The sequence below is a fragment of the Lepidochelys olivacea genome (genome assembly GCF_965140295.1).
Source record: "Lepidochelys olivacea isolate rLepOli2 genome assembly, chromosome: 6".
Lineage (NCBI taxonomy): Eukaryota > Metazoa > Chordata > Testudines > Cheloniidae > Lepidochelys > Lepidochelys olivacea.
In genome coordinates, this window is record NC_140416.1 from 130,457,462 (window position 1) to 130,601,640 (window position 144,179).

Sequence of the window (144,179 nt, forward strand, 5' to 3'; positions counted from 1 at the left end):
CAGGTGGCCTGGTTCTGCCCACCAGGGGGCGATCTCGGGTCTCTCCCCTTCTGACAGGGCAGGAGGCCACGGGTCCTCGCTACAAGCACTTTGCAGTTTGTGCCGGAGAACAGCCTGATCACCCACAGGGGCAGAGAGTTTGAGTTTGGAGGCTGGGGAGGGACAACTCAGACCAAACGGGAGTGTTCGCCCTGCTCTGAAATTCTAGCTGCATGGATCTGGCAGCACCAGCACTCCAGTGTCCGGCATCCATCAGAGAGATCCCACCCAGCCCAGCTACCTGGAGCCAGCCAGGACCTCCGGAGGAGCCTGGGCCAGAGATCCAGCGAGGTCCGCTGGAGTCGGGAGGGGACCCTGCCTCACCCAGTGGGAGGAAAAAGTCAAGGGGCCTCTGTTAAAGCCAGCTGTTACCCCAGGGCTATAGCAGCCTCCAACCCAATCCTTAGCACCTTCGCCACGCCATCCACCTCAGGACGGGGCCAGGGAGGGAGATGGGGCTGGAAGAGTCGGTATGGGGAGTTGGGGAACTGGCTTATTCATAAATGGTTATTGATTATTATAACCTTCACCTCTTCCTTCCCTATTCCCTTCTGTCCTATTCCCACTCACCCATTAGAATCATAGAATATCAGGGTTGGAAGGGACCTCAGGAGATCATCTAGTCCAACCCCCTGCTCAAAGCAGGACCGATCCCCAGCTAAAACATCCCAGCCAGGGCTTTCTCAAGCCTGACCTTAAAAACCTCAAAGGAAGGAGATTCCACCACCTCCCTAGGTAACCCATTCCAGTGCTTCACCACCCTCCGAGTGAAAAAGTTTTTCTTAATATCCAACCAAAACCTCCCGCACTGCAATTTGAGACCATTACTCCTTGTTCTGTCATCTGCCACCACTGAGAACAGTCTAGATCCATCCTCTTTGGAACCCCCTTTCAGGTAGTTGAAAGCAGCTATCAAATCCCCCCTCATTCTTCTCTTCCGCAGACTAAACAATCCCAGTTCCCTCAGCCTCTCCTCATAAGTCATGTGTTCCAGTACCCTAATCCTTTTTGTTGCCCTCTGTTGGACGTTTTCCAATTTTTTTCACATCCTTGTTGTAGTGTGGGGCCCAAAACTGGACACAGTACTCCAGATGAGGACTCACCAATGTCGAATAGAGGGGAACAATCACGTCCCTCGATCTGCTGGCAATGCACCTACTTATACAGCCCAAAATGCCATTGGCCTTCTTGCAACAACGGCACACTGTTGACTCATATCCAGCTTCTCGTCCATTGTAACCCCTAAGTCTTTTTCTGCAGAACTGCTGCCGAGCCACTCTGTCCCTAGTCTGTAGCGGTGCATGGGATTCTTCCATCCTAAGTGCAGGACTCTGCACTTGTCCTTGTTGAACTTCATCAGATTTCTTTTGGCCCAATCCTCTCATTTGTCTAGGGCCCTCTGTACCCTATCCCTACCCTCCAGCGTATCTACCTCTCCTCCAAGTTTAGTGTCATCTGCAAACTTAAATAAATGAAGATATTGAACAAAACCGGCCCCAGGACCGACCCTTGGGGCACTCTACTTGATACCGACTGCCAACTAGACATGGAGCCATTGATCACTACCCATTGAGCCCGACAATCTAACCAGCTTTCTATCCACCTTATAGTCCATTCATCCAGCCCATACTTCTTTAACTTGCTGGCAAGAATACTGTGGGAGACTGTGTCAAAAGCTTTGCTAAAGTCAAGGAATAACACGTCCACTGCTTTCCCCTCATCCACAGAGCCAGTTATCTTGTCATAGAAGGGAGTTAGATTAGTCAGGCATAACTTGCCTTTGGTGAATCCATGCTGACTGTTCCTGATGAGTTTCCTCTCCTCTAAATGCTTCAGAATTGATTCCTTGAGGACCTGCTTCATGACTTTTCCAGGGATTGAGGTGAGTCTGACTGGCCTGTAGTTCCCTGGATCCTCCTTCTTCCCTTTTTTAAAGATGGGCATTACATTAGCCTTTTTCCAGTTGTCTGGGACCTCCCCCGATCACCATGAATTTTCAAAGATAATGGCCAATGGCTCCTGCAGTCACATCCGCCAACTCCTTTAGCACTCTCAGTTGCAGCGCATCCGGCCCCATGGATTTGTACTCATCCAGCTTTTCTAAATAGTCCCGAACCACTTCTTTCTCCACAGAGGGCTGGTCACCTACTCCCCATGCTGTGCTGCCCAGTGCAGCAATCTGGGAGCTGACCTTGTTCGTGAAGACAGAGGCAAAAAAAGCATTGAGTACATTCCTTTGTTAGGATTTGTTTTACTTACTGTACTGTTCCCTGTGTATAGGACTTTACCCTCCTTGCCAGGTGCCATATTGGCATTGACTTCTCAAGGACCAGCCCACCCTGTATTTGGCACAGGGAGGAGACACTTGGATCAGAGGGACCAGAGAAGATACCAGGACCTGACCCATGTGAGGAGGAACTGCTCCTAATATTGGTGGTAGCAAAGAGCAGAGAGAAGAGAGAGGAGGTGTAAGCCACACCACATAGACTTTAAGCCCAGAAGGGACCATCGTGATCATCTAGTCTGACCTCCTGCACACTGCAGGCCACAGAACCTTGTCTACCTATTCCTGTAATAGATCCCTAACCTCTGGCTGAGTTACTGAAATCCTTAAATCGTGGTTTAAAGACTAAAAGTTACAGAGAATCCACCATTTATAGTTGTTTAGACCTGTGCCCCATGCTGCAGAGGAAGGTGAAAAAACCCCAGGGTCTCTGCCCATCTGACCCAGGGAAAAATTCCTTCCCGACCCCAAATCTGATGATCAGTTAGACCCTGAGCATGTGGGCATAGGCACCAATTTTCCCCTGCACTGGTGGAAATAGTTTTTTGAGCTCTGTAGAGGACTTTGCTACCTCTATGCTCTGGAAGCCACCGGAAAGCTGCCAGAACATTTGTGTGTGTGTGTACCCTTGTGTGTTTTTATAGAATTAGTAAATACAGTTCTCTGGACCTTGCTGTGCCTCGGTGATTCCTTCATATTTTGTATGCTGTGTAAAGTGCAATGGTACAGCACTGTGGGAGTGAGCAGAGAATCAGCCCCTGTAATTGCCCTGTGTCCCACACACTGTCTGCTGAACTGTCGGTTCGTTCTGCGGTTGAGCTTGTGGAGATCTCGCACCATACAGAAGCCTGGGGTTTTGGAGGTGAACCCATGAGATCTAGTACATCCCCATGTCTGGCTAGTGGAAGGCCCTGAAATTTACATGTACAGCATCACCAACCCCTCACCTTCAAAAATCATGACTCACTTCCCCCCTGCCCCCTCAAAATTATGAGATTTAAAAACTCCAATGCTTTATCTTTGCATTCTGGTTTCTGGTACATGCAGATCCTGTCTTCAAGCTGCCAAATGGGGATGGAGAAGGGTGGGAAACAGGTGACTCTGAACTGGCCCGGTGCACTGGGCATCAGAGTCTGCTCCATCCAACATGTGGTGGCTGTGAGTTCTGCGTAATGAGGGTAGTAAGATCAGAGAATATAGTTTATTATATTCTATCTCCTACCCAAGATCCATAAACCTGGAAATCCTGGGCACCCCATCATGTCAGGCATTGGCACCCTGACAGCAGGATTGTCTGGCTATGTAGACTCCTTCCTCAGGCCCTACGCTACCAGCACTCCCAGCTACCTTCGAGACACCACTGACTTCCTGAGGAAACTACAATCCATCGGTGATCTTCCTGATAACACCATCCTGGCTACTATGGATGTAGAAGCCCTCTACACCAACATTCCACACAAAGATGGACTACAAGCCGTCAAGAACACTATCCCCGATAATGTCACGGCTAACCTGGTGGCTGAACTTTGTGACTTTGTCCTTATCCATAACTATTTTACATTTGGGGACAATGTATACCTTCAGATCAGTGGCACTGCTATGGGTACCCACATGGCCCCACAGTATGCCAACATTTTTATGGCTGACTTAGAACAACGCTTCCTCAGCTCTCGTCCCCTAAAGCCACCTACTCTACTTGTGCTATATTGATGACATCTTCATCATCTGGACTAATGGAAAAGAAGCCCTTGAGGAATTCCACCATGATTTCAACAATTTCCATCCCACCACCAACCTCAGCCTGGTCCAGTCCATACAAGAGATCCACTTCCTGGACACTACAGTGCTAATAAACGATGGTCACATAAACACCACCCTATACCGGAAACCTACTGACTGCTATGCCTACCTACATGTCTCCAGCTTTCACCCTGACCACACCACACGATCCATCGTCTACAGCCAAGCTCTGCGATACAACCACATTTGCTCCAACCCCTCAGACAGAGACAAACACCTACAAGATCTCTATCAAGCATTCTTACAACTACAATACCCACCTGCGGAAGTGAAGAAACAGATTGACAGAGCCAGAAGAGTTCCCAGAAGTCTCCTACTACAGGACAGGCCTAACAAAGAAAATAACAGAACACCACTAGCCGTCACCTTCAGCCCCCAACTAAAACCCCTCCAACGCATTATTAAGGATCTACAACCTATCCTGAAGGATGACCCAACACTCTCACAAATCTTGGGAGACAGGCCAGTCCTTGCCTACAGACAGGCCCCCAACCTGAAGCAAATACTCACCAACAACCACATACCACACAACAGAACCACTAACCCGGGAACCTATCCTTGCAACAAAGCCCGTTGCCAACTGTGCCCACATATCTATTCAGGGGACACCATCACAGGGCCTAATAACATCAGCCACACTATCAGAGGCTCGTTCACCTGCACATCCACCAATGTGATCTATGCCATCATGTGCCAGCAATGCCCCTCTGCCATGTACATTGGTCAAACTGGACAGTCTCTACGTAAAAGAATAAATGGACACAAATCAGATGTCAAGAATTATAACATTCATAAACCAGTCAGAGAACACTTCAATCTCTCTGGTCACGCGATTGCAGACATGAAAGTTGTGATATTAAACAAAAAAACTTCAAATCCAGACTCCAGCGAGAAACTGTTGAATTGGAATCCATTTGCAAATTTGATACAATTAACTTAGGTTCCCTTGCATAATGACTTAGCCACTCCCAGTCTCTATTCAAGCCTATTTCCCCTCGTTTTTTCCTACCCCCCCCGAGACGTTCTTGTTAAACCCTGGATTTGTGCTGGAAATGGCCCAACTTGATTATCATATACATTGTAAGGAGAGTGATCACTTTAGATAAGCTATTACCAGCAGGAGAGTGGGGTGGGAGGAGGTATTTTTTCATGCTTTGTGTGTATATAAAAAGATCTTCTACACTTCCCACAGTATGCATCTGATGAAGTGAGCTGTAGCTCACGAAAGCTTATGCTCAAATAAATTGGTTAATCTCTAAGGTGCCACAAGTACTCCTTTTCTTTTTGCGAATACAGACTAACACGGCTGTTACTCTGAAACCTAGTTTGTTATGGGCTCAGCAACTCAGAATATGGTATCACTGCTTAGATGGCGGAATCCACTCTGCTCACAGCTCCCCCAGTTTATCAACTCATCCCTCGGCTGCTGAGGCCCCAGGTCTCGGGATCCTCGGCTGTAGGACATTTTTTGTTTTTCTTCAACCCATTCACACCATGTTGATTCTTAGCATTGTTTTCAGCGAAATGAGGCCGCCGAGTTTTTAGTTTTCTGTTAAACAGAATCTGCAGGAGACAGTCCGTGTCTCAAGGTGCTGCCCTAGAGCTAAGCAATGCCAACTAAGGATCTGACTTAGATGCCTTTACTTTTTAGAGTATCTTCTGTATTATTTTTACTCATTCTCTACTCGACCATTTGACCAGGGGTAGCTAAGACTTTCTGTAACATGTCTCTACCCAAAGTTTCTCTCAATTTTTTTGAATTCATACTCTGCACATTGTGGACCATTGTCTGACATTAGTGATGCAAAGGATACCATGTCTAGCAAATATGGGTTTGATGCACATTATTACATGTTTTGCCATGGTAGTGTCCAGTAAAGCAATCTCTGGAAAGTGTGAAGAATAGTCTAAAATCAAAACGTAATGTTTACCAGCATAACTGAATAAATCAATGCCAACTTACATGAAGCTTCAAAAGCTTCCTGGTGTACCAGCATGAGCTCTTTCACAGACCTGGGCTGGAATTTTTGACACGTTTCATGTTTAACTGTTTTTTTTTCTATATCCAGCTTCATTTGAGGTTAATACATCACATCTCTGGCCCTTCTTTTGCATTTTTCAAGTCCTAAACAAGATTGCAATACTTTTGGGGAACAATTAATCGGTTACCTCTGTACAAAATACCATCCGTCACTGAAAGTTCTTCTTCAAAGTGAAAATTGGGACGAGGTATGTGGAGTCCAGGCCAACCTATTATCGATTTGGTTGCACTTTGCAAGGTCTTATCTTGTGCGGTGGCTGCAGCAAACACAGTCCACATTTGTCAGAGACTTGGTAGTTTTTCTTATAAGGTTCACATATGCTGTATCTGATTCTAAATTGTTTTCTGCTAGAGTGTTGGCTACTACTAAATCCCTTCCTGTCTTACATTCATCATACTTTCATAGTAAAGTTGTTTCTATGCCTTCCTTTGAGGCAGCTGTGGACACTTTTGTGTCTCATACAATCATAAAATACAAGGACAGGAACCCTCCTAATTAGTGTTTCAAGTTTTGAAATCCCTTGTCTAGTTTGGCATCTGTCAGGGGTTCCTCCCCACTCTGAACTCTAGGGTCCAGATGTGGGGACCTGCATTGAAGACCCCCTAAGCTTATTTCTACCAGCTTAGGTTAAAAACTTCCCCAAGGCACAAATCCTTCCTTGTCCTTGGATGAGTACCGCTGCCACCACCAAGTGAGTTATACAAAGATTCAGGAAAAGGACCGCTTGGAGTTCCTGTTTCTCAAATATTCCCACAAGTGTCTTTATCCCCTTTCCTGGGGAGGCTTGAGAATAATCTACCAACCAGATAGGTAAACAAGGTGAGCACAGACCAGACTCTTGGGTTTTTAGGACACTAAAAACCCAGTCAGGTTCTTTAAAAAACAGAACTTTATTATAAAGAAGGAAAAAAAAAGTAAACAAAGCACCTCTGTAAAATCAGGATGGAAGGTAATTTTACAGGGTAATAAGACCTAAAACATAGAGGATTCCCCCCTAGGCAAAACTTCAAAGTTACAAAAAACAGGGATAAACCTCCCTCTTAGCACAAGGAAAATTCACAAGATAAAAAAAAAGATAATCTAACATTTCTTTGCTATTACCTACTATTTCTGTAATTTTAGATGTATCATTCAGTAGGAGCTGGATTACTTGCTTGGTCTCTCTCTTTGTCTCCAGAGAGAACAACAGCCCAAAACAAAACCTTCCCCCCACAGATTTGAAAGGATCTTCTCCGCTTATTGGTCCTTTTGGTCAGGTGCCGAGCTTCTTAACACTTTACAGGTAAAGGAGGGATTTTATGCTACCCTTAGTTGTATGTTTATGACAGCATCCCATGTCCACTGATTATTTTTGTGCAAGAGTGTTCTAAGGTTGCTGGGTTTAGCAGTCAAAATAGGTACAACTTTCCCACAAAGTTGACCATTCCTAAGAATATTTGTGTTGCTCTTTGTCTGCCGGGGTGTCATGTTTGTAATTACCTGAACTGTGTTAGGCTCTATTTGGACTCTGTGCTCTGTGAGTCCTTCTCCCAAATATATGTTATCTGAAACCTAAAATTTACATTGCTGCTTGTCAAATTTTAATCCTACTAATCTAACATTCTGTTGGCAGCTTTCCTATGACCTTAGAGATCATGAAACTGCTCAGTGCCTGAGTCCCCTTGCCCCTCTGAGTATGGTCTCTGTATTAACCCTAGAGCTTGATGTGTTTTCAGGAGCAGTAGAGGCATATATTTTCCTGGCTCAATTACAAACTTTTATTATTTCAATCTTATTTTTTAATTTGACCTTAGTTTGCATGTGCCCTGAGCAGGAATGAACTCTCTACTGTAAGCCCTTAACTTTACCTGTCTTGTCAATGTACGCAGTCTTTTTCTTTAGACCCCCAAGAGGATTTCTCCTTTGCAAATGTTAATGTGATATTTTCCCCTAATCCCTTGTTCTCACTGCTTTAAAAGCTGCCAGAAGGAGTTCGTGAAGATTCAGCTTCCCAATGATGATAAGGTCCAGCTAGGACAGCAGCAGGACTCTATGTTATCCAAAAATTGTAATCTTTGAAAGGCCCAGGTCTGCCACCCATGTCCATGGAAAGCTTTCTCCAGAGCTACCATTAGCCATCTAATGTGTGCACGCATTAGTTGATTTGCATGAGCAGCTGTCCTAAGGGAACTGTGAATGGAGAAAAGGGCAACTTCCTGTGAATAAGGGGGGCAGCATCAGATCCTCTGCAAGATTTATTTTGCTCTGCTTATTCTAAAGGCCTTAACTTTGACCCCATTGAAATTAATTGTAGATTTGTCATTGACTTCAATGGGAGCAGAGTTGCGCTAAGAGCAAAAATGTTCAAAAGCGGTTTTTGATTTTGGGGTCCCAGTTTTGGGTACCCAACCTGCGACACCTTAGGCTGGACTTCCTTTTTTCCTCAGATGTGCTGAGCACCCTCTCTCCCAGCTGAAGCAAATTGTGGTCAAGCTGTGGGTGCTCAAAACTCCTGGAAATAAGGGTCTCCGATCTTATGGTTTCCCATTTCTTGAAAGTTCAGGAAATGCAGACCAAGATCTCTCCTATAGCAGGAGGGTTGTGCTGTTGTTGTTCCCAGCACCTCCTGGCCCCAGAACTGTGCAGAAGGAGCCCCTTCCCTGGGGCACTACTGTGAGCCATGCAGGTGCCCCCACCCTCCAGCTATGTAGTCCTGGGGAAACCCTGTGGGGAGAAGCTGGAGCAGTTGCAGAACCCCTTACACAGGAACCAATGGAGACTGATAACATTTATTACTGTTTTATTTGACTGGACTTTCTCTTTGTTGTGCTGACTGGCTGTTTGCCCCAACCACTTTTTCCTTTGGATTCCCCCAACACCTGCCTCCCTTACCATCTTTTTCTCCCCTGTCTTGTTCCCTCCACTCAATCTCCTTCTCCCTTCACTTTTCTGTCCATTTAGCTTCCCAGCTAACTACTGCCCCCAAATGATGTAACTAGCACACTTTGACTTCATCACCAGGTTCCCTCTCCTTGTATGCCAGGACCCTTACCCCATCCTGTCTGTCTCTTCTACTTAGATCACAAACTCTCCAGGACAGGCACTGACAGCTACTCAATTTGCACAAGGCCAAGTTCAATGGAGATATAGACTTGGTTGGAGACTACGGTAATCATAGAATATCAGGGTTGGAAGGGACCTCAGGAGGTCATCTAGTCCAAACCCCTGCTCAAAGCAGGACCAATCCCCAACTAAATCATCCCAGCCAGGGCTTTTTCAAGCCTGACCTTAAAAACTTCTAAGGAAGGAGATTCCACCACCTCCCTAGATAACGCATTCCAGTGTTTCACCACCATCCCCTAGTGAAAAAGTTTTTCCTAATATCCAACCTAAACCTCCCCCACTGCAACTTGAGACCATTGCTCCTTGTTCTGTCATCTGCTACCACTGAGAACAGTCTAGATCCATCCTCTTTGGAACCCCCTTTCACGTAGTTAAAAGCAGCTATCAAATCCCCCCTCATTCTTCTCTTCCGCACACTAAACAATCCCAGTTCCCTCAGCCTCTCCTCATAAGTCATGAGTCCCAGCCCCCTAATAATTTTTGTTGCCCTCCGCTGGACTCTTTCCAATTTTTCCACATCCTTCTTGTAGTGTGGGGCCCAAAACTGGACACAGTACTCCAGATGAGGCCTCACCAGTGTCGAACAGAGGGGAACGATCACGTCCCTCAATCTGCTGGCAATGCCCCTACTTATACATCCCAAAATGCCATTGGCCTTCTTGGCAACAAGGGCACACTGTTGACTCATATCCAGCTTCTCGTCCACTGTAACCCCTACGTCCTTCTCTGCAGAACTGCTGCTGAGCCATTCGGTCCCTAGTCTGTAGCGGTGCATGGGATTCATCCATCCTAAGTGCAGGACTCTGCACTTGTCCTTGTTGAACCTCATCAGATTTCTTTTGGCCCAATCCTCTCATTTGTCTAGGTCCCTCTGTATCCTATCCCTGCCCTCCAGCATATCGACCTCTCCTCCCAGTTTAGTGTCATCTGCAAATGAATGACTAATAACCAAACAAAAGCTAGTAATTGGAGTAATTGTGATACCTGGAATATAGTTGTCTCTTTCTAAATGACTTTGATTGGAAAGCCCTAGTAAGCATAAATCTTTTTTGCCCTCATCAGAGGATTCAGATTCTATTAACTGATTATTCATGCTAGTTGCTGGTGAAAAATGCTGTTAATAGTCAGTTATTTTTATTAGCATTTGCATATTCATCATGCACTGACAAATACCTGTTTCTGCATTTTCCATACTGAGGCCTGTGTTCCCACATACTGTTCCAACGCGTACTCTGCCGCACCACTCCTGCGTCGTCATGCCTGTGGCACATTCATTAGCAAAACGTATTTTCTTAAAATGTCAGGTAAACTTTAGTGTCCGATATATCATTGTTCAATATGCAAACGGAGAAAGTCCCTTTCTCTGAACAACAAGAAACATGAACTGTTTAGTTTAAATAATTATATGAAAAAGCATAAACAAGTAGTTCCATTCAGGGATGATTCCAATCGACATGCCACTGTGGAGCTCAGTAGTTCTCGTATCGCTGATTGTTTTAGTAAGCAAACAGTCTCCCAATGTGGCAGTAATTAATCTTATGTCAGATCTGCTGGTTATGCTGCTTGGAGCTAGTGCCAGGATTGTGGGCCTAGGTGGTGGTTTATTTCAAACAATGCATCAAACACTACAACAAATTAACACGGCTGCTACTCTGAAACCTATCTTTAAATACTTTTTTGTGTGTTTTGGAAATTCCTTATGAATTAGTAAGAGGTTATTCATTTTTTGCCCCCCAAAAGTAAAGACTTTGGCAGTCGTTCTACAGTGAAATTATCCAGGCAGTTTTTTCAATCTCAACTCAACCTGGGATTTATCTACAAGCTCTTGCATATATTATATGCTAAAAATAAAGCACTCTATAGTACACTGTACTTATTTAACACAGAATTTGTCAAGGCTTGGACTGCATTTCACCTCAGAGGTGTTATTTATTGTATTGCCTAAGATACGACTAAGAATGGGAATGTGCGAGTTGCTGTATAAACATAGATTAATGTCCCAGTCCCAAAGTGTTTTATAATCTGTGTAGACAAGGCACTCAGAGTGGGAAATAGGGTGACCAGCTGTCCCGATTTTTATAGGGACAGTCCCAATTTTGTCTTATATAGGCACCTATTCCCCACCACCGCCACGTCCCAATTTTTTTACCCTCTCTATCTGGTCTCCCTAATGGGAGAAGAGAGACAATTTACAAGAAGAGGATCTGAATTATGTCATGAACTGGCACTCCAGCCATTGATGCTTCTGCAGGCTCACTCTACAACTGTTCACAATTACATAATATTCCTGTGGTATCCACAGCAATTGTTCATAGGGGAAAGTAGTAATAAGGTGTGACAGGGTGTACCTAGGGAGGTGGTGGAATCTCCATCCTTAGAGATTTTTAAGGTCGGACTTGACAAAGCACTGGCTGGGATGATTTAGTTGGTGTTGGTCCTGTTTTGAGCAGGGGGTTGGACTAGATGACCTCCTGAGGTCTCTTCCAACCCTGATAGTCTATGATTCTATGAATCCCACCCTGGGCCCACAGGGGTTAATGAGAGCCTGTAGTCCCAATCAGCTTGACCCTGGTGCCCCTGCGGTAGTTGTCAAGCCTGGAGGGAGGAGTTAGAAGTGCTGAATCATAGAATATCAGGGTTGGAAGAGACCTCAGGAGGTCATCTAGTCCAACCCCCTGCTCAAAGCAGGACCAACACCAACTAAATCATCCCAGCCAGGGCTTTGTCAAGCCTGACCTTCCTTAGAGGTTTTTAAGGAGATTCCTCCACCTCCCTAGGCAGCCCATTCCAGTGCTCAGTGGGGCCTGAGTCTGGTGGTCGGCCATACATAAGGCTGGCCTGGCCTGGCTGTCTGTGCTCAGTGAGGGAACTGTCTGGGCAGGGGCTGCTGGCTGGCTGAACTGTGGGGCGCCAGGCTAGGCAGAGTGCGAAGGAAGAGACAACAAATAGAACTGAAACCAGGCTTGCCAGCAAGGATCAGGAAAGCATTGAGGAGACTGTATGCAAACAAGAAACCACTAACTAGTAGATACTCGGGAACTAGAAGAAGGCCCAGCAAATAGGAGGGGGAAATGGGGAAATTACATAATAGTAAAATCTCTTGGTAAGGGCATAAAGATAGGAGAGACTCTCTCTAGTCCTCCAGGGGTTGGTATAAAAAAAAAGTGCAAGAGATATAGTAGGATTTAAGAAACTACCTGGTGGAGACTTGTTAATGGAATGTTAAAAACCCTCTTAAGACATTGGCACTAGGTAGCTGACAGCTTATTTTCATTTTATCGAGATTCCTCAGGAACCAGAGGGGAAGTATATGGTGTGTGAAATGAAATGCCAGAAGAGGAAATAAAGCAAGGATGAGGTGAAGATAAGGTAAGAACTGTTAAGAGGCTGTTTAGCAAAAGAGGAGGTGCTAGCAAGCCCTTGACAGCTGGGCTACCTGGTACAGTAACTTTGGGCTATCCGATACTCTGGACTAAGCTCTATATTCCTCCTCCTCTGGCACTTGTAGCATCACACAGATTTGGTTATGTAGCAAGTAATTGCAATGGGAAAATACAGTGCAGTACGTATGGAAGTGAACATTGATTGGGAGGAAAGGACAGGGCAAAATGTTGCAACTGTGGAGGAAAACACTGCTCGGCAGATGGAGGATGTACTGGAGGAACGCGAAATTACTGATAGCTCATGGGCAGAAGCTGCTAGGAAAGATCTAGAAGGAAAGAGAACCTGATATGGGGAAAGGGAATAGCCAGCAACAAATGACTGGGAACGAAGTATGGAGTGACCTTGGGGTAAAAGGAGATGACGACATGCTACTTAGTGAAACAGATTTGTTGTGTTTATGGTTGAAGTTCTAAGCTGTGTCTCAAACAAGAAAGAAAATGAGAATTGTTATTTAAAGCTGCTGAAAAGGACCTATAGGCTAGCAACGCAAGTGAGGGAAATATTGACGGTTAAAAGAATGGTGGTGGCTATTCTCATTTGGAATGCACACAGCCTAATAGCACAGGGGCAGGAATGAAAGAAAAATATTATTGATATGAAAAAGCCAGATATATTATATATACAGGAGACTTGGCGAATAGAAAAACTACACTATAAAATCCTGGGGTATGGTCTATAGTGACACGATAGAGAATTAGGAAAGGGTGGAGTGTCTGCTGGTTAAGGAGAACCTGAACTACCTTGAAGTAAAGTTTAAAAAGCTAAATATTGAAATGATACTCAGCTACCAATACAAAGCAATTCTGCATTTCTAAGACTTTTTATGATGTTTGTAACCCAGACAGGAAACTGGAGGCTATGGACTTGAAAGAATTAATTGAAGATGTCACATGCCACTTTATTACCTGTGGTGATCTGAACAGTCACAACAGATTGTGGGGAAGTAAGAAAAATGATACGAATGGAAAATGTTCAGAGCAATTTTTTGAAGAGAATAACTGAGTAACATTAAATGTCTGATGAGCCCCAAGCTCTGTACAGTGGGTTGAAGCTTCTCATGCCTGGATCTGGGAATTGCTTCTCGCACCAGAGCAACTAAATGCAGCCGGGCAATTTACATTGAGGAGGGTGTCACGCTTCCTTGAGCAGTTCACGGCCACAAGTGCCAACCCCAGCGTATTCTGTCAAAGGCAGGGCAGACACCCCGGACTGGTGGTATGTTCTCTAATTAGATTTATCCAACCAATGTGAACTCCTGGATCACTGTAACAGTTTTACCATGGAGTTAGACAGTGCCTGAGGGCACTTGCCACGCAGGCAAGTAGGACTTAGTGATCAGTGTTCACTTACACCAAAAATCACAAAATATTTAGGTAGCTCCCAGTCCCAAGAGACAAGTCACTTACCTCAGATCAATTTGTACCTGAAGTCTCTCACCAAAGAAATGAAAATTTCTTCTCTGTCTGTAAGTCTGCTAAATCTTGAAGGTGAGGTCTCACCAACAACACTTTAAAAATATATTCAAATGAGAATCCTTTGGAAATTTTCCGAAGTTTTCTTTTTCTTTTTTTTTTAAATTTAAAATTCAATAATATAAATAATCGAGATGAGCACCCTGCTGGGTGTCATGGAACATACAATTACCTACCAGCCCCAGAAGCAGAGAGGGAATGTCATTCGGGCGCCCAGGGTTTGCTATTCTGGATGAGTCCGGCATCAGATAGGAGTTTAGTATCTGAATATACAAGAAGAAGCTGAGCAACTGTGACAATATGTGCAGCAATTGTGCAATGCTGTGCACGGGCGTAATGGGTAGAATATCTTTCATCACTCATGTGGGATCAGCTTATAGCCTGAACCACGTGATGCAATTGTCCCTATGGTGGCCTGGAACCACTGTTGTTCACGGAGCTATCCGGCTCCCTGTTGACCCAGCTCCTGTGTCAGGCCCCCATTCAGCCAGGCATTTGAGGATGTGCTGAGCTGGAGTCAGTCGGACTCCTCAATCTCCAGGTGAAGTGTCCACATTGGTGCTTTGCTGGACTGAGGTTTTCCTGACCACACAGTTATGGTTTTTACATGATGCTTGAACAAAATGGGTGGGATTTAAAAAAAAACAAAAAAAAAACAATTCAGTGGCACTGACCGCAGGGGGTTGGGGATTCAATATGCTGCTTCTCAGAGTGTATTTGCAGCCTTTCCTTGCACTTCTTCTGTTTCATTTTCCCTTCATTTCATTGAGTGGCGAATTGTTTTTCTATAATGAGGCAGCATAAAACTGGCCAGTTTTCCCTTGTGAAGTCAGAACCTAGCTCATCTTTTTGCAGACTACATAATCTCTCACGTAGTGTCTGCAGTCCTGTCCCTTGAGGCTTCTCGTTTGCCCCTCTCTGGACATTTCCAGCTCCAGTGGCTTCATTTGAATGAATACAGGACATACTCCGAACGCAATGTTCCAATGGATAATGCATGACTGTCCTGTGTCTCATGACTTCCACATGACCTCCGTTTATTTATCCTTTATTAATGGAACCAAGCGCCCTAGTTGCTTTTTAAATTATTGCTGAATTTTAGATACACCCTCATGGAGCTACCCAAACTAATTCCAGCATCTCAGTCTTTAGAAGCTTCTGCAAGATCAGTGGATATCCATGTATATGAAAAGTACAGGTCACTCTGCCTTTACCTCATACTGAATGTGAGGATAAGGGGAATGACATTGTTGGCAGTTTTATCTGCCCCTGAAAAGGGCGGAGAGAAAAAATTCAGGTCAAGTCATTTTTATAACCCTGTAAATTAGGCAGATGCTGTCTACTCAGGTGGACAGAGACATACATCCACGGTGAATTCTATCTGCCACCACACTGCCCAATCCCCCAGTTTGTTTCAGTCCATCTGCAGGTCCTTACCACCATCTGTGTGTTTGGATGGTGTGAAACTTTTTTTCTTGTACACTTGCTTGACTAAATGCAGTTTGTTTGGCTTGCTACATCTTGTCTCTCTATTTTATCCAAAAGCTCTGAAAAGTATTTCCCCCCAGCTACCATTAAGATAATTGCCCATCTGTAGACTCCACCAAAGACTTCAAAAATACTCCAGTCTAAGAGCGCTAATGCATATGAAACAGACAGGAGTATATTTGTAATCAAACTCTGATATGGTCTGATTACTAGCATCACATTTAAACTCTACAAACTTTAACAAATAAATAAAGATTTTAAAATATTTCCCCTGGAACAGTCTAATTTCCATTGAAGAGCAGGCTAGAAACCTCTGTTACTGTCTTTGCATGCAGCGGGATGAGCCTTTGATACTCTGTGTACAAGGCCCCTGTGAACTACGCTGGAGATCCTGCAACTCCTTCATTAGACTGTAAAGGCACAAGGGACTGTTGTGATCATCTAGTCAGACGTCCCGCATAGCACAGGCCCTGGAACTTCCCCAGAATAATTCCTGTTTGAACTAGAGCAGATCTTTTTGAAAATCATCCCAGCTTTGAAAGGCCTTTACCTGTCAAATATCGTCTGCTTCTGCCATTCCTTCCCACACCCCACAGCGATGTACCCCCTGACCCGGAGAAGAGAGGTCCTTGCTGAATTCAGCCCTACCACTCAACCTGCAAAGTCAAGTGCCGCCCCCTGCCAGAGGAGGGGGACAGCTGCTGCAGCATCCTAGAGCAAGGGGCAGTGGAGAGAGGCCGCTGCCCCCACAGCTCCTGCCCCCGACTTGGTCCGTCAGTGCTGTTTGCTCCCAGGAAGGCAGGGAAGGGAGAAGCTAAGGGTATGTCTACACTATGAAATTAGGTTGAATTTATAGAAGTCGGTTTTGTAGAAAGTGTTTTTATACAGTCGATTGTGTGTGTCCCCACACAAATGCTCTAAGTGCATGTAGTCGGCGGAGTGCGTCCACAGTACCGAGGCAACCGTTGACTTCTGGAGCGTTGCACTATGGGTGGCTTTCCCACAGTTCCCGCAGTCTCTGCTGCCCATTTGAATTCTGGGTAGAAATCCCAGTGCCCGATGGGGCTAAAACACTGTTGTGGGTGGTTCTGGGTACGTATCGTCAGGCCCCCTTTCCCTCCCTCCCTCCATGAAAGCAACGTCAGACAATCGTTTTGCACCTTTTTTTCTTGAGTTACCTGTGCAGACGCCATACCATGGCAAGCATGGAGCCCACTCAGCTCACGGTCACTGTATGTCTCCTGGGTGCTGGCAGACATGGTACTACATTGCTACACAGGAGCAGTGTATTGCCTTTTGGCAGCAGACAGTGCAGTAGGGGGGAGAGATAGCTCAGTGGTTTGAGCACTGGCCTGCTAAACCCAGGGTTGTGAGTTCAATCCTTGAGGGGGCCATTTAGGGATCGGGGCAAAAATTGGGGATTGGTCCTGCTTTGAGCAGGGGGTTGGACTAGATGACCTCCTGAGGTCCCTTCCAACCCTGACATTCTATGATTCTATGACTGGTAGCTGTCATCGACGTAGTCCTGGGTGCTCTTTTAACCGGGCGCCTGGGCAAACATGGGAGTGACTCAGCCAGGTCATTTCCCTTGTTTCGTCTCATGGCGATTGAGTCCTACCGGCAGTGCAGTGCCTTTTAACCTCCAGCTAGCAGAAGACGATGACTAGTCGTCATACTGCACCGTCTTCTGCCGAGCACCCAGGAAATGTTGATGGCTAGTGCTCGTACTGCACAGTCTGCTGCCAGCAAGATGTATAAAGATAGATGAAGTGGATCAAAACAAGAAATAGACCAGATTTGTTTTGTATTCATTTTCTCCTTCCTCCCTCCCTCCCTCCCTCTGTGAAATCAACAGCCTGCTAAACACAATTTTGAGTTCTATCCTTGAGGGGTCCATTCAGTTTCTCGCAAAGCCACCCCCTTTGTTGATTTTAATTCCCTGTAAGCCTACCCTGTAAGCCATGTCATCAGTCGCCCCTCCCTCCATCAGGGCAACGGCAGACAATCGTTCCGCACCTTTTTTCTGTGTAGACGCCATACCACGGCAAGCATGGAGCCCGCTCAGATCACTTTGGCAATTAGGAGCACATTAAACACTACACGCCTTATCCAGCAGTATATGCAGCACCAGAACCTGGCAAAGCGATACCAGGTGAGTAGGCGATGTCAGCGCGGTGACGTGAGTGATGAGGACATGGACACAGACTTCTCTCAAAGCACGGGCCCTGGCAATGTGGGCATCCTGGTACTAATGGGGCAGGTTCATGCGGTGGAACGCCGATTCTGGGCTCGGGAAACAAGCACAGACTGGTGGGACCGCATAGTGTTGCAGGTCTGGGATGATTCCCAGTGGTTGCGAAACTTTCGCATGCGTAAGGGCACTTTCATGGAACTTTGTGACTTGCTTTCCCCTGCCCTGAGGCACAAGAATACCAAGATGAGAGCAGCCCTCACAGTTGAGAAGCGAGTGGCGATAGCCCTGTGGAAGCTTGCAATGCCAGACAGCTACCGGTCAGTCGGGAATCAATTTGGAGTGGGCACATCTACTGTGGGGGATGCTGTGATGCAAGTAGCCAACGCAATCAAAGATCTGCTGATATCAAGGGTAGTGACCCTGGGAAATGTGCAGGTCATAGTGGATGGCGTTGCTGCAATGGGATTCCCTAACTGTGGTGGGGCCATAGATGGAACCCATATCTCTATCTTGGCACCGGAGCACCAAGCCGGCGAGTACATAAACCACAGGGGTACTTTTCAATAGTGCTGCAAGCTCTGGTGGATCACAAGGGACGTTTCACCAACATCAACGTGGGATGGCCGGGAAAGGTACATGACGCTCGCATCTTCAGGAACTCTGGTCTGTTTCAAAAGCTGCAGGAAGGGACTTTATTCCCAGACCAGAAAATAACCATTGGTGATGTTGAAATGCCTATAGCTATCCTTGGGGACCCAGCCTACCCCTTAATGCCCTGGCTCATGAAGCCGTACACAGGCAGCCTGGACAGTAGTCAGGAGCTGTTCAACTACAGGCTGAGCAAGTGCAGAATGGTGGTAGAATGTGCATTTGGACGTTTAAAAGCGCGCTGGCGCAGTTTTCTGACTCGGTTAGACCTGAGCGAAACCAATATTCCCACTGTTATTACTGCTTGCTGTGCATTCCACAATATCTGTGAGAGTAAGGGGGAGACATTTATGGCGGGGTGGGAGGTTGAGGCAAATCGCCTGGCTGCTGGTTTCGCACAGCCAGACACCAGGGCGGTTAGAAGAGCACGGGCCGGGGGGGGGGGCGGTGCACATCAGAGAAGCTTTGAAAACCAGTTTCATGACTGGCCAGGCTACGGTGTGAAAGTTCTGTTTGTTTCTCCTTGATGAAACCTACTGCCCCTTGGTTCACTCTATTTCCCTGTAAGCTAACCACCCTCCCCTCCTCCCTTTGATCACCGCTTGCAGAGGCAATAAAGTCATTGTTGCTTCATGTTCATGCATTCTTTATTCATTCATCACACAAATAGGGGGATAACTACCAAGGTAGCACAGGAGGGGTGGTGGAGGAGGGAAGGACAAGGCCACATAGCACTTTAAAAGTTTAAAACTTATTGAATGCCAGCCTTCTGTTGCTTGGGCAATCCTCTGGGGTGGAGTGGCCAGGTGGCCGGAGGCCCCCCACCGCATTCTTGGGCACCTGGGCGAGGAGGCTATGGAACTTGGGGAGGAGGGCAGTTGATTACACAGGGGCTGTAGTGGTGATCTGTGCTCCTGCTGCCTTTCCTGCAGCTCAACCATACACTGGAGCATATTGGTTTGATCCTCCAGCAGCCTCAGCATTGAATCCTGCCTCCTCTCATCACGCTGCCATGACATTTCAGCTTCAGCCCTGTCTTCAGCCCGCCACTTACTCTCTTCAGCCCGCCACCTCTCCTCGCATTCATTTTGTGCTTTCCTGCACTCTGACATTGTCTGCCCCCACGCATTCATCTGTGTTCTGTCAGTGTGGGAGGACAGCCTGAGCTCAGAGAACATTTCATCACGAGTGCATTTTTTCGCCTTCTAATCTTCCTTAGCCTCTGGGAAGGAGAAGATCCTGTGATCTTTGAAACACATGCAGCTGGTGGAGGGAAAAAAAAGAGACAGTGGTATTTAAAGATACATTTTCTAGAACAATGGTTACACTCTTTCACGGTAAACCTTGCTGTTAGCTTGCATACATACATAGCACATGTGCTTTCATTCCAAGGTTGCATTTTGCCTCCCCTCACTGCGTGGCTAGCCCCTCCCCTCTCCCCGTGTCTAACAGCGGGGAACATTTCTGTTCAGCCATAGGCAAACAACCCAGCAATAATAGGCACCTTCTGAATGTTCCCTTAAGAAAAGCACCCTATTTCAACCAGGTGACCATGAATAAGATCGCTCTCCTGAGGATAACACAGAGAGATAAAGAATGGATGTTGTCTGAACGCCAGCAAACGTACACTGTAATGCTTTGTTTTACAACGATTCCCGAGTACCTGCTACTGGCCTGGTGTGGTAAAGTGTCCTACCATGGTGGACGGAATAAGGCTGCCCTCCCCAGAAACCTTTTGCCTCCATCTCCATTGAAGGAGTCAAACAACACAGCTGGGGTAGTGGTGGCTGAACCCCCTAAAATGGCATGCAGCTCATCATAGAAGCGGCATGTTTGGGGCTCTGACCCAGAGCAGCCATTTGCCTCTCTGGTTTTCTGGTAGGCTTGCCTCAGCTCCTTAAATTTCACGCGGCACTGCTTTGGGTCCCTGTTATGGCCTCTGTCCTTCATGCCCTGGGAGATTTTGACAAATGTTTTGGCATTTCGAAAACTGGAACGGAGTTCTGATAGCACAGATTCCTCTCCCCACACAGCGATCAGATCCCGTATCTCCCATTCAGTCCATGCTGGAGCTCTTTTGCGATTCTGGGACTCCATCATGGTCACCTCTGCTGATGAGCTCTGGCCAGCATGGCAAGCTGCAGGTGACCATGCAAACAGGAAATTGAAATTCAAAAGTTTGAGGGCCTTTTCCTGTCTACCTGGCCAGTGCATCTGAGTTGAGAGTGCTGTCCAGAGCCGTCACAATAGAGCACTCTGGGATAGCTCCCGGAGGTCAATACCGTCTAATTGCATCCACAGTACCCCAAATTCGACCCGGCAAGGCCGATTTAAGCACTAATCCACTTGTCAGGGGTGGAGTAAGGAAATCGATTTTAAGAGCCCTTTAAGTCGAAAAAAAGGGCTTCATCGTGTGGACGGGTGCAGGTTTACATCGATTTAACGCTGCTAAATTCAACCTAAACTCCTAGTGTAGAGCAGGGCTAAGTAAAGGGGTGAAGGGAAGGAGGAGCGTGGCAATGCTCTTAATAACAGCTGGTTTTAATGGGATTTAGCTACCATTAATAATTGGCAGATTCTCATTCCTTTAATGGGGTTTGAAACTGACAGGCTGCTGAGTTTTCAGCTAAGTGAGCACTCCAGGGAAAGCACAGTTTGCCAAAAGAGCCCTCCCCTTTGTGAGCCCTGCCCTTGCAGGCCTAATAAAGAAGGAGCTACAATATACAGTATGGTGTCCCAGGGCACTTGCTCTGGTGGGAACTCCGCCACATCCTGGCCGTTTTGTCCCATGTGGGACATCCTGTATTGGCAGGTTTGACGGTGGAGAGGTGTCTATCTGCCAAGTGCGGGATCAGGGCCTTAGACTGTAAACTGTTCAGGACAGACGCTGATCATCATGACTTTGGAGTGTATGGTGTCCGCGGCACCAATGCGCTATATCGATTCTGTGTGATGGCTCAATAGGCTGTGACCCAGTGCCTAGGTTTGCATAACTTTAAAATGCTGCAAAGGTGGGTAGAATCAGTAGGAGTTTTGGTGCTGTCATCACTGGGAGCATGATTGGGTCCCTCAAGACTTCAATGGGACGAGTGTTTCACCCTAGATATCCCCAAAGAGTCTCATGCCTGTATGGAATTTCGTTGTGGTTGTCCGAGAATGACAGACTGAAAGGACTGCTCAAAGCGAACATCGCTGCCTTCCTAAATTTTAATCCTGATGCATATTTAAATCCTGGCAATTAGTATGAAGAATCAAAGTAATCTTAAAGTGTTTTAAATAACCTCATTAGATTCCACATTCATCTCCTCATCTTTTCATCTTAGCTACATTTCCATTTCAAATACTTTTATTTGGGTGATTTTAATCAATTTTATATTTATATTTTGATAACAAATTAGTATTTGGATGGGTGACTAGGGTGTTTAAGATCATTGCAATGCATGATTGCTGTGACAAAATATATCCCATGTGTACGTACTGCGGAGGAGAGGTTTCCCTATTGAACTATCCCTTTCTTCCTACCTCCTCCCAGCAGTTATAAGGTGTATATGTTTAATGGTGAGAGGAATTAACCATTGGAACAACTTACCCAGGGTTGTGGTGGACTCTCCATCGCTGACAATTCTTCAATCAAGATTGGATGATTTTCTGAGATTTGCTCTAGGGATTATTTTGGAGCAGGTCTGTGCCCTGTGCTATGCAGAAGGTCAGGCTAGCTGATCAGAATGGTCCCTGCTGGCCTTGGACTCTATGAATCTATACGCTCTTTCTCCTTCTCTTTCTTGCTCTCACACGCAACTTTTCTCCCTCTCTTCTACTCCCACTCTTGCCCACTGTCTAGCTGAAGATGCCTCTGGGGGCTCATACCTGGCCCCTTTCTGGGGCAGATGATGCGAGTTTCTTGCCTTGCCTGCCTCAGGCCATCTCTCACAGTGGTGCCCAGTGCTGCCTACGGAACTCACACTGCATGCGGCTCACCACTATGAAACTGGTGTTCATGTTACCCGCAACATCTGGCCTGAGACCTGCCTCTCTTCACAGAACCACACCAGGTCCCCCCCTACCGGGGCCCCTGCACAGCGGCAAAGGGTCGGGGAGATCTGTAGTGTCATACATGACTGGTGCAAATCTTTTCCATTGCATGGAGGCAAGCAGATTATTAGTACTGTTACGGTACAATACACCACTCTCTGCCAAGTCTCTCGTGATCTCCTCCTTGCTGAATCTTGGGCCCAGACTGTGAGTTCCAAGGGGCAGGAACACTTTGATAAGGGTTTATACAATGCCCAGCACAAGGGGGCACTGACTGGGGCCAATGGACACTATCATAATCCACATAACGATAACAATTTGTGAGCAGTTTGTAACAAGGCCCCACAGCAGCGAGTGCTGGGGACAGCACCAGGAGCCTGGAAGAATCACAGCGACAGACTGCCATAAAATAGCCCTGAGAGAGGTGTGGGCTGAGAGCATGATCTATGGCTCCCCATGGATTGGTTACACTTGTCCAGCCTTACTGTATGTCCCAGCACCAGCTGGCATGCAGTGGATAGTGACTGCTGTGTCTGAGCCTTCCCCCTGGACAACCAGGCTGAGCAAGCGAAGCGTGGCTAAAAAGAGGAAAGAGAAGAAAATGCCCTAAGTAGGATGCAGAACTGCTTTGTTTTTACCAAGGCTGCAGCTATCCCTCCTGCTGGGGGTTACTGCTGTCTGGAAGCAGGTTGCTCAGGAACAGCCGAGTTCTGGGCTAAGGCTCTGAGTGGAGTGGCAAGAGTTAATGGGCCGGAACCAGCAGCAGCTGGAGTCCATTGGCCTCCCTGTAAACCATTCTGGGGCAAAAAACAGGAGGGGGAGGCAGGGGAAGTCGGGGACAAGCTGCTGGGGCTGCCTAGGAGCCAGCCAGGGGAAAGCAGGGTGCTTGTAGCAGGAGCCTCTAACACAGCGGTGAGTGTATATTTGAGCCCCCTGGGTGGTGCTTTGTGGGGGTTGTTTGCTTTGATGATGCTGAGGCCATAGGGACTGAGTTCAGGGAAAGCCTTGGGGAGAACTTAGTGGTTAGCTGTTTTTCAGGATGTTCCTGGGTTTTTTGGTGGATGGGCCTCTTAGGTGCAATTGTATTTAGACTTTCTAGCTTGGGTCTAAGGATTTAATAGTTACTGGCTCTCTCTTATGCAGTGTTGGAGGTCTGCCATGTTACCATCTTCCACACTGGCTTCCACACTTTCTTATAAGATCCTCCTCCTTGTCTCCTGCTGACTTCAGTCCTTGCATTGCTCCATGTTCCCGTGCAGTTTAATTTTTTCTGTGTCCAGCCCTAGTAACTGGAAAGGTTAGGAGCCAGGGGTTAGAAGTTAGCAGACTGTTCCAGACCTGAGATCCAGCTGGTCCTGGAGTCAATCTGGCACTGGCCAGAACCAAATGGTTCAGAGGAAGGTGTAAGTTAGAAACACGCCTCCCCCCCCTCCCCCGGGGCAGCTGTAGGGAAATCTGCCCCATATTAGATTTTTCTTGCTGAGAGAGACTGACTTCAGCCATGATGCATGAAGCTTAAGATCCCTCATAGCAGTGGTACTCAACCAGGGGATACGCAGAGGTCTTCCAGGGGGTGCATCAACTCATCTAGAGATTTGCCTGGTTTTACAACAGGCTACACAAAAAGCACTGGCGAAGTCCGTATAGACGAAAATTTCACACAGACGATGACTCGTTTGTCCTGCTCTGTGTCCTATCCACTGACACCTAAGTGCAATATTTATATTCCAATTGATTTATTTTATAATTAGCTGGTAAAACTGAGCGGGTCAGCGATATTTCACCAACCGTGTGCTGGGACGCTTGTATTCTCTACGTCTAATTTTGTAAGCACATAGTTTTTAAGTGAGCTGAAACTTGGGGGGGGTTACGCAAGACAAATCAGATCCCTGAAGGGGGTGCAGTAGCCTGGAAAGGTTTAGAGCCACTGCCTTATATTGTGCATGTGTTAGTCATGATGGCTCTGGATACTCTTCATATCCATTCCTGTTTAGCTTCTGTGCCTGTTCAGTTCTTGGCTCTCTGCTGGACTTCCACTAAGGGTGCACCTTAGTACTTTGGGGCATAGCCACCTGTCCACTAGGAACTGCACAGAGCCCCACAAATTACTTCAGGAGTAGCCTTTTGCATGACACACTTCGGCTTCAGCAGTCTCCCTGTGGGATATGTGAGTGAAAATTCTGCTTTTTAACTTATTTCTTGGAGGAGCTCCAGATTCTGGCATGCCACGGTTAAAGTATTGTACTGTAAGTCAGTCTATAGCCTTTTGCCAACTTTCTGGGGCACTATAGGACTATGGAAGGCATGAAAACCGAGGGTGCTTTAACTAATCCCAGTGAGAATGGGGAAGGACATAGAATTAACTCCTTCAGGACTGCAAAATCTTAACCTCCCTCTCTGGATGCCAGTGAGTTGGTGGGAAATATGAGAAATATCACTTTCAAAGTCATTAACGTTAATTCTTAATAGTCTGCCATGTCATACAAAAAGGAATTTACCAAATGCCCGACAAATTAATGTTCAATGTCAGATGTGTACTGAATAAAAATCTGTATTCCCTATGAAGGATGGGAACCTCGCTATGAGGCAGACACTTCCCAGCTCGCAGCTACTCCATTGTTACAATAAACTCAGTTCATTAAATATCTTAACAGGTCCATGCACTTCAGTCCTAGTTAGTCAAGGCCTGATTGCCCAGCCTGAGGGGAGGCGCGTCTCCTTCCCCCACCCCAGGGGTAAGGTAGCAGGAAGGCTGGAGAAGTACCTGCAGGCAGAACAGGACTGGAACCACAGACCTGACTCTCATGCACTGCGCCCCACTGTCTTTCAGATGAAATGGGCCAGATTATGTGCTTGATGAACCCATGGTAAATGGGGATCTTTGTCTCTCTTGACCATGTAAATCCCTCTGTGGGCTGAATTTGCTACTGCCTTTAGCTCAAATGTAGAGGTTCCCACTTGTTTAGCTCTAGAGCTGTGTGGTTCAATACTCGGCCGAGAAAGGGCACTGTTCTGACACTTGGCTATGCTGTGTCTAACCACTAGGCCACAATCTGCTCTCAGAGCTAGGAATCCTGGTAACCCAATGCCCTAATAGTTCAGAGAGGTGTCTCTCTTTATGGTCTGCTCTTGACAGGTGATCCTGACTGCACACATCTTCCCCACCCCCGAGTTACTCCTGGAGCTGAAGTAGGAGGCCTGGGCTATCTAAAGACTGGGCTCAAACCTAGCAGATGATTCTTCTTGGGGTAGGGGTATGTTGTGTGAGGACCCTGGGATAAGTGTTGACATGGTGGTATGTTGTATTCAGAAGAGAATCTGGATGTTGCGTTCATATTAGTTGTATTTTGGCTAATGGGGACTCCCTCTAAGAGCAGGGGATGGCAGACTGAGCGCCTTGGAGACATTGTCTGTGTGTGGAGAGGGGCAGATCCTGGCTGTGTAGGGGCTGGACTACACGTCGGTTTTGTACCAGGCAGCTACTTTGAACAGGGGTGCAGGTTTTTACCAGAATCGGTATCCAGGCATAACCCATGCTGTGTAACACTACCGCGCGGGGAGCTGGAGCCGGGAGGTGTTTCTAATCAGGGGCTTCTGAGCCTTTGGCCTGTCTGTCGGTCACCAGTGTGAATCCAGCACCACACAGGAGGGTTAACAATTGTTCCCATCTACGAGATGCCTGGTAGCCCCTGACTGAGATGGGTTTCGTGGGTCTCGCTTCCAGCTCACCGCTCTTATGCCAACTGGCAGACACAGCAGAGAGGCCCATGGAGACCGAAGTTCCCTTCGCACCGATCAGGGCAGCGTGTGTAGGGAACCCTGCCCTGCTGCTGCCCCCTAGATAAAGGGCTTTAGTCACCTGGCTGCTAACAGAACACAATGCGTTGTCAGAAGGAGTTATGGTGACGGCTCATTAGATAACGGGTGTGAAAGTCACAAGGAGCTGTGAACAAAATCAAATGTCATGACTGAAAATCCTGCTGCTGTTTGGTTTTAATCCACTTTGTAAAGCCAGCTGCTAAGTGTGTGTAATTCAATAACTGGTATTCGGGCACGAGCACAACTGTTCTGCTTTGCACGTCTTAGCTTGATTTTACAGCTAGCAGTGAAAGTATCAAGATTAAATGTTGTGGTACCAGCCACCACCCTTGCTGAGTAGAGGAGACAGTCTAGGATCCCCCCCCCCCCCGCCCCGTGGTGGGAGAGAATTGCTGCAGCAAAGATTAAGCTTTGTCGTGTTCTCTCTCCGACATTACCTGCCTGTGCAGTGTTCTCACTACACACTGAGCTACTGCCGACTTTACACCAGCATAAACCAGACTAGAACTAACCGTGGGAAGGCAGCTAACTTGGCCCAACATCTCTGCTGGCTCTGTCAGAACCGGGGTAGCACTCCTGGAATGGGGAATTAGGTGTTGATTTGCCTTTGCAGGTTAGCACATGCCCCAAGTGCAGGCTCTGATAAACCAGCACCTGTGTGAAGCGGTCTGCTGGCCTGTGTGCTGCTGACCCTGAGAGTCGGGGCTCTGGGTAAGAGCAGTGCAGAACGCTGATGGAACGAAATGACGGTGAATGATGCTGTCTCACCGAAGCTGAAATGCTCCATGGAGATCAAATGTTTTGATGTTTGTCCAGAAGGTTTTAGAGGGAACCGCTGAGATGGATGCTCTAACCTGGTGGTTACAGCATTGGCCTTGTGATGCAGGAGACCCAGCTGCAAGTCCCTGCTCTACCTGATTGAGTGTGACCTGGGATGACAAGCTCTGCTCTGAATCAGGCAGAGTGGAGCCTTGAGCCTGGGTCTCCCAAGTCTGGGGCCACACTTGCAAAAGTTGCTGTGAAAAGTAATTGTTGTCCTGAGGTCAGCGCTCATCCTGAGCCTTCCCGCGGTAGTGACACAGTGCAGGAGTGAACCTCTGGGGGGATTGAGCTGCCGTCTGGCTCCTGGAGTCTGAGGTTAAGGCTCGCTAATGAGGCAGTGCAGGGAACTCCCCTCCTGCTTTCCATTCTGCACCTGCTCTGAGGCCTAGGGAAACGTGTCCAGGCTGTAACCAGTAGCAGAACAGTGCTGCCTGCTGAACTCCCCTCCTGAGCACGAGCTCCGTCCAGAACTGACCAACGCTAGTGGCACTGCAGTTATAAACTTAGCTTTTGGCTCTATTTGTCTCTTCCAAATTGCCCAGTTCTAGAGGCTGCCTCTGGCGGAGTGAGTGCGCTTTGACCTGGCAGGGGCTGAAGACTGGCTTTTCATTAATGGGGGTATTTTGCCCTCCTTGTCCAAAAACCTGGCAACAGAGAGGCCTGCCTGCCTGCTTACCTCACAGGCCCAAAGGGAAGGAGCAGATTTAAGCAACATGTATTCTCACAGCAGCCGTGTGCTGTTTTCTCTTCGTAGGTGAGCGAGCTGAGGTGAAAGGAAGGGGAAAGTTATTTTTGTTGTAGGTGGCACCTTAAGGCAAGCTGTTCAGCAGACGAGAAAACACAATCAACGTCATCTTCAGGCATGGAGGGCTTACGATGCAAAGATGTCTGAGCTGACTCATGCAGATTGGTCTTGAGGCTTAACTCCTTTGCGGTTGCCCTCTAACATCACCAGACAAAATGCATCTCCATGTAGCAAGCAAAACTGACAGTATACACCACCAATGCTCGTGTGTTGGCACCCGACCTCAAGTGCACCTGAACTTCAAAGGGATACAGCTGTGTTCGCCACAACATAGAAACTCGTGGGGATAGTAAGCCTTGAGAATTAAAAAATCCCCAGTACAGTTATCCCCTACGTGGGACTGATCTGTGTAGGAATGCGGGAATGCCCAGTTTCCACTCTCCCATGCCAATGGAATTCCTCCATTGGGAGGGACTTGTGGGCCAACAGAGGCATGGGGGGAACATCCAGACATTGCAGTGACTTATATTACTATGGTTGTGGGGAGAACCCAGCTGGGTTCTGTTAGCCTCCACCCTGTTCCTCTCCATGCCCTTGTTTGTTTGTCAAACATCCTAGGTCATGAGCTATCTGGCAGGACAATAACCCAGGGGTAGAAACTGGCGGGGCATGATAGAGAACATTCAGAGGAACTTTGAATTTTTTATTGAGATGTCACATTGGCACCCTCATCCGGTCATGTGGTGCTAGAGGGCCGATCCTGCAGATACAAAGTTAAGCCAATATCCTTTTGGGTGGGGTGGGGAGGCTGTTAATGGCCCTTGATCCCTTTTGAAAAAGAAAGAGGATAATGCTTGTGTAATGGCCAATATTCTCTTTCCATTAGTTGGAAGCACCCAACCCTCCTGAGATTGAGGGCCCACTCCAGAGTGCTGAGCTTGCATTTTCGTAGCAGCATGGCTGAATCTTGCTGGCAATTGGTGTTACAGTCATTGTTGAAACTACATGACTTATGGAGCACATGACTTATGAGGAGAGGCTGCGGGAACTGGGATTATTTAGTCTGCAGAAGAGAAGAATGAGGGCGGATTTGATAGCTGCTTTCAACTACCTGAAAGGGGGTTCCAAAGAGAATGGATCTAGACTGTTCTGAGTGGTAGCAGATGACAGAACAAGGAGTAATGGTCTCAAGTTGCAGTGGGGGAGGTTTAGATTGGATATTAGGAAACACTATTTCACTAGGAGGGCGGTGAAGCACTGGAATGGGTTCCTTAGGGAGGTGGTGGAACCTCCTTCCTTAGAGGTTTTTAAGGTCAGGCTTGACAAAGCCCTGGGTGGGATGATTTAGTTGGGGATTGGCCCTGCTTTGAGCAGGGGGTTGGACTAGATGACCTCCTGAGGTCCCTTCCAACCCTGATATTCTATGATTCTACATAGTCGCTGAACACTTGGAACCAAATGCAGTGAACAGCTCTTTGGGGTGCCTTGCTCATGAACAGAGATGTATCAAGAGATCCTACTAGAAAGGGAGGGGAGGCATGTGGTGTATTTGAAAGCTGTGGGAATTGTAGGTTGTCACATTAATTTGTAAGGGGTTTCCTAGTGCTGCTTGTAGACTAGAGGGCTCTGTATGAGAGCTTGCAGTCAGTCAGCAGAGAGTCTAGAGTAAGGTGGGGTGAGTAGTGCCTGGTTTTGGGGAGCAGACTGCTTTGTCTTCCTGTTTGGGGGTTCTTGGGTGTTCTAAATTCTAAAGAAAATAGTGGTATATGGCAACCTTCCAGCAAGAGAACTTGTTTGTATCTAGCTGCTTTGGGTGTGGTGGGAGCATAACAAGGAAGCACATGTCTATAGGCAAAACTCAACCCTAAGGAACAAAAAAACAAAGGTTATTACTCTGTTCTGTGCTCTGGCAAAACTCGCATTGATTTCATGACACACTGAAGTCAATGGGGCTTTGCTAGAGTACAGGAGTTCAGGACCAGAACCATGGAGCTAAAGTTCTAATCTGGTACCCAACGTAAATCTGGAGTAACTCCATTGACTTTAGTGGAGGTAACCTATATTTATATTGCTGAATCGGATCCTCAGTGAAGAAACTCAGATGTTTGCTAATGAGCATGGGTTTTTTAGAACGATCATGTCAGGGTTCAGAAGTTGCTGTAGGCTTAAACAAAGCTTCAAAACAATAATTGACTTTTCACTTAAAAAGAAATGAAAATCATGATAATTTGAAATGCTTACTGCAAAATGTTATATGTAGCTTGCTTCCCATAGTAGAAAATAATCCCTAATTATTACTACCAAAAACTATCAATTTGAAGAAAATTTCATAATAGTCAAAACTATAACTTGACTCAACCAGACACAATTTGGCAGCACACTGCATTGTCTCAGGAATTCAGAATGAACCTGCTTTGTTCTAAATATTTTGTTTTATTGTTCACATGGTTGTATCCCCAGCCCCAAGCATTCACAAATCATGAGCCAATCCCCCTCTAGCTCCTGCTTTCACCCCACCCCGCCAAAAAAATCATAGGAGTTGGAAATGCTGATGAGAGTATATCACACAGATCACATGGAGTTCAGTGACTTCACTCTTGTTCTTGCTTATCTGACCCACTTTCAGATACAAGAAACCAAGGTCAGCCTGTGCTGGGTCTTGCATACTGCATTGCTTTGCTCTGCTTCTAATGACACACAGGAATGTGTATGTGTCGGGGGATATTCAGTGCATGCAAAGTGCATCAGTTTGAAGCTTTCATTCTCTCTTATAGTAGGGGATATGTCTTGTAACATTTTAATGTATTTCTTTTAAATTTTGCATGCACAGAATGCATAAAAGCTGTGGATTTTTATAAGCATTTCCATCAGTTTTCTAAGACTTCCAGGGCACTGGCTTACAAAATCAAATATTTGCATGTCAAGAAACTTATATGCTGCTTTGGCAATCAAGAAAATAACAGTTGTGTGATACACCCAAGTTGCAATGGCCAGTGAATCAGAAGTTCCAAGGTCCCTGACAGATGCTCTGTTGTGGTGGGAGGGAGGGGAAGGATCTTCTGTGACCTCATCCTAGTGACAGGAATCATATTACCTCTTTATTTGGCACTGGGACTCCCTCTCCTCGTGAAATGAATAGGCATCTTATTGATGTGAATTTGGACAAAAATCAAATCTCTGGGCTGGAAATACAGTAAGACTAGCCTCCTTGTAATGCCTCGTCACATCTGCTTCCAGTCCCAGCCAGAATCAGAATGTACTGAAACATGAAAAGATTTGGTTAATTGTCAAGCTCTAACTGACAAGTCCAAGTTGGCTCTTATCTGAGGCTAAATGTGTCGCAGGACTTTATGGCTCTTCTCCCCAAATCAGCTAACACACAACAGAAGTTCAGAGAACAATCTAGTCACAATACTGAATTATTGATATAGGAACTGTCGGAGAGGGTTTTTCTTTAATGCCTTCCCTGAGGGCTATTTGAAACCTGGCGTTCCTGTTCTTATAAAAAGGGACCAGTAGAACAGTGACAGCTGTTGGCAAGGCAGCCTAGCCAACGAGAGCCAATTGTGAATTTGCATTCTAGTTTTGTCTCTGCTGTGAAATGATCTAGCCCTCACTCTACCAGGCAAGAGTCTGAGGCTGGTGAAGACTAAATCTATTCTCTACAGAAGTCAAAGGAGCTCATGTGTATGAACGTGTGCAAAATCAGTTTTGCTAGCCGGATGTGGTGTTCGCACATGCAGTAAGGGAACAGATGGATAAACCCGAGCTCTACCGTTTAATGTTCAGAATTAAAATAGTTCAACATCAGGATTTGTTTAGCCACGGCTCAACAGAAAGGGGAAAATGCTTCCAGATAAACAACCGTGCTGCGTCTCCCTGTGCAGACTGCCACCCACAGTGGCTTCACTGCCAGCTGGGCCTGCTGAGGCGCCCGCTCCCCTCCACCCAACCTGCAAGAAGAGGAAGAGTGCTGCCACTCATGCTTCCAGAGCAGCGGCGTCAGGGGACAGCTTTCACGGGGAGCAGCCCTCTAGTATTTCCACTGCCCCCCTTCAAAACAAAATTGGCTCCGAGAGCTCCACAGGACTATCAAAGTGCTGAATATGCACCTAACCCAGGACCCTGTGTAGTCAACTTACACTGCAGATGCTCATCCATTAGGAACATAAATCATTGCCACCTTTCCCAGCTATATAATGGGGGCAGGGGGTGGAAATCTGTCTTGCATGGGGTGTTGTATGTAGCTTCTGTTTTTTCCATGTTGGGTATAAAAACTGCAACTTCAACCAGCCTAGCAATGTAAGGAGCCTAAAGAATAAACATGCAGATTGAGTGAAAAATGTGAAGTTACATGTTGCCATTTCAGTTTGGAAACCTGTCTGTACAGTCTTATTGCAGATTCTGTCACTAAAATACCTTGTTACATTTCAAAGGGCTGGGCTGGTACTCATGCTGAGCAATCCCGTCTGTGAACATACCCAGAAACTTCACTGGGACTGCTAATGATACTCTGTCCAGGTGACAACCTGACACCAAATTTGCAAAATCCTGCTGTGTCTGGATTGTGTTGGAGCTACTCAAGAGCCTTTGCTCACCTAGAATGGCTCTCCCCAGACGAGAGCTGCTGTTTAGGAATTATGTTGAACCTGTGATTATTTCTAGTTACTAATAGAAACTCTCCCTCCATGCATATGCATGCATTCTTGGATTGTTGTGCAGGTGAAATACTTATCAAGTGCCTGATTTGAACCTGCTATCTACACTTAACCAGATTTTCTGCCTCTCAAGATTACTACTTAATACTTGAATATTCAGACAATAACTAATCTCAGCCTATTGTCCTTCCATTTATTTAATTCCTTAATACTTGCAACAGCTTAGCTTTCTTGTTAACCATGTAATAAATGAGATGTAGTTAATGGCTTTACACTGTTAGTTCATTTTTGTTTTATGCTTACCTTTACGTATACTTTAATCCAATTTACTGAGAAATGACAGAATCATAGAATATCAGGGTTGGAAGGGCCCTCAGGAGGTCATCTAGTCCAACCCCCTGCTCAAAGCAGGACCAATCCTGTGATGTAGTGGTGGGAGTCTCCTATAGACCACCGGACCGGGGGATGAGGTGGATGAGGCTTTCTTCTGGCAACTCGCAGAAGCTACTAGATTGCATGCCCTCATTCTCATGGGCGACTTTAATCATCCTGATATCTACTGGGAGAGCACTACAGCGGTGCACAGACAATCCAGGAAGTTTTTGGAAAATGTAGGGGACAATTTACTGGTGCAAGTGCTGGAGGAGCCAACTAGGGGCAGAGCTTTTCTTGACCTGCTGCTCACAAACCGGGAAGAATTAGTAGAGGAAGCAAAAGTGGATGGGAATCTAGGAGGCAGTGACCATGAGTTGGTCGAGTTCAGGATCCTGACACAGGGAAGAAAGGGAAGCAGCAGAATACGGACCCTGGACTTCAGGAAAGCAGACTTTGACTCCCTCAGGGAACTGATGGGTAGGCCTCACCAATGTCGAATAGAGGGGAACAATAACGTCCCTCGATCTGCTGGCAATGCTCCTACTTATACAGCCCAAAATACCATTGGCCTTCTTGGAAACACAGGCACACTGTTGACTCATATCCAGCTTCTCGTCCACTGTAACCCCTAGGTCTCTTTTCTGCAGAACTGCTGCCGAGCCATTCGGTCCCTAGTCTGTAGCGGTGCATGGGAGTCTTCCGTCCTAAGTGCAGGACTCTGCACTTGTCCTTGTTGAACCTCATCAGATTTCTTTTGGCCCAATCCTCTAATTTGTCTAGGGCCCTCTGTACCCTATCCCTACCCTCCAGCGTATCTACCACTCCTCCCACTTTAGTGTCATCTGCAAACTTGTTGAGCATGCAATCCACACCATCCTCCAGATCATTAATGATGATATTTAACAAAACCAGCCCCAGGACCGACCCTTGGGGCACTCCACTTCATATCGGCTGCCAACTACACATGGAGCCATTGATCACTACCCATTGAGCCTGACAAGCTAGCTAGCTTTCTATCCACCTTATAGTCCATTCATCCAGCCCATACTTCTTTAACTTACTGGCAAGAATACTGTGGGAGACTGTGTCAAAAGCTTTGCTAAAGTCAAGGAACAACATGTCCACTGCTTTCCCCTCATCCACAGAGCCAGTTATCTCATCATAGAAGACAATTAGATTAATCAGGCATTACTTGCCCTTGGTGAATCCATGCTGACTGTTCCTGATCACTTTCCTCTCCTAGGTGCTTCAGAATTGATTCCTTGAGGACCTGCTTCATGATTTTTCCAGGGACTGATGTGAGGCTGACTGGCCTGTAGTTCCTCAGATCCTCCTCCTTCCCTTTTTTAAAGATGGGCACTGCATTAGCCTTTTTCCAGTTGTCCAGGATTTACCCCGATCGCCATGAGTTTTCAAAGATAATGGCCAATGGCTCTGCAATCACATCCGCCAACTCCTTTCGCACTCTCAGATGCAGTGCATCCAGCCCCCATGGATTTGTGCTCGTCCAGCTTTTCTAAATAGTCCCGAACCACTTCTTTCTCCACAGAGGGCTGGTCACCTCCTCCCCATGCTGTGCTGCCCGGTGCAGTAGTCTGGGAGCTGACCTTGTTCGTGAAGACAGAGGCGAAAAAAGCATTGAGTACATTAGCTTTTTCAACATCCCCTGTCACTAGGTTGCCTCCCTCATTCAGTAAGGGGCCCACACTTTCCTTGGCTTTCTTCTTGTTGCTAACATACCTGAAGAAACCCTTCTTGTTACTCTTAACATCTCTTGCTATCTACAACTCCAGATGTGATTTGGCCTTCCTGATTTCACTCCTGCATGCCCAAGCAACATTTTTATACTCTTCCCTGGTCATTTGTCTAATCTTCCACTTCTTGTAAGCTTCTTTTTTGTGTTTAAGATCCGCAAGGATTTCACTGTTAAGCCAAGCTGGTCGCTTGTCATATTTACTATTCTTTCTACATGTTGGGATGGTTTGTCCCTGTAACCTCAGTATGGATTCTTTAAAATACAGCCATTTGAATATAACCTTTTAAATTAGCTAAGGCCTATACAAAGAAGAAAAATGTGTAATGTCACTGACATCTCATAGACTGAAGTTCCAAAGAAGCATGGCAGAGTGTTTTGATCCTGTAGTCTAAATCAGAAAATATTCAGTTTCAACGTAGTATGTTTTCTTCTTATGAACAAATTCTGCAGACTTTCTGAATAGTGAGACTTAAAATGAGAGAATTAGATTTTATTTTGAAGTCAAATACAGGACAGGAGATCTAAATGTCGGGACAAATCTTGAATTCCTTAGTCACCCAAAATTGGAATGAAATTCACTTGAGTTCTTGGTGCAAAAGACCGAAATCAGACCTAAATTAGAAAAATTGTGCTGGCATAGGAGCTGTAATGCTGGGTTTTTTATAACCAAATACCTGGCCAAGTCTCATGGCTGTACTTGATCCTTCCCTTCAATCTCTATGCAGCCTCTGATACCATCTATCACGATCCTCCTCAACCTACCTCTTGTGCAAAAGGCTTATTCTAACTTCCTCTGAGTGCAAGGTGGATTGATTCAAATCCGAGTGACTTGAATCACCAGTTTTAATTACAATTTAAGTCAGCAAGCAGGATACCATTGATTTAAATCACCTATTTTAATTGTTTTGCAACTGTACTTTTTTCTCCTAAAGAAAGGTTGATTCTCCTTTGTTGATAACCATTAAAACATTGATTTGAACCTGAATATCGCTTCTACACTAAATTTGGTGCTTCTCTCTGTTAAGCAGGGGGATACATAATATCTATACCCTGTGACAAAGTTCCTCCTCTACTTTGGTGGGTCTTGCGCTTATTGGCAGATTTGCTCGCCTTGGAGCTTCACGGCAGCCCTTAGTTTGGCCATTTTTATGAATCCACAGTCCAGGTCAACTCGTCCTGTGTCTGACCAGGAGTTGGGAGGTTTGTGGGAACCCGGGCCCGCCCTCGACTCCAGGTTCCAGCCCAGGGCTCTGTGGAATGCAGCTGTCTAGAGTGCCTCCTGGAACAGCTGTGTGACAGCTACAACTCCTTGGGCTACTTCCCCATGGCCTCCTCCCAACACCTTCCTTATCCTCACCATAGGACCTTCCTCCTGGTGTCTGATAATGCTTGTACTCCTCAGTCCTCCAACAGTCCGCGTTCTCACTCTCAGCTCCTAGCACCTCTTGCTCCCAGCTCCTTACATACGCACCATAAACTGAAGTGAGCTCCTTTTTAAACCCAGGTGCCCCGATTAGCCTGCCTTAATTGATTCTAGTAGCATCTTGATTGGCTGCAGATGTTCTAATCAGCCTTCTAATCTAACCTTCCCTGTTACTTTACCCAGGGAAAAGGGACCAACTTAACCTGGGGCTAATATATCTGCCTTCTATTACTCTCCTGTAGCCATCTGGCTCGACCCTGTTACAACCCACTTAGTTAAGTAATTTATGTAGCTTAACTTTCACTTATTCGAATTCATTTTTACATTTAATTATGTTCAAAAATGGTGACTGATGCATTTATTTGCTAGATTTAACTTCTGATTTGTGTCCATCTATCTGGAAATTAAAATTAAAATGCACAAAGTTAATTCTAATTTTAAATAAAACTAGTTTGAATATGCTAAATATGTAAACTTTATCAATGTTTTGCACTTAAAACTGATAAGGAAACTGCTATTGTGTAGTTAATAATTGAACTAACTTTACAACTAGTAGATCTCCTCTTCCCATCTAGTTTTAATTCACAAATTAGAAGAAGAAAACAAGCTTTTCTGTTTTTTTTTTTTTCAATTGGTTTCTTAACTTTAAATAAACTGGTTACTGAACTAAACTAGTTGGATAAACAGAAATGAAATGTTCTTACTGCACCTGCTGTTGGTTTAGCACATCAACAGATTAAGAAACCTGGAACCAAAGCCAGTGACTTCCACCAGGTCAGTGATCTGAAATTCTTTAAAACTTGACAACAAAAATGTAATCCTGATAATTTAATTTAAATGATTCTAAATCTCAGCCTTAACATAGGTTGTCAATTTGAAATTTTAAATAGGCTTCTTTTAAAAAAAAATTAAAAATCTGATTTTTAAAAATAGAGTGGGTAAAGCTCAGGCTGTTAAACTAATTGTAAATAAAACGTAGACTGGTACAAACCGGATGTTTTAAGCTAAAAGCACTGACAAGTTTTTTACCATTTCCTGTTTAGGTAACACAATTGTTACAGCAACAGACAAAGAAGGAGTTAAGATGACACATTTATAACTGGAATTTCTGGTTGATATTTGGATAACTTTGATGGGATAAGATGACTCTCACATTTCCTGGATGTTGTTTTTCTGTGGGGGGGTCACTGAACAACTGATCACTGAACAACTGGTCACTGAACAACTGTTCCAGCGTGGAAAGATTAGTTTACAGAAGAAATGAGCTTCTCCAGTATGAATGCTGAGACCAGCTACTTGCAGGGCTCCTCCATCACATCCCTGAGCCATCCATTTCCTGACCAGTCTGCTGATGAGAGAATCCGCTGACATCACCACCTCCGTCCAATTCAGTTATCTATACCTGGGATGGGGAGCTGAAGTTCATGCTAGTGCATCTTCTCCATCCCTTCCAGTGGGTCTCTTTACTTTCTCTCTCCCACAACCTCACTTCTGTTTGCCATCTAAGAGTCAGGCTTGCCTTCGCCCACTAAACATGCTCTTCCAACCATGCTGTAATGGAAAAGGCCAGCTGGGTATAGTGCTTTCAGCCTGGTAATTGAACTTGCCAGGCTTTGGAGTGGCTTAGGTGGAAAGCTGTGCTTGTAATGTCTCATCAGCTCTCAAGTCAATGGAAATGTCCCTAGCACAGGGTGCAGATTCTCCTCTTCCTCCTCAGGTTCTGCAAATTTAGCCCTTAAATTCCCCTTGTGTCCACGAAATCCAAGGCCCCAGTCACCGTGTCGAACTCTGAATTTGCCAGAAAATTCAGGTTCAGGTTGAGCAAGTCTCTTTACTTTTTCCAAACTTCTAGCAAACTGAAAAAAAATCTGTTATTTACCCAGCTCTGCTCCCTATTGACCATGTAGCTGATTCACTGCTCTGTTTCATGCTAGCTGGAGTTTACCAAGGGCTGATGGTTCCAAATCCAGATGTACTGCATTGCTGTAGTACAGATGGACAGTGACAAAGAGCTGGGGGAGATGTTGTTCTCATCCACCAATAGGGCATAGTCTTCCACCCAACTGGAGATAGTAGCAGTTTGTAAGAGCATGGCACCAGCAAGGAACGAAGTCAATTCCGTGTGTTTAGCCAACCAAAGCGAACAAGAAAATAGATGCAAACTCTGCAAAGTACTATGAGTAGAACATGGCAAAAATGTTTTCATGATACCCTACTCTACAATAATGCTCTTGTACACTGCAGTGCACACACAACTCATAGTATGAGGAAAATTCCATGCTTAATTTCACTGTCTAGAAAAATCTAGACTGACTGCAAGGAGTAGCTGAGCATACACAGAGATTTGATGCTTGTGTAGAAATGTTAATTTACTTACTGTTAAACATCTGTGTAAGTGAAATTGCTTTTTTCCCCTGTTAATGGCAAAATAAGATGTGGGTATTTTGTTAGTGTTTACTACATGGCTTTAAAAAAAAAAACACCAAAGTACAACTGACCAGGTGTAAATGGCTGTGATGTAGCTCCAGACCTCAACACAAAATTGAGATCTACTGTTTACAGTCTCCAGGAATTTCTGTACATCTTCAAAAAAAGCTAAAGAACTACATTGCTTCTCTAACAAAGTTCCTCCTCCTTATTGGTGGATTTGCTTGTCTCCGAGGCTCACAGCAGCCCTCAGTTTGGCCACTTCTGTGGCTCAAATCTGCCATTCACTCAGTTAGCCTCATCACTGGACAGCATGGGGAAAAGGAATAAGAACAATACCTGCAGTCTCTGCTGATCCAGCCAGTGGATCGGGGAACAGGTCAGAGACCTTCCCCTCTGGTGGAACCCACAGTCCAGGTCAACTCCTCCTGTATCAAGTAGGGAGTTGGAGGGATGGGGGGAACCCGGGCCCGCCCTCTACTCTGGGTTCCAGCCCAGGGCCCTGTGGACTGCAGCTGTCTACAGTGGCTCCTGTAACAGCTGCTTGTCAGCTACAACTCCCTGGGGTACTTCCCCATGGCCTCCTCCCTACACCTTCTTTATTCTCACCACAGGACCTTCCTCCTGGTGTCTGATAATGCTTGTACTCCTCAGTATTCCAGTAGTACACCTTCTCACTCTCAGCTTCTTGTGCCTTTTTCTTCCAGCTCCTCGTACACGCACCATAAACTGAAGTGAGCTCCTTTTTTAAAAACCCAGGTGCCCTGATTAGCCTGCCTGTCTTAATTGATTCTGGCAGCTTCTTGATTGGCTGCAGGTGTTCCAATCACCTTGTCTGCCTTAATTGTTTCCAGAAAGTTCCTGATTGTTCTGGAACCTTTCCTCTTTCCTTACCCAGGGAAAAGGGACCTACTTAACCTGGGGCTAATATATCTGCCTTCTAGCACTCTCTTGTAGCCATCTGGCCTGACTCTGTCACACTTCACATTATCCAGACTTACTATAAAGAAATCTGATGCAGTTCTGGTCTTTGATAAATAGTAGAGCTGGTAGAAAATCTTTGACAAAGTTTGTTTGTTTATTTAATTAATTTAAAGGCCTAATTGCCAACATTGTCCAGCTTTTTTTAAAAAAAATGTTCTAGATATTTACTGAGTCCTCAGTTAAAACTTCACCAACATTTTTTTAACAGGAAAGCAAGTGTTTTGAACTTTTTGCAACATGACCAGGAATCTTTTTTGTGAATATAAGATTGTATTCTCTGGCCAGCTCTAATTAATAACTGAGTGTATCTCTCTGGAGCACCCTGAAACTATCTGAAGAGCACTCTGTATGTAATACTGAAACTGTCCACTTTGTTGTCAGGTTAAATGTTTGTCGCCTTGGCAAATTCTGCTTATTCATTTTGCAGCAGCTGTCCAAAGGGCTGTGCCATAAGACTTGCAGCATCTGATAGATGGCTCCAGTGTAACAAGCTAGTCCAGTAATTAAGCAATACCTCAAACTATTAGCATGTAATAGCCACTGCAATGAAACACCATTAAACATGATTGGCAGGACTGAAGGGAGCCAGATTATTACAACAGAAATGATTGGAGAACTGTAATATTTCCCACCGGACTCTGCAGCACCTGCAGCTTTCAGGGTGTAGGATGCTCTGTATTCTCATGCAGATTTCTCTCTGACTCACTTTCTGCAATACTCTTGGGAACTGTACTCTACAACGGTCTTCAGTAGGTGAACGAAGGATCCCGGACCTGTGTCTGAGCACTAAATCCCAAAGCACGGATACTGAACACAGAGAGTCGTGTTAGAAAAAAAGGTTTCAGAGTAACAGCCGTGTTAGTCTGTATTCGCAAAAAGAAAAGGAGTACTTGTGGCACCTTAGAGAGTAACCAATTTATTTGAGCATAGGCTTTCGTGAGCTACAGCTCACTTCATCCGATGAAGTGAGCTGTAGCTCACGAAAGCTCATGCTCAAATAAATTGGTTAGTCTCTAAGGTGCCACAAGTGCTCCTTTTCTTTTTGTTAGAAAAAAAACATTTACTCTTATATCACCGTTGCCCTTTTCCTTGAAGCCAAGCAACCCTTTGTACATGGTGCAGGAGATACTTCTGACCACTCTTAATACTGCATAACAGAGAGGAACTAGGAAGAAGAATGAGTGTATTTGCATTAGGTATAGTAAATATTACATGTAAGCTTAGCAGATGTAGGATAAATTCATAAACTGCAAAAACCATCCCTGTAGTATGCCATCAAACTTCTCCCCAGCACTGTCCTCTCTCCTCTAATCCATCCACCTCTCTTACCCCATACTCCACCTATCCTTGTGGTATCTGAGCACCAGCCTTTGGGATACAGAGAGAGGGACTTAGGATGATGTTACCATTTGGCTGCCTGTACAACTAAGACATTGACTCTCTTGAGTGTGTCTGTTTCCAGATTGAAGCCCCACTGCCCTAGAAGCTGCATCAGCATGTAAAACATGCTCCTACCACAACGAATTTACCAAGGGGATGGGGAGGGGCGAAGGATAAATGGTGGTAGCCCAGTGTGCTGGGTGCTGTTGGGCCACATGTTTTGTTAGCTCTCTCACTCCAAAGGGTGAGTTATTTCTAGCTGCCCCTCCAGCAAACCACTAACAGCATGGTTTTCTTCGTTACACCAGCATAGTGCATAGGTTACAGAGAAGGGGCACCCCAGCAATCACACAGCTGTCTCTAACCTCTTAGCAAATGAAAATACAAACTCTCCCCATTGTGACGTGTTCATTCCTTCTGGGGCACCTGGCACTGGCCACTGTCGGAAGACAGGATACTAGGCTAGATGGACCTTTGGTCCGATCATTAGGGCCGTTCTTATGAAGTGAATCATCATTATTTCAGCTCTGATTTGATTTCATTGTAGTTTGTGTGTTTGCTACAAAAAACAGCATTCTTTTTTCAATTGATGGCTGGCAATTGCAGTATCTATACACTTGTGTGTGTGTGATTGTGGTGGAGTTCTTTTAGTTTTACTCATTCTTGTGCAAAAAACATCAGTTTTAGTGTTCCATTGCAGATGTCTATGACATGGTGACAAATCTCTTTGAAAATGTGCTGTGTTTAAAACATGACATTCATAGAGTTATGACTGTTTCTTGTACCTAATGAGTCATATGAAGAAATCCAAACCCCTGCAAAGCCTCCAACAATTCTTTTTTCATTTAAAGAAAATGCAAAATATACCAATTCATGCATTTTTTGCAAGGTATTCCACTCCTCCGGGGCAGAAGGGGACAATAAATATCTCTTTAGAATGTGGTAAATGGCTATAGGTGAAACTTGTTTAATTTTTTGTCAGAATAGCGGTAGCACTTTACCCTGGTGCAACTTCATGAAATATGGGTGAACATGCTCAGTTGGTCAAATTCTTCCACTTTCACCATGAGCTCTCTACCTGGTTAATCACTGCAGTTTCCTTCATAGGAAGACCAACCTGTTGGATCACCCTTCTGCTTTCTGTGTGTGCGTAATGTCTCTGTTAAAATGGCTCCTCCCTTTGTCTTTGTTCTGCACAGGAGTGGCCTCCACCTGATGGGATGGCTCATGCAAGGGTCTTGGCCCTCTGCAGCCCCACAATGGCAGGGCAGCCAACACTGGGGTCTCCGCATTCACAGCCCAATGCTGAGGTGGCTTCTACTCTGGTACTGCATAGGTCCATCAAGTGAGTGGGCTCAGGGTGGGCAGAGGAAAGCACAGGGAATGGATGAGCTACTTCCTTGACCCCAAGTGAGGTGGGTTTTCTCTGTGCACATCACTTTTATAAAGCCTCATTACTCTGGTTTCATGGAGCTAAGAGAATTTCCTACAAACTTCCCAAGCAGCTTCCCTTGTACGGTTTCTCTTTCTTGTTAGTCAAGTTAAGATTTCTACTGTGCTTGCAACTGAATTAAGATCAACAGCAATTTCTGACCAGGATGAAACTTTCTCATGGAAATGTGTCTCTCTCTGAACGGGAATCCAGTTCTCCCTGTGGAGAGCTCTTTGAAAAGGAGGATGTATCAGAGCAGACCTCAGTTCAATTCCTGGCTCTGCCAAAGGCTTTCTGTGTGACCTCAGGCAAGACACTTATGCCCAGCTTTTCAGGGGTTTTGGCTTCCATCCACCGTATTGCATGGCCTGTGTAGCTTAGCCAGCCAAGTGCCATTTTCATAAGCGATGTAAGTACTGAAATCAATGTATTTGACTGGCTAAGTCACTCAGGCTTTGCAATGCTCCTTAGGCCCAGAGAGACCAAGGCCTCAGTTTACCATCTGTAGAAAGGGGAGAATGGCATTGAGGGGTGTTGTGAGGATAAATATCCTAAAAGTTATAAGGTGCTCAGACACTAGGGTAATGCGGGCCTAGAGAGGTACCTAAAATAGGTTCTACTGCCCTGTCCTGCATAGAACTTCCCATACCCCAACCATGAGAGAACGAACAATCATAACAGCACCCTACAAAACCCACAAGCCATCAACTTTCTTCCCAATAGCTCCTGTTTCCTCAGGCTGCCTAGATCAGTAGTTCCTAGTGCCTTTGCTCTCCCCTCAATGCCTCCCCCCAATGCAAGTGCTCTTAGCAAGTTGAGGGCAATCTATGCAATCCTGTTCTTCCCAAGGCTCATGAAGGAAGACTGAAATAGAAGTAGGGACTCCCAGCATCACTAGCACCACTGCCCCCTTGGCTTCCTGGGGAACTCCTGTGAGAAGGCACTGCCCCCTGGGGGGTCCCGGAGGGGCAGAGACTCCCCAGAGCTGGCAGCAAGGGGAGAAGTGTGGTGTCAGGGACTGGGGAGGTGACCGTGCAGCTGGGGTGCAGGGCAGGGCAGGGCAGGGGGAGTTGGGCAGGAGGGAGGCTTCAGGAGGTGGCCCCGCAGCCACGGCCCTGCCAGGGGAGGCAGAGCAGATGCACGGAGCATTCAGAGTGGGGCACGCCAGATGCACCAGGCTGAGAGGCGGCTGTGTGCTCTGGCCTGGGGGGGCCACTCACCCCACAATGGTGCCTGCGATCCAGGCTGCTGCAGCCTCCAGCAGCAGGCATGCTCAGTGGGGAGGGGGCACTGCTCAGCCCACCCCTGCAGGAGACCCACACCCGGAAGATGTGAGAGGTGGGAGAAATCCCGCACCCCCTTGAGCAAAGGGTGCGGTGTTCTTCCCCACAGGGGATTCCAGCAGAGCAGGTGCCCCCATCCTGGCCAAGAGTGGAGAGATCTGGGTTCAGGTGGTGGAGACCACAACCCCTTTGTATGGGAGCAAGGGATCAGGTGGGGTAGAAAATTAACACACACACATGCACACGGCATACAGAGAGGGATGTGGGGGGCAGCACTGCTCTTCCGTATCCCCTGCCCCATTTGGAAACCAAAGCCCAGGTAGCAATGTTGATTTATAAATGTTGTAAAAAGATAGAAACATTAATACTTATGTTGCAATCAAGGTCTTTATTGATTGGCACCTGAAGTGGTGGCTTATTTTGCAGCTTTCTGCGCAATGGCCTGCTTCTTGTCCTAAGATCCTCCAGTCGACCCATGGGTAGATCTAATTGCGTATCCTGTATGGATCTTTGATACACAAAAGCAGCATCTCCTCCCCTTTTCCCTGCCTGTCCTCCCTGAACCAGCTGTACCCATCTGTACCAAGATGCCTTGTGATCTTGCACTCTATATGTTTTATGGAAATATGCCTATGAGTGTAAATATGATGTAACTGGAATATGCCTTATTCAAAAGGTCTCTTGTAAAGTATCATTACACAGCTTATAATCTACTGAGTGTGTTCGACCTATTTGTATGAATGTATCATTCTTGTATCTGAAGCTAGAAATATGAAGTATTACTCTGAAGTCCTATTGTAATTATGCAAAATGTGGGTCATTACTGGTGGCTTGGAATCTTGATGGCTCCCATTCACTAGGACAATTGGTTGTGAATGGCTCTGTTTACTTGCAAACCTTCCTGGGTACATGTAGACCAGCCCTGGAAGAGTGAAGGCTGGGGACTCCAAGGACATGTGACCATGTTACTGGAATCTGTCTTAAACCTGGTGCTTTTCCATTTAGGAAGGGTGGGGATCTAGAGAAACAAAGGATTCCCACCTTGGGCCAAAGCTATAAAATGGGGTGGTGCAGAACAAGCGGGCTGACAGTCATGAGAAATCCCCTTGTTACCACCTGAGCTGGAACTAACAAGGACTGTATCAGGGAAAGGATTGGGCCCAGACTAGGAAGGAGTCTAGACTGTGAAAGAAGCTTATTGGAACATCTCTGACGGTGAGATTTATCTGTATTCAGTTTCTTAATGTATTAGGCTTAGACTTGTGTGTTTTGTTTTATTTTGCTTGGTAACTTACTTTATTCTGTCTGTTATTTCTTGAAACCACTTGAATCCTACTTTTTATACTTAATAAAATCACTTTTGTTTATTATTGAACCCAGAGTAAGTGATTAGTACCTGGGGGAGCAAACAGCTGTGCATATCTCTCTATCAGTGTTATAGAGGGCGGACAATTCATGAGTTTACCCTGTATAAGCTTTATACAGAGTAAAACAGATTTATTTGGGGTTTGGATCCCATTGGGAGCTGGGTGTCTGAGTGCTGGAGATAGGTAACCTGCTGAGTGGTTTTCAGTTAAAGCCTGCAGCTTTGGGGGCACAGTACAGACCTGGGATTGTGTTACAGCTGGCTAGCCTGTCTGGCTCAACAAGGCAGGGTTCTCGAGTCCCAAGCTGGCAGGGAAAATGGACTCGGAGGTAATTTTAGCACACCAAGTGAAAGTCCCAAGGGGGTCTCTGTAACCGAACCCGTCACATGCCCATTATGTGAATTATCCCACCAAGTCCTTCTCATACTTATGGTATTAGTGTTCAGACAGCCAAGATATTTGTTATCTTCCCTCTCTCTCGCCTCCTTTTGTATTCTTTGTTACTGTTGTGATTGCCTATGGTCCCTGCCCCAGATTCTGATCCTTCACTCAGGGCTCCATGTTTTGGATTTAGCTGTGGATTTTTGTCTCCTGCCCCTGTTGAACCTAGTTTAAAGCCCACCTCACTAGGTTAGCTAGTTTGTTTCCAAAGATGGTCTTCCCCTTCCTTGGCAGGTGGATCCCATCTCTGCTCACAGTCCTTCTCAGAACAGCATCCCGTTAAGAATTAATGTTTAAATTTTCTACAGGTAACAGTACTCAGATTATCAGGCCTTGTTTGCTTAGCTCTAAAACACTCTAGATACAAAAAGCAGAGTGGTGGTTTAAATTTCTGTCAGGTTTCTAGCCTACATTTGATTAACATATTCTGGAGGTGGACATAAACTGAAATACAGATACAAGAGATGCATTCTCTGTTGGGTCAGGGAGTTCCTAATTTTTACACCCTATGCATTAGCTAAATGAATAGGTAATTACATGTCCAAATGAGTAATATAGAATGCTATGAAATTGAAAACTCAGCATTTTTTGTTCAGCTCATTCTTTTAACCCTGGTGGAGATGGCAGCTTTATCCTGACATCTTGATGGAAAATGAGTAGACCACTTAATGAACATCTATCTATTTGTATATAACATAAATATATTATTTGTTATATACAACTTCTAATGTACTGTAAATTAACTTCATATATAAAACTATTAAAACTCATGCTTTACAAAGCTTGCAGCGCAGCTGCACCTGCCATGCATTCTGCCTGGAGTCATGGTGCTCAGCACCTGTGAAGGCCTTATATAAATCACCACTTTTCAGAGGTGCAGAGAAAAAAGTTACATATTGCATAATAAAACAAATGGTGCATAAATGGTTCTCTGTTCTTCACAAGAAGCAGTGCTAGCAGGTGATAACTGCACTGTGCTTTGAAGAGTGCCTGGAAGATATTTTAATCACGTCTCCATTTCCGTTGGCAATCAAATAAGGCAGGAATATGCTGAAGGTGTTCATGTTCTTCATTGCTCCAACTCAGGAACCCTGGCTATCAGGCTTATTTAATTTAATACTGTGGAAAATACATGCACCTCTATTGTCTACAAAACCTTCCATGTGGGGCAGGCTAAGAGTTCAAATAGGGCTGGAGAATCACTTCTTGTTTCACTGCTGCAGGAAAACTATAAAGCTTTAGAGCTGTGATCCTGAAATACATCCACACAAATTCTGTCCTGAAATCTCAGTGGGATTTGTGGGGAGGAGTGCTCAGAGTGCAAGGCCCAAGAGAGGAGGTTGTAATTAGAGCTGATTGAAATGTTCTCACAAAGTTTTCCACTGGAAAATGCTGATTTGACTGAATCAACATTTAGAAGTTGTAATGAGCAGTCATGGGATAAGAGAGAAGGTTCTCTCATGGATTGGTAACTGGTTAAAAGATAGGAAACAAAGGGTAGGAATAAATGCTCAGTTTTCAGAATGGAGAGAGGTAAATAGTGGTGTCCCCCAGGGTCTGTACTGGGCCAGATCCTATTTAACATATTCATAAATGATCTAGAAAAAAGGGGTAAACAGTGAAGTGGCAAAATTTTCAGATGATTTAAAACTACTCAAGATAGCTAAGACCCAGGCTGACTGTGAAGAGCTACAAAAGGATCTCTCAAAACTAGGTGACTGGGCAACAAAATGGCAGATGAAATTCAATGTTGATAAATGAAAGTAATGCACATTGGAAAATGTAATCCCAAGTATACCTATAAAATGATGGGGTCTAAATTAGCTGTTGCGACTCAAGAAAGAGATCTTGGCGTCATTGCAGAGAGTTCTCTGAAATCGTCCACTCAATGTGCAGCAGCAGTCAAAAAAGCAAACAGAATGTTGGGAATCATTAAGAAAGGGATAGAGAATAAGACAGAAAATATCATGTTGCCTCTATATAAACCCATGGTAGACCCACATCTTGAATACTGCATGCAGATGTAGTCACCACATCTCAAAAAAGATCTATTGGAATCGTAAAAGGTTCAGAAAAGGGCAACAAAATGTTTAGGGGTATGGAACAGCTTCCGTATGAGGAGAGATTAATAAGACTGGGACTTTTCAGCTTGGAAAAGAGATGACGAAGGGGAGATATGATTGAGGTCTATAAAATCATGACTGGTGTAGAGAAAGTAAATAAGGACTAATCTAATCGCCTTCTATGATGAGATTACTGGTTCTGTGGATGAAGGGAAAGCAGTGGATGTATTGTATCTTGACTTTAGCAAAGCTTTTGACACGGTCTCCCACAGTATTCTTGTCAGCAAGTTAAGGAAGTATGGGCTGGATGAATGCACTACAAGGTGGGTAGAAAGTTGGCTAGATTGTCGGGCTCAACGGGTAGTGATCAATGGCTCCATGTCTAGTTGGCAGCCGGTGTCAAGTGGAGTGCCCCAGGGGTCGGTCCTGGGGCCGGTTTTGTTCAATATCTTCATAAATGATCTGGAGGATGGTGTGGATTGCACTCTCAGCAAATTTGCGGATGATACTAAACTGGGAGGAGTGGTAGATACGCTGGAGGGCAGGGATAGGATACAGAGGGACCTAGACAAATTGGAGGATTGGGCCAAAAGAAATCTGATGAGGTTCAATAAGGATAAGTGCAGGGTCCTGCACTTAGGACGGAAGAACCCAATGCACAGCTACAGACTAGGGATGGATTGGCTAGGCAGCAGTTCTGCGGAAAATGACCTAGGGGTGACAGTGGACGAGAAGCTGGATATGAGCCAGCAGTGTGCCCTTGTTGCCAGGAAGGCCAATGGCATTTTGGGATGTATAAGTAGGGGCATGGCGAGCAGATCGAGGGATGTGATCGTCCCCCTCTATTCGACATTGGTGAGGCCTCATCTGGAGTACTGTGTCCAGTTTTGGGCCCCACACTACAAGAAGGATGTGGATAAATTGGAGAGAGTCCAGCAAAGGGCAACAAAAATGATTAGGGGTCTGGAACACATGACTTATGAGGAGAGGCTGAGGGAACTGGGATTGTTTAGTCTGCAGAAGAGAAGAATGAGGGGGGATTTGATAGCTGCTTTCAACTACCTGAGAGGTAGTTCCAGAGAGGATGGTTTTAGACTATTCTCAGTGGTGGAAGAGGACAGGACAAGGAGTAATGGTCTCAAGTTGCAGTGGGGGAGGTTTAGGTTGGATATTAGGAAAAACTTTTTCACTAGGAGGGTGGTGAATCACTGGAATGCGTTGCCTAGGGAGGTGGTGGAATCTCCTTCCTTAGAAGTTTTTAAGGTCAGGCTTGACAAAGCCCTGGCTGGGATGATTTAATTGGGTATGGGTCCTGCTTTTGAGCATGGGGTTGGACTAGATGACCTCCTGAGGTCCCTTCCAACCCTGATATTCTATGATTCTATGATTAAGTGTTATATACTCCTTCTCATAACACAAGAACTAGGAGCCACCAAATGAAATTAATAGGCAGCAGGTTTAAAACAAATAAAAGGAAGTATTTCTTCACACAATGCACAGTGAACCTGTGGAACTCTTTGCCAGTGAATGTTGTGAAGGCCAAGACTATAACAGGGTTCAAAAAAGAACTAGATAAATTCTTGAAGGATAGGTCCATCAATGACTTTTAGCCAGGATGGGCAAGGATGGCGTCCCTAGCCTGTGTTTGACAGAAGCTGGGAATGGTCAACAGGATGTATCACTTGATGATTACCTGTTCTGTTTTTTCCCTTTGGGGCACCTGGCATTGACCGCTGTCAGAAGACAGGATACTGGGCTAGATGGACTTTTGGTCTGACCTAGTATGGTCATTCTTATGAGATGTTCTCTCCAGGAAGTGATCAATGTTTCACTTCAATAAGGTCAATATTCTTTGACTCGTGTTACATTATTAACTTAACTTAAGGTCACAACATTGTGTCTTATCAAAATATTTTAGTTTGAGATCTCATTTTAATGTTTCAGAACAAATATTTTGCAAATTTTCAGTGGTAAATGTTGGCATTCCGACTTTTGTATCTGATTCAGAATAAAAACCAATTTCCAAATATTGGCGCTTTCCAGGGCATGAAAATTCAGTTTTCCAACCAGCTTCATTTGTAATTATCAATCAAAACTATTTCACTAGGAATGTGTTGAAGCCCTGGAATGGGTTACCTAGGGAGATGGTGGAATCTCCATCCTTTGAGGTTTTTAAGGCCTAGCTTGACAAAGCCCTGGCTGGGATGATTTCATTGTGGATTGGTCCTGCTTTGAGCAGGGGGTTGGACTAGGTGACATCCTGAGGTCTCTTCCAACCCTGATATTCTATGATTCTAATGGAATCTTTTACTGAATTTGGGAGTGAGAACTTGTGGTGTCAGATCTGCCTGGAGCATGTTTCTGTACTACAGTGTACATGTGGCTGGCCGTATGGGTGGGACTTTTCCTTGTGTAACTTTTCTATAGGGGTATGTTTAAAAAAGAGGGAGAGACAAAATGCACAGATGTGGACTTAACGGATTTGACCAGTTGTCCATCTAGTCTAGCATCATGTCTGTGAGAGTGACCAGTACCAGCTGCATCAGAAGAAGTTGCAAACAACCACATAATGGTCAATATTGGAACTCCACAAAGGAAGGCTCCTCCTAATACTTCCCATTAGGGGAGAGGCTTATGATTGAGGCATAAGTGATTTATATCTCTACCAAAACTAGGGAGTAACAGAGGCAAAGCCTCTCTGTGGTAATGGAAATAATGTCCTGGGGAGAGAAGACAGTCTTTTAAGATAGTTCACATAAACGATATCAAAAAGCGAGAGCTGAGGTCCTCCTCATTGTCCTCCCCTGGCCCAGAAGGCATTTTGAACTTGCTAGCTAGCCAAAGACCGCACACTGTACCTGAAGAAAACACCAGTGTCTTGAAGCAGGGATTCCTTCATTCAGACCAGGAACACCTACAGTTAACAGCCTGGGCACTGGAAAAGAAGTATAGTTCAGCATGGATTCTCCATTAACGTCTCATGCAGTCTGGTATCCAGACGGCAACTCAGCCATTCATTGATCTGAGCAAACTTATGTCCCTGGTGTAAAGGGAAACAGCTCTTTGGGGCAAGGACTGCCTCTTTGTGCAGTGTCCAGGATTGGGTTTGTTTTTTCAAGACCTCTTTCCACTCAGCTTTTTCAGAACTCAGTTTGGCTTCCACCTTCATCACTCAGGTATCTGTGTATGGCATACAGCGCTGCTATGCTGAGTTGATTAGACTTAAAAATGGGAGGAATGGATTCAGGGTATATTACAGCTTCAAAGTTGCACAAAGCCCCTCTATGTACATTACACATTTTATTAATTTACTATACATTACGTCACGTTTTAATTGGCTTGGTTACTTGCAGGAAACAATCCCTGTGCAGCATGTGATGTTTATGCATTGACCATGATTTGACTTCCTCTTAACCTTTATCTTTAAGTTAAAAGTTTTTGTCCCTTGTTATCTAGTTCACAGTAAATAGTTCCTGGGTGTTCTCCCTCTTATCTTAATTGGCTCAGACGTTGTCATCTTAGCCTACTGACGTAGTTACTTATTTTATTTACCACAAACATTCTGTTTTTAACCTGATGTATTTATCTACCTAATTCTATCTTCCAAAAAATAAGGATTCCCTTTGTGTGTTAATTACTCATGTCAGGTCGATCTTAGCTACATCCAGCATGATGGGGCCCCGACACCTAGATGCTGTTGTGATACAAATGTTCTTGTTATCCCAAAGGTCAGGTGTTATCAGCTACACTAGAGTGACTCCAGGAGCTGTAGTTGGAATCCAAACAACTTAGAAATATGGATCCCAGCCAAAGCAACGTTTTGTAGACAGGCACATTGGCATCTAGTATTCAAATGGAGGATTCAAATTTAAACAGAATGTCAGGCTAGACAAGCCCGTGGCTGGCTTGTTTGGTTGCCATTACCTCCAAAGGCAAGCTTTGGAATAAGTTTCCGTGTACACACTGCCTTTGTCAGGAGGAAATAAGTTTCTGGAACTCTAAGAATAACTTTCTGTCCCAGGTAAGTTCCTCTTTCCATGGTTCCTGGGAAATGGGTCTCCCATCATTGTGTTCTAACCGTTGGAAGATTGTAGCATAACTGGGCATTCCTAGAGCCTCATGGATATCTCAGCATAGGAAGAATGTATGTTAACTGTACCCTGTTTACCTCATTTTATCCAAAATGTCAAGGCTTTAGAGCTTCAGTATTGGTGCAGGCAAGATGGAAAAGTCCCGCATGAGCTGGCATGCTGGGCATCATAGATTCATAGAATATCAGGGTTGAAAGGGACTTTAGGAGGTCATCTAGTCCAACCCCCTGCTCAAAGCAGGACCAATCCACAACTGAATCATCCCAGCCTGGGCTTTGTCAAGCCTGACCTTGAAAACCTCTAAGGAAGGAGATTCCACAACCTCCCTAGGTAACCCATTCCAGTGCTTCCCCACCCTTCTAGTGAAAAAGTTTTTCCTAACATCCAACCTAAACCTCCCCCCACTGCAACTTGAGACCATTACTCCTTGTCCTGTCCTCTTCTACCACTGAGAATAGTCTAGATCCATCCTCTTTGGAACCCCCTTTTAGGTAGTTGAAAGCAGCTATCAAATCTTGCCTTATTCTTCTCTTCCGCAGACTAAACAATCCCAGTTCCCTCAGCCTCTCCTCATAAGTCATGTGTTCCAGTCCCATTTTTGTTGCTCTCCGCTGGACTCTTTCCAATTTTTCCACATCCTTCTTGTAGTGTGGGGCCCAAAACTGGACACGGTACTCCAGATGAGGCCTCACCAATGTTGACTAGAAAGGAATGATCACGTCCCTTGATCTTCTGGCAATGCCCCTACATATACATCCCAAAATGCCATTGGCCTTCTTGGCAACAAGGGCACACTGTTGACTCATATTGAGCTTCTCATCCACTGTAACCCCTAGGTCCTTTTCTGCAGAACTGTTGCCGAGCCATTCGGTCCCTAGTCTGTAGCTGTGCATTGGGTTCTTCCGTCCTAAGTGCAGGACTCTGCACTTGTCCTTGTTGAACCCCATCAGATTTCTTTTGGCGCAATCCTCTCATTTGTCTAGGGCCCTCTGTATCCTACCCGTACCTCTCCTCCCAGTTTAGTGTAATCTGCAAACTTGCTGAGGGTGCAATCCACGCCATCCTCCAGATCATTAATGAAGATATTGAACAAAACCAGCCCCAGGACCGACCCTTCGGGAGCTCTGCTTGAAACCAGCTGCCAACTACACATGGAGCCATTGATCACTACCTGTTGAGCCCAAAGATCTAGCCAGCTTTCTATCCACCTTATAGTCCATTCATCCAGCCCATACTTCTTTAACTTGCTGGCAAGAATACTGTGGGAGACCATATTAAAAGCTTTGCTAAAGTCAAGGAATAACACATCCACTGCTTTCCTCTCATCCACAGAGCCAGTTATCTCATCATAGAAGGCAATTAGATTAGTCAGGAATGACTTGCCCTTGGTGAATCCATGCTGACTGTTCCTGATCCCTTTCCTCTCCTCTAAGTGCTGCAGAATTGATTCCGTGAGGATCTGCTCCATGATTTTTTCAGGGACTGAGGTGAGGCTGACTGGCCTGTAGTTCCCCGGATCCTCCTCCTTCCCTCTTTTAACGATGGGCACTGCATTAGCCTTTTTCCAGTCATCCGGGACCTCCCCCTGATCACCATGACTTTTCAAAGATAATGGCCAATGGCTCTGCAATCACATCCACCAACTCCTTTAGCACCTTTGGATGCAGTGCACCCGGTCCCATGCACTTGTGCTCATCCTTTATCCTTCTTCCCATCTGGGAGGCTGTTCACGGAAGTTCCTAGAGGCACCGTGGGGAACACGTGTGAGCCTCGTCTGAGGAAGATTTACAAAGTAATTTTCTATTCTGCAGAGGCTTCCTTGGGTAGGAAGGTGCCACTCAGCCAGTTCCCACACAACTCCTTAGTTATAAATCTCTCACTTTATATGGGGGAACTGCCATGATTGCCTATTCGAGAATAATGATTTGAACACTGCTCATCCTTTCCCTCTCTACTTCTGGGATTCCTTGCTTGCTGCTTCCCACAAGTAACAAATGAGACCGAATGTAACAGACACAGCACAATATCAGGTAAGAAATTTCTCATTTTTTGCATGACTTTTCTCTGAATTCAACCCACCCTGGTAGTCTGGTAAATGACTTGAATAAATTGAAAATCTTCTCTGAAGAGAGCCTTCAACATATACTCTCTTAATGAGAATTTAATACATTGTCAAGGTGCTTTAATGCTACTGACTGGCTGGTTGCTGGAGACTTTCTGCAGCTGTGGAAAAAATCTTCTTCTGGCCGAACTCAAGGGTAGAGCCCAGTCCCACACCACTGGACTACCTCTGAACTCCACAGGAGGTAGGCCTTAGCCCATGAGTGACCAATGTGGAGAGAAGCTTCAACAGAAAGGAAATTACCTTTATCAGGAAACATGGTATGAGAAATTCCATGACTCCTGTCCTCTCCACTCCACCAGCTCAGACATGCCCCTTAACTTCTTTTTCCATGTCACCATTACAAACACTCTCTTCCCAAGATAATATTATGGACCCAGTCCTCTCCACATTCAAATCCTCCTCCTGCAGGTCCCCTCATACGGTGATACCTAAAAGGAACTAGCTGGCTGATAATGGCAAGGAGGAGTAACTGAGCATAATCTGTACACCTAAAAGGAACGATACATTTAAAATCCCCATGTGTGTTATCAGACACGGCATGGCCAAGGTGTGGCCAGTGAACCCCTTGACCACTTCACTGATATGTTCTGCTTTTATTCCCTATTTCTGGTTCTTTTAGACTGTGAACTCTTTGGGGCAGGAGCCAGGCCTCCTTTTATGCTTTTTTCAGCATTTGGAACATGGTGCATGCTACTGGACACAAACTGCTAAATTGTATTTATCTGGCTATTAACTCTAACCCTTGAGAATAAGACTTTGCTGACTGCAGCTGCTTTTTTCTATTCAGTTATTGCGCCAGATTACAGGAATTAAGCTAGCAGGCGTTTACTACAGCAATCGAGGAAATTGTTTTGAAATTTTTCCCGGCAATTGTTCCATTTTCCCCCCCTCTCCACCTCCCCCATTTTCATGTTTATACCTTTAGGGCAGGAGAAGCGGTTGCAGGGGTAACCTTGGTTGTCTTGCACAGTATTGTAAGAACACTAATTACAAATGATTACTGCTTTGTCCTTTGCCCTTGGACTTTAAAAAAAACTATGAGTTGAGTAATCCAAACCATCGAATGATTAGTACAGAACTGTTTTACAGTGAACAATGGCCCAAAAATGAAGTCACAGGAGGAAAGGAGTCTATGGCAGTGATCGTAAAATGCTCAGGGAGATTAGAGAGAACAAAAACAGAAAACCCAATAATAATGGGGGATTTACACTATCCCTATATTGACTGGGTATATGTCCCCTCAGGATAGGATGCAGAGAGAAAACTTCTAGACACTTCACTGCTTCTTGGAGCAGCTAGTCCTGGAACCTACCAAGGGGGAGGCAATTCTTGATCTGGGCAAAGAGGAGAATATAGGAAACTGCTTGGTAATAGTAACCAACAGGTAGTCAAGTTTAACACCCTTATAGAGGACAAAATACCAAAGGAAACCCACCGGAGTAACGTTCAGCATCAAAAAAGGGAACTACACACAAACTAGGAGGTTAGTTAAATGGAAATTAAAAGGAATGGTCTGAAGAGTGAAATTCCTGCAAGCTGCAGGAAACACTATATTGACAAATGAGACTTGAGAGAGAGACCCAAATTAAATGCATACCCCAAATAAAGAAACAGTAAGCGGGCCAAACCATGCCACCCTGGCCAAACAGCAGAGTCAGATCAGGCTGCTGTTGCTCCGAGCCTCGGGGTGGTACTGCATCGGGGAGGCGGAGCAAGGGAGATTCTCCGCTCCCTCTCATGCTTCCTTTGAGACATGACCGTGCGCCCAGTCATTACTGCTATTGACACCAGCGGCAAGCCCAACACCAGGTGTGTGTTCCCCCCCCCCCAACACCACGCCATAGAAAGGCAGCTGTATGGTTCACCGTTTGCACAGCTGCCTTCAGAAACAGGCTGCTAAGAGGTGGATTCTCCATCACTGGCAATGGCTCTGTCAAGAGGTGAATGTTGTTCTCAAAGCGATGCGCTAGTTCAAACAAACAGGAATTAATGCAGAGATATCCTGTATACTGTGCTCTGCAGGAGCTCAGGCCTACGAATCTCTGAGCAGCGGGAGGCCAGAGCAGTACAGAGAGGAGTGATGTCCTCTGTTCACCATGGCTGCACTCCCCTCACTGGTCCTTCGTGCTTGAAGGGCAGACAGACAGACATGTCAGCCCCTCTCATAAATCATGAGATCTGCACAGAGATCATGAGACTTAACCAATGTGAGGTTCTTTTCTTTTCTTTCTGGTTTCTGGGCTGCTAGGGTGCATTCAGGGCATGTTTCCAGGCATTTCTCTGCATCTACAAGGGCTAGAAACCTACTTCTGTCAGTGAAAGCTGAGATTCTCTGAGGATCATGTGACTTCAGGAGCTGGGGATTTTTTTTTAAAAAAAACAAATGTGCAACTTGCAATACATGATGAGTTGGAAACTGTGGGTCTTGTTCTGTGCTCTCCGCCGGTTTATTTGCAGCGGGCTGTATGTGTCCTATTGTTCTTTAGAACTTTTTCATTAGCTATCATACACAAGGCCTTGGCTAGACTCTCAGATATAATTCCTCATACTGAGTAGGGCCTTGCTCCAGAACCTGACCCTTTGAGGGACCCTGTGGGGTCCCTTGTGGTGTAAGGTGTCACCCAGCTGCCGTACGTGTGTGAGGTGTGCATTATTAACAACCATGGTTACTATGGTAGTACCAAAGGAGCCCCATGGTGTCAGGCACTGTACAAACACTGGGTAGCAGACAGCCTCTGCCCTGAAGCTTATGGTGTAATGTAACCAGACAGACCTGGGGTGGGGGAAGGAGCAGGGCCCTCCAGCAGAGGGAATAGTCTGGTGGCAGCAAGGGGCATGTTCATGCCATGATCATTGTTGGGTGAGGGGGGGATTGGCTACATTGAAAGAGAAGCTCAGGTGGGGAGGTTTAAGGGAAGGAGGTGGGATGGGGAGGGGGATAAGAGGGGCAGGTATGGAATGAAGCTGAGGTGAAGAAACTGTGGGGATTGGAACAAAAAGTAAATTGGCACCAGTCAGAGACAGTCCAATGAAAGTCACAGACAGTACTCTACATGTCCAGAAGGCTCGGCTTTGGCTGCTTCTGACCAACCAGCTGACGTCTCTGGCTAGCTCCTTGCAGTAGTGTTTCCTCAAGACCACATTGTGGGGAGAGGGAGAGAAGAAGAGAAGTAAGGTAGCCCCTGGGTCCTGGTTTTTCCCAGAGTTCAGAGGGATCACCCTGCACAATTCTGGATCAGTGGGTGCTGAGGGGAGGCTGGGCCGCATTTTAGCCCCCAGCAACTGGCTGGTGGGTCTTGCTTACACACTCAGGGTTTATCTGATCACCAGATTCAGGGTCTGGAAGGAGTTTTCCCTCAGGCCAGATTAGCTGGAACTGTGGAGGTTTTGCCTTCCTCTGCAACCTGGGGCATGAATTAACTGATGAGATCATCTGGGTACATCTCTCCTAATCCTTTCCCTGCCATCGCAGGGGCTTGGGCACTGGTGGCCCCTTGGTCTCTCCTGTTCTGTCCATGGCACACAATCTCGTTTCTAAAGGGCTAAAACGTTTTGGTTTCAATAAGTTGTTAGGTAACTGGGTGTCTTGGGGACTAGGGGTAACCGGGTGAAATGTAATGGCCCATGACGTACAGGAGATCAGCCAAGATATCCTGACGGCCTCCTCTAGACTCAAAATCTATGAAACTAGGAAATAATCCTAAATAGAAATCTGTGAAATTTCCTTGTAACAGTGAAACCCCAGTGTGCATGCAACATCCCAGTGAGTGGGGAAGTGCTCATGCTGTCTTTGCGGACCACGCTTTCCAATGTAGACATGTAATTGTGCACATGCCTAATATAGACATCCAAACACCCAGTGCCTGATGCAAGCTGTTGGTGTGCTCACCTGAATAGTTATTAATTATATGTATTATCACAGTGTCTAGGAGCCATAGTCCTAGACCTGGACCTCAGTGTGCTAGGCACTGTACAAACACAGAACAAAAAATACCCTTGTCAGGCACTCACTTGGCCATGTGCATGCCCAAATAAATTTTCAACCATGAAGGTAATTATTCCAATGGTTAATTTGCCAAGGGTTGTAGTGTATTCTCCATCACTGACAACTTTTAAATCAAGATAGAATGTTTTTCTAAAAGCTCCGCTCCAGGAATAATTTGGGGGAAGTTCTCTGGCTTTTGTTATTCAGGAGGTCAGAGTAAATGATCACAATGTCCCTTCCAGCCTTGGAATCTGGATCTATGAAAATTCCCCAACTGATCATAAATTAGGCATTTGTGGGTGCAGGTGAACCAATGTGCACATGGCTCTGTTTTTCGAATCACCTTTCTTCTGCTATATAAAATTTGAAGACTGCTTTATATTAGTAAATCAGAAACAGCTACTGCTTGCTTCTGAATGTGAATAGTGACACAACTGCTCTTATAAATGAGTGTGCTAGCAAAATGTCCAATGCCTTGGCATTCCAAATTTCACGGAGCTTGAGCTCTCAAACAATGGGTCACTGACTAACCAGTGCAGCCGATTGTTTGACAACACTAGCAGTTTGTTCTTAAAAACGTTCAAGAGACCAAGTAACCAAACTTAGCCAAATTCTTTGTTGAAGGACAGAGCAGTGCAATATAAAAAGGAAATATCCTACATATCCTCCTTCCTGAAAGCAATTATTATTTTGCAGCATGTTCCCCTTACACAGGTGTACTTTGAAGATGTAAAATCACTCTTTAAATACTGCTAGCTGAAATGCACAAGTTACAAAACTGTTTATACGTCACTAAAATCCAACCACCGGTTTGTAACAGTTCCTTAACTTTGTTTTGTTCTGTACTTTTTTTATCTCTGTTTTGGATACTTCATTCCAAACCAGCTGGGTGTAGAGTGACATCCCTATCTGTGGTAGGACACACCATTCATGTAGATTGGCACTAACAGGCCTCCAATTTCCAATGCCATAGTTGACTTTAGCTTGCAAAGTTTTGTGGATAGTTGACATGGGTGAACAGAATTATAGGGAGAGAAGAACACATTCGGTTAACATGCCTTACATACACACATTCACACGCTAACAATTTGGTATGCTAAAGTTCCGTCAGATGCTGGATGGTACGTGGTGACATTTCAGAGCCCTATAGCTGTGTGGCAATAGCCCCCATGCTTTCAGTCTGGTTGTGTCCGCAAATATTTACCTATTTTTATTGAAGCTCTGTTTTTAATGACTAATGCAGAAGTTCTCAAACTTCATTGCACCATGACCCCCCTTCTGACAACAAAAATTACTACACAACCCCAGGAGCAGGGACTGAAGCCTGAGCTTGCTACCCTGGGTTGGGAGGCCCCAATCCCCACTGCCCCAGGCTGGGGGAAAAGCCAATGGCCAAGGGCTTCAGACCTGGGCAGGGGGGCTGTAACCTGAGCCCTGCTGAAGTCCTTCGGCTTCATATCCAGGTGGTGGGGCTCAGGCCCCAGCAAGTCTAGCACCAGCCCTAGTGACCCCATTCAAACGGAGTTGCAATCCACAGTTTGATAACCCCTGGACTAATGCAACGGTTATGTGATATTTGACCGTCAGCTCAGGTTATGATGCACCAGACATGAGCTAATTCATGCATTGTGGTAGTACGTGTGTCTCAACATGTGCCACTAATTGAAAGTTATCTTTTTTTTTAAAGAAGTAGGTAGCAGCCTCTGAGGAGAGCAAACTGGGATTTAATGGACAACTAGAGGTTTCAGAGTGGTAGCCGTGTTAGTCTGTAACAGCAAAAACAACAAGGAGCCCTTGTGGCACCTTAGAGACTAACACATTTATTTGGACATAAGCTTTCGTGGGCTAAAACCCACTTCATCAGATGCATGGAGTGAAAAATACAGTAAGCAGTATATATATTGCAGCACATGAAAAGATGTGAGTTGCCTTACTAAGTGGGCGGGGTCAGTGCTAACGAGGCCAATTCAATCAAGGTGGACGTGGCCTATTCTCAACAGTTGACAAAAAGGGGTGAATATAATATAATATGATATGCCCACTGTATTTTTCACTCCATGCATCTGATGAAGTGGGTTTTAGCCCACAAAAGCTTATATCCAAATAAATTTGTTAGTCTCTAAGGTGCCACAAGGACTCCTCATTGTTTAAACCTAGAAGAGCAGTGTTCATAATGTGATGCATATTGTTCGCCAGAGACTTAAGTTTTTTAAATCACTGAGCAATATTGAGTCAAGCTTTAGAAATGTCCGTTTGTCAATAGTATTCCTATGGTTGTGAGGAGGAGAATTAATCATGGGAAAGTACGATCAAGTACATTTTGACATCACCTGAATGTCATGGCTTTGAAACATGCTTTCAGAATGGAATCTTTAGGAGAAGAGAAAAGCCTGTGAATGCATCTTCTCTTAACACCAAAGACAACGTGTAGCTTAATTTATCTGAGTACCAGGACTCAGATACTCCATTTTTACGGTAGGTTCATGAACACGGAAAGTACCTCTTGACATATTACAGTTTCAGAATGTCCTTGCGCTGTTGTGAGTGAAGAGTAGCTTTCAGTTACAGACTCTTATCTTGTAAAGGTGATTGGGGGACTTTTCTGTGGGGAGAAAACAAGATTACAGTTTAAAAATGGGATTCAGATTAGAAGCATATGGATGCATATGATAAGTACAGCACTTCCCTCTCTGAAGGTTTTAATCTCCTGTCTGCTCATGCACAGGAGTGAGTGACCTGTCTGCTTCAAACCGACAGGGCTGAGGAGTAGTGACAGTAATAAGCGTCTATGAATGGTGGAACACTGAAATGAAGAAGAACATCATTTCTCACTGTTCCCTCTTCTCATTTTTCTAATCCAATGGTGCATATTTAGTACCAAATCCAGCCAAGGTTTAAGAGGGTGTGTAACCCTGCTGACTTTGGTCTATTTGCATCCCTTTACACCAGGGCTATATGGCTCTTAGTATCTGAAAAGAAAAGTAGACCTGATTAGGAACTCCTTGATGGAAGGTTTTTTTTTTTTTGGTCAAAACCTAAACTCTTTGTGGAAACAGATCTGTTTCACTGAAACTTTTTCCAGGCCATTTTCTGAGGTCCAGGATATGTGTGTTTCACTCATCTGGGAAATCAAGTTAATGTCCCTACTCTGAATTAGTGCCCTGACCACTGAGCTACTGGCTAATCTGGGACGGGTCTGTATCTTCATCTCGCTCTAGGTTTTTTTTTGTTTTTGTTTCCCCCTCAGAAAAAGTCTTGGTTCCATTCTCCTGCAGAATAAAACCAAATTCCAGAATCCAATTTTTTGGCAAAGCAGATTTTTTCAGCCCTAAAGGAGAATTAAAATTGGTTGGCTAGTGACTTGCTCTGCTGAGAATCTTTTTTCTTACTGATCTTGAATGCAATAGCAGTGAGGGATTGTGAATGGTGCACTGAATTCTGTTTGGGTTGCAGCAAAAGCGGAGTCATCATTCTGGAGCTGCTGCTGAAGCCTGATCCTGGGGGCCACTGAATACTCTGTAGCTTCAACTGTCCCTGAAGTCAGTGTGAACCAGCAGGATCAGCCCTTAAAGGAAATCTCTTCCCAACTCAACCGACATCTTCCAGAACTTTTACATTCACCTTTATTTTTGAGCCTCGGAGTGTTATATTTGAAGAATGCTAGGACTGGAAGGGACCTCAAGAGGTCATCTAGTCCATTCCCCTGCACTCATCGCAGGACTAAGTATTATCCAGACCATTCCTAACAGGTGTTTGTCTAACCTGCTCTTAAAAATCTCCAATGATGGAGATTCCACAACCTCCTTGGGCAATTTATTCCAGTTCTTAACCACCCTGACAGGAAGTTTTTCCTAGTGTCCAACCTAAACCTCCCTTGCTGCAATTTAAGCACATTGCTTCTTGTCCTATCCTCAGAGGTTGAGAACAATGCACCTCCCTCCTCCTTGTAACAATCTTCTACATACTTGAAAACTGTTACCATGTCCCCTCTCAGTCTTCTCTTCTCCAGACTAAACAAACCCAATTTTTTCAATCTTCCTTCTTAGGTCATGTTTTCTAGGCCTTTACTAATGTTTGTTGCTCTTCTCCGGACTTTCTCCAATTTGTCCACATCCTTCCTGAAATGTGGCTTCCAGAACTGGACACAATATTCCAGCTGAGGCCTAATCAGCACAGAGTAGAGTGGAAGAATTACTTCTCATGTCTTCCTTACAACACTCCTGCCAATACATTTCAGAACGATGTTCGCTTTTTTTGCAACAGTGTTACACTGTTGACTCATATTTAGTTTGCTATCTACTGTGACCCAAAGATCCCTTTCCACAGTACTCCTTCCTAGGCAGTCATTTCCCATTTTGTATGTGTGCAACTGATTGTTCCTTCCTAAGTGGAGTACTTTGCATTTGTCCATATTGAATTTCATCTTATTTACTTTAGACCATTTCTCCAGTTTCTCCAGATCATTTTGAATGTTATCCTATCCTCCAAACCACTTGCAACCCCTCCCAGCTTCGTATCATCTGCAAACGTTATTAGTGTACTGTCTGTCATTATCTAAATAATTGATGAAGATATTAAACAGAGCAGACACAGAACTGATCCATGTGGGACCCCACTTGATATACCCTTCCAGCTTGACTGTGAACAACTAATGACAACTCTCTGGGAACTGTTTTTCAACCAGTTATGCACCCACCTTATAGTAGCTCCATCTAGGTTGTATTTCTCTAGTTTGTTTATGAGAAGGTCATGTGATACTGTGTCAAAAGTCTTACTAAAGTCAAGATATACCACATCTACCACTTTCCCCCCATCCCTAAGGCTTGTTACTCTGTCAAAGAAAGCTGTTAGTTTGGATTGACATGATTTATTCTTGACAAATCCATGCTGACTGTCACTTATCAACTTATTATCTTCTAGGTGTCTACAAATTGATTATTTGCTCCCTTATCTTTCCAAGTACTGGAGTTAAGCTGACTGGTCTGTAATTCCCCGAGTTGTCCTTATTTCCCTTTTTATCGATTGGCACTATATTTGCCCCTTTCCAGTCCTCTGGAATATCTCCTGTCTTCCATGACTTTTTGAAAATAGCTCAGATAGCTCCTCAGTCAGCTCCTTGAGTATACTAGGATATATATTGTCAGACACTGGTGACTTGAAGACATCTAACTTGTCTAAGTAATTTTTGACTTGTTTTTTTTCCCTATTTTAGCCTCTGATCCTACCTATTTTCACTGGCATTCACTATGTTAGACATCCAATCACCACCAACCTTCTTGGTGAAAACTGAAACAAAAGAGAGAAGTGCTGGGATTGTACACTGCTAAAACTGACCACTGTTGTTCCGAGCAGGGCTGCAGTCCCTTAAATTGTCACATTCTTTGTAGACACTGAAAAGTGGAAGTTACTCTGCATCCTGTTTAAAGAGGGAGTACCCCAAGACAATGGGGCTGAAATGACCCAATGTTGTCTGCTGCTGATGGGCAGCCTCTTGGGATGAAATCCTGGCCCCATTGAAGTCAAATGGAGTTTTGTCATTAACTCTAGAGAAGATTTAACCAATTTGCAGAGTTTCCCACCTAGTAGCTGGGCTTGCTGTCTTGCCTTCAGCCCACTGCTTGACTGTACCTCACCCCTTTGTGCAAAGCTGCCAAAGAAAATTGTCTGTGATGTGTCCAAAACATTCCACTGTAAGAGCACCTACCACCCAGAGAGCAGCCATGGCTAGCATTTCCTGCTGACTCAGATGGCAGTTTAAAATGCTGATTGACCCCAGGACACTGCTGAAGCCTGAGGCCCTGGACACTTGTTGGCAAAAGGAAGCACGCCTAGCACCAGTACCAGACAACCATAACCACAGCACTAACCAGTAAAACACCAAGGATTCTGCCTCCTGGCCTCTTAGGAGGCTCCCACCACAGCCACACTAGCGCTGCCCAAACTGGAGGGTAGGAGTAGGGTGACAAATCCTTTTAGCTTGTCAAAAACCAGAGCGAGAGGTGACTGATTCCTAAAGGGCTCCATTCCATGGGAGAGACGCAACCCAGCATGTGGCAGCCCATGTGCCATGCACCGAAGCATAAGGATTCTGGACAACCCAAGGGACTCTCACCTGCCCCAAAGAATGCCCTGGCATGGTGAGGACTCTGAGGCAGGGTCATACATATAGTGATTTTTTTATGTGAGCTGTACTCTCCTGTGTTTACAAGACCATCCTGAAATTTAATACAGCGATTTCTTCACTTTTGACTCAGCAATTTGATTTAAAACAATTTTGCTATTTACCAACACAATACTTGAGAACTACACAGTAACGTATGCAGTCCTGATCCTCCCCCTTTACTGTAGATAAAGTGTCTCTGGCCAGCTGGCAAGTGTATAGAAAGAAAATGAGATTTCCAGGTAAGAAGGACCTAAAGAGGGCTAGCTCTTTCCAGGCTTGGCTTTGAGTACCCTGCATCTCAAAGGGGTGGCTGTGGGAGATGGCTCTTCCATGGTATATTAAAAAAATATTGCCCCTGCAAATTGTTGTGCTGGGCAGTCCTCCTCCTTCAGACTGTCTTATAGAAGAGTCAGTACCTGACACCTCTTCCAAAGGACTCCTGGTTCCCTAGTAAATTATCTCTTCTTTCCTCCACCTCCTCCCTGGCATTCCCTAGTGGCAGCTATTATAGATGGATGAGGTTTTCGACAGCTTCAAGGCTGCTGGAGTATTTTGCCCACAGTAGTAAATCAGCCTGCGATTGTTTTCTTGATTGGCACACTCTGTGAATGGCCTCTCAAGACATTTCAGAGGGAGGCTGAGAAAGTGCTGCCAGGACTCCCTTACCTTATGGATTAAATACATCCATTCAATACCTTCTGAGGATGAGGAATTTGCAACCTCTTCTCAAGAAGCTCTCAGCATACGGGTACTGCAATCATGCATGGTAATTGTCTTTGATAAATCATAAATTAACTCTGGTGGAAAACTACAGATATCTAATCATGTGCTGGAGATTTCACAGAAAAGAGGAACCTCTCCTAATTTATCCCTTACAGAGATAAATTAGATCGGCCTGGCCTGGCCTGGTCTTGAATGTTTCACATTGTAACTTTTGATGAAAGACTTTTATTGAAAATAGGCAGCATTTGCACGAAAAGAGCATCTGCACCTGATGGAAAAGTCCTATGGACTATAATAGGAAATGATGACCTTGCCATAGGTTTTTTTTAAAAAACATTTTGCAGAACTTATTAGAGAATTCTATCCCTGCTAAAGAACTCTCTAGAGAGTGATTAAACATGTCTTTTTCTATTAATTTCTTTAAATCATGGGCTCTCAACCTGGAAACTGTATCAGGGATCACGGTCACTCTGCCTTTCCCATATTGTTAAATGGGAAAGCAGTCCTGGCTAGATCGTACCTAGAGGAATGAGGAATTCTGAAGGGGGCTAGCAAGGGAAAAGGGATCTTGGTATGTAAAGAACTGAAAAGCACTGTTTTACTTAATCAACTGCAAAAGACCACAGCCTAGTTAATATGCGTAACAAAATCCCTCATGGCTGTTTCAGAGCAAAGCTTCTGAGAACATACTTGAATGCTGCCAATGTTTTTTCTCGTGAATTACTCATACCTGTACACAAATACCATCCATATCTGCAACATTGGTTTTTATTTTACTATTGTGGTGTTTCTTCTGAGACTTTCTTGATTACTCAAGTGTTGAAACAAGAAGTTTAGATAAAGAGATTTTAAATTATTGTTAGAGGATAAAATGCATATTGCTAGGAGTTGGAATGTAGACTTATGTGTATGGTAGCACTTTGATTTAAGTCAGGGTGATTTTTATGACCACTTGAATGAGCTGATATAATTCTTTGTGGTCTTAATGTATGCATGGTTTGGGTTTTTATATAAAAACCCTTCTTTTACAATAAGATTTTAAAAAACACCATGATATCCACTCACCCATTGTAACTAACTGAAACTTAGCATATTTTCCGTCTCCATCCCAGGTGATGGCTGGCTCCTTCAAGGCAGGTTAAATATTATTGCTATCAAAACTGAATATGTTTAGTCCCACCATTCAGGTCCTAGCTTTAACAGCATAGACAGCGGTATAAATTATAATCCTTAAGCATTAAGGGTCAATAATTTATTGCACAAGAGCTCTGAACCATCGTGGTATGGAAGGCTTAACATCTTAATTAGTTTTCAGAGTCTTTTGTTAGACTTCACTCCCTTCTGTTGCAAGGTTATTACACACTCTGAAGCCAGGCTAAATAACTTTATGACAAGAGGAGTATTCCTAACAAGGAAATTCAATTGGGTTTTCTAAGATAATATATAGACACAGACAGGCAGTGGAGAAATTGTTGATACCCATGAATAAGAAGATAAACACCTTTACAAAGATAAACCCAGAGGAAAAGGGGCCTTTCTTTCATACTCAGTTTGTAAATGGCAGAAAATATAGATGAATACTACAGTAAAAGAGGTACGTGGATCACTTGATTCTCCTGGAAAGTAAAGTTTTGGATAGTGGACACAACTACGGGCAGAGAGCCCCCTTCTCACAACACAGCTGCTCCCAAGGATCCACTACCACAGTGCTCTATATTGGAGAATTTTCCAGCTGTTGTGTATTTAATCAAGGTCAACACTTCTGCCCCTTTCCAGTGGTTGGCTCTGACACACTTGACAGCCTCGTCCTTGTACCCACTCGCACCCCATCTGCATATCAGGGAGACTGTGTTGGACAGAACCGTTTTTAAACATGTTTCTCTTAAGTAAGATGGACACAGTTTGAGGATGAGTCCTGCCGGTGTTTCACATTGTGCTTCCAATGAAGTGAGCTGTAGCTCACAAAAGCTCATGCTCAAATAAATTGGTTAGTCTCTAAGGTGCCACAAGTCCTCCTTTTCTTTTTGCGAATACAGACTAACACGGCTGTTACTCTGAAACCTGTCACATTGTGGTGGTGGCTAGGTAGCACCAAGAGGCCCCCGCCTAGCCCAGGGCCTATTGTGTGCACAGAGCCTAGGACCCATGAAAGGGACAGTTCCTGCCCTGCAGAGCTCACAATCTAAACAGAGAAGACACAAGACTCTGTGTGGGAAAAGGCAGCAGCAGCAGCATCTCTATGCGGCAGGGGGACTGAGACGAAGAGCAAGTCCATGACTGGCCCAAGGTACACCGAGCATCTGTGGCAGAGCCAAGAGCCCAGATCTCGAGAGTCTCAGGGCAGTGCCTCAATCTCCACGTCTCCGTTCCTCTGAGTTATAATCCTCGGAGACCCACATCTGCTCTCCAGCCACCTGGGGGAAGTCATCAGGTCCATCGGTATAACAGCAGCATGTGTCCCAATGCACTCAGTCCCTGCCTGCATTGTGCTGCCATCATGTCCAGGGGGTCCCCCATTTCCCCACCCCCAGAGTAAACCCCAAGACCTACCTAATGAAGATGTCATCAGACACGACCCAGTGGGCTGACCCTCCCAGCACCTTCTCCCCAGAGCTCTGCGCCACTGTCCCGAGGTCACTGCTGTGAATTTTGATGTGGCATTTGTGAGCTGTTGCTCTCACACAGGCTCTGCCCTGGCTGAGGAATGCTGAGCCATAAACACAGCTCAGTGAGGAGTTTCACATCCCTCACCTTCACTCTGAACACACATTCTCCTCTCAGCATTCCTGCTGTTCACCCACAGGCAGCTACATCCAGCCTGGCAAATGGAAGACCTGGCACAGCTTCCTGCAAGACTGGAATGGCTCTAAATCCCTCCACTGAGTGGGACCCAACCCAAAGAGTCAGAGCCACACAAGCTTAAATGTAGGTCTCTCCTAGAGCATCCCATCAATTAGCTGCTGAGCCATTGTGGTGTTTGTGGACCTTTGCCCTGCTTTAAAAGTCTCTGCTAACATGTAGTTCTTAACCACTACAGCATGGTAAGGCAGGGCGAGCACTAGTGCTGTCTGAACCTGACTGCTGAGCTTTGGAAATACATGAAGTACCTCAGACTGCAGAGTCTCTGTTGGCAAACACATGCAGATAAAAGTGCCCTTCTGAGATCAGTGAATATAAAACACAGCAAGAGAGTCCAACGTCACTCATGACTTCAGAAATGCTAGTATGTATGTCTGTATTCCTCAAGTGCTGGGCATGAAAACCTAGGGTGACTGCAAATCTATACCTGAGTATACTGTGCTTTGTGTACAGTCCCTCAGTATTTCTGAAAGCATTGTTCTCAGTCTGTTACTGTTTTAAATGTAGAAAGAGAAAATGAGAGCAGGCCAATAATATTGCTCATCTTTTCACAGATCCAGGGCAAGTAACATAGAATAAATGGAAGCATACTGGAGAGGAGAAGACAAAAGTAACTAAAGACTTCAGGCAGGATGGTGACTTATCCTGGTGGACTGATACAATGAGAACTGTGATAAACCCAGATGCCTAGCGGCGGGGCCCTGAAAGTACTTCCCATAGCTGCTAAAGTTCGAAACCATTTCATGTATAAAGAAATCTACCACAACTTGATAAATACCATGATTTTAATGATATCTCCTGCAGGCAATGAAATGGTGCAGGAGCAGTTCTGACTGTAACAAATACCAGTGTGTCTAATGCTGTCTATTGGTGAAAACGTAAAACTAAAAATGATTCTGGCTTTTAAACATGAAAGTAGTTAGCATGGCCTGCTGCTGAAAGTGTAGGATTAAATTATGCTTGCTAACTTGCATATTGTAATATCAAATAAGGCATATTACTGTTGAATGTGACTAGTATTCTCAGTGTTGATTATTTTAAGTAGAGCTATAGCTAAACATGACTTCACATTTTCACTTATCCCCTGTTTTAGATAATTGCATTCTCTTCGTGGTCTGTAACATGGAAAACACTGTTGACAGATAAAGGATTTCTGTGCGAAAAGAAGGGAATTCTGATTAGTCTGAAATGCCTAATTCACTGAAAGGGAAGGACGGAATGCAGGGTGGCTTCCTGAGTGAGCTCTGGGCCACTAACCCTAGATGAACGTTTTTAGCAATGAGGAGTTTGTTTTACCTACAGCATGTCTCCCTATGAAATCTCAAAAAAAAGTTCCTGCCTGAAACTTGATCTTGGAATCTCAAAAAGGTCTTTTTTCCTGTTTTGACAAGATCTTATCCCATGTTCTGACCTAAGACCGCACTGCCTCTAGTGATGAGGATAAATTCCTAGTCAAAGCTTAATGTCCATATGTACAGTAGAGCGGCACAAAGATGTAGATAAGATCCCTGGAAGAAATGAAATGGTGTAAATCATCCCTCACTGCCTCACCGGTATGAATTAATACACTAGTAAATCCCAGAGGCTTAAAAACAGTCAGTAGTCACCATGGGCCAGACCCTCTCCCGTTACATTGTTGTGCATCTAGAGTATTCTGTGGAGTCTCGCTGAATTTACACCGGCGTACCTGAGCAGAGATCGACCCAGTGGCTCTCGTGGCTTTCCATATGTTATCTGCCGAGCCATTGGACTGTCTCAATAGACTCTCTCTCATATCTTTGGAACTACATGGTATGGGGCTTGCTCTATATGGTTCTATTAGCATGTATTTATTAACCACTAGGTTAATAAGTGACTAAGTTGACAGAACATTACATCAAGACAGAATGAACAACGTATTGTCTGAACCTGATCTTTGGAAAAGCACTGTGAATGATCTGAAATTGAATTCATTACCATTGCTTTGTACTTATAACGGTGCAACAGAATGTGGTCCATTGTTGTCAGTGGGGACAAGGTTGGATTCTATTGTTAGTATATAGGCCTGTTTGTTAGCCTGAGATAGAATTTTGGGTTTGACTTTTGATACTCTTATATCCTTATGAATATGTGTGAACAAAGACACTGTGTGTGTCTGATGCCCAGCAGGATGGGTTTGTTAGTATAATGAGAAAAGGTAAGAGATGGAGCTAAAGTGTTCCTGGATCTGGTGGGAGCACAATATACAAGCACTCACTGGAAGGCTGCCTTGCTTCTCTCTCAAGACAAGGTCAAGCAATCAGTTGGGAGGGACAAAGGGGGATGGAGGGGAGGCATAAAAAACGCTAAAAGCCAAAGAAAAGCCTGTCCCTGACCGAAGCACAGCATCACTCCTTACCCTTTCCATGGGATACAAGAGAGGTGGTACCAAGCCCTCAGACTCAGGACCACCAGAACGGGCCATGACCATATGCTGTAAGGGGCAGGAACAGGAGCATGCACTGCAGGTCTGTTTGGGCCAGCTAAGAAGGAGGAGGTGGGAGTAGGGACACTGTTAAAAGGCTCTGTGGCTTTAGAACTATGGATACTCTGGATATGCTCGCTTGAAACTAACCCAAATAAACACCACTGTGATAGGGCAGCTGCCCCTCACTGGTATGTAAGGAGAAAAAGCCACCCTGGGGAGGCTCCGTTGGAGGCAGCCAATGAGGAAAAGGCTTGCAGGGCCAGCCAATCAGGGGAAGGTTTATTGGAGGAGCGAATCAGGGCCAGGCTGGCCCATATAAGAAGGGGCTGCCGAGCAGAGCAGGGGCAGTCACTCCCTGGTGGGTGAGGGAGGAGGACTGGTTGTTTAGAGAGCTGGAGCACCATGGACAGAGCAGTGCTGGGCAGGGTCCGCAGGATCAGCAGTGTAGGAGGAAGCTCCAGGCTGACATCTGCCAAACTGAGGCCCTGGTACAAGGGCAGAGGAGATGCTGGGGCTGCGGGGACGTGGCCCAGGGAAGGAGATGGCAGAGTTGGATGAGGGGTGGTACATGGCTGCCGGCTATAGGGAAGTGGCCAGTGCATGGACTGCAGTCTGCCACTGAGATGAGTGGCTAGAACCTGGACTGCAGATTGCCACTGAGGCAAATGGTTGGACTGAGGACTGTCGGTCCCCCAGAAGGGGGAGAGAACTGAGTGGGGCACAGCCGGAGGGCTGTGTCCAGGAGAAGATGATGCAGTCCGGGGACCGACACAGGTCCTGGATGTGGAGACAGGAGTGACGACGGGTGAGACACCACCTGAGTAATGAGCATTGGCAACCCTGAGGTAATTCCCAGCACAAACAGCAGGAGGCGCTGCGGTGGTGAGTCAAGCCCCATCACAATCACATTGTCTGCACTTTGGATTTCCAGTGTTCTGCTTTTTGTCTGCGTGACAAGAACCAGGGGAAGGAGTGAAGGTTTTTAAGGCTCGGCTTGACAAAGCCCTGGCTGGGATGATTTAGTTGGTGTTGGCCCTGCTTTGAGCAGGGGGTTGGACTAGATGACCTCCTGAGCTCTCTTCCAACCCTGATATTCTATGATTCTATGAAAGCCCCTTAACACCTATCTGTACCGGTTGTTAGTTATCATGTGAGGAATTGGGACACTTCCACTGTATGCACATGTATTGTCCATACTTAAATATCTGAAATAAAGAAATTACATATTACCTCCAACTCGGTAAGAAGTTGAATTGAGAATGTTTGATTTAGTCATCACTGACAAGTGGGTATCTGCTAATGAGTCATAGACTTAGGGGCCACTGTGATCTTCCAGACTGATCTCTGTAGCACAGGCAGGAAGACGTCACCCCATGTTTCCTGAATCAAGCCTATAGCTTCCGGTGAAATAAAGCACACTTCTTTAGAAAGAACTCCGAACTTCAAATGCTGAAGACTACAACCCACCCCTAAGGCGGAGTCGACGCTGCACAGCTCTTGCAGTGGCATATAGAGTATGCGAGTTACACGCCACAGGGAAAAGCAGGCTGTCTTCACTGCGGCGTGTAGCCACACGTGTCAGTGAAAGGCTCTGGCAGGGGGAGGTGAGAGAAATGGCGGTAGCAGCTCCTCACTGCTGGAGCCTTTCCCCACCACCTGGAAGGACTCCTGCAGCAGGGAGCTGCCAGAGCCTTTCCCCATTGCATCTCCCCGCTGCAGTCTTTCCCGGCCTCTGTAGTGAGGCGTCAGGGCACCATGCTGCATAGATAGCTGTGTAGCTGGTGGAGGCGCTGTTGGGGGATGAGAGCGCCCTGAACGGTTCAGATGCAGGTACAGACCCACGCAGTTCAGGGGAGTCTTTATTCACCTAAGCAGTGACTCACCCTCTACGCTGCTATTTATTGCCAGGCCAGGGGCCGTGTCGTGTACGTACCCGAGGCTCCAGCCAATGGTGTGTGCAGTGGATAAAAGGTGCATTATTTCTTATCTGACTTTCCCAGCCCCTGGCTCTCTGTGCCTGCCAACAGCCTTTAGGCACTGAACTCCCCCAGGCTCCTCTGACTATCACCATAATGTGTTTAGGGCCCAAGTCACCCTTGCCATAGGTAGCCCCTCACCACCTGGGCATTGGATTCAAAGAGCTTGCTCACCGTTAAGGGGCTGCTCAGCATGGCAAGAGTGCCAGAATCAGCCATAGAGCGGCAGAAGCAGAGTTTCCTGTTAGTTGCTGTAAGAAAAAAAACAGGAGGTGGCTCGCAAGGGCATCACGAGCTCCTGCGCTCTGAGAGAGTTCTGAACTCGCTCCGTGGGCTCGTTCTCCTTGTCTCTCGTGCTCCTCTCTCCGCACCCTCCCCCACCCCTTCCACTGCATCCATGCAGCCCAAGAGCGGCCCCTTTGAATGCTGGGTGTCAGATTTAGTGAGGTCAACTAGATTGGACAAGAGAGCTATATTATGTGCCCTGAGGTTCAGTTTATTCCAAAAGTTGTGATCCACGCAGGAGAGAAGAGTATTACTAAGAGACAGTCGGCTTAGTACTATACGTAGACCACAAGAACAAACCATCTGAGCCGCTGATAAAACACGAGCGTAAATTGACAAGGTCAGTCACTAGGGGAATGTTTATGCTTTGCTCGATTACCCTGATTCACATCATTCTCTCGCTCACAATCTGCTAAGTGAACATCAGAAAACGATTGTGAAATCAGGAACGCTCCAGCTCACACTGAGGGAAAGTGCGAGAGCCAGGGCTGTTCGTGTCAGCAGACCAAGGTATCACGCCACCCACGGGCTGGAAGCTGAAGCTAGACAAATGCAGATTGGAAACAAGGTGTTAATTATTAACAGGGAGGGGAATTAGCCATTGGAACCATTTACCAAGGGTCATGATGGATTCTCCATCCCTGGCAATAAGGACTAGACTGGGGCGGGTCTCTGGCCTGTGCTATGCTGGAGGTCAGACTCAATGGGCACAGTGGTCCCTTGGCATCTATGAAAGGGAGTGATTTGCAGACCAGTGCCACGCTGGCTCACCTGTCCTGGGGAGGGGCAGCTTCTGCCAGCACAGCTTCTCCTTCCAGGAGCCTTCTGCAGGGTGACAGAACTGTGGGAAGGAGGGAAGGCCTAGGGATGGAGAGGGAAGGCAAGACCCTCCCTTCCCCTCCCCCTCACCAACGGTCCACACAGCAGGTAATCCAGCCTCTAGCCCTGTCACATTCTGCAGAGAAACAATTCTGGACTTGCACACTTCCTTTCGGTGGGGTCTGGTGGCCCCAGGGCTGACACGGATGCACCACGCCTCCACATGGCTGGCTTTGGCATCCCTCAGATCCCAGGGTCAGGCTTGGGGGCAGAACCTGGAATGAAATCTGCCTCCCCCATGCCCTCAGTGGCGTGATCTCCAGGCAACTCCAAGGCGCTTTGCTGACGCTGCTCACAAACACATGTCGCTACCTGAATGGTGCTGGAGTGAGACCACTTATGTTAATCCCAGTCACAGCCAAACAGGCTGCGCTGGTTTCCACCTAGCTCAACAGCAACACTTTTGAGAAATGCCACCTTAAAAAGCAAGAGAGAGAGAGAGAAAACCAGCATCAGTGTTGTAATGGAACGCTAAACTGTATTGCACATTTCAGCCAGTAGGTGGAGCTGTGCAAAATACCTTCTTTAAGCTACCCTCAGCCACGCCTGGCAGAGCATTAAAGGATCTCACGGCAAACACACCTGGTGTGTATATCTCTGAGAAGACAGCTCTGACACCAGTCTATATCTGACACAGAAGCCTGACCTGCTAGTAACAGCCCTGCAACTTACTCTGAACAAGAAATACATGACATGTGTGGCCCTTGCCAAGTTATTTCCAACACGTCTATAACGGTCTGGGTAGGAACCGATTGTGGTTGGTAAATGACGGGATATTTTGCTATCCCCAGAGGAAAATCAGTGCACAGCCTTTCCACGTCTGCAGACAGCGGTGGAACTACTTGAATGGTGTTCTGTGGCACCACTGAGCAGAACGGAGCCAGAAACAAAATAGGAAACATCAGCAATAAAGCAGGCATGAGAAACGATGCAAAGAGAATGCAATTAACAGAGTGCAAGTACACCGACAGGAGAAAAGAAAGAGACCTTAAAAAAATGAATGGTCTGGAGGCATTCCCAGGTCGCCTGCAGGAGATATATCGGGGTTGCCATGTGGAGCCCTTCTGTGAGAGAGACCCTGTAAAGCCTAGGGACTAGCAGGCAAGAGACTGAGGTATGTCTACACTGCAATGAGACACCCGTGGCTGGCCCGTGTCCCTGACTTGTGTGGCTCAGACTAAGGGGACGTTTAACTGTGTTATAGATGTTCAGGCTGCAGCCCGAGCTCTGGGACCCTGCCCGTTCACAGGTTCCTAGAGCCTGGGCTCCAGCCAAGCCCAAACGTCTACACTGCAATTGAACAGCCCCTTAGCCCGGGCCCAGAGAGCCAGAGTCAGCTGGCACAAGCCAGCCGCAGGTTTTCAGTTGCAGTGTAGACGTGACCTTAAGGCACACATGAGCCATCTTCATACACTTCTTTTGCAGTGAGCACAACTTCAGGTTAACTATTAGTTATAGTGTACTGTACACTACACTTTACTGCTTAATAGGGAGATCTAACAACCGGCTAGCTTAAGGTCAATTATAGTAAATCAGTCTTTAATAGCCTTTTTATTGGGCAGTGTAATTCCACATATGAGGATTGCTTTCAGGTAATTCAGTGGAGATCAAGTCTTCTATTAAGGTAGTTTTGCCGCAAAGTGACCAGGTTGTTAGGGTGATGACTGTAGCCGTGTCTTATAAATAAAGTGTGCAAAATCAGTTTTCCTGTTCTATATTTTTTTTAGTATTTTATCACTATATTAATAATTTGTTATACAGAGCACTTGTTCCAGAAAAGGCATTATTTGCCCAGAATTGGCATTTAACAGATTTAACTAAAGATTGTTTGCTTGGAGTTGAGATATATAGATATATAATCAAGACCCTGTATATTATATGCAATTTTCCAGTTGCTCTGTCTCATTCTGTTTGTTTTTTCTAAGATTAATTTTGCTTCTAATGCATTTGATTTATAGCCCTTCTGCCAGGTGGAGCCAGTGGCAACAAGGGCCAGGTTCAGTATCTAGGGGTTCCTTTTCACCAATACAACACAAAACCAGCTCGAGCCCCCTCACTGGGAGAATTATACATGACCCTCTGGGCACTTCTAAGAGACAACACCTCCCGTTTTGCAAGCACAGAGTCTGCATGTAGTAAAAACTTTTAATAAAAGGACGGAAGTAACTCAGCATTAATTTGGGAAAACACCGCATAATCATAAACCATGAGCAAAAGACCCACCCCCAAGTAAGTTGACCAGTGTCCTTTTCCCCTCAGGTTCTTAAGTCCAGCCACCCAAAAGTCCCTTTAACGTACCCGTCCCTTCTCCACACCCCTCACACTTGCTGTTCTTGGCCAGTGCAGCCCCAGAGTTCACAGGTTCATGTGCAGCATTCACCTCCCACTCCGGGTGGAAGGGGGGTTAAGGAGGCACCTTACATGCTCCACTGCGGAGGAACTCACTCTCCTCCCCGCTGCCGATTGCCGTGCCTCTCTGTGGGGCTCTACTCTGGACCTCTCTGACAGCTGCCTGGCTGGCCACTTTCCAAGATGTCTTCAGGGCCCACTGCTTACCACAACTCTCAGTGATTTCAGCTATCAGTGGGGGAGCCTCATGGCTGGTGCACAGTCTCTTGCCCCAAAGTAGGTCTAAGTATTAGGTATCAGTGGGTTCAGCTCTGCAGTATGTAACAAGACTCTCAGCTGAGTCTAAATTAGCTCTTTTATTATACTGTGGAGAGAGAAAGGGTCAAAAAGTGTCTAGCACCCTTAAACAGGGCCCACACCACCAAGTACATGTACCTGTCTTCACCCTCTCTAAACTCATTGGGCTTTGGAACCCATGTCTCCTGCCTAGCAAGTACCGTTAAGGTGAGTCCCTCCGGCGGGGTAGGCCAGGCACAGTTTTGCTGACCTCAATTCACACAATTATTACTCCTGCCCCAATAACAAGGAGACTGGGGATCATTTATTCATGGGATTCATTGCTTGCAAAACAGGAGGTGTTGTTTCTTAGAGGTGCCCAGAGGGTCATGTATAATTCTCCCAGTGAGGGGGCTCGAGCTGGTTTTGTGTTCTATTGGTGAAAAGGAACCCCTAGATACTGAACCTGGCCCTTGTTGCCACTGGCTCCACCTGGCAGAAGGGCTATAAATCAATGGAGGATTGGGGATCATCACTGGAGGATTGGGCCAAAAGAAATCTTATGAGCTTCAATAAGGATAAGTGCAGGGTCCTGCACTTAGGATGGAAGAATCCAATGCACCGCTACAGACTAGGGACCGAATGGCTCGGCAGCAGTTCTGCAGAAAAGGACCTAGGGGTGACAGTGGACGAGAAGCTGGATATGAGTCAGCAGTGTGCCCTTGTTGCCAAGAAGGCCAATGGCATTTTGGGATGTATAAGTAGGGGCATAGCAAGCAGATCGAGGGACGTGATCGTTCCCCTCTATTCGACATTGGTGAGGCCTCATCTGGAGTACTGTGTCCAGTTTTGGGCCCCACACTACAAGAAGGATGTGGATAAATTGGAGAGAGTCCAGCGAAGGGCAACAAAAATGATTAGGGGTCTAGAACACATGACTTATGAGGAGAGGCTGAGGGAGCTGGGATTGTTTAGCCTGCAGAAGAGAAGAATGAGGGGGGATTTGATAGCTGCTTTCAACTACCTGAAAGGGGGTTCCAAAGAGGATGGCTTTAGACTGTTCTCAATGGTAGCAGATGACAGAACGAGGAGTAATGGTCTCAAGTTGCAGTGGGGGAGGTTTAGATTGGATATTAGGAAAAACTTTTTCACTAAGAGGGTGGTGAAACACTGGAATGTGTTACCTAGGGAGGTGGTAGAATCTCCTTCCTTCGAGGTTTTTAAGGTCAGGCTTGACAAAGCCCTGGCTGGGATGATTTAACTGGGAATTGGTCCTGCTTCGAGGGGGTTGGACTAGATGACCTTCAGGGGTCCCTTCCAACCCTGATATTCTATGATTCTATGATTTGGGCAAGCAACCCCACCACGGTGAGCACCTCGGCAGGGTGGATGTGTCCATGCAAATGACTTCAGCTCCTGAAGGCCTTTTCCACAGCTCACCACTAGATGTCAGGAGAGAGCTCATTCAGATTCTGCTTACAGATTTTTTTTTAAAGGTATATAATGTACTTCAGCTTCTTCCTGTGGAAAGTACAGCTAAATACAGCTTAGTTTTTATTCAGTCTAAATTGACTTCCAGGTAAAACTAGCAGCCTTTAAGAAGGCATCTTTTGTCCTTCCATAGATTCTCTTTCCTAAGCTCACAAAAATGGGACTGTGGTAACAGTTTTCATTTTCTGACACTTAATGTACCATAAGTACATTGACCTGAACAGACTGGGACATTATGTTTTTGGAGGGAGTTTCTGCTAAACAGTGTTGCTAGAGAGATTTACTTCTGACAGCAGGACTATGTTGCTGATATACACACTCTTCAAAACAGCAGGGTTAGGAGCCGTGAAGAGCAAACTGTGAAGGCAGGAAATTACTTTTAGTAGTTAACAGTGACCATGATGCATTCTCTGTTGTACCTTTAAAAGATTTGCAGTTCACATAAGATATTTACTACCATAGTGTACACAGGGGAGCAGTATTAAAAAAGGGAAGAAGGAGGATCCTGGGAACTACAGTCCAGTCAGCCTCACCTCAGTCCCCGGAAAAATCATGGAGCAGGTCCTCAAAGAATCAATCCTGAAGCACTTACATGAGAGGAAAGTGATCAGGAACAGTCAGCATGGATTCAAGGGAAGGTCATGCCTGACTAATCTAATCGCCTTCTATGATGAGATTACTGGTTCTGTGGATGAAGGGAAAGCAGTGGATGTATTGTTTCTTGACTTTAGCAAAGCTTTTGACACGGTGTCCCACAGTGTTCTTGTCAGCAAGTTAAAGAAGTATGGGCTGGATGAATGCACTATAAGGTGGGTAGAAAGCTGGCTAGATTGTCGGGCTCAACGGGTAGTGATCAATGGCTCCATGTCTAGTTGGCAGCCGGTGTCAAGTGGAGTGCCCCAGGGGTCAGTCCTGGGGCCGGTTTTGTTCAATATCTTCATAAACGATCTGGAGGATGGTGTGGATTGCACTCTCAGAAAATTTGTGGATGATACTAAACTGGGAGGAGAAGTAGATACGCTGGAGGGCAGGGATAGGATACAGAGGGACCTAGACAAATTGGAGGATTATGCCTAAAGAAATCTCGTGAGGTTCAACAAGGACAAGTGCAGGGTCCTGCACTTAGGACGGAAGAACCCAATGCACCCAATGCAATACAGACTAGGGACCGAATGGCTAGGCAGCAGTTCTGCGGAAAAGGACCTAGGGGTGACAGTGGACGAGAAGCTGGATATGAGTCAGCAGTGTGCCCTTGTTGCCAAGAAGGCCAGTGGCATTTTGGGATGTATAAGTAGGGGCATAACGAGCAGATCGAGGGACGTGATCGTTCCCCTCTATTCAACATTGGTGAGGCCTCATCTGGAGTACTGTGTCCAGTTTTGGGCCCCACACTACAAGAAGGATGTGGATAAATTGGAGAGAGTCCAGCGAAGGGCAACAAAAATGATTAGGGGTCTGGAATATATGACTGATGAGGAGAGGCTGAGGGAACTGGGATTGTTTAGTCTGCAGAAGAGAAGAATGAGGCAGGATTTGATAGCTGCTTTCAACTCCCTGAGAGGTGGATCCAAAGAGGATGGTTCTAGACTATTCTCAGTGGTAGAAGAGGACAGGACAAGGAGTAATGGTCTCAAGTTGCAGTGGGGGAGGTTTAGGTTGGATATTAGGAAAAACTTTTTCACTAGGAGGGTGGTGAAACACTGGAATGCGTTACCTAGGGAGGTGGTAGAATCTCCTTCCTTAGAAGTTTTTAAGGTCAGGCTTGAGAAAGCCCTGGCTGGGATGATTTAATTGGGGATTGGTCCTGCTTTGAGCAGGGGGTTGGACTAGATGACCTCCTGAGGTCCCTTCCAACCCTGATATTCTATGATTCTATGATTCATTTGGAACTATATTGCTATTTAGTTTCACACCCCAGAGACTGACACTCAAGCCATATCTCTTGCCAATTCCTCTTTATTCTCCAGGCTCATCCAGCTAGCAGGTGCTCAAAGCACACCTCTTGGAAGCTTATAAACAAAGTAATATAATCCAGGGCCTAAACTCAGGGATAAATGTTGTTTAAGGTGTGGATGGAACATAAGGGGTATTTCTCTGAGCAGAGTTTTACCATTTCCATCTAGTAATGGGCCTATGCTATTTCTGAGAATTCTTTTCTTTCTAATATAAGTAAAAAAACGTTTTTTTTTTAAGAGCAGGTTAGACAAACACCTGTCAGGAATGGTCTAGATAATATTTCTTCCTGCTATGACTGCAGGGGTCCCTTCCAGTACTATGCTTTAATATATTAAATAATATATATATATTAAATAAGATTAAATAATATGTATTTTATTTATACATCTTATTTATTAATATTTAACGTGTTATTATATAATATGTCTTATTATTATTATTTTTCTAATTTATAATGTATAGATTTGTAATGTGATTAAATAAGAATATATACATTAAATAAATAATATATTAAACAAGTCTGTGCAAGTCACGTATGAAATACAGAGTATTTTGTTGCTCATAATATTGCATGCTCTGAGGTACCAGACTTCAGAGGTGCCTGGCAAGTCAGCAATTCGTGGGGGTGGGTGAAAGGCCCATGCATGTTCCCATTGTGTCTACCCCCCCCACCAGATTTGGCATATAATTACTACACTGACAGGAAGACTGATGTCTAAGCAGTCTCAGCGAAGGATAAAAGGGCAGGGTTGCTGATTACTGCATTACCTGTTAGCCTGCTTTTGGTATTTTCATAAATAATGCATTCAAAAACACTGCAGGCAGATGTGGGAAGTGGTAGCTAACTCTGAGGCATGGCCTTAGACCACAAATACACAATTATATTTTCAGCAAACTCCCAGGAAACCTGCTTGTTTTTCTCATTTGTCCAATTAATAACTTACAGAAATGAAGAGGCACCTAAGATTCTTACTTTTGACATTCATTTACCATGTAATGAAGAAACTTCCCCATGAGCAAACCATCTTTATTATCACGGGGTTTTTCATTAGCATTTAAACAACCCTGACTGTTCTTTATTTGTCTAATTTCCCTCCTCATGTTAAATTGCTGTACTGCACTATTCACTTTGATATGGCTAAATTAAAATGTATACGTCCAGGAACAAAGAATGCAGGCGCTATGTACAGGTGGGGGACTCTACCCTGGGAAGCAGCGACTCTAAAAAGGATTTGGAGATTGTAATGGACAATTAGCTGAACACGAGCTCCAGTGTGACACTGTGACCAAAAGAGCACATGTGATCCTGAGATGCACGAAGGGGGGAATCTCGAGTAGGAGCAGAGAGGTGATTTTACTTCTGTATTTGGCACTGGAGTGAAGGCTGCTGGAATCCTGTGTCCAATTCTGGTGCCCACAATTCAGGGTGGATGTTGCTAAATTGGAGGGGTTTCAGCATGATGGCAGGTTTAGAAAACATCCCTTGTAGTGATGGACTCAAGGAGTTTGATCTATGTATCTTAACAAAGAGAAGGTTAAAGGCTGACTTGGTTAATGTCTATAAGTATCTGCGTGGGGAACACATGTTTGATAATGGGCTCTTCAATCTGGCAGAGAAAGGTCTAAGACGATGTGATGACTGGAAGTTGAAGCTAGACAAATTCAGACTGGAAATAAGCCATACATTTTTATACCAAGCTTGGGTGTTTTTTCTAAAAGATCTATTCCAAGAAAGGTTTTGAGGAAGTGCCAGGCCCTGTGTTATACAGAAGGTCAGACTAGGTAATCACAATGATCCCTTCTGGCCTTGAAATCTATAAACAGGGCCAAATTATCTGCTGGTGTAAACTGGCACAGCTCCATTTGCAGGGAATGTGGTGCCTTTTTCTGACAAAGCAAAAGTGAACCGATGCATATCCAAAAAGGTCCGTTCCCCCATCGATGGTCCTTTTATGGCCCATAAAGATGGCCGGACAGTGCCTGGTTCTTATACCATTGCTAATGGCCCCACGAGCCATGCTGCTGAAATCAATGGGACTGTTCACAAAGTAAGGCTCCACACAACAGATGAAATTCACTCCTGTTCAAAGGGCCTGTCATAAATATAAAGGGAAGGGTAAACCCCTTTGAAATCCCTCCTGGCCAGGGGAAAGCTCCTCTCACCTGTAAAGGGTTAAGAAGCTAAAGGTAACCTCGCTGGCACCTGACCAAAATGACCAATGAGGAGACAAGATACTTTCAAAAGCTGGGAGGAGGGAGAGAAACAAAGGGTCTGTGTCTGTCTGTAGTCGTCTTGGCCAGGGACAGAACAGGAATGGAGTCTTAGAACTTTTAGTAAGTAATCTAGCTAGGTATGTGTTAGATTATGATTTCTTTAAATGGCTGAGAAAAGAATTGTGCTGAATAGAATAACTATTTCTGTCTGTGTATCTTTTTTGTAACTTAAGGTTTTGCCTAGAGGGGTTCTCTATGTTTTTTAATCTAATTACCCTGTAAGATATCTACCATCCTGATTTTACAGGGGGGATTTCTTTATTTCTATTTACTTCTATTTTTTATTAAAAGTCTTCTTGTAAAACACTGAATGCTTTTTCATTGTTCTCAGATCCAAGGGTTTGGGTCTGTGGTCACCTATGCAAATTGGTGAGGCTTTTTATCCAACGTTTCCCAGGAAAGGGGGGGTGCAAGTGTTGGGAGGATTGTTCATTGTTCTTAAGATCCAAGGTTCTGGGTCTGTAGTCACCTAGGCAAATTGGTGAGGCTTTTTACCAAACCTTGTCCAGGAAGTGGGGTGCAAGGTTTTGGGAAGTATTTTGGGGGGAAGGACGCGTCCAAACAGCTCTTCCCCAGTAACCAGTATTAGTTTGGTGGTGGTAGCGGCCAGTCCAAGGATAACGGGAGTAATATTTTGTACCTTGGGGAAGTTTTGACCTAAGCTGGTAAAGATAAGCTTAGGAGGTTTTTCATGCAGGTCCCCACATCTGTACCCTAGAGTTCAGAGTGGGGGAGGAACCGTGACAGGGCCCATCAAGAGGCCTGTGCACCATCCAAATCCTGTTTAATCCCACCTGAGTTTCAGAGGTGCATACACCTTGTGGTGCTCATTCTCTGAACAGGGTAAGTTTTGCCTCAAGTGAGTATGGGTGGCAGAACCGAACTTGAGCTTTCACAAGACTTCCCTCTTTCATCCTGGAAGACTTCAGTATTTCACTTAAAATCCTCAGCTACCTTTATTTGGAAGAGCTGCTCATATGATCTTGCCACAGAGGGAATTCAATAAGTAATCAAATATGTACTTGATACCAAATAATACAGTAAAATATTTAGAAAGCTTAAAATGCAAATGAATTATTAATAATGGTTTAAAACATTTTATAAAATCAAAATGGAATTTTAATGTATAAAAGGTCTCTGTTCCCTGAAAGTTTGTCTACCAAAGATGTAGGTAAATAGATATGCATCCTATTATCCTGCCAACTGCAGTTTCTGTGTATCAATATTGATCTACCTCTCAATATAATACATAAAAAAAAGCAAGACCCAGAACTATACCAATTGCAGAGTTTCCTGCAAATAGTGATTATGTGCAATGTGGGCCTTCCTGGCACTGAAAGTTAAAAACTGCATGTCCATTACTGGGCCTTCCAAGAGGTTAGAGCTGAACAGCGGATCAGGTCTGGGTAGTTTCTTTTGCATTGGAAAATAATTCATTTGATATAGACAGTTTAACACTTTCAAATGCTCGTGCTGGTTTACCTACAGTGGGTGGTCACTTAACCAAGGCTTCCTCTGTGTGTGTGTCTGTCTGTGTGTGTGTGTGTCTGTGTACGTGTACAACAATACATTCTGTAGAGACAGCATGTATAAAACCCTTGTGCAGGTTAGTCCTGTGGAGTTCCTAAAGCTCCGCCTGAAGTTCTGACCCTATATAGTTCCTGGGCTCCACAGCACTTGCGTTCCCTTTAGAGTAAAGCTCCTGCATCTATTTGCAAAGCACCTTGAAACCCCATGGACTGTTCTGCTCTAAGGCAGGGATGAAGTTGAGAAGTTCAGACTGGAAATAAGTTCAGACTACACCAAACAAGAAATGCAGAGATGACGTTGAAAATTCAGCATTATCACTGCTCCCTGTGTTCTTGCTCGCCTGCACTGCAGAACCTCGCTGTCCCGCTGTGGCCCGGGAACTCCAGACCAACAGGGTCAGCGTTTGCCTGTAAAAGGATAAATTTCTGTAAGAAACCGTTTGCCATTAGATTATTCACCTCTCTTGTAAAAGTCTCATTTGTGAGACATAGTCTGTGGCAGCGCTGGTGAGTTTCCTGTTACTAAAAAACACTTGTTTTTCTGAAATATATGGTAACATTCTTCATTTAAATTCTTTCACATTCCTATCAGGTTGTCAAGATTTTCTCTTTTAATGTAGCAATTTGTAGCTTTATAAAGTCTGTGTTAATTCCTTTTTGTAAATTAAGGATCTGTCAGTGCAGTAAGTTTGACAATATCTCCCTGGGCGCCAATGTTTAAACAAATCAGACTCTGATCAGCTAGAGTGTTTTACCTCAAGGAAACTGACAATTTCACAGCTTATTTATCATTTCGCCAAACCTCTAATTACCTGGAGAGAGTGAAGTTACTTTCAGAAAGTTCATTGAAATACCAGTTGACTGTGACTCAGAATTGACTCCTGGAGAACTCTTGCTACTGTTTAAGTTTCATTTGGAGACTTTTCTAAAAAAGAAATGACTAATTGCTTATGCTAAATGAGAAAATGCTTCTCTTTGAATTCTAGCCAGCAGGAGAGTGAATTTGTGTGGGGGGGTGGAGGGTGAGAAAACCTGGATTTGTGCTGGAAATGGCCCACCTGATGATCACTTTAGATAAGCTATTACCAGCAGGACAATGGGGTGGGAGGAGGTATTTTTTCATATTCTCTGTGTATAAATAAAGTCTGCTGCAGTTTCCACGGCATGCATCTGATGAAGTGAGCTGTAGCTCACGAAAGCTCATGCTCAAATAAATTGGTTAGTCTCTAAGGTGCCACAAGTACTCCTTTTCTTTTTGCGAATACAGACTAACACGGCTGTTACTCTGAAACTAGCCTAAACTGTGCTGACTTGAAAACTGTCTGTACAGTTTATGTTTTCTGTGTGAGATTATGAACTCTATTTGTATCTATGTCAACCTGCAAACTGTATTTCAAATGGCAGTCCATTTGCCTTCTCTTCTGTTTACCTCCAGATTGGGCTGAAATTCCAAAGGCTGCTAGCAGAAGGATAACAAGCGAGCCCTTGAAATGAAATGGATTAGCTCTGAACAGCACTTCATGAACCCCAGGCTGGCTGCAACTAGGAGAGCTGGTTTGTCAGAGGAGAGATTGCCTAGCAATAAAGTCACCTGGCAGGGGTCTCTGGCCACCTGAGGAGACTGATCTGTCCTGACAAGGGGGGCTAAAACTTATAAAAGGGGTGGTAGCTGTTCTTCTTCAGGGTCATTTTTCTCCAGCTCAAGAGCGGGGAGAAGCAACCCAGTGTGGAGAAGCCAGATAAGGCAGGAGTCCCTGACTTCCTTCCTGGACACAGATGGTCCCCCAAGGGAAGGGTGAGCTAGTGAGGGAGATGATCTGTATTAAAGAGGAGTAGTGTTAGAAACCTGGGCAAAATGCCTGTCTATGTTTTGTGGTTCATAATTGCCATGTTGCCTCTGAGGGAGGTAAATGTTAAACCAGAAGGCTCAGCTCTTTGGATGGAGTCCTGAGAGAAGATACCTTTAAGTTCCTGGGGTATCTTGGGGGGCAGTGCTGATGGGCTGAGGGGTTCTGTTTCCACCACAAAGTAGCAGAGAAGGGTAGGTGCCCAGGAGACGTGGCAGAGTGGCCAGCTGAGAAAATACTACTGCAGCTGGCTGAGACCCAGGGAAGTTTAAAATACCTGGGGCCCTATGACTGGTTCCCTCACGGCCGTCGGCTGAGTGGCTGAGAGGGGGCTCGGCTGGGACTAGTGACGTAAGCAAAGGCCAATTTTCTAGCTGCGCGAGCGCTCTGCTGCTGGTGTGGCGCCCTGTGTCATTAATGGGGTTCAAGTCGTGCCGTTCGTTATCTTTACTGCAATACGCCAGCCGTCGAAGCAGCAACGGAAGTGGCCACCGTAGCAAAGTTGTCATAACCCTGCCATTCTCACTTGGTCTGAACTAGTCATTATTTTTACTTTTCCAGGTGAGCAATTCCAGTCTTTTAGCCAGAGTTTAGTCTCAGCTACTCCTGTTTTACACCAGCGTAACTTCACTGAACTTAGCAGTTACACCTGTGTACAACTGTAGCACGACGAAATCGGATATTGAACTCTACCCACGGGGTGGGGGGTGCTTTTGGCTTCACAGGCTTTGAGCAAAGATGGCTCAGCAGTTCTGGAGTGTGTCACGTGGTGCTGTAGTCCCCTCCCACATTTTATCTGCAATTTATATTCAATACGTGAATTATGTTTTCCATTCTATTTACTTGTTCAATATCTAGCTGATGAGTAACACGCTCTGAATTATACTTGTATGACTTAAATGAAAAGTGTCAATATTACACCTACCGCTACAGAATATAGAAATACTTCTAGAGCACCTTCCATCCAAGGACCTCAAGCATTTTCTGTTCATAGTCTTCCAGGGTCCATTAGTTATAGAAAATGCCACGATAGGAAATTAGTTTCCAAAATGGTATCAATTAGTCTGGTTTTGTCCCAGTGGGGAAGTGTTGAAAACTGCTCTTCAGAATGACATTGTGCTGCGAATGACTTTTCAAAAGCATTTTAAGCCAAATAATGCCTTGGCTACATTAGGGCCAAAGCCATGTTTGGTGAAACCATCTTTCAAACCATTTTCTTAGCATGGTCTTTTTGTAGCCTATTCAGGTACATAGATACGATCCTCTGAAGCATCATAAATTCCCTAGGATGTCCCTGAGTGCTGGTTTTTACATTTAGACCAGTAAGTTAACTGAAAGATGTTTAAAATTACAAGTGGCCAGAGAGCTCCCTGTAGACAACGTATCTGAGTGGGCTTGTGTTTATTCTAGCAAATACTTAAAAATATTGTGTGTTCCTGAAAAGTGGTACAGCTACTTTTGTTTGTCAGGACTGTGTGAATGATTAACAGGTACACGGGGATAAAATCTTGTCCCCTTTCTGACCATTCTAGAAAAGAAGCGACAGTGTCAAGCAGGTGTATTAGGCCTGCTCTGCATTGCTGACCTGCTTTGGGGAACACAGGGGTTTCTTGGTACAGCTAGCTCTTGAGCAAGAGCTGCAGCTAGCTTCAAAAGGGTATGGAATGGTTCCTTTCTCTTCATTCTCCAACTCAGGTCCCTGGGTGGGTGCCTGAGACAATTACTGTGCAATCCATTGTAAAAACATAAACAACCCATAACAGGGGAGAGGGGAAAACCTTCCTGTGACATTACACCCCACAGTCTTTACGGAAATATGGTTGTTATGTATATGATATAACAGAAATGTACTTTATGCAAGATGGGTCTTGTAAGATATCATTGGAAAGGTTATAATTTACAGAATGTGTTTATTCAATGTGTATGTATGCACCATGTCTCTGTATTTCAAATGTGCTATGTTGGATGAGGCCAACCAATGTTAGTGACTTATTGAAGAAATGCATATAAGGATAAGGATTACCCCGGGAACTGTGTGCAACAGAACCCTCTCAGAGATAGCTCTACACAATGGAAACCGTTTGACCCAGATCACATCGAAAAAACTTTCTAGCAAGTGGGGGGAAAATATAAAAGAGGGACAATGACAACAGGGGAGATCCTCACTCTTCCTACAACAACACACCTGAAAACACTTGAGGAACAAAGACTGAACTGTGAGAAGTGATGGTCCCAGGCTAAGATCTTTAGCCTGTGTAAGAAAACCTGGGAAAGTCAAGGCAACTTTTGCCTTAAGAATCTGCCAGCCTGTTTATCACTCAGGGTGAGACTTTGTTAATTAGTATCCTACCTATCTAGTGTGTTAAGCTCAGTCTGAGGCTTTTGTTTATTTACTAAGGCAATCTGCTTTGTTCTGTTTGCTATTTCTTTAACCACTTTAAATTCACCTTTTGTAGTTAATAAATTTATGTAATTTCTAACTGGATGAGCAAAAAGTCATGCACATCTCTCTTCACATTGAGGAAGAGGACGAATTTGATGAGCTTGCGCTGTGCAGATATTTCTATAAAGTGCAAGACAGTAGAATTTTGGGTTTGTCTCCCAAAAGGGGTGGGCACATGAGTGCTGGGGGAGCCCTCTCACACAGAGCTGACTTCAGTCTGTCTACAGCGGGGTGTAGCTCTACCTGTGTGGGTGTCTTGCAAGAGACTGGAGAGCCTAATTCAGCACAGCAGGGAGAGGGAACCCAGCCTGACTGAGCAGGGGAGGCTCAGTTAAACCCCAGCACATCAGATGGCATCCCAGAAGTGGGGTCCAACCCATCAAATTCACTTTATTGCCAGTGTGTGAGCTAGCCTGCTGTATCCTCTCCTACTTCCACAGAGCGTCTGCCCACTGCATGGGGGGTTTGTGTTTATTAGTTTGTCTGGCAGTTCACACATCACACCCCCATCTCCTGGAGTGAGTGTGAGCATGCTTCCCTGAGGCTCTAAAGGCACGTTAGATTTTCTAAAAGATCTGCTCCAGAAATTTGTTTGGGAAAGTTCTACAGGTAATGGAGGAGGTGAGGCTAGATGATCCCTTCTGGCCATGGAATCTGTAAGCCGTCACCTCCCCCTTCTCCATACAGACTGACGCTGCTAAAGCATCTCCGCAGAACTAGAAGTGCAGGGTATTTCAGGTGTTCCAAGATAATGTAACTTCATTTTATTTGACACTGCTACAAAAGTATATAATGAGTTGTAAGCAGGGCTTAATTTGTAATGAAAGAGGAGCTGGAGCTTAAGCATTTTTTTTTTTTTTTTTTTTTACTTTTCTTAACTGACACAGCAAGTCCAGAGGTGCCAGAGCTGTGAACTGTCAAGCCTGGAGGTGCTGGGGCTCAACCCTGGCACTGCCTGGCACACATTAAGCACTGGTTGTAAGTCTCTGTGGCTTGATCATGACTTCAATGGGAGAAGAAATAGGACCACAGTCTTTACGCAGCCAAAACGTCATGAGCATAAAAATACTTCATAGTGCCACGGATCAACTCATTACCAAGCCAGAACATTGTTTTTCACAGCTAGGTATGAGGGAAAAATCCAGTCAACTTAAAATCAGTGCAGTTTCACCACTAACACGAAGTCTGAATTGGACCCCAAAATATACAAAGCATTTTAATAGAAACCCAAAATTATTTATAGGGATGTGTACTGGAGGTTTTGGGGTTTTTTTAAACTTAGGAAAAGTTAAATTTCTTTCTGCATCACTGATTGTGTGGTTTATAATACCGCAGACTAAATTCATTCTTGGTTTAAATAACCCAGAGATGACTTTGGCCCACTATGTTTAATGCAAAATCCATATAGATTGTAATTAAATTGGGTTAATGCTAACAGTGGAACCTATATGACTTTCTAACCTGTTTTCCTATTTTCCATTCTATTCAAACTGTTATCAAATAACACTAGACTTGTATTGTTTTAGGGCATCACCATATTATTCTTTATTCATGGTGTTTCAAATAAGTATAATCTATAAAATATGCTTCATTATGGACTGAATCATAAGGTTCTCATTCAGTTTGCATTGTTGCCTGATCTATTATTTGTTCATTAATTATGTTGATCATTTTAAGAATTCCCAGTTAACACTGAGGAGTTTAGAAGGTTCTTGTTCAAGGATCAGGCCCAGCATTAGAATTACTGTTCAGGTGAGATCGTGACCCCTTTTCCTTATTTGTATTTCCTTACCCTACTAGCATTTGGGTGCCTTTCTCCCATAGGTCACTGAGCCTTTTAACCTCACGTTCATTAGCATACATGTCCATTAGTTATTGTGGTATCCATGTCGTTAGACATTTGCTGATGTCCCTAATTAAAAATATCTCCGACAGGTATAAACGAACATCTTGTGGTTACCTAGCTGCAGTTTAGTCATCCTTGTGTATTACAGCATCTATCTTGTGAGATCCTATGATCTAGGGTTATTCCTGGTTAGCTATTTCTGCTAAGGCTATTTGGGCCATATGCCTTGATTAGTTTAGCTAAACTGTTGTTTTACAGGGCCTGAGACTTGTAAGCTCATTGCCTTAATTTATACCTATGCCTTATACCTTCGCTTATAGGCTACAGCATTCAGTCCTTGCTCAGGCAAACCTCCCATTGACCTTTGGATCCAGATTTGCTTGAGTAAGAGTTAAGTAAACACTAAATAAGGATCCCTCTTGGGGTTTGGCACAATGTCCTTATTTTCATGTCTTCAAGCCAGTGTTGGAATCAGTTCTGCCTTTTAAAGATGTGATTAGTGTTTTGCGGTGAATACACTTTTCCTAATGGGGTCTAGGTACAAATGTCAAGAGGGATTGCTCACAAAGGGATATGGAGGCATGTAGCATTCAAGGTGTCTGAAGAAAATTGCTTTTAGGATTTTAGCAGTAGACACTTGACAGCCCCAGAGGCAAAGATGTTGTTGCTTCTTTTGGAAGTGGATGCCTGGGAGACACATGCTATCATACAGTAAGAAAAGTGATTATTGCCTAATTCGTACCAGAAGTCTATTAGCCAAAAAAAAACCAAAGAAACCCCAATAAAGTTAGAAGTGATAAGATGCAAGGCTAACTATCTGAAAGGCCATAAGTGGTTGTCCTGGTATAGACAGGGTGGATACTAAAGAGTGTTTACCTATTGGGTCATATGGATTGATTTTCTGTACGTTAAATACCACAGAGGAAACATTTTATAGTAAATACTTATAGTGCTACAACAAATAACTGATGAGATTGAGACTGATTGGAAGTGGCTGTGGTGCTAGAGGAACTGAGTAATTATTTAGCTCTTAGACTGCATGGAGCGTAACAACTCTCAGAATCAGATTTTAAGAGCACGAGGGGCCTTCAAATCTGCAGCATTCCATGTGCTTCACAGTGAAATGCTCCCAGCTCCAGCCAGTACCTTACGGTCAGAATTTTGTCCTACAGTTAAAGCTAAATTGTGCTGTTAAGGCTCAGCTGCGGTGAACTGGGTTTAATGATTATGTAAGCGGGGGAACAGTCCCGCTCTTGTGGGGAACTTTCCTGGCTTCTGCACTACCCCGGTGAAGTGGGCTAGCGAAAGGATCTGAGTCCTCGCTCCCACTTTCTTTACCCAGTGGCCTCCGTGCCCTCGAGGGCTCCTCTTCCACTCTCCTGTCTGGCAGAGTCCTCGTAACCCCAACAAGGCTGGGCCCAGGATTCCTGGGGGGCTCAACCCTCAACGCTGCTGTGGTCCCCTAGGACAGGGGCTAAGGTGTCCCCACTCTGGGGTACTCTCTCTGCACTGGGCACTTCTCTGACCCACTGACCATTACATACAAGTTAAAGCAAATGCAAGTTATTTAATCAACAACTAATTTTAAAAAGAATAAGGAATAATGGGAAAGGTTAAAGGAAACACATCACCCAGCTCTGTGGCAGAGAACATCACAAACAGTGTCTCTGGAGTGTCAGGGTAGTTCAGTCTGCTCCTTGTAAGTCCCAGGCCCCTTCTCAGGCCCTGGCTGTGCTGCAGGGATGCTGTGGGTCGGACACTCGCTCTGGTGGTGGCCACACGCTCTCAGGCTCTAAGCGTCCTTCTTCCCAGCGTCACCCCCGCCCTGTTGGGATTATGATCCAAGCCTGGCCTGCAGAGCCTCTTGGCTGAGGTGTCTCCCTGTGCTGAGCCCGCTGCCCAGGGTCCCCCTCGCTCTCCCCGGCTCCTCACCGCACCCAGCTCGGACTGCTCCAGCCCCGGCTCCACCACTCGGTCTCTGCACGGCTGCTCTTCTGCCTCCAGCTCCCTGGGCTGCTTCTCTGGCCCCTCCGGCTCGGGTTGCTGCAGCTCTGCTCTCAGGACAGGTCTGCTCCCTGGGCTGCTTCTGTGACTCTGCTCCCAGCACTGACCTGCTCCCTGGGCTGCTTTTCTGGCCCCTCTGGCTCTGGTTGCTGCAGCTCTGCTCCCAGGGCAAGTCTGCTCTCTCTGGGCTATGCCTCTGACTTTGGGGCTGCAGCTCTGCTCCCAGGACAGGTCTGCTCTGCAGGCTGCTTCTTGTGACTCAGCTCCCAGCACTGACCTGCTCCCTGGGCTGCTTTTCTGGCCCCTCCGGCTCTCGTTGCTGCAGCTCTGTTCCCAGGGCAGGGTCTGCTCTCTCTGGGCTTCTTTTCTGGTCCCTCTGGATCTGGATCCCCAGCTCAGCTCATACCCCTGCTTTCTCCTTAGCTCAGCCCCACTCTGTCTGACCCAGGCAAATCCAGCTCACATGGAGGACGGGACCTCCCTGGCCTCCTGACTCCCTGATTAGCCTGCCCGCCCTGTCATTCAGGCTGACCTGGAGCATTGGCCTCTCCCCATTGTTCCTGGGGACTGTCAGTCTCAGGGTCCTGATTCCCCATCGACCCTTCCCCCTTTTTAGTACTGGGAACTAGCAACTAAAACACCCCCCTGAATGTTAGTAAGGGGGGCACAGTCCCCTTACAATTGCTCTAGTAATTGCCTACGGAACATTTTGAATTGCACAGTTTTAATTTAATATTCAAACTTCAAAATTCATGCTATTGCACAAGTCACTGGTATACACAGTGTTAGAAGTCGTCCATTCAAGGAACAGAAACAATTGCACGTGACTTCTGACATTAATCAGAACTGCCCGGGTTTCAAAGTCTGAATGTTTGCAGCAAATTATTCATGAGGCAGGAAAAATCATGGAGATATTCACAAATAATTTTGAGTAATGACTACATTGAGAATTTTTGGATCTGCTCAAACCCATTTCACCACCAGAAAGAGGTTAAAATATAATGTATCAGTGATTAATTAGATAACTCACAGAGTATCATGTAAACTTTTTCCAGACTCCCACGGCCCCTGGAAACAGAGCGCATCTGAAACCAGAGAATTGCTAATGAAATGCAAGCCTATATTAATATTTATACCCAAAGTCTAAAACTCAAGTTCAATCACCCTATACCATTAGCATATTTACTAGCTTGGTTGGCATAGTGTCTACTCTCATTATTGTCACAGTGCAGGCACTGTCAGTAAAGCCTGACATTAGCAGGAAATGACATTTACAGGAGAAAAGACAACCATTTTGCTTCCACTATATCCTGGAGAGGAGTAAATAAACACAGTTAAAACTTTAATTCCATTAGTTTGCATGTGTTGACTCAGAACCTTTCCATTTTTAATACATAACCAACAACTTCTAAAACTTAAAGTCTTAACCTTATGCCTGCAAACTCTAGAGCTACTTCTATTTCACACCTTCCAAATGACAGATGTACATAGTCTTTATAAAAAGAAAAGGAGTACTTGTGGCACCTTAGAGACTATAAATCTTCCATGAAATCAGCCAGACCTGGCACTGCTTACTCAGCTCAGACTCAGCAGCACATCAGTGAGCACTAGGATTTGACTTACTATTTGCATTTGTAAGTGGCCTACCGTAATTCCGAGGGACTTGTTTCAAAGTGTAGCACACAATATGAAATGTTGTGCATTTGTAAATGTTTGCTGCATCACACTCTCTTGTATGCTACCCACACTTGTCAGACATTCTTCTAGAGCATTGTCACATGATTCTGATGTAGGAAATTAAATAAGGCACATTTGTATCAGCTGCATTCTCTTTCAGCACAGCTGAAAACAAACTTGAATGGCTCTTACATTGATATGGGAGGAGCAAGCGCTTATGAATTACTGCTACCTCCTTAAGGGCCGTTTTAGCAACGCACATGGTGCATAAGCTCATAACTGGTCACCCTGCTGAAATGCAGTGGTGGTAACTATAGTGTCAGTTGTTATTGGCAGCAACGGGGGAGAAGAAGCCTATAGTGGAGACTGATGGAAGTCCTGGACAGATAAGGAAGAGGAAAGCACAGACATCATGTACTGGATGGCTAGTGGCTGGGAACTTTCCTTGAAAGCAAATAGAGAAAAACAGATTTACACAGAGGTGGGGTTCAGGAAGACAGTGGAAAAAATAAGCTTCTAGAATCTGGAAAAGCGGGGGAGGCACTTGGAAGAAGAGAGATGGGGCAATGGAAGCAAGTTGGTACATTCAATTTTGATGGCAATACAATTTTTATTAAAATATTGAAATTATTTTATCAATAAAGATGATGGAATTGGCACAAAGACAAAACAAATCTGGCAGGATGAATGTTCTGTTTACTATAATTCTCTGTTACAGAATCGGTTTGTAGATTTCTTATGGGTTTAATTAAAAATCAGTTCATAATGTGGCAGTGATGCAGATTGCATAATCATCTCTGTATTTCTGTATTTTGTTTTGTAATTTTTGTTCATAAGTTTAATTTCCTTGTGAGTTTGCTTAATAAATCCATAATGGTGTCATGGCTGAGTGACTAGTGACAAGAATTTCTAATAATCCTAGTTGATCAATTCAAACTGTTTGCACTGCAGTCATGAATGTGATAATTAGAAAGATTGAGTATAACCAAATTAACAGTAAACTGACTTGCACAACAATGATGGCAGGGATTATCATACATTTTTAAAGGAACATTAAGTCTTTGCATTTTTTTAAAGATTAGAATGAAACCATTATAAATATTCATTATCTGAAATGAAGTTCACAAGATAGGCTATCCGGAAGGTTTGATAATGCTTACATTGGAAACCATATTAATCATTATGAAAGCAATTAACTTATTTCTGTAAATCCATATACAGTACTTGAGGGAATTTGGCATGCCCATGCACGTACAAAGATTTATAGCGTAAACTGTTATTTCTCTAAGAGAAGATGATGATTAGATTATCACATTAGGGAATAGATTCAGTTCTATTGCAGCAATAAACTTCCGTATGTTCATCTGCCTCGAACATACGGAACAAGTGGCTGGCTGTTGAAAGACTCCCCATTAAACCATCACGGCTGACATGGTTTTGAGTCTACTTGTTACTGCACAGAAATTTCTGCATAGGAATGAGTCGCCATGTCTGGGGGAACTGAAATGATCCCATTAGTTCCAGGATCACTGTACCCCAAACGTCCAGGCTCTCCCCTCCCCCCCACCCCCTCACCCCCGGCCGCTTCAGTTGTTAGCAGCATCCGCTGGGCCCAAAGCCGAGGATCAGTCACGCGATAAACACAGTAAGGAACATGTTTTCCTTCAGCACCCTGCACACTAGTCATGTACGTCAGGCAGCACAGGAAGGACAGATGATCAGTCTCCCCCACCCCCTGCCCAATCTCTGGGGCAGTCAGAGAGCCAGGGTCTGGGATTCCTGTTCCACTGGGTCAGAACAGGAAGATTTTTAACAAAATGTTCAGAGCATTTCAGCCCAGTTATATCCCAGACATACTCAATCCCCAGAGTGCCTCCAGAGTTGGAGCTGGTGGAGAATTACTGGGCAAAAAAATCACAGGAAAGCCTGGTCATTGGCATTGATGGGCCACGGTCTCCCTGAGTTTGAAGCCTGTAGAAAGATGCCTTGCCCTTCTGTCGGTTGAATGGCTGTGCTGGGGCACTTGAACCACCACAGGAGTTTGACTGCTGCTGGTGGTTATGCACCCCAGCCCATCACCCCGTGGGGCCTCTCAGGCCTGGAGAAGTTTGGACAGTGTGCTGAAACAAGCAGAACTGGAGCTCGGTGCTCCCAGACCAGGACACTGGGTTACTTACAGAGGAATGGCTTGCGAGTGCCTGAGCCCTCTGAGAAAGGAAGATCTGTGTTGTTATTGTTGTTGTTGAGATCTCTAGGGCTGAGGTCTGGCTTTCGCTGGATGGGAGAATAGAAGCCAAGACTCCTTTTTGGGGTCTGAAAGATACTTCCCGTCCCCTGGCTGAGCCTGCAAGGAACTCAGCCTCTTGGGAGCTGTAGAGGTGTTTTCCTTTTCCATTTGCACTGCTCCATACCCCTGGAAAGGGGCGGCAGTGCTGAGCGGTACAGCTAGAGGAGCCACTCCACAGTATTTCCATCCCCCAGGGAAGAAGTGTGAGGTAAATGAGAAGTCCATCCTCGCGCCCAGGGGGCAAGAGAGGCCCAGCCTGGGCTACCCTAGAACACCGCTGCATGGTGTGTACATCACAGTGCTGCTTCTCCGACTTGGCTCTGCTCTGGGCCAGGACGCTAGAAAAGGATAAATGTGGTATGAATGGGTGTCTGTCCCATGCAGGTGATGAAATGACTAACATGGGCCTGAGGACAATTCACACACCCGCTGCAGATGGATGGGCAGGGCAGGCCCAGTTAAAGATGAGTCCCCACTGGGGGAAGAGCTGGATGGCTCTACAAAGAGAGGAAACCTGAAACTGAAGGTGGCTGCAGGGAGAGAAGGGAAGGATTCCGAATAAAAACAAGCTGAGGAACTCCAGGAGGGAGTTTGTTAGGATATAGATATTCAGGCCTGTCTGTAAAGGCCTATACTCTAAGAATTTAGGCGTATTTTTATCACTTAGCTAGTTCTAGAGGTATAAAAGAAAGAATCCAAATCACTGTCTGCCGGTGTAAGGGCCTTCTCTCACTGTGACAGGCCCTATTCTTAGGCTAAGGCCTTTGGCTAAGCAGCAGAGGCAGCCATAAGCTGGGAAGCGACTGGTCACCTCCTCACATCCCGACCTAGTCTCATTGAAATAAGGTGCTATTGGGCTGTTAGGCCAGGATTGTATCCTATCGCCTCCAGAGAAAGGGAAGTGCCTAGAAAATGTAAAAGGAAACTTAGTTTGATAGCATCCTGTCTGGCAAGAACTCACTTATCAATAGCTGGGATGTGAAATCCTCACTTCTGTAGTGTTTTGTCATTATAGTTCCCACTTTGCTATTGTTTGTCTGTATAATCTCTGTCTGGTTCTGTGATTGTTTCTGTCTGCTGTATAATTAAGGTTGATGGTAGCAGGTCTTGGTGCTTGGCTGTGGGTTTGTTTCTCAGTCAGAGAGCCATCAGTGACAGACTCAGGGTATCTTCAGTGTGTATTTGCAAAGCAAACCCAAGCCCTGTGTACCTGAACAAAAATAGCCAGAGCAGCAATAAAACTCTGCAGTTGGGGTTACTGTTGTACAGACCCGCAGCTACCACACCACTGCATCCAGCCAAACTGTTGGGAAGGTGTTGGTCAATTCCATTGTACTTGGAAAGGTGTGCCAGTCTGTGGCCACTATTCCTCTGGAATAGCCAAGATACTGAGCCTGTATCTGGGTGAGGAAAGAGTTTAAGTAAGTTCTGAATGTCGAATGGATGTAAAACAGGGGTCTCAAACACACGGCCTGTGGGGTTCTTTTCTGCAGCCTGCCAGCTGCCCGCAGCCCCCCCAGCATTTACCAAGAGAGGCTCTGGCCTGGCGCACCCCTGCTCCTGCGCCACTCTGGGAAGCAGCCGGGACCTGGGGGGGAGGAGGAGTGGGGCACAGGGGTCTGTGTATTGCTCTGGCTGCTCCTCCAGGTACCTCCCCCGAAGCTCCCATTGGCCGTGGTTCCCCAGAGTGGCGCGGGGACAGGGCAGGGCAGGCAGGGCGGGAGGGAGGGAGGGAGGTTGAAATGGGGGAAGAGAAGGGGTGGGAAGAGCCGGGGCAGGGGCAGGGCCTCATGGAAGGGGTGGAGTGGGGGCGGGGCCAGGGCACCGGGAGGGAGGGGATGATCAGTGGTGCGGCCCTCGGGCCAATGTACTAGTCCTCATGTGGCCCTCGTGGTTATTTGAGTTTAAGACCCCTGATGTAAAAGTTGGATATTAGCCTGGAAGGTCAATGCTGAACTATTGGGCACTGTAATTAGGCACCACTTCCACCCCTCCTCCTGCCGAGATGCATACACTCAAGTGAAGGTCCAACTTACCCCATCCCATGGTTTCCTTCGTTGTTAAAGGAAACAGCCATAAACCTCAGTCTAAACCATCTCCTGAATTCCTTGGCTTCTCTCTACAGATCCAGTCTTTCATTCTATCTGCCTCAGAGACATATAAATTGTTTTGTGTTTCTGGGTTGGAGCTGTTGACTAATATATGCTGGCTAGCATACATATATATTATGCTGATAATACTACCCACAATATATATATATAGTATGTATGTGTACATATAACAGCACTTTATGTCCAAGCATAACTATTCTTTTCCAATCTGGTGTTGTACTCGGGCCCTTTTACTCTGGTGACACAGATAGAAACACCCTCCTATTAGGGCAATTCCAGTTATCACCTGTATCATCATTAGTAATAGGCTGAGTGTTTTGAAATACTAGGGTAGGGATTGTGATGATGTGTCCCACAGTGCTATGAATACGAGAAGTAAAACAGACATTTGGAGTAGTGAGACTACGACTGAGGCCTTTATACATAAATATATTGTAATTAGTTACTACCCAGTACTGCCCATCCATGTTGTAGATTACCCCTTACTGCCGTTTGTCACCCTCTGGTAACTTCGCTGGCCAGGAAACAGAAGTGGCGAGCTTCTCTGTTCTACTGATTGAACTGCTCTGTGATACACTGGTAGTTGATGTAAATCCAGTTGTTTCTTATGGATGCTGTCTTCCAGATAACCTACTGAATGGTCAGTAACCAATTAATCAATTATTGCTGTCAGGATTTAGTTTGGTATCCAGACACTGAACAAGATTGAATAATAATTGTCCATATATGGTAGACAGAGGTGTGTTTGACCAGTCTCTTATTTATAAAGCACTTCATTTTTCTTTTCTTGATGCTTGGGGTTTCTTCACTGTATACTGATATTTTCTGGTGTCTTCAGAAACACCTTGTTTCATGTTGGTTCGAACAGAACAGCTCTATCCATCATATTACCCTTTTGTCCCCATCTTTGGGATGTGTCGGCCTGTTCCGACTTATGCTAAGTATCCCATAACACCTTGCATTAGCTGAAGTAAGCCTTGCGTTGAGTACATATGAAAACTGTCAGAATCAGGACACTTTATTCATGGCAACAAGAAAGGAGTTACCCACACAGACTTAGGAGATGTTTTTATGTCACTTAGTACCTGGAATGAGTGTGCTAAGAACAAAGAGAAAGGTGCATCATGACCTGGAATGCATGAGTTCAGAACAAAGAGATAAAGGAGTAGCAGATAGCAGAAACAAAGGGTAAAAGGTGATTAATTGAATCTCATTTTGGGTGATGTATAGGTACCTCTTACTGGTAAACATGTAGGGTATAAAAAGGTGGCTTTAGGGATGTAACTTTGAGGAGCACACCTTCCGCGAGGTGTAACATTGCTGCATGGGACTGCTCTTCTGAGGCTCCTATCAGAACCTATTTCCTGTGCCAAATTAATAAACCTGGCTGACATTGGTTAGCTGGTCTCATAAGTATATTTCGTAATGAACCAAAGTGTGGTCAAGCAATTGACTAGACAATCAATCAACAGAGCTAATAAGACCAACTTGATCTGGTAAATCTCTGAATTTTTGGGAAGGGTGCTGGCACTTGGCATCAGAGTCAGCAAAAGAGTGCCTCACTTCCAGACTGTGCTGTAGAACCTGTCACGAGAGTTTCCTACGCTGGCGCCAAAAATGGCATCAGAAAAGTTGAAATTCAACGACTTTGCTGTCTGCAGGCATTCCTGTGTGATGGAATGAGCAGGAAGAAACAGTTTTTACTTGCATTTTGGCTTTAGAGGCATAGACAGTTACTGAACGTGATGTTTCTAGGAGATTAAATGATATTTAATTAGGGTTGTTTTGGAGCTGTTTTCTTCTGAACTGTGCTATAAGATACACCACCATGGCAGTTTTTGTGTTCTTTGCCTTGACAATGAATGTTCTGTAATATAAATTGTACTGCAGAATATCAAAGTACTTTTAAACCATATCAAACAGGAAAAAGCACTTTCAGCTTCCCCATACAAATGCTCTTTCTAATGGATGTGTTCTCTGCAATCACAAATTTAAAAATTATAGTTTCTTTACACCTAGATTGCTAGAGCATTTAAATTTAAAAGTCAGACTGGAAATTCCAGCTTCTTAATACCTCAGTGTATTGTCACAAAGGTTTTAAACTTGCTGATATGTTTACTTTCCTAGAAGTTTGTTGTTGTATTTTCTGGGTATTAACACCTGCACATTTCTCTGTGGTAGGATTATCTCCTAGACAACTGTAAAGCTAGGATTATCCTTGTACACTTCTGTGAGCAAATGTTATAGTTAAATATGCATAGAGTTAACAACTGTAAGTGTAGTTTAGACACGAAAACAACTTGGATCAGTGAGAACTCTGTTTCATCCTATGATGTATGATGAACTAAGAGCATCATTAGTTTTGTTCTTCAGCTTATTCCTGTTTTTAAAAAAAAAAAAAAAAAAAAAAACACATGCTACAGCGGTCATGAAAGGTGGCAGTTCTGGGCTCAAAGTTCTCTTAACTATAAAAAGGGCTGATCGTGCAAGACTCTCACCCATCTGACCATGCCTGTGCCCCAGACTGGCGGGAGAAAAGTAACCCAGTCTCCCTGCCATAGTGATAGGATCACATGTGCTCCCTGTCACTGATTCCTTCTGATCTACACACACTTACCAAGGAGTGAGTAAGGAAGTGCCTGAACTGGTGTAAACTACACCTTGCGGAGCCAAATGAAGGTGTAAGTTAACGCAGGAATGATCACTGTTCACAATCATTATTATTATTGGCACACTCTACTGTAGCCTCTTGTCATGTGACTTAAACTGGCCTCCTACACTCTCACTGGACTCAGTTGGCCCTGAGCAGAGTCTTCAGGGTGTGAAACATGTAATGGTAAGTTAAGCAAGGTACCATTGCGGAGAGTGGACCAGATGATATGTCTGGGGGGAGAAAGCAGAAGGAGACTCCGCTGGTTGGAAGGCATGAGATGCGCTGTCCTGAGGTTGGGGGTTCCACGACCACCACTCCCAAGAGGAGAAGGCGGGTGGTGGTGGTCGGGGACTCTCTCCTCCGGGGGACTGAGTCATCTATCTGCCGCCCTGACCGGGAAAACCGAGAAGTCTGCTGCTTGCCAGGGGCTAAGATTTGCGATGTGACGGAGAGACTGCCGAGACTCATCAAGCCCTCGGATCGCTACCCCTTCCTGCTTCTCCACGTGGGCACCAATGATACTGCCAAGAATGACATTGAGCGGATCACTGCGGACTACGTGGCTCTGGGAAGAAGGATAAAGGAGTTTGAGGCGCAAGTGGTGTTCTCGTCCATCCTCCCTGTGGAAGGAAAAGGCCTGGGTAGGGACCGTCGAATCGTGGAAGTCAACGAATGGCTACGCAGGTGGTGTTGGAGAGAAGGCTTTGGATTCTTTGACCATGGGATGGTGTTCCATGAAGGAGGAGTGCTGGGCAGAGACGGGCTCCACCTTACCAAGAGAGGGAAGAGCATCTTTGCGAGCAGGCTGGCTAACTTAGTGAGGAGGGCTTTAAACTAGGTTCACCGGGGGAAGGAGACCAAAGCCCTGAGGTAAGTGGGAAAGCGGGATACCGGGAGGAAGCACAGGCAGGAATGTCTAAGAGGGGAGGGCTCCTGCCTCATACTGAGAATGAGGGGCTATGAGTAGGTTATCTCAAGTGCTTATATACGAATGCACAAAGCCTTGGAAACAAGCAGGGAGAACTGGAGGCCCTGGTGATGTCAAGGAACTATGACGTGATTGGAATAACAGAGACTTGGTGGGATAACTCACATGATTGGAGTACTGTCATGGATGGATATAAACTGTTCAGGAAGGACAGGCAGGGCAGAAAAGGTGGGGGAGTAGCACTGTATGTAAGGGAGCAGTATGACTGCTCAGAGCTCCGGTACGAAACTGCAGAAAAACCTGAGTGTCTCTGGATTAAGTTTAGAAGTGTGAGCAACAGGAGTGATGTAGGGTGGGAGTCTGCTATAGACCACCGGACCAGGGGGATGAGGTGGATGAGGCTTTCTTCCGGCAGCTCGTGGAAGCTACTAGATCGCATGCCCTGGTTCTCATGGGTGACTTTAATTTTCCTGATATCTGCTGGGAGAGCAATACAGCTGTGCATAGACAATCCAGGAAGTTTTTGGAAAGCATAGGGAACAATTTCCTGCTGCAAGTGCTAGAGGAGCCAACTAGGGGGAGAGCTTTTCTTGACCTGCTGCTCACAAACCGGGAAGAATTAGTGGGGGAAGCAAAAGTGGATGGGAATCTGGGAGGCAGTGACCATGAGTTGGTTGAGTTCAGGATCCTGACACAGGGAAGAAACGTAAGCAGCAGGATACGGACCCTGGACTTCAGGAAAGCAGACTTCGACTCCCTCAGGGAACGGATGGGTAGGATCCCCTGGGGGACTAACACAAAGGGGAAAGGAGTCCAGGAGAGCTGGCTGTATTTCAAGGAATCCCTTTTGAGGTTACAGGGACAAACCATCCCAATGTGTCGAAAGAATAGTAAATATGGCAGGCGACCAGCTTGGCTTAACGGTGAAATCCTATCGGATCTTAAGCATAAAAAAGAAGCTTACAAGAAGTGGAAGGTTGTACATATGACCAGGGAAGAGTATAAAAATATTGCTCGGGCATGTAGGAATGAAATTAGGAGGGCCAAATTGCACCTGGAGCTGCAGCTAGCGAGAGATGTTAAGAGTAACAAGAAGAGTTTCTTCTGGTATGTTGGCAACAAGAAGAAAGCCAAGGAAAGTGTGGGCCCCTTAATGAATGAGGGAGGCAACCTAGTGACAGAGGATGTCGAAAAAGCTAATGTACTCAATGCTTTTTTTGCCTCTGTCTTCACAAACAAGGTCAGCTCCCAGACTGCTGCGCTGGGCATCACAACATGGGGAATAGATGGCCAGCCCTCTGTGGAGAAAGAGGTGGTTAGGGACTACTTAGAAAAGCTGGACGTGCACAAGTCCATGGGGCCGGACGAGTTGCATCCGAGAGTGCTAAAGGAACTGGCGGCTGTGATTGCAGAGCCATTGGCCTTTATCTTTGAAAACTCGTGGCGAACGGGGGAAGTCCTGGATGACTGGAAAAAGGCTAATGTAGTGCCAATCTTTAAAAAAGGGAAGAAGGAGGATCCTGGGAACTACAGGCCAGTCAGCCTCACTTCAGTCCCTGGAAAAATCATGGAGCAGGTCCTCAAGGAATCAATCCTGAAGCACTTACATGAGAGGAAAGTGATCAGGAACAGTCAGCATGGATTCACCAAGGGAAGGTCATGCCTGACTAATCTAATTGCCTTCTATGATGAGATTACTGGTTCTGTGGATGAAAGGAAAGCAGTGGATGTATTGTATCTTGACTTTAGCAAAGCTTTTGACACGGTCTTCCACAGTATTCTTGTCAGCAAGTTAAAGAAGTATGGGCTGGATGAATGCACTATAAGGTGGGTAGAAAGTTGGCTAGATTGTCGGGCTCAACAGGTAGTGATCAATGGCTCCATGTCATTGTGCCCCAGGGGTCGGTCCTGGGGCCGGTTTTGTTCAATATCTTCATAAATGATCTGGAGGATGGTGTGGATTGCACTCTCAGCAAATTTGCGGATGATACTAAACTGGGAGGAGTGGTAGACACGCTGGAGGGCAGGGATAGGATACAGAGGGACCTAGACAAATTGGAGGATTGGGCCAAAAGAAATCTGATGAGGTTCAATAAGGATAAGTGCAGGGTCCTGCACTTAGGACGGAAGAACCCAATGCACAGCTACAGACTAGGGACTGAATGGCTAGGCAGCAGTTCTTCGGAAAAGGACCTAGGGGTGACAGTGGACGAGAAGCTGGATATGAGTCAGCAGTGTGCCCTTGTTGCCAAGAAGGCCAATGGCATTTTGGGATGTATAAGTAGGGGCATAGCGAGCAGATCGAGGGACTTGATCGTCCCCCTCTATTCGACATTGGTGAGGCCTCATCTGGAGTACTGTGTCCAGTTTTGGGCCCCACACTACAAGAAGGATGTGGATAAATTGGAAAGAGTCCAGCGAAGGGCAACAAAAATGATTAGGGGTCTGGAACACATGACTTATGAGGAGAGGCTGAGGGAACTGGGATTGTTTCGTCTGCAGAAGAGAAGAATGAGGGGGGATTTGATAGCTGCTTTCAACTACCTGAGAGGTAGTTCCAGAGAGGATGTTTCTAGACTATTCTCAGTGGTGGAAGAGGACAGGACAAGGAGTAACGGTCTCAAGTTGCAGTGGGGGAGGTTTAGGTTGGATATTAGGAAAACCTTTTTCACTAGGAGGGTGGTGAAACACTGGAATGCGTTGCCTAGGGAGGTGGTAGAATCTCCTTCCTTAGAAGTTTTTAAGGTCAGGCTTGACAAAGCCCTGGCTGGGATGATTTAATTGGGGATGGGTCCTGCTTTTGAGCAGGGGGTTGGACTAGATGACCTCCTGAGGTCCCTTCCAACCCTGATATTCTATGATTCTAAGCTGGTCACAGTTTTTCAAACTTCCGTGAGAATTTTTGTTGAAATTTTGACCAAAAAGAAGGAAAAACAGTGAGAAATATTCATCATTTTTTCCAATTTTTCAGCTGAACAGCTGCAGGTTATGGAATTTACCGTGAGTCCCCCTAGTGCTGGAGTAGCATGTACACAAACAAACCTGGCAACGAGTGTGAGAGGGACACATCTTGGATTCCCTCTAGATGCTGTGGAGGTGCCTCAGTGCTTCCAAAAATCCCATCTGCAACCTTGGGCACCCAAACATCTTTGAAAATCAGGACCTCAGACTTAATGCCACCAGTTCCTTGGTTGCACTGCTGAGACTGCCAAGGAGTGTACCAACAGCACGCTGGTTTGGGTAGAGTGGGCAATTGCTCACTCTGAACTGGGCTACCTTGTGGAGCTGGTGGGTCTATTTGGTCACTAGCAATATGTGGCCAGTGTCGTGAAGCTGAGAGAACCAGCATGGTGTGGCCATGCTGTGCGGTCCTGAGACCTGGCTGCTCCTTTTTTTTTTTTTCAATATAACTTTGTTGGTCCTTGTCACTCAGAACAGCTGTCTTAAACACTCACATAGATATAGGGGAGAAACAAATCCCAAAGCCATGGCGTATTTCTCTATCTAAAGTGCCTGTCACTTTGCCATCTATTTACCTGACCAAGGCATTTTCACATGTCTGTAACAACAGGGCTGACTTTCAAAAATTAAGGAAATTAGTTAGGGAAGTGGATTGGACTGAAGAATTTATGGGTTTAAAGGTAGAGGAGGCCTGGGATTATTTTAAATTAAAGCTGCAGAAGCTATCGGAAGCCTGCATCCCAAGAAAGGGGAAAAAATTCATAGGCAGGAGTTGTAGACCAAGCTGGATGAGCAAGCATCTTAGAGAGGTAATTAAGAAAAAGCAGAAAGCATATAGGGAGTGGAAGAAGGGAGGGATCAGTAAGGAAAGCTACCTTATTGAGGTCAGAATATGTAGGGATAAAGTGAGACAGGCTAAAAGTCAAGTAGAGTTGGACCTTGCAAAGGGAATTAAAACCAATAGTAAAAGGTTCTATAGTCATATAAATAGGAAGAAAACAAAGAAAGAAGAAGTGGGACCGCTAAAAACTGAGGATGGAGTGGAGGTCAAGGATAATCTAGGCATGGCCCAATATCTAAACAAATACTTTGCCTCAGTCTTTAATAAGACTAAAGAGGATCTTAGGGATAATGGTAGCATGATAAATGGGAATGAGGATATGGAGGTAGACATCACCATATCTGAGGTAGAAGCGAAACTTAAACAGCTTAATGGGGCTAAATCGGGGGGCCCAGATAATCTTCATCCAAGAATATTAAAAGAATTGGCACAAGAAATTGCAAGCCCATTAGCAAGAATTTTTAATGAATCTGTAAATTCAGGGGTTGTACCATATGATTGGAGAATTGCTAACATAGTTCCTATTTTTAAGAAAGGGAAAAAAAGTGATCCAAGTAATTATAGGCCTGTTAGTTTGACATCTGTAGTATGCAAGGTCTTGGAAAAAATTTTGAAGGAGAAGGTAGTTAAGGACATTGAAGTCAATGGTAAATGGGACAAAATACAACATGGTTTTACAAAAGGTAGATCGTGCCAAACCAACCTGATTTCCTTCTTTGAGAGAGTAACAGATTTTTTAGATAAAGGAAACGCAGTGGATCTAATTTATTTAGATTTTAGTAAGGCGTTTGATACTGTGCCACATGGGGAATTATTAGTTAAATTGGATAAGATGGGCATCAATAGGAAAATTGAAAGGTGGATAGGGAATTGGTTAAAGGGGAGACTACAACGGGTCCTACTGAAAGGTGAACTGTCAAGTTGGAGGGAGGTTACCAGTGGAGTTCCTCAAGGATCAGTTTTGGGACCAATCTTATTTAATCTTTTTAATCTATTTAATCTTTTTATTACTGACCTGGGCAAAAAAAGTGGGAGTGTGCTAATAAAGTTTGCAGATGATACAAAGCTGGGAGGTATTGCTAATTTAGAGAAGGACAGGGATACCCTACAGGAGGATCTGGATGACCTTGTAAACTGGAGTAATAGGAATAGGATGAAATTTAATAGTGAGAAGTGTAAGGTCATGCATTTAGGGATTAATAACAAGAATTTTAGTTATAAGCTAGGGACGCATCAACTAGAAGTAACGGAGGAGGAAAAGGACCTTGGAGTATTGGTTGATCATAGGTTGACTATGAGCTGCCAATGTGATATGGCTGTGAAAAAAGCTAATGTCGTCTTGGGATGCATCAGGAGAGGTATTTCCAGTAGGGATAAGGAGGTTTTAGTACCGTTATATAAGGCACTGGTGAGACCTCACCTGGAATACTGTGTGCAGTTCTGGTCTCCCATGTTTAAGAAGGATGAATTCAAACTGGAACAGGTACAGAGAAGGGCTACTAGGATGATCCGAGGAATGGAAAACTTGTCTTATGAAAGGAGACTCAGGGAGCTTGGCTTGTTTAGCCTAACTAAAAGAAGGTTGAGGGGAGATATGATTGCTCTCTATAAATATATCAGAGGGATAAATACCAGAGAGGGAGAGGAATTATTTAAACTCAATACCAATGTGGACACAAGAACAAATGGATATAAACTGGCCACTAGGAAATTTAGATTAGAAATTAGACGAAGGTTTCTAACCATCAGAGGAGTGAAGTTTTGGAATAGCCTTCCGAGGGAAGTAGTGGGGGCAAAAGATCTATCTTGCTTTAAGATTAAACTCGATAAGTTTATGGAGGAGATGGTATGATGGGATAACATGGTTTTGGTAATTAAATATTCATGGTAAATAGGCCCAATGGCCTGTGATGGGTTTTTAGATGGGGTAAGATCCAAGTTACCCGGGAAAGAATTTTCTGTAGTATCTGGCTGATGAATCTTGCCCATATGCTCAGGGTTTAGCTGATCGCCATATTTGGGGTCGGGAAGGAATTTTCCTCCAGGGCAGATTGGAAGGCCCTGGAGGTTTTTCGCCTTCCTCTGTAGCATGGGGCACGGGTCACTTGCTGGAGGATTCTCTGCTCCTTGAGGTCTTCAAACTACAATTTGAGGACTTCAATAGCACAGATATAGGTGTGAGGTCTTTTTTAGGAGTGGTGGGTGAAATTCTGTGGCCTGCGTTGTGCAGGAGGTCAGACTGGATGATCATAATGGTCCCTTCTGACCTAAATATCTATGAATCTATGAATCTATGAACAGATTAAAACAGACCTCAGTACCTAAAATCAAGGTTTTGGGGGAGTGGGGAGCTAGAGACATATCATCTTTCGATAAACTAATGGTGGGTAAGCCCACGTGGAAGTTGGTTAGAGATTCACATGGATCCGAACACCAGAAGCCTTTGAATGATGCAACGTCAACATTGCCTAGTCCACTGTCTATATTTGCCTTTCTGTTTTTGCTTGAAATCTCACATTTCGGGGAGGTGGGGAATGACTCTGTAGAAACCAGGACTTTCTCATTGGTCACAATGCTTCCCCTGGCCCCCTTGAGCTCCCTTCCTGCATGTGAAGGAGACGTAACAAGGGTCCAAACCTCTGCCTATTAAATTCAGTGGAAGCAGGAGCGGTTGGTCCTGCAGAGCTAATGTAGCCAAGTTCTTAGATGAACCTGAAGTAGAGCAGTAGATCTGAATCCCAGAGAGCTTTGAGATGGTTCAGATATAAACTCTCCAGTCTGGATCTGTGCCTAACCAAGAAGGAGTTGGAATGCACACAGCCTCCCGCACAATCCGTTCAGCTGCGTCAGGCTAGACTCTGTCCAAAAACTCTTTCACTGGTGTCAGAGGCAGGAAGGTCTCACGCCTAAGTCTGGCCAAGAAAGGCAAAACAAAACCAACAGCTGGAAGTTGAGGCCAGACACATTCCAGTTAGAAGTAAGGCACATATTTCGAACAGGGTGGGTGATTAACCCTTGGAATCAGATAACTAAGGGCAGTGGTGGATTCACCATCTCTTGGTGTCTTCCAATGAAGGCAGGATACCTTTCTGGAAGATGTGTTAGTTTAGCACAAGTTATTGAGATCAGTACAGTGGTAAATGGCTGAAGTTATATTGCTTATATATATAAGATGTTAAGTCCCGAAGAGAACATTAGATTATTCTACTCTGGAACCTGAACACCGTATATTATTCCTCTCTCTATATACAGTGAATCATATGTACACATTGTATTACACATTAAGTATATAGCAAAGGGTAAAATTTAAGGGGTTGTTGGCCTAAAGCAGGGGCGGGCAAACTTTTTGGCCTGAGGGCTGCATCGGGTTTCTGAAATTGTATGGAAGGCTGGTTAGGGGAGGCTGTGTCTCACACCATCTGACACAGACCTCCAGAGGCACCAAGAAAGTGTTCTCACTAGCAGATGCTTGTGGGGAGGGCACCCATTATGGCCTTTGCCATTCAGTCCTTAAATTATCTTCTCCTATATCCTTATTTAGCTGAGCCTGGGACAAAGTCAGAAAAAAGCAAGGAAAAAAGGGAGGTGGTGGTGTATTCTATATCATTATACACTTGTACTGAGGTCCAGAAGGAGGTGAGCAGTAGAACAGTTGAAAGTCTCTGAGTGAAGATAAAATGGGTGGGTCGGTGGGGGGAAACAGGGGCAATATCATGATAGGGGTCTATTATAGACCATCAAATCAGGAAAACAAGATGGATGAGGCATTTCTAGAACAATAACAGAAATATCCAAAACATGGATATGGTAGTAATAGGTGACTTTAACTAGGTTAATTGTAACCGGCTGCTCAATACAGTTAATACTAACAACAAGTGGGAAGGAAGGAACACAAACTAGATTAGAGAAAGGACAAGCTAAACTATTTAGAAAAAATAGATGCATTAAAGTTGGCAGGGTCTGTTGAAGTTCATCCTTGGGTACTGAAGGAACTAGCTGAAGCAATCATCTTCAAGAACTCATGAAGGATGGATGAAGTCCCAGACGATTGGAGAAGGGCAAAGGTAGTACCTATCTTTAAAATGGGGGAAAAGAGGACTTGGGGAATTATAGACCACTCAGCCTAACATTGATACCTGGAAACATATTGGAACAAATTATTAAGCAATCAATTTGTAAGCACTTATATGATGGTAATGTAATCAATAATATCCTACATGGATTTGTCAAGAACAAACCATGCCAAAGTAACCTAATTTCCTCCTTTGACAGAATTATTGGCCTAGTGGACAGGAGAGAAGCAGCAGACTTGAGGTATCTTGATTTTCATAAGGCTTTTGACACAATCCCACAACATTCTCATAAGCAAAGTAGGAAAATGTGGTCTAGATGAAATTACTATAAGGTAGATGTATAACTTCTTGAAAAAACCATACTCAAAGAGTAGTTATCAATGGTTACTGTCAAACTGGGGCGGGGACATATCTAGTGGGATCCTACAAGGGTCAGTCCGGGCTGTGCTACTGGTCAATATTTTCATTAATGACTTGGATAATGGGGTGGAGAATATGTTTATAAATTTTTCAGATGACACCAAATTGGCAGGGGTTTCAAGCACTTTGGAGGACAGGATTAGAATTCAAAATTATCTTGTCAAATTGGTCTGAAATCAACAAGATGGAATTCAATAGATACAAGTGCAAAATACTACACTTAGGAAGGAACAATCAGTTGCACACATACAAACTGGGAAATAACTGTCGAGGCAGTAGTACTGCAGGAAAGGATTTGGAAGTTAGAGTGGAACACAAATGGAGTCAAATATGAGTCATCAATGTGATGCAGTTGTGAAAAATGCTAATATCATTCTGTGGTGTATTAACAGAAGTAATGTAAGACATGGGAGGTAATTGTCCTGCTCTGCTTGGCACTGGTGAGGCATATTGGGTCCAGTTTTGGGCACCACACTTTAGGAAAGATGTGGACAAACTGATCATATTTGTTGCTTTCCTCTAGACATCCCTCAAAGGTTTAGAAAACCTGACGTGGGAGGGAAGGTTAAAAAATGGGGCATGTTCAGTCTTGAGAAAAGAAGACTGAGGAGGGACCTGACAACAGTCTACAAATATGTTAAGGACTTTAGAAAGAGGATGGTGATTAATTGTTCTTCATGTTAAGTGAAAGTAGAACAAAAAGTAATTGGCTTAATCTGAAGCCAGGGAGATGTAGGTTAGATATTAGGAAAACCATATGAACTATATCAATAGTTAAACTCTGGAACAGGCTTCCAAGAGAGGTTGTGGAATCCCCATCACTGGAGGATTTTAGGAGCAGGTTGAACAAACACCTGTCAGGGATGATCTAGGTTTACTTAGTCCTGCCTTAGTCCAGGGACCTGGACTACGTGAGCTCTCAAGGTCTCTTTGAGCCCTACATTTTTTGGAAAGTGTAGGGGACAGTTTCCTGTTGCAAGTGATGGAGGAACCAACTAGGGGCAGAGCTCTTCTTGACCGGCTGCTCACAAACTGGGAAGAATTAGTAAGGGAAGCAAAAGTGGATGGGAACCGGGGAGGCAGTGACCATGAGATGGTCGAGTTCAGGATCCTGGTACAGGGAAGAAAGGAGAGCAGCAGAATACAGACCCTGGGCTTCAGAAAAGCAGACTTTGACTCCCTCAGGGAACTGATGGGCAGGATCCCCTGCGAAAATAACATGAGGGGGAAAGGAGTCCAGGAGAGCTGGCTTTATTTTAAAGAATCCTTATTGAGGTTACAGGAACAAACCATCCCAATGTGTAGAAAGAATAGTAAATATGGCAGGCTACCAGCTTGGCTTAACAGTGAAATCCTTGCTGATCTTAAACACAAAAAAGAAGCTTACAAGAAGTGGAAGATTGGACAAATGACCAGGGAAGAGTATAAAAATATTGCTCGGGCATGGAGGAGTGAAATCAGGAAGGCCAAATCACACCTGGAGTTGCAGCTAGCAAGAGATGTTAAGAGTAACAAGAACATTTCTTCAGGTATGTTAGCAACAAGAAGAAAGTCAAGGAAAGTGTGGGCCCCTTACTGAATGAGGGAGGCAAACTAGTGACAGAGGATGTGGAAAAAGCTAATGTACTCAATGCTTTTTTTGCCTCTGTCTTCACGAACAAGGTCAGCTCCCAGACTGCTGCACTGGGCAGCACAGCATGGGGAGGAGGTGACCAGCCCTCTGTGGAGAAAGAAGTGGTTCGGGACTATTTAGAAAAGCTGGATGAGCACAAGTCCATGGGGCCAGATGCGCTGCATCCGAGAGTGCTAAAGGAGTTGGCAGATGTGATTGCAGAGCCATTGGCCATTATCTTTGAAAACTCATGGTGATTGAGGGAGGTCCCAGATGACTGGAAAAAGGCTAATGTAGTGCTCATCTTTAAAAAAAGGAAGGAGGAGGATCCCGGGAACTACAGGCCAGTCAGCCTCAACTCAGTCCCTGAAAAATCATGGAGCAGGTCCTCAAGGGATGAATTCTGAAGCACCTAGATGAGAGGAAAGTGATCTGGAACAGTCAGCATGGATTCACCAAGGGCAAGTCATGCCTGACTAATCTAATTGCCTTCTATGATGAGATAACTGGCTCTGTGGATGAAGGGAAAGCAGTGGATGTGTTGTTCCTTGACTTTAGCAAAGCTTTTGACACAGTCTCCCACAGTATTCTTGCCAGCAAGTTAAAGAAGTATGGGCTGGATGAATGGACGATAAGGTGGGTAGAAAGCTGGCTAGGTTGTCAGGCTCAACGGGTAGTGATCAATGGCTCCATGTCTAGTTGGCAGCTGGTATCAAGTGGAGTGCCCCAAGGGTCGGTCCTATGGCCGGTTTTGTTCAATATCTTCATTAATTATCTGGAGGATGGTGTGGATTGCACCCCCAGTAAGTTTGCAGATGACGATAAACTGGGAGGAGAGGTAGATACGCTGGAGGGTAGGGATAGGGTACAAAGGGCCCTAGACAAATTAGAAGATTGGGCCAAAATAAATCTGATGAGGTTCAACAAGGACAAGTGCAGAGTCCTGCACTTAGGACGGAAGACTCCCATGCACCGCTACAGACTAGGGACCGAATGGCTTGGCAGCAGTTCTGCAGAAAAGGACCTAGGGGTTACAATGGACAAGAAGCTGGATATGAGTCAACAGCGTGTCCTTGTTGCCAGGAAGGCCAATGGCATTTTGGGATGTATAAGCAGGGGCATTGCCAGCAGATCGAGGGATGTGATCGTTCCCCTCTATTCGACATTGGTGAGGCCTCATCTGGAGTACTGTGTCCAGTTTTGGGCCCCACACTACAAGAAGGATGTAGAAAAATTGGAAAGAATCCAGCGGAGGGCAACAAAAATGATTAGGGGACTGGAACACATGATTTATGAGGAGAGGCTGAGGGAACTGGTATTGTTTAGTCTGCAGAAGAGAAGAATGAGGGGGGATTTGATAGCTGCTTTCAACTACCTGAAAGGGGGTTCCAAAGAGGATGGATCTAGACTATTCTCCGTGGTAGCTGATGACAGAACAAGGAGTAATGGTCTCAAGTTGCAGTGGGGGAGGTTTAGGTTGGATATTAGGAAAAACTTTTTCACTAGGAGGGTGGTGAAACACTGGAATGCGTTACCTAGGGAGGTGGTGGAATCTCCTTCCTCAGATATTTTTAAGGTCAGGCTTGAGAAAGCCCTGGCTGGGATGATTTAGTTGGGGATTGGTCCTGCTTTGAGCAGGGGGTTGGACTAGATGACCTCCTCAGGTCCCTTCCAACCCTGATGTTCTATGATTCTATGTCCATTCTAGAACTCCGGTTTACACACTGACTACTAGTACCTGTGTTGACAAAAATTACATATATCACAATGGAGGTTACTGGCAGGTTGCATCAAAATGAGTAATGAACCTTAACTCCATTTTTTTTCTTTTAGCTTAAACTGAGCCCTGCTTTGACAGGAAACCTAAACTGCCTTTAATGCCCAAATAAAAAGGTAGAAACATCTATTTTAGAGAGCAGCTGGAGAGAAGACTGTAAACCCTGATTTTAATCTCCAACTTCTACAATGGTAAGATGTAAAAATCGTTCCTATCTATTATGAACAGATTATGACCCAGGGTCACGTCCCTTCTCTCTCTCTGCAAAAAATCTTCAAAAAGTCTCTGGTCCTGATGCAGAATAGAAACATGTTTGAAATCTCAGATTTTCTTGGGGTGGGAAAATATTTTTTTACCCAACACTAGTTGTGAGCAAAAATTTATTTTTTGCTTTATTCTTAAGCTGCCAAACTATTCTTAATGCAAAGTCCCTGTCAGATTCATGCATAATTAATATACCTGTACATCCTATATAGATATCCATTTATATGAGATGGTAATGGAAGATGATATGTAAATAAAACAGCTTTACATGAATGCACAACACAATTAAAAGGAAAGACATTTATCATTAATATAGCAAAGCATGTTTTTTTCTAGCCATAGGATCACACTTGGACTGGCTGGGTTTTCTTTTCCTGTTGTTTGTTTGTTTGTTTTCCTGCTGGCCCTAAAGAGGCGAAATGTGAAATTGGTTTCATAAGACCAGAATTAATTTGAACCTTTAATGAAGTTTTGGCAAATGTTTCTGCAATTAAATTTCACTTGCAGTTTACTAGACTCAATTTTCAAGCATGTTTGGCTATAGATATCCAGCCTGGAGTCAGCAGCACTTAACGCATACTGCATAGTGTTAGTGTATTGAAGGAGCAGAAAATTCCCTTTTTGGGCTTAATCAGTGCTGCTCCAACACTTCCAGAGAATATGAGCAATGTAGTTTCAACACTAATCCTTGAGATACTGTTCAGAAGGGAAAGCACAATCCTTTGCTGAACGTATTGTGCCAAGGCCATTGGATTTTGCAGGAACGAGTTAAAAATCCCCATCACAATAACTGATTCTTTTAAAAGGGTTAAAAGCTGTGCTATTTTAAAAACAGAGACTGGGGCTGTAGGACATAGATCTACACAATCAGGCTAAAATACCATTGCTCCTTCGGCATATGGCAGCAGTATTTTGTGGGCTTGACAGTGGACTAGTTTCTTGGTGTTGGAAGGGAAATTAGTGACAGTCTCAGAATGTTTTCCCAAGTCATGCCTGGGTGCACGAGACATGACAGACATTAGTCCCATTACATACTGTAGTACGGAAAGGGATCAGGCACGCCAGTGATAAGCGCAGTGTAAGAACCTGGCTAGAGCAGGAAGAGAGCATGGAGCTGCTGCCTCAGCACAGTCCTGGCCAGGACACACACTGCTGGGGGCTGGATCCATCAGTTTGATGGCCCCTTTGCACTGCTAGGGGGAGCATTAGGGGTCTGTGGCACAATGATGAGTTGAGGCTCCTGTTTAACCCTTTCTGGAGAGAACTGAATAGCAAGTACTTACTGTAACCATGCTGGTTCTGGCGGGACCCAACTGAGAGTGCTAATTCAGGATACATTGCTTAGAGCAGGGCAGTCACAGCCCAAGGCTGGGGTTTCTATGCGCACCAAGGCAAACAAAACCAGCCAGACAGAGAGGAGTTCGGTTTTACCCCACTGGCCAACCACAAGTCACACAAGCAATTCCCTCAGACACTCCAGTTTCCCAGTATCACCACCAGCGCCACTCATTATGGGGACAGATGGTTATGAAAACCAACACCCCAGTAAAGAAAAAAGATTCTCCTGATCCCAAAGGACCAAGCCCCAGAGCCAGGTCAATCTACAAATCAGATCTTACCCACAAATCACGCTGTTGTCAATCCTTTAGAATCTAAAATCTAAAGGTTTATTCATAAAAGGGAAAAGATAGAGATGAGAGCTAGAATTGGTTAAATGGAATCAATGACATACAGCAATGGCCAAGTTCTTGGACCAGGCTTGTAGCAGTGATAGAATAAACTGCAGGTTCAAATCAAGTCTCCGCAGAACAACCCCAGCTGGGATGGGTCTTTCAGTCCTTTGTTCAGAGCTTCAGTTTGTAGCAAAATCCCTCCAGAGGTAAGAAACACGACTGAAAATGGACTAGCTGCAGCAACTTTTTATAGTCTCTTGCCATGTGGTCTCTGCTTTCTTTGTCCCAAAGACAAGCTGCCCACCACACGGCCTGGAAACACCTCAGAGTTCTGTCCATAGGCAGGTCCCTGCACACCTTGCTGAGTCCCAAGGCATGTCTGCCTTCTCTCAGTGGGTCAGTTGTATAACTGATGGTCCGTAATGGGCCATCCAGCAGGCTAGGCAGAGCTGACACCAAATTGTCTGGGGTGTCACCAAGAAGCATAGCACAAGTTTGAAATACAGACAGTATACAGCCAATACTTTATAACTTTAACTACAAAAATGATACACACAGATAGACAGCATAATCCTAGCCAGCAAACCATCGCCTTGTCTTAGACACCTTATTTGACCCCCTTTGGTGCCACTAAAGGACCTTGGTTGCAACAATGATCTATGCGGTCCCAGTCCAGGTCAATAACATGACACATCTCAGAAATGCACAGCATGCCCTTCTCAGCCACCTGTGCTTTGCTTGAGAGTCAAATGCTTGCAGCCCTTAGAAACCAATGAAGGTAGAATCAATCGGAAATGCAGGGCTCTAGCATGCTGTGCAGCACTGCAATATCCTGAGGCCCAAACCCTCCCCCCTCAAGGTGCAGAGATTTTTCCAGGCAGCAGAACCTCAAGTATTTGTCCTCCATCCTCCCACGATGGGGCCGGGGAACGATGTTAAGGGACTATGCAGGCTGAGCTGCAGGAGTGTATGGCAGTAGCTGCGCTGTACCATGGAGAGCAGATTTCTGTCCATAGCCCTGCCGTGCTGCACGCCCCTCCATCCGCAACCTCCAGTCTGTACCTTGCCTGGTGACAGCGGCTGGCCATGGCTTTTGCCACTTACTGCATTTCATCAGTGGGTAACGCTGCAGGGGGCAAATTTCCACAACTGTTGCTGTCGGTAGTGTTTCTACATAGGCCAGAAATGAATTACTACTTCACCCCGCAAGAGAAAAGGCTTCCTTTATAACAAGGCAGAATTGAGCTCTTGATTAAAAACAGCATCTCATTAATTCATAGATTCCAAGGCCAAAAGAGACAATTGTGATCATCTAATTTGACCTCCTGTACAACAGAGGCCATAGGAATCATAGAATCATAGAATATCAGGGTTGGAAGGGACCCCAGAAGGTCATCTAGTCCAACCCCCTGCTCAAAGCAGGACCAATTCCCAGTTAAATCATCCCAGCCAGGGCTTTGTCAAGCCTGACCTTAAAAACCTCTAAGGAAGGAGATTCTACCACCTCCCTAGGTAACGCATTCCAGTGTTTCACCACCCTCTTAGTGAAAAAGTTTTTCCTAATATCCAATCTAAACCTCCCCCACTGCAACTTGAGACCATTACTCCTCGTTCTGTCATCTGCTACCATTGAGAACAGTCTAGAGCCATCCTCTTTGGAACCCCCTTTCAGGTAGTTGAAAGCAGCTATCAAATCCCCCCTCATTCTTCTCTTCTGCAGGCTAAACAATCCCAGCTCCCTCAGCCTCTCCTCATAACTCATGTGTTCCAGTCCCCTAATCATTTTTGTTGCCCTTCGCTGGACTCTCTCCAATTTATCCACATCCTTCTTGAAGTGTGGGGCCCAAAACTGGACACAGTACTCCAGATGAGGCCTCACCAATGTCGAATAGAGGGGAACGATCACGTCCCTCGATCTGCTCGCTATGCCCCTACTTATACATCCCAAAATGCCATTGGCCTTCTTGGCAACAAGGGCACACTGCTGACTCATATCCAGCTTCTCGTCCACTGTCACCCCTAGGTCCTTTTCCGCAAAACTGCTGCCTAGCCATTCGGTCCCTAGTCTGTAGCTGTGCATTGGGTTCTTCCGTCCTAAGTGCAGGACCCTGCACTTATCCTTATTGAACCTCATCAGATTTCTTTTGGCCCAATCCTCCAATTTGTCTAGGTCCTTCTGTATCCTATCCCTCCCCTCCAGCGTATCTACCACTCCTCCTAGTTTAGTATCATCCGCAAATTTGCTGAGAGTGCAATCCACACCATCCTCCAGATCATTTATGAAGATATTGAACAAAACCGGCCCCAGGACTGACCCTTGGGGCAGTCCACTTGATACCGGCTGCCAACTAGACATGGAGCCATTGATCACTACCCGTTGAGCCCGACAATCTAGCCAGCTTTCTACCCACCTTATAGTGCATTCATCCAGCCCATACTTCCTTAACTTGCTGACAAGAATACTGTGGGAGACCGTGTCAAAAGCTTTGCTAAAGTCAAGAAACAATACATCCACTGCTTTCCCTTCATCCACAGAACCAGTAATCTCATCATAAAAGGCGATTAGATTAGTCAGGCATGACCTTCCCTTGGTGAATCCATGCTGGCTGTTCCTGATCACTTTCCTCTCATGCCAGTGCTTCAGGATTGATTCTTTGAGGACCTGCTCCATGATTTTTCCAGGGACTGAGGTGAGGCTGACTGGCCTGTAGTTCCCAGGATCCTCCTTCTTCCCTTTTTTAAAGATTGGCACTACATTAGCCTTTTTCCAGTCATCCGGGACTTCCCCAGTTCGCCACGAGTTTTCAAAGATAATGGCCAATGGCTCTGCAATCACAGCCGCCAATTCCTTCAGCACTCTCGGATGCAACCCGTCCGGCCCCATGGACTTGTGCACGTCCAGCTTTTCTAAATAGTCCCTAACCACCTATATCTCCACAGAGGGCTGGCCATCTCTTCCCCATTTTGTGATGCCCAGCGCAGCAGTCTGGGAGCTGACCTTGTTAGTGAAAACAGAGGCAAAAAAAGCATTGAGTACATTAGCTTTTTCCACATCCTCTGTCACTAGGTTGCCTCCCTCATTCAGTAAGGGGCCCACACATTCCTTGGCTTTCTTCTTGTTGCCAACATACCTGAAGAAACCCTTCTTGTTACTCTTGACATCTCTTGCTAGCTGCAGCTCCAGGTGCGATTTGGCCCTCCTGATATCATTCCTACATGCCCGAGCAATATTTTTATACTCTTCCCTGGTCATATGTCCAACCTTCCACTTCTTGTAAGCTTCTTTTTTATGTTTAAGATCCGCTAGGATTTCACCATTAAGCCAAGCTGGTCGCCTGCCATATTTACTATTCTTTTGACTCATTGGGATGGTTTGTCCCTGTAACCTCAACAGGGATTCCTTGAACCCCCCACCCCAAAAAAAAAAAATTCCTTGAACAGATCTTTTAGAAAAGCATCTAATTTTGATTTAAAATTGGTCCATGATGGAGAATCTACCACAGTCCTTAGTAAGTTGTTCTAATGCTTAATTTTAAAAATGTACACCTTATTTCCTGTCTGAACTTGTCTAGCTTCAACTTCCAGCCATTGGAGCCTGTTACGCCTATCTCTGCTAGACTGAAGAGCCCATTATAATCTATTTGTTCCCCATGTAGATTTTTATAGACTCTGATCAAGTCACCCCGAACCTTCTCTTTTTTAAGCTAAATAGATAAACCCAAGAAGCACAATCACTGCAAGGCATGTTTTCTAATCCTTCAGTTATTCTCATGGCTCTTTTCCAAACCCCATACAATTTATCAACAATGCTTCCTGAATTGTGTACACCAGAATGGACACCGTATCCCAGCAGGCATTGCATCAGTGCCAAATATAGAGGTAAAATAACCTTTCTACTCCTACTTGAGATTTCCCTCTTTATGCCTCCCCAAGATCGCATTAGCTCTTTTGGCCACAGTGTGACACCAAGAGCTCATGTTTAGCTGATTATCCCCCACTACCCCCAAATCTTTTTCAGAGTCACTGCTTCCCAGAAAATTTCCTCATGCTTTAAGTATGACCTGCATTCTTTGTTCCCAGATGTATACATTTACATTTAGCTGTATTACAATGCATATGGTTCGCTTTCATCCAGCTTATCAAACAATCCAGAAAGCTCTGAATCAATGACTTGTCCACTCCATTATTTATCACTACCCCAATTGTTGTCATCTGCAAACTGTATCAGTGATTTTATGTTTTCTTTCAGTTAAGTGTGTCCCTTTGCTTCCCATATCAATTTTCAACAATTCCTATCTTCCGATTTATATTATATTTACTATCAACTTCCCCTTTCTTCCATTATGTATATATAGATGCCTTCATTTCCATTCTAAACCAGTTGGGTTTTTTAAACAGTATGGCCTTCTTTCTCAGTTGTGGGGTTGTGGATTTTTTGGGCCTCTAGTAAGATGTTCTTAAATAATTCCCAATTATCTGTTTGTCAGAGGGTGGAGATGGATGGCAGGAGAGAGATCACTTGATCATTACCTGTTAGGTTCACTCTCTCTGGGGCACCTGGCATTGACCACTGTCAGGAGACAGGATACTGGGCTGGATGGACTTTTAGTCTGACCCAGTATGGCCATTCTTATGTTCTTATCATTCAAATTTTTCTGATTAAATTCTTTCCCAGCTGATTTGACTCATAAATTATTTCAGCTTTGTGAAACTGTCTGTATTAAAGTACCAAGTATATATGTTACAGGTTTGGACTTTATTCTGCTTACGCATGATGAATCATGATAACTTTTACCTAAGCTACCATTAATTTTGAGTTCTATGATCAGTTTCTCTTTATATATTAGGAGAAAGTCTAATAAAAAATTCCCCCTGGTTGGCTGCAACATTTTTTGACTAAGGAAATTGTCATCTATGATGTTTACAAATTCTAAGGACATTTTATTATTGGCAGTATGAGATCTCCAGCATGTGTTGCTCAAAATGAAGTTCCCCATGATCAAGGAGCTTTTCCCCCCTACACATTGTAGATAGGTTTGTAAGGAGCTAAATGCAAGATGGAACTAGGGTGACCAGGTGTCTGTTTTTTGACCGGAATACCTGGTCAAAAAGGGATCGTAGCAGCTCCGGTCAGCACCGCTGACTGTCCGGTTGGCAGAGCCACGCAGCAGATCTGGCAGGCTCCCTGCTAGCTGCCATGTGGCTCCCGGGAAGCAGCCACCATGCCCGGCTCCTAGGCTTAGGGGTGACCAGGGAGGTCCTGTGCTGCCCCGCCCTCAGGCACAGCTCCCATTGGCCAGAGCAGGGCAGGGGACGAACCAGCGCACCTAGCAGGAGGGAGTTGAGGGGTTGTGGCGTGTGTCTCTCCCGCTGCTGCTGGCCCTCTTCTCCTCCTCGCGCTCCTCCTGTGGCTGGGCTCAAGCTGTGGTGCGTGCCCTGCAGCGAACCATGGTTTGTCACCCCATTGCCAGCACCCAGGAGTTGGAGGTAAGTATCCCCATCTTCAAGATCTGGAAATGGGGCAGCACCCTGATCCCCCTCACTACATCCCTCTCCACCCCAACCCTCCCACTCCCATCCCCCTCACTGCATCCCTCCCCTGTCCCATCCTGCACTTCCCCTCACAAAAAATGATGACATAAAATGTGTGTATTTAGGTTACGTATTCATTTCATAACAAGTTTTTAAAGAGAAGTGAAATCTAAAATAAATGTATTATTTCTTAAAAAGTGAATGTTGTTGACCAGTAATTGCAGAAGAGCCAGCGTATCATACATTCCTCCCCACCTTTGTCTAGCTACATTATAAACTCTACGTTGCAGACTCTATCTTTTTATTTGTATGTCCAGCACCGACCACCCTGGAGCCCTGATCTTAGTTGTGGTCTCTAGGCACAAACAACAATTATAATAATAAATAATGTGGAAGTACATGTGTTAGTGCATGCTAGATGTGTACACATGAATACACGTGTGTATCTGCATGTAGGTGTAGGAGTCAGTTTCTACAGGTTTATTTTATAGGTATCTGGACAGGTGCATTTCTGTGGCTGTGTTCTGTGGATTTGTATTTGGGCTTCAGGTGTGGGCCTTTAATGGACCCATTGCTGCGGTGTTAATGTGCGGTCTTAATTCCACACGTACAATTCAAAAAATGGGAAGAGGGGTGGGAAAGAACCATGAAAATCTTTATGCAATTTCATTTTTTTTAAAATGACCCTTTTTGACGATTTTGCTGCCAACTCTAGTGTCATGCAACAAACCAAACCTGAAATTAGCATAATACATCTGTCAAAACAATCAATATGCCTGTTTGGGCCAGGCAGTGAAAATGAGCACGTGTGCGAGGATGGGGGAGAGCAAGCCACGGAGGGACGGGGGATGGAGTGAGCGGGGGGTGGAGTCTCAGGAAGGGAAGGGGTGAGGTAGGGGAGAGGCAGTGGGCAGGGCAGTGGGCGGGGCAAGGGTGTTCAGTTTTCTGGAATTAGAATGTTGGCAACCCTAGGTGGAACAGATTGTACGTCGCATCTGTCAAGGTTCCTTCCCCACTCTGAACTCTAGGGTACAGATGTGGGGACCTGCATGAAAACCTCCTAAGCTTACTTTCACCAGCTTAGGTTAAAACTTCCCCAAGGTACAAACTAATTTTACCCTTTGCCCTTGGACTTCCACTGCCACCACCAAACTTTATCTGGGTTCCTGAAAAAATGTAGTTTGGAAACGTCTTTCCCCCCAAAATCCTCCCAACTCTTGCACCCCACTTCCTGGGGAAGGTTTGGTGAAAATCCTCACCAATTTGCATAGGTGACCACAGACCCAAACCCTTGGATCTTAGAACAATGAAAAAAACATTCAGTTTCCTTATAAGAAGACTTTTAATAGAAGTAAAAAAGTATCATCTCTGTAAAATCAGGATGGTAAATACCTTACAGGGTAATTAGATTCAAAACAGAGAGAATCCCTCTAGGCAAAACCTTAAGTTACAAAAAAGACACACAGACAGGGATAGTCATTCTATTCAGCACAGTTCTTTTCTCAGCCATTTAAAGAAATCATAATCTAACACATACCTAGCTAGATTACTCACTACGTTATAAGACTCCATTCCTGTTCTGTCCCCAGCAAAAGCATCACCAGACAGACAGACAGAGACCCTTTGTTTTTCTCCCTCCTCACAGCTTTTGAAAGTATCTTGTCTCCTCATTGGTCATTTTGGTCAGGTGCCAGTGAGGTTACCTTTAGCTTCTTAACCCTTTAAGGGTGAGAGGATTTTTCCTCTGGCCAGGAGGGATTTTAAAGGGATTTACTCTTCCCTTTATATTTATGACAGCATCTATTGTAAATGACCATTCAAGGTGGAGTGGCCCATTAGTACCTCGACAGTCATAGTACAGAAAGGGGGTTCTTGGGTTAAGATTAGGGCTGTGAATTAATCGCAGTTAACTCATGCGATTAGCTCAAAAAAAATGAATCGTAGTTTTAATAGCACTGTTAAACAATAGAATACCAACTGAAATTTATTAAATATTTTGGATGTTTTTCTACATTTTCACATCTGATGTATTCTCTGTTGGTATTGAAATCAAAGTGTATATAATTTTTATTACAAATATTTACACTGTAAAAATGATAAACAAAGAAACAGTATTTTTCAGTTCACCTCACCTCACAAGTCCTGTTGTACAATCTCTTTGTCGTGAAAGTGCAACTTACAACTGTAGATTTTTTTTGTTCAAAAACAAAACCATGTAAAACTTCAGAGCTTACAGTCCATTCAGTCCTACTTCTTGTTCAGCTAATCGCTAAGACAAAAATGTTTGTTTACATTTACAGGAGATAATACTGCCCTCTTCTTATTTACAGTGTCACCAAAAATTGAGAACAGGCATTTGCATGGCACTTTTGTAGCTGACATTGTGAGGTATTCATGTGCTAGATATGCTAAACATTCGTATGCCCCTTCATGCTGCAGCCACCATTCCAGAGGACATGCTTCCATGCTGATGATGCTCGTTAAAAAAATAATGTGTTAAATTTAATTTGTGACTGAACTCCTTGAGGGAGAACTGTATGTTCGCTGCTCTGTTTTACCTGTATTCTGCCTATATTTCATGTTATAGCAGTCTCAGATCATGACCCAGCACATCTTCATTTTAAGGACACTTTCATTGCAGATTTGACAAAATGCAAAGAAGGTACTGTGATAGGCATGGCCAGAGGGCAGCTGGAGAGTGTTAGAAGGCAGCCTTATTCCCTGTAGAGGGAAGAAAGTTTGCTATAGATTAATTAAAGCACCTGAAGCCAATTAAAGCATCTGAAGCCAGTCACATGATAAACCCCTCCCCCCCGCTTCAATCAGACAGAAGGAGGAGGTGAAGCAGAGTGGATTGGCATTGGAGCAGAGAGCAGTTTGGAGGGAAGCAGAGGAGAGTTTGGAGAAGTGCTGCGGTGGGCTAAGAAGACCAAGATCCTAGGTAAAGGGACACCTGGTTTGTGCAGAGGGAGGGCAGGAAGCCCCGCAAGCTGAAGGGCAGGAGAGGGAAGTAACCCAGGGGAAGGAACTGCTAGTTCAAGCAGTTTACCGCTATCCCGAGGGCCCCTGGGCTGGGACCTGGAATAGAGGGCTGTCCCGGGTCCCTCCCTCTCCACTCCCCTCCTTTAGGACACTAGGGGGGAAGTTAATATCCCAGTTCGGGGCAAGAAACAGTGCCCTGAACCCCCACCCAAGAAGAGAAAGTGCGAGACCCATCATAGTAGTGCTGGCAATTTGCCACAGTACCAATGTGAGATTTCTAAAGATAGCTATAGCACTCGACCCAAGGTTTAAGAATCTGAAGTGCCTTCCAGAATCTGAGCAGGATGAGGTGTGGAGCATGCTTTCAGAAGTCTTAAAGGAGCAACACTCCAATGCGGAAACTACAGAACCCGAACCACCAAAAAAGAAAATCAACTTTCTGTTGGGGGCATCTGACTCAGATGATGAAAATGAACATAAGTCAATCTGCACTGCTTTGGATTGTTATTGAGCAGAATCCATCATCAGCGTGAATGCATGTCTCCTGGAATGGTAATTGAACCATGAAGGGACATATGAATCTTTAGCACATCTGGCACATAAATATCTTGCTATGCTGGCTACAACAGTGCCATGAGAATGCCTGTTCACACTTTCAGGTGAAATTGTAAACAAGAAGCGGTCAGCATTACCTCCTGCAAAGGTAAACATACTTGTTTGTCTGAGCGATTGGCTGAACAAGAAATAGGACTGAGTGGACTTGCAGGCTCTAAAATTTTGCATTGTTTTATTTTTGAATGCAATGTTTTTGAACATAATTATACATTTGTAAGTTCAACTTTCATGATAAAGAGATTGCACTACAGTACTTGTATTAAGTCAATTGAAAAATACGATTTATTTTGGTGTCCCTGGCCTCTGTTTGCCAGAAGCTGGGAATGAGCACCTCGGGATGGATGACTTAATGATTACCTGTTCTGTTCATTACCTCTGGGGCCCCTGGCATTAGCTACTGTCGGAAGACAGGATACTGGGCTAGATGGACCTCTGTTCTGACCCAGTATGGCCGTTCTTATGTTCTTAAGTTTTAGTTTTTTTTACAGTGCAAATACTTGTAATAAAAATAAAGTGAGCACTGTACACTTTGTATTCTGTGTTGTAACTGAAATCAATATGTTTGAAAATGTAGAAAACACCCACAAATATTTAAATAAATGGTATTTTATTATTAACAGTGCAATTAATCGTGATTAATTTTTTTAATCGCTTGATAGCCCTAGTTAAAATTGTAGTAATAAGCTATAAATCCAATGTTTCTGTTCCGACCATGATTTTAGTCTCTATCAGAGTTATGAATTTAAGCTGCCAGGCTCGTCTTTTAAAAGTGGTGTGCAGGTTTCCTTTGAGGATGAGGACTGGTAGGTCAGATTTTGAGTGATCACTTTGTGAAATGTAAAAAGAAAAGGAGTACTCGTGGCACCTTAGAGACTAAAACAAATTTATTTGAGCATAAGCTTTCATGAGTTAGAGCTCACTTCATTGGATGCATACAGTGGATGAAGTGAGCTGTAGCTCACAAAATCTTATGCTCAAATTTGTGAGTCTCTAAGGTGCCACAAGTACTCCTTTTCTATTTGCGGATACAGACTAACACGGCTGCTACTCTGAAACCTGTCTTTGTGAAATGTGTTCACCCACAGGTGATGTAGTGTTTTTGTCTTCCATCATTTTCCTGTGTGAGTTCATTCAAGAGCATAGCGATCATCTGGTTTCACCCACGTAGTTGTTATTGGGACATTCAGTGCATTGGATGAGGTACACCACATGTTGTGATAGGCATGTGTAGGAGCCATGGACCTTGAAAGTATGTTGTGGTGGGTGTTGATCATTGTAGCAGTGGAGATACAGTACACCCTTGCTATAACGAACCCCTGTTCAGTATATCTAGGGGATCATTATAGTGAGAGATGGGGGGCACAGCTACTCCAGCCCTGGGGCTGTGGCTGGCACAGAGATCTCCTCCAGCTACGGGGCTTTTCTTTCTAAAATTCTCTCCAGGGAAGGGAACAAGGGATGCTGTTAAAACAAAAGCCTTATTTAATACATTACACTTTAAATGTTTTCACTATTTCCCCTTCTTTTTCTCAAAAACAACAAGGTGTCCGGTGGCTAAAGACTAACCGATTTAGGCATAAGCTTTCGTGGGTAAAAAAACACTTGTTCAAACTCCTTGTTGTTTTTTGCGGATACAGACTAACACGGCTATGCCCTGATACTCTTCTTTTTCTGTATCTTTAATAGACGTTTCAAAGGATTTTTCATGGTGCTGGTCATGGTACTCAGCAGGCTGAGGTCTCAGTATGCCAAACCCCAACCTTTGCTTAAAACTATTTAAAGTTGGACAGTGACTGGGTCATGCTAACACATTTGATGCTCTTATTATACATGGAATGAATCTAATACAACAAGGGCTGGAGGTTGGATCTGAGGGCTGGCAGCAGAGGGAGTGGCCATGGTTTGAGCCAACACCTGTTTTCTCAGAACCAGTTCTGCATTTTCATAGAATCATAGAATATCAGGGTTGGAAGGGACCTCAGGAGGTCATCTAGTCCAACCCCCTGCTCAAAGCAAGACCAATCCCCAACAAAATCATCCCAGCCAGGGCTTTGTCAAGCCTGACCTTAAAAATTTCTAAGGAAGGAGATTCCACCACCTCCCTAGGTAACACATTCCAGTGTTTCACCACCCTCCTAGTGAAAAAGTTTTTTCTAATATCCAACCTAAACCTCCCCCACTGCAACTTGAGACCATTACTCCTTGTTCTGTCATCTGCTACCACTGAGAATAGTCTAGATCCATCCTCTTTGGAACCCCCCTTCAGGTAGTTGAAAGCAGCTATCAAATCCCCCCTCATTCTTCTCTTCTGCAGACGAAACAATCCCAGTTCCCTCAGCCTCTCCTCGTAAGTCAATAGTGGATCATAAACTAAATATGGGTTAACAATGTAATACTATTGCAAAAATACAGTAATCATTCTGGGATGTATTCCAGGAGCATTGTAAGCAAGATGTGAGAAGTAATTCTTCCTCTGTACTCAGCACCTATAAGGCCTCAGCTGGAGTATTGTGTCTAGTTCTGACTCCACACTTCAGGAAAGGTGTGGACAAATTGGAGAAAGTCCAGAGGAAAGCAATAAAATTGATTAAAGGTCTAGAAAACATGACCCGCAAGGAAAGTTTGAAAACTTGGGTTTGTTTAATCTGGAGAAAAGAAGATGGAGTGGGGTCATGATAACAATTATGAAAAAAGGGTGATAAATTTTATCATGTCCCCACTCCATCATGTAGCTTGTGTGTTCTTTCACAGGCTTCTCGATTCGGACATACTTAGACCGTCTTCTTTCTCTTGTACATCTTTAGCTATTTGTTCTTTTAATTTCCTTATTACATAGAATGCCTGCTGAGACTTGTGTTCCCATTTGTTGGCTTTCCGAGGGTAAGCTTTCTAAATTTTGAAGTATTTCTATCTGACCCAATTAGCCTCTCAAGTGAGGGTATTTGCTTTTTATGGAAGAAACATAGTGGACAGCAAAAAACCTCTTGGGACAATGGGTTGACAGGAATGGAGTGTGCCTTGCACCTGGAAAAGAATGTGAACCAGTCACTCCTTGATCTGCACAAGCTGACAACTGACAAGAATGACCCTCATTTGTGTGACTTCATTGAAACCCACTTGTTTGGACTTGTCCTTGGCTAAAATACCCAAGGCTTTCTGGTTATTTTTGGTTTTAAGGGGCTTTCTGTTTGTGTGTTTAATTTTCTTTGTAAATTGATAAGAAATTTAGGAATTTATTTTTAAATCCAAAAGGTTTCTAAAAAGAAAAAAGGTTGTAAGTTTGTTTTTGTTTTTACTTTATAAGTCCCTCTAAATTCAGGATGCTTTTGCCTGAATTAACTCTAGCGGTTATTTTTAGAACCAGCCTTCTGCTATGACTAGATGTAGTCTGTGTAAAGCACCTTTTAATTACTGGGCCTGAGTTTGAAGACTCTTGTTATGACTTGAGGGAGACAGACAGGTCACAGCTTAGTGCTGTAATTGGATAAAATCATTAAAAGAAGGTTTTACTTTATTTGTTTTAACATATCACAGCATTAACCTCACATATCTACCAATGTCTGGAGACAGGGATGAGAGTATGATGCCTTCCTGTTCTTCTACTGTGTTGTGACCTAACAGAACTCTCCTCATTTTGTAGGTTATGTTTTCAGATGCTGATGTTGCTGATCTCTCTAGGAATATTCCCAAAATCAAACACATCAGTGATTTATGATTAAACAAAGACTTTAACAACCAAAAACTAGAAAACCTTTGCAGGGAGCATTCAGGCAATCTTTGAATGTTTGCTGCTTGCTTAGACTAAACTGTCACAGTGATCTTTCACTCGCTAATCAGAAGGGAAAGCTGATACTAAACTACTAGATAACAAGCACATGCTCTATCAGGTCAAAGGGATAATATGTCTCATTTGGAAAAACTAAACTGAGACCACAATCACTGCACTAAAAGTCCTCTGGAGAGTTAATTTGATAGATAACCTAGATTTCTAACCTAGGGCAAATGCCTTGAACATGAAAATTCTAACACTGCATTAAGATCCAAAACGTAAATGTGAAAATCTCCAAATGTTCGCGAGTTTTGCTCCTAATGTGGATTTGAGGTGAAATTCCAGGGCTCTCCTTCAGGGAATAGTTGGGTACAGCATAGCTTTAAAAAGCTGGATGACTGAAAAGCACAGAAATCTCATTACTCCCCATTCTGCTTTAGCACCTGATCCACATCCCCATGAAGCCAAAGTCAAAACACCCATTGCTGCTTTGGCAATCGAGAGAGCATGCCCCAAAGAGTGAAGACAAGATAGCAGGTCATGTTGGGAAAGCCAAATAGGGCTTCACTGGGCTCAGTGTGAGTGTAGTCACAGTAGGTATCCAGATTGAAGGGACTGCACGTGCACGGCATAGCAGCCAGAGGCCGGTGGCTGCTGCTCTCATGAATACCTGTGGCTATGACAGAGCGTAGAGCCACGAGACACGACGGAGGGGGATCTGTGACAGAAACTTCAGCCACGGCACTGGCCCAGCGACTGCCCTGAGTCTGGGGGACAGACGGACTGGCCCAGCGACTGCGCTGAGTCTGGGGGACAGACGGACTGGCCCAGCGACTGCGCTGAGTCTGGGGGACTGATGGACGGACTGGCCCAGCGACTGCGCTGAGTCTGGGGGACTGATGGACGGACTGGCCCAGCGACTGCGCTGAGTCTGGGGGACTGATGGACGGACTGGCCCAGCGACTGCGCTGAGTCTGGGGGACTGATGGACGGACTGGCCCAGCGACTGCGCTGAGTCTGGGGGACTGATGGACGGACTGGCCCAGCGACTGCGCTGAGTCTGGGGGACTGACGGACAGACGGGTCCCAGTGACTGAGCTGAGTCTGGGGGACAGCAGCTCCTTTCTGGTCTCCCAGTAACGCCTGGTGAGGGATGTCACAGGCAGTAAGAAGCGGTTCTTTACGTTTAGGGAAGAGTGAGTGGGAGATGCCTGCTGAAGGAGTGAGCACAGATTCATGGGGCGAGTGGGCGGGCTTGTTTGTTTGGTGTTTCTTTTAGTTTGCTTAAAGTTTCCAGTGCACTTTGTTGGGGTCTGTGTGGGAGTGGGGGCCGGGGGCCTACTCCATGCTTCGCTGAGTAGGTGCTGGTGAGGCTCTAGCCTCCTGTCCATTGGACCCGCTCCCCTCCCCAGAGAGCTGGGGCCCCATGGAGCAGCCAGGAAGAAGGTGGCTCTGCCATGTCGGGGAAAGACACTGACACCCCCCCACACCCCCCCGCGAGCTCAGCACACTCCTGCTGGCTCCTCTCAGCTCCCCGGCACCATGTGGGGGGCAGGAAGAGTCAAGTTCAGCCTCTTCCGTTGCTCCTCTGGCACGGCTCTGTACCCTGCTGGCACGTCGGCGTGAGGGGGAGCGGAAAGCACCTCTGGGCTTGGCTCTCAGTGCGCGTGCGTCAGCGGGAACATTGGGGGGGTCGTGCTGGAGCATAGCTCCCTCCTGCATTTCATCCGGCCCAGTCCAGCAGCCCTACCCCCTCCTCTGGGCATTCAGCGAGCTGTGTGACTGGATTTCTCTGCCCTGGTTGCTCTGCTCCAACCCTCCCCCAGTCAGTCTCTTCACCGCCACACCTGCCCTCTTACCCTCTCCCCCACTTCCTGTTTAGCTCATCCCTCTCTGCCCCCCACGTTGCGGCACTAACATGATGTTTGCTGCCTTCCCATTGTTCACGCTGCTGGCGTGTTCTGCCCCTTCCCTCACCTTGTGTCTGCCTGGTCTGGTTGTATTGTAACGTCTTCAGGAAATGGCCCATCTGCTGCTCTGTGTCTGTTCAGTGCCTATCGCCATGGGGCCCTTTGGCACTACTGTAATAACCTACATAAATAAATATCCTACACCTGAAATCTGGGTGTCAGTGGAGAAAGCTCTTGTTCATATGCAGCTATCTGCAAAAATAAAAGGCAATGCTGAAAATTAGTGCCAAGGTCATTTGCTTTTTCTAGCAATGCCTTCTGTTTTCTGGTTGTGTCCGTTCTGCAGTGCAAATCAGCCTTCATTTGCGTGTAGGTGTTTCTCCTTCGTCCTGAGTGAGCACTGTCCACATTTCTGTCTCCAAGGCCTGGCTCGGCACTTCATCACTCTTCAGGTGAATCAGCTCCTTTAATCAGTGTTCAGCCCCATTTCTAGCTCTGTTTTTTGATTTCATGTAAATGGGTTTGTTTTTTTTCCTGTACTTTTGAATAATCCTTTAATTGTTGGGACTATTGTAATGTTGCCTAAAATGTCCCTGCAGAGAAGCACCTTAAACACATGATTACTACTTTCCTCCAGGCTCCACCATCCTGCTGGAGCAGGCGGTTTGTTTGTGTACTGTGGGGAGAAGCTCTCCCCTGTAGTTATCACAGCCAGAATCTGTGACTCTACAGTGCTGGATGTTGGGGGATGGAGGGGGCATCTGACCACAGGGATGCTCTGCCCCCTCCATTAGCCTTCTTTTAATTGAACTGGAAACAGCCTCCTTTGCCTCAGGGAAGCAAAGTCTGAGAAAAAGGGACTGTTGTAAGATGGAAAAGGCCTAGTAGAAATGTTGCTCAGTGGAGCTCCTAGAATACATGAGAGAGAATCAGTGAGAGTCCACAGACAGAGCATTTGTAAGTGATGCTGTCTCAGACTACCCCAGAAGATATAAAACAAGAGACCTTGAATGCTTCACAGGCAGCCACTCAAATACACCTGGAACTGTTTGTCAAGAAACTTGGCACCTTGAGTGCAACACTCTTCTCACCAGTCGCTGAGGGGAATGTGCAATTCCCAGGTTTAGGCAAAGCTGGGTAAATCCTGGAAAACATTTTTTCAAACATTTATTCAATATCTTCATTAATGATCTGGAGGATGGTGTGGATTGCACCCTCAGTAAGTTTGGAGATGACACTAAACTGGGAGGAGAGGTAGATACGCTGGAGGGTAGGGATGGGATACAAAGGGACCTAGACAAATTAGAGGATTGGGCCAAAAGAAATCTGATGAGGTTCAACAAGGAAAGTGCAGCCTGCGCTTAGGACGGAAGAATCCTATGCACCGCTACAGACTAGGGACCGAATAGCTCGGCAGCAGTTCTGCAGAAAAGGACCTAGGAGTTACAGTGGACGAGAAGCTGGATATGAGTCAACAGCGTGCCCTTGTTGCCAAGAAGGCCAATGGCATTTTGGGATGTATAAATAGGGGCATTACCAACAGATTGAGGGACGTGATCATTCCCCTCTATTCAACACTGGTGAGGCCTCATCTGGAGTACTGTGTCCCGTTTTGGGCCCCACACTACAAGAAGGATGTGGAAAAATTGGAAAGAGTCCAGCGGAGGGCAACAAAAATGATTAGGGGGCTGGAGCACATGACTTATGAGGAGAGGCTGAGGGAACTGGGATTCTTTTTAGTCTGCAGAAGAGAAGAATGAGGGGAGATTTGATAGTTGCTTTCAACTACCTGAAAGGGGGTTCCAAAGAGGATGGATCTAGACTGTTCTCAGTGGTAGCAGATGACAGAACAAGGAGTAAATGTCTCAAGTTGAAGTGAGGGAGGTTTAGGTTGGATATTAGGAAATGCTTTTTCACTAGGAGGGTGGTGAAGCACTGGAATGGGTTACCTAGGGAGGTGGTGGAATCTCCTTCCTTAGAGGTTTTTAAGGCCCAGCTTGACAAAGTCCTGGCTGGGATGATTTAGTTGGGGATTGGTCCTGCTTTGAGCAGGGGGTTGGACTAGATGACCTCCTGAGGTCCCTTCCAACCCTGATATTCTATGATTCAAAGTAGCCAACACTGCTCAAATATTGGATATTAGAATAAAGTTCTCATGAACAATCTACAGAGTGAGAGTTACAAAAATTATACAGCCAATAATTGTAAGCAACAAATAAATCTTCAACACCATCAAATTGACGTTTTGCCTAACTCTTATAACTGGATCAGTCACAGATTGGAATAGTTACATTTCATTCCATGCATGGCTACAACAGCTAGCTAAAATCAATAGAACATTTGCTTTACTCCCTCTCCTGACCCTGGTCTGGGGCTCTGCATGTCTGGTTTAATCTGAGAATTGTGTCTGACTGGACAAGTCACTTGTTCTCCCTTTCACTCATGTTTTTTTTTTTCCATCTTTTCTATTTTTAGACTGGAAACAATTCAAGTGGTGAGAGATTGTCTCTCAATATGTTTGTGCAGCACCTAGCACAGTGGCACTCCAATTTCAGCTGGAGCCTCTATAGGCCCCTGCAATAAAAACAATACTTGTGAGACCAGAGTTCACAGAGTGAAACCACAGGAATTCTATTCCCTAGGTTACAAGAATGTAATTAGCTGGCGACACGGTGCCTGCATGTGAGCTGCAGGCTGTGACCTATTCCTGCCCTGCGTGCGCTTCCTGTGTTAGCAGATTGGATGCTAACTGGCATGACCTCATGGAGATGAGCTCAGAAGGTTTGGATGCTGAACTTACATTAGCTCCTTTGGCCTAGCAATCCTCCCAGGTTGGCATTACTACTAGTGTTCCTGCTTTCAGATGAGTCAGAGATGGAATGAGAAGGACCATTTGGTCAGCAATACTGCTCTCTCACCCTTGGGAGACCAAGAAGCACAGAGAGCTGAAAATTGAATGTAATTAGCCAGCTCCCTCCTGTAGCCCTGTGGGTTTTCCCTAAAGGTCGCCATTCAAGCAATGACTAGGCTCAGCCTTGCTTATTTATTCAAACTGATGAGTTCACAGCCCGCATGTATGCATGTGTACCAGCCAGCAAGAGAGTTGCTCTGCTTGTTTCTCTACATAAACACTTTGGTACAGAGGAACAACGCAGTAAGGAACTGCAGTGCAAGATTTTAATTCAATAATTCATCTCCTGCCTTGGCCATATGGGTGCATATTTCAGAGCCAAAACAACATGTTCTCGTGATAATGACATTGATTTCCAATGATGATGGATTACATTTTATAACAGATCTGTCAAAATGATTCTATAAAGAAAAAAAAGCAAGAGTTTGAAAAGGTTTTTCCTCTCTATGCAGTGACTCTTGTCAGACCCAGATTGTCTATACAGTAGAAGCTCAGAGTTATAAACACCTCGGGAATGGAGGTTGTTCATAACTCTGAAATGTTCATAAACTCTGAACAAAGTGTTATGGTTGTGCTTTCAAAAGTCTGCAACTGAACATTGACCTAATACAGCTTTGAAACTTTACTGTGCAGAAGAAAAATGCTGCTTTCCCTTTATTTTTTAGTAGTTTACGTTTAGCACAGCACTGCACTGAATTTGCTTTATGTATTTATTTTTTTGTCTCTGCTGCTGCCTGATTGCATACTTCTGGTTCTAAATGAAGTGTGTGGTTAATTGGTCAGTTTGTAATTCTGAGGTTCCACTGTAGTTCTTATGGTTGGTATGGAGATGTCAGTTAGGGGCTCATACAGAGCTAAATGCAAGTATGTATTTAAAATCTGACAGAACATCAGATTTTAGCCAGTGCTCTCTTTTATCTGGATTATATAAACAATTCAAGGTTCACAACAGCATGATGTGCACAATCTGATAATTGCGGAAGACACACTTGAATGCAAGGAGGTCTCTAACAGACAACTGTTGTTGTTTTTTGTTACCAATACTTAAAGTGAAAATAAAGGACAAAATCTGAAATAAGAGATCTTTCTCAAGAAAAAGCTAAGTCAGCTGCTTTCTTATTAGTTCAACCACGTTGCTGTCTATGGGCACAAAAAGCAAGATTCGCTACTTTCAGTTAATTCAAAGGTTATACAGATATTGAGATATTGGCTTAGGGTTCTATGTCTGAGGAAAATGGTTTGCTAAAATGACTTGTTTAGATTTGGACAGTGATAGTAACTCTGCATATGAAGTGATATAAACACAAAGGAATTAGTTTTCATCTTTTTTTGTATTGAAGGATCCCAACCCAAATCAGAGCCCCACTGTGTTAGGTGCTGTACAGACACATACTAAGAGCTTATTGTCCAAATCAAAAGGAAGAGTCACCATTTTGTAGCTGGAGAATTGAAGTGCAGTGTGGTAAAGTGACATGACCAAGGTTACATAGTCTCTGGCTGAGCTGGGAACTGAACCCAGAGATCCTGAGGCCTAATCCAATGCACTAACCGCAAGGCTGCCCTTCCTCTAAGTGCTTTTGTGATTCCTGATAATCTCAGTGAGAACTGTGCAGTTTAAATACAACAGTCTGGTGACCCATGACCTCTCAAGCTCAGCCATGTGCTCATCACATGACATTGCTTTCTGCATTATAATTGCTTAATTTAATCCCACCTCAGTGCCAACTGGCCCTTTTCATCCTTCAACACTCCGCTTGATGTGCGTTGGCTCCATTGTGTTATGGTTTCCTGCTATCTTCTCTTTGTCCCTTGTTTGTTCTCAAGCAGTAACACTGGGGTGCCAAGGCTGACTTAGTGACCAAAGAGTCTGTATGAGGAAGGAAACATGGCACTTTCTGATAGCTTAATACTGGACATGGAGTTTCTAACTTCATCCTTCCCTCCCCATGGGAAAGCTCCTTAAGTGCCCTTCTTCCTTTTTCACCAGAAATGCCCCTTTGAAGAGACTGATGTCCGAACATCTCAGCATTTACAGTCCCTGTCTTGTTCCCGTACCAAATTTATCCAATTTGGCTACTATTTTCATGTCTGGCCCCTTTAGAAATAGGTTTTCCCCCAAAGTTGGAACAGTAGTTCTGAGTTGTCTTCCCTTCAGGAGTTGTGCTGGACTATATCCAGTGGTCGCTGTCGGTGTTTGATCCGTAACTCAGAAGAGCAAGGAATGAATCTTCCTGATATAGGATTTTCTTGTTTGTCTGGACAGCTCTCTCAGCCTCTCTATTCGCTTGTGGGTAATGTGGGCTGCTAGTAATATGATCAAAATCATATTTAGTTTGGAATGACTTAAATTCTGGTGCAGCGAATTGTGGCCTGTTGCCTCTCACTAATTGCCCCGGAATACCGAAATGAGCAAAAATGCATGTCAGTTTCTCGATAACACTGTGACATGTTACGTCTTTCAAGTACATTACTTCTGAATACCTATAAAAATAGTCCACAATAGCCGGGTAATTAATTAGCATAAATTTGAAGCTGGTCTCTTCCAAGGTCTCTCTGATAGGGGTGTTTATACAATGTATAGTTCAGCATTCCTTTTACATTGATTTGTACTGGATCACCTTTCAAAAGTCCATTATCAAATCCTCTGTCAAGTTCCTCCACCTTTCACTAGGCCCATCATGGTTGCCACACTGTGGCTGAGAAGTCCATTGGCCTGTAATCCTTTGATCACATGCACTGTGAATGCAAAGCTTTTGTCTTTGTAATTTGTTTCCATGGTGAACTGACCCATGTAGTTCATAATCCATCCAGGGCAGGTCAGAGTTGTGTCAGGTGACTTCAGCTCTGGGAGGGGTTGAAGGTGATTGTGAGATGACTGTGACATCTGCTTCTGAGTCCATTCTAAAGTAAACACTCTTGCCATGAATATTCAGTTTCACTCTCCAGGCAATCTGTGTCATCACAAATACTCAATCCAGAAATAGTGGCTTTTGATTGTCTGTAATATGAGTCAACTCCATGACATCTGTGGTCTGGCAAACATCTGCAGAATGTCCACATTTCATGCATTTATTTCACCATGTGCTCCTGGATGAACATGCATCCTCTCTTGGGATGTTACTTTTTCCACACCTTGTGCGTGTTGGCTGGAATTTGGCCCTCTTGGCCTGGGAGTTTTCTCTCCTTGCCTCAGGGGTTTTATGATAATTACTTTTAACCCTCAAGTGTCTGTTTTTTGCTTCTAAGCTAGTTTCTGTTCTTTTTTTTTTAATTAATCCTGCCATCCTGCCTTACTTTCTGTATAGCTGTGGCTATACAGACTAATCTGTATAATCAGTTTTCAATTGTAGCTGCTGTGAAAGCTTTCTATCTGTTAACCCAATAACCAGCCTGTTTCTGATATTTTCTTGTTTTGCATCCCCAAAAATCACAGTTTTCAACCAATGTATTTAGAGCTCTTATAAAATATTCAAAATTTTCCTCTGGTTCCTGAATTCTCTGCTGAAAACATGCTATTTCATAAACCACATTTCTCTGGAATATAAAATATGTAGCAAACAAAGCCAGAACCCCTTCATAGTCATCTTTGTGACTGTTTTCAATAAAGTCAAAGGATTTAAAGATATAATCTACCATAGCTTAAATTAAAGAAAATACCTATATGTCTCCAGTTTCCTTGTGGAGCTTGTTCGCAATGAGCACTCTTGCAAAATAAATACTGTATTCAGTTTACACATTGTGAAGGTTTGTCAAAGTTTGAAGTTCTCTGGGACATTGAAGAGTGGCATGTCAATGAGATCCTGAACCCTTTCTTCCTTCTGTCTCTGTTCTCCTCTGCCACTAATCCTACTGCTAACACATCATGTTCCTTAAGAGATATGGACTGGCTACAGAGCTTTCTTCTGAGCCTGGTACACACCCCATGTGTTCCTCATTAGGTCCTTTAATGCTCTGCCAGGTATGACTGAGGGTAGCTTAAATAAGGTATTGTACAAACAGCATCACTTAACGGCGGAACCGTATAATATAGTTTAGCATTCCATTACAGTCTCCAGACCATGCTTCCTGCTAGCATGGATTTTTCTTAACAGACAGATCATAACTTAAGCTCTGGTCAGTTATATTCCTGATTGACTATTAGAACCAGTTTTACAGTCCCCTAATCCCCTAATCCTATTTCCTCAAATCCACATAACTATTGTAGCTTATCTGAATTTAGCTCACAATTTATTGTTTTCAATTAACTGTTTTTAATTGAAAGGATCATTTTTTTGCACCAGGAGCTGCAGGAATAAAATATGGTGGTTTGAATCCATTTTCTCTTTTCTCTTAATGGTTTGTATTGTCTCATTCTGTGCAGCCTCAGGATTAGGAACAGCCCAGTGAGCCCCAGGAACACTCAATTTATTTTTATACCAGCATGAAGATGCATTCAGCTTCGTGCTAAGCTTGCTATTGTTGTCTGCATTGCTTCAACATTTAGGAAAACCAAAGAAGCAACTCGTCTTTCAGCTTTCTTCTTAATGTTCAAAGGCAGGATATGAATCTTAGTGTTTAGACAGAGCTCTAGACTCCATGCTTAGGAAGGAAAATAACCGTGTATGGAGACGGAGTTTGTTTGATTTAACATGCAGCTTTTGGGAGAGCTGCTGCTGTCTGAAGATTTTCGAAAAACAGGTCATATTTCTTTATCTTGAGTCCCAAGATAGACACGTGCACCTGCTCCACTTTCTGTCCCCAGCTCAATCCTACCTTATACCCGTTCCCCTGTTTTCTCTTTGAACCTTTGTTCCTTCTCTCCCACCCCCTTGCCTGCTTCCCTCTGTTTTAGTCTGAAATGCAGAAAGGAAGTGCAGCCTTGCTCTGCCAGTCTCTGGTGTGCTGTGATTCTGCTTTAAGGGTCTTGCCTCATTGCAGTGGGTGGGATCTTTACCATTGACTTCACTAAGTGCAAAGGAGCCTCTCTGCTGCACAGGGAGTGGTCGTTTTGTTTTTCATTTCAGCTACAGAATTTCACAGAGCGAGTTCATAGTTCACTCTCTCCTGAAGGCTTTACAAGTTTTCTTTCTTCCTCTCTCCTTTAATCTGGTGTAAAGTCATGTGGAAATAAAAATGCACACTCAGCTCTTTGCCATTTTCCCCCATACACAATTACAATTTCCTCCTTCATTTGTTCTCCTTTTCATCTGTTTCCATATCTTCCTTTTCCCCATTTTCCCCATGACTTTGAGATTCTGTTACTGCAATTGTCACTGACTGTACAGAGGCGAGCAGCTCCTTTCCTGAGTAACTGGCCCTTCCTTTTGTTGTTGGCTGCCTCAACAGAGCAGGGAAATGGCTAGCACGCTAGGAGTGGGAATGGCAATTGCAGTACAAGAACTTAAAAATAAAACAAAAGCTCAGGGCTTCTGAAATCACAGAAACTGTCCATTATCAAACTCCCCCAGCACTTGGAACAAGGGGCTGCAATTCAGGGCTGTGCAACTCTCAGCAACTCTTCAGTTAGCCATGAGGCAAAAGTTTTGTTAACACTGTTTAACTTTAATGCTTTAATTGGGAGCAGGGCAGCTAGTGGGGTTAAATTTGGGGCCCTTGTCCATTTTATATACCTTTTTTGGTGTTAAGATGAGTAGCTATAGAGTGAGCAGATGCCTCCTGCAGCCAGACTTTTTAGGAGAGATGAGCCTCTGCTGTCTTGTCAGACCAGTCCCATCACTGCTTCAGGCATCTCTCACCCCACCTGGAAACTCCCACCGGCTGGGGGTCAGGGAGCCACCGCAGAGATGACTATTTTGTCTGGAAAACTGTAAATATCCTTGATGAAAACTAGTTTGCTCTTGTGTCTGCCACTCACTGGTTCCATTGTGCCAGAGTCAGTGAAGAGCATGCAGAGTCCTAGGGCAGGCAGGGCCGAGTACCTGGAATTTCACGTCACTGGAATGTAACCTCATACAGCACAGTGCTGTTATGCCCTGTAACACACCAGATCGTACCCTTTGAAATGAATGACCCCGCAGGAAGACAAATCTCTGTGTATTTGTTTTACAAAAGTAGCTAACTATTATAAGCATCTCTCTGGAGTGTGTGTTACAGAAGCCATCGGAAAGAAGCTGGAACACCGTGTGTTCCACAGTGCATGTAACTACGCAGATGTAAGGCCAAAGCTAAGAGATCCCTGCCACAGGAAAACTGGAGGGAGGAAAAAAGCAGGGGGCTCCATCCAGCACCAGCTTGGTAGCACGAGGCTGCCACCTGCAGGACAGTCTGGAACAAAGTCATTTTGGCATATTTGTCACTGGTTTCCGTATGACCATCAAATGTCCCAGATTCTTGAGGGCCATCCTGCTCTGTTTTCATCTAAGAACAGAAATGGCATTCTCTGTAACCAGAGACTCCACTAAAGAAAGTGCATTTACTGTACATTCAGCCTTCAGACAGGAAAACCTGCTCTTTCTAGGACTCTTAAAAAGTAACTGTGAACATGGGGAATAACTAACTGTTACCATTTAAATACTCCTTTAACCTCTTCAGTGCTCTGTGGAAGTTCAGTCCACACTGGGTTAGAATTTCAACAAGTCTCCTTAATTGCACCTGCAATGGGTCACGGAAGATACCAAGCTTGAATGTGAGCGACCATCCAGACTGGGTGTCATAAATATAAAGGGAAGGGTAAACCCCTTTGAAATCCCTCCTGGCCAGGGGAAAGCTCCTCTCACCTGTAAAGGGTTAAGAAGCTAAAGGTAACCTCGCTGGCACCTGACCAAAATGACCAATGAGGAGACAAGATACTTTCAAAAGCTGGGAGGAGGGAGAGAAACAAAGGGTCTATGTCTGTCTGTATGGTGGTTTCTGCCAGGGATAGACCAGGAATGGAGCCTTAGAACTTTTAGTAAGTAATCTAGCTAGGTATGTGTTAGATTATGATTTCTTTAAATGGCTGAGAAAAGAATTGTGCTGAATAGAATAACTATTTCTGTCTGTGTATCTTTTTTGTAACTTAAGGTTTTGCCTAGAGGGGTTCTCTATGTTTTTGAATCTAATTACCCTGTAAGATATCTACCATCCTGATTTTACAGGGGGGATTTCTTTATTTCTATTTACTTCTATTTTTTATTAAAAGTCTTCTTGTAAAACACTGAATGCTTTTTCACTGTTCTCAGATCCAAGGGTTTGGGTCTGTGGTCACCTATGCAAATTGGTGAGGCTTTTTATCCAACATTTCCCAGGAAAGGGGGGGTGCAAGTGTTGGGAGGATTGTTCATTGTTCTTAAGATCCAAGGGTCTGGGTCTGTAGTCACCTAGGCAAATTGGTGAGGCTTTTTACCAAACCTTGTCCAGGAAGTGGGGTGCAAGGTTTTGGGAAGTATTTTGGGGGGGAAGGACGCGTCCAAACAGCTCTTCCCCAGTAACCAGTATTAGTTTGGTGGTGGTAGCGGCCAGTCCAAGGACAACGGGTGGAATATTTTGTACCTTGGGGAAGTTTTGACCTAAGCTGGTAAAGATAAGCTTAGGAGGTTTTCATGCAGGTCCCCACATCTGTACCCTAGAGTTCAGAGTGGGGGAGGAACCTTGACATGGTGGCACAGTGGTGGGATTAACCTGAAATCATTTGAGATTCAGTTGAGATTTTTTGAACTAGAAATACAGATTTTAAAAAGGAATTTTTTTTTCTTTGGAAAGAAAGTCCAGAAAGCAGCTTTGAAACTGAAAGCAGCTTGGTTTCTCTCTGCTTTGTGGCCAAGCAGAGACAAAAGGGGATTATCTTGTGAATTGCAGGTTTTCTTGCCTGGAGGCAGGGTACTTAACTCCTGCAGGGAAATTCACAGTCTTCCAACCCAGAGGTTTTTTTTTCTTTTCTTCCTAAAAGTAAATAGCGGGTGTGTGTTCTACCCATTTGCCTGGAGACAAAAGTTGCAGGGTTTTTTTTTTTAGGATTTTGATTTTTTTGTTTTACAAGTTTTTGTTTTACAGGTTTGAAAAGGAATTTTTTTTTTCTTTGGGCTGGGTAAACAGGTTTCCAAGTAGTTGGAGGTTTTTTGCTTTAATTTGGGCCCAGAGCAGAGACAAGGGAATTGTCTTTTTCTGTAGGCTGACAATCACTATCAGAGAATAGGTATTCTATTCCAGCACAGCAAAATTTTACAGCCAAGTTTTGTTTGTTTATTTCTAAACCTCGGGTGTAAAGTTAGTTAAAAACAGAGAGGTTAGAATGACCAAATCCTCAGCTCGACTACAGCTGGAATTAGCCAAATTTCAGGCTGAGGAAAAACAAAGGGAACATGAAAGACAGATAGAACTCATGCGGCTGGAGAAGGAGGTACAGGAGGCTGCCCACAAGAGGGAAATGGAGGCAAGGAAGCATGTGGAGGAGGAGAAGGAAAAAGAGAGGAAGCATGTGGAGGAGGAGAAGGAAAAAGAGAGGAAGCATGTGGAGGAGGAGAAGGAAAAAGAGAGGAAGCATGTGGAGGAGATGGAGAGGATAAAGGCCCAGCAGAATATACCAACAAACCCTAGCAATCCTTCTCCAGGTACCACTTCCCATCCCAGAAAGTTCCCCACCTACAAGGCAGGTGATGATACTGAGGCCTTCTTAGAAAACTTCGAAAGGGCCTGCCTTGGGTACAACATCTCTACTGACCAATACATGGTAGAGCTGAGGCCGCAGCTCAGTGGACCCTTAGCTGAGGTGGCAGCTGAAATGCCTAAAGAACACATGAACAAGTATGAACTGTTTAAATCCAAGGTGAGAGTCAGAATGGGGATAACACCCGAGCAGTCTCGTCGGAGGTTCAGAGCCCTAAGGTGGAAACCAGACATGTCATTTACCCGACATGCCTACCACATTGTGAAACATTGGGATGCCTGGATATCAGGAGCAAGTGTTGAATCTCCAGTAAATTTGCCCTTCCTAATGCAAATGGAACAATTCTTAGAGGGTGTTCCTGAGGAAATAGAAAGATACATCCTAGATGGGAAACCCAAAACTGTAATCGAGGCAGGAGAGATTGGAGCCAGATGGGTGGAGGTGGCAGAGAAGAAGAAACCTGGTCGCAGTTAGAGCGGAGACCAGAAGGGACCACCCCAGATCACACCCTATTACCGGGGGCCGCCCAAAGCCCCACCTACCTCCCAAAGAACCCTCCAGACCCCTTATCGTCCCACCACCCCGTTCTCCAGCAACCCTCCTCGCCCCAGTGACCCGTCAGCTGGACGATGTTTTAAGTGTAACGAGCTGGGGCATGTAAAGGCCAACTGCCCCAAGAACCCCAACAGATTACAGTTCATTGCACCGGAATCACACCAGAGGTCCACAGGCCCAGATACCTCCCAGATACCCTTGGAGCGGAGGGAAACTGTGAGTGTGGGCGGGAAGAAGGTCACCGCGTGGAGGGACACCGGAGCACAAGTGTCAGCTATCCATGCTTCCTTAGTGGACCCCAATTTAATCAACGCAGAGATCCAAGTGACGATTCAACCCTTCAAGTCCAACTCTTTCAATTTGCCTACAGCCAAGTTGCCTGTCCAGTACAAGGGCTGGTCAGGAATGTGGACTTTTGCAGTCTATGATGATTATCCCATCCCCATGCTGTTGGGGGAAGACTTGGCCAATCATGTGAAGCAGGCCAAGAGGGTGGGAATGGTCACCCGCAGCCAGGCTAAACAAGCCGTGAGGCCTAGCTCTGTTCCGGAAACTTCTATCAGGACCCAGTCAGAGGTGATGGACCTGGACCCCAGGCCAATGTCTGCAACAGCAGTAGTGGATCCAGTCCCAGAGACCCAGACGGAACCAGTCCCAGAACCGGAACCAGCCAAACAACCAACACCAGACCCCGAGCCAGCACTGAATCCAGTACTTGCAACCTCAATACCAGAGGGCCCCACCGAACGTGAACTGGCAGCAGCCGATAACCCTACACAAGAGGCTCAGCCAGAGCCTGAATCCCAACATAGTGCACCAGCGGAGAGCGGTTCACAGTCAACAGAAACAGCTCCATCCCCTATATCGCTTCCAGAGGGACCAAGCCTATGTCCCAAATCCAATGAGGAACTGATGTCTCCAGCATCAAGGGAACAGTTCCAGACCGAACAGGAAGCAGATGAAAGCCTCCAGAGAGCTTGGACGGCGGCACGGAGCAACCCACTGCCTCTCAGCTCTTCTAATCGATCCAGGTTTGTTATAGAAAGAGGACTTTTATACAAGGAAACTCTTTCTGGTGGACACCAGGAAGACTGGCATCCTCAGAGACAGTTGGTAGTTCCAACTAAATACCGGGCCAAGCTCTTGAGCTTAGCCCACGATCACCCTAGTGGCCATGCTGGGGTGAACAGGACCAAAGACCGTTTGGGGGGGTCATTCCACTGGGAGGGAATGGGCAAGGATGTTTCTACCTATGTCCAGTCTTGTGAGGTGTGCCAAAGAGTGGGAAAACTCCAAGACCAGGTCAAAGCCCCTCTACAGCCACTCCCCATCATTGAAGTTCCATTTCAGCGAGTAGCTGTGGATATTCTGGGTCCTTTTCCGAAAAAGACACCCAGAGGAAAGCAGTACATACTGACTTTCATGGATTTTGCCACCCGATGGCCGGAAGCAGTAGCTCTAAGCAACACCAGGGCTAAAAGTGTGTGCCAGGCACTAGCAGACATTTTTGCCAGGGTAGGTTGGCCCTCCGACATCCTCACAGATGCAGGGACTAATTTCCTGGCAGGAACTATGAAAAACCTTTGGGAAGCTCATGGGGTAAATCACTTGGTTGCCACTCCTTACCACCATCAAACAAATGGCATGGTGGAGAAATTTAATGGAACTTTGGGGGCCATGATACGTAAATTTGTAAATGAGCACTCCAATGATTGGGACCTAGTGTTGCAGCAGTTGCTCTTTGCCTACAGAGCTGTACCACATCCCAGTTTAGGGTTTTCCCCATTTGAACTTGTATATGGCCGTGAGGTTAAGGGGCCATTGCAGTTGGTGAAGCAGCAATGGGAGGGATTTACACCTTCTCCAGGAACTAACATTCTGGACTTTGTAACCAACCTACAAAACACCCTCCGAACCTCTTTAGCCCTTGCTAGAGAAAACTTACAGGATGCTCAAAAAGAGCAAAAAGCCTGGTATGATAAACATGCCAGAGAGCGTTCCTTCAAAGTAGGAGACCAGGTCATGGTCTTAAGGGCGCTCCAGGCCCATAAAATGGAAGCATCGTGGGAAGGGCCATTCACGGTCCAGGAGCGCCTGGGAGCTGTTAATTATCTCATAGCATTCCCCACCTCCAACCGAAAGCCTAAGGTGTACCATATTAATTCTCTAAAGCCCTTTTATTCCAGAGAATTAAAGGTTTGTCAGTTTACAGCCCAGGGAGGAGACGACGCTGAGTGGCCTGAAGGTGTTTACTACGAAGGGAAATGTGCTGGTGGTGTGGAAGAGGTAAACCTCTCCATGACCCTTGGGCGTATGCAGCGACAGCAGATCCAGGAGCTGTGCACTAGCTACGCGCCAACGTTCTCAGCCACCCCAGGGCTGACTGAACGGGCATACCACTCCATTGACACAGGTAATGCTCACCCAATTAGGGTTCAACCTTACCGGGTGTCTCCTCAAGCTAAAACTGCTGTAGAACGGGAGATCCAGGATATGTTACAGATGGGTGTAATCCGCCCCTCTGAAAGTGCATGGGCATCTCCAGTGGTTCTAGTTCCCAAACCAGATGGGGAAATACGTTTTTGCGTGGACTACCGTAAGCTAAATGCTGTAACTTGCCCAGACAACTATCCCATGCCACGCACAGATGAACTATTAGAGAAACTGGGACGGGCCCAGTTCATCTCTACCTTGGACTTAACCAAGGGGTACTGGCAGGTACCGCTAGATGAATCTGCCAAGGAAAGGTCAGCCTTCATCACACATCTCGGGCTGTATGAATTTAATGTACTCCCTTTTGGGCTGCGAAATGCACCCGCCACTTTCCAAAGACTTGTAGATGGTCTCCTAGCGGGATTAGGAGAATATGCAGTCGCCTACCTTGACGATGTGGCCATATTTTCGGATTCCTGGGCAGACCACCTGGAACATCTACAAAAAGTCCTTGAGCGCATAAGGGAGGCAGGACTAACTGTTA